This window comes from Ambystoma mexicanum, chromosome 1p (genome assembly GCF_040938575.1).
Source record: "Ambystoma mexicanum isolate Mex_15411 chromosome 1p, UKY_AmexF1_1, whole genome shotgun sequence".
Classification (NCBI taxonomy): domain Eukaryota; kingdom Metazoa; phylum Chordata; class Amphibia; order Caudata; family Ambystomatidae; genus Ambystoma; species Ambystoma mexicanum.
In genome coordinates, this window is record NC_090921.1 from 725638273 (window position 1) to 725782451 (window position 144179).

Here is a 144179-nt window from a genome sequence, read left to right on the forward strand (position 1 = left end):
CTGAGAACAGTGTGCTTTCCTTCCATTTCCTTGCATTGCATAAAGGGGGGAGGGGATTGCCAGAGAAAGTGATTACATTGTCTTTTGCTGAAATCCTATCAAGTTATTTTCTGTACTGCATTTCATTCCACATTGCATCCATTTGAAACCATCAAAGTATTGTTGCTATCTTATCCATCCTATAACCACTCATCATTGATTATAAAGAAGTGTGCTAGTGCCAGACTATCCATTATTGATTACTGCTCAGATTAAGTGTGATATTCAATTATTAATTTATTATAAAGTGTGATATATATATATATTGTTTAAATTCTCAAATAAACCTTTTAACTTGCAAAACAGAACTACTTCTTGGCTCAGTGGGGTCAGGGGGATTCCAAGAGAGGGGTGTTATATAGGGGTAGTCATCCAGAACGCATGAACTGGACATAAAGATATATTAATAAGGGTTTCCATTCAGCATCCCCGACTAGGCATTGACTTAGCTGTAGTGTTGAATTGAATCCTCTTACAAATTGGGGGCTCGAGCGGGACGTTTGGGTTAGATCTATCACTTGTGCAGATTAATACAGTGTGCCAGCTGACCAGATACACATATCCGGTCGGATCACCACGCTGTGTTACGCTGTAAAGCACTCCTCAAAGGAACGCTCTAAGGAAAAGGTCTGTTTTGCAAAAATAAAATACAAACTTCTGTAAGTCAGGAAGGAACTCAAATTCCAGAATGACGACCTTAGTAGACATGAAAATAGCCAGAGAGCACTTCTTACATAAGTTATTTGTGAGAGGTGAGTGGACTCACCAGGACCGCATGGTCTGGTTGCAGGCCATCACGCAACAGGTCACGGAAACAGGGTCAGATATATGGAGAGATCAGGGTCCCTTACATGTGGCCCTGAGTGAACTATACATGGCTCCTAAAGCTAAGGATGAACAAGACAAGATGGTTAGGATAGCGGCATACCTGTACCTATATATGGGAGACATGCAGGATAAATGTACTGAAAGCCAAGATCTGGCGAATAAGCGACAGATGGAATTAGAGAAGGTCCAATCTGACCTGGTCTCTTCTGAGCAGAGGCTGCAGGGGAGCCAGGAGTCAGAAAATGAGAGTAGACAGCACATCATTAAAATAAAGAGGGATATCGACATCCTGCAACAGGAAAAGGCTGACCAGGATACCAGATTTCTGGCCTTGCAGAAGGAGTACCAAGAAGGTTTGGACTCCCTACTGCAGAGCCAGAAAAAGCTGGAGCAACAGTTAGACTTCAATAGGGCATGTGCTGAGCAGGTAGTCACCCTGCAAATCCACCTAGATAGGGAGAAGGCAGAGAGCAATAAACTGATTTTGAAAGACCTGCATACCCAGGCAGAGTTTGATGAAGAACGCCAGAAAGCTGGTGCCTTTCAAAGGCAGAGGGACGACCTGGCGGCACAAATGCAGGCTCTTAGTCAGGAAAGAGACGCCTTAGGCCAGGAAGTCTGCCACTTAAAAAGGAAAATGGAAGAAAATCACCTGGCCCTCCAGGGACTGGGTGACCTCCAAAAAGAACACCAGAACTTGTTAGAGCACACCAGGAAGGTGGAGGATGCTCTGGCAAGAAAGGAGCAGGCCAATAGGGACACAGCTCAGGAGGTAACCCTCCTGCAGCAAAGACTGGCCCAGTGCTCCAGGACCAATCAGGAATCGCAGAGAGAGAATGAGGCTCTCTGCCAGCACAATGATAGGCTCCAACAACAGGTAGCGATGCAGGAGAGACTGATAGAGTCTAGTAAGGCCTTAACTGAGGAACTGAAGGCGCAGGCTCTTGCATTGCAACAGGGAGCAGGGGCGGATAGAGATGAGGTTCGCTGGGAAAGAGAAACTCCTGAGCATAACCCCAGGAGCCCTAGTACCAGAGGCCTTTATTTCTCTCAGTCCCTGGACTCTGCCACCCCCATGTCCCCTGGCGCACATGAGCACAGGGCCACAGGGATGGCAGATTACTATCCAGCCAGAAGCAGGGGGCTCATAGGCCAGTACCACCCAGGAATGGAGGGGCGGGCATCCGGGTATGGGCACCCAAGCACAGTGCAATTTGATGGGGAACCCCAGGAGAGTAGGCCCATTAAGGGCATCCTGAAAACCTCTGCCCAGTTAGGTCAGTGGGGGGGTACCCATCAAATCCTGGCAGCAAGGAGGGATCTGAAGACTCCTCTGAGCGGTACAGGACACAGGAGACCAGGTCCCCACATTCTGCCAGCCATTCCCAGGCTCGCAGATTCCGGGAAAACCTGGAAGATCAGACAGGAACCTCTGGGAGCAGTGCCTCTGAGTCAGAAGATGAATGGACCAGGGTTACCCGAACCAAAAAAGGCCAATAAGGCAAAAAGGGCCTTGCTTAAGGACCCATTGAAACATATTAAGGCAATCAGGAGTGTCATCACGCCTTATCATAAGAACGCCAAGTACCCTGTTTGGGAACACTGGAGCTCTATGAGCAAATGATGGAGACTTTTCATTTGAAGGACAGCCAAAGCTGTATCCAATATGTAAAGTGGACATTCTCCCCAGAGTACTCCAGTTTCTTTGCAGGGCTGGAGGACCAAAATCATTCCAGGTGGTCAACCTATAGGGCGGCCATATTAAAACATTTTTCTGTTCACAGAAATCCCCAAGAGGCTCGCAAGGCAGCCTACAATTTACAATGTGGGGAGGATCAGGCCCCACAAGAATTTGTGCAGGAGTTAAAGCGTGCTTTTGCACAGACCACAAGAAGGGTGCGCACGGATAGCAGAGAATTTATTAATACGTTTTTCCATGCCTTGCCCAAATACATAATGACCCAGCTTATGAGGGATTTTCACGAGAAAAGATCTTTAGACTGGGTCATTGAACAGACGACCCGGATCTATGAGGTGCAGAAGCCAATAGAAAATAAAAATAATGCGCCCAAAAACCCCAAAGCCAACAACACCCCTGCTGCTGCCAAGGTGGCAGAGGTAAAGGTCACCCCCGTTTTAGAGTTGGAGATGGGGGGGGCTAAAAACCCACCTGCACCTAATAATGCTAGGCCCAGAAGGTCCTCAGGCCAGTCACAGACAGGGAGCCAGGGAGGCAGCCCCACAAATGGGGTCCCTCGCTCTCCTGATTATGTAAGCCCCCGTTACAAGGGAAACAGACCCATCCTGGGTTATGTGTGGACTCCTCCAGCCCAAGGGGGGGATCCAGCCAAGCACCTAACCCAGGAAACTTCCCTCCTAACTTCCCACCGGAGGGCAGAAATTCTCCAAATCCTGGGCAGAACTTTTTTCCCAGGTATCCACCCAATTTCCAACCCCAAATTCCTCCACCCTTCTTTCCCCAATTCCCTGAGCAACCGAATCCGGGAGAGGGGAGGCCAAGGGTGGAGGGGTATCCAAATCTTCCCAACCAGGGGTACTACCAAAGAAGGGATAGCTACCCTTCCCGGGATCAGCCCAGGGGAGAAAACAGGGCCCCGTATCAGCCTGAGCGGGTTTCCCAGTTAGAGCGCCAGGTTCAAAACATGGCGCGGGATCTGGGTCACATACTGAGGGCTCAGCAGAACCCTCAGATTGGCATGCCGGCGCAGAACGCACCCAACTCTGGACCTGGTGCTCCAGAACAATGACGGGGGCAGCACCCCGATAACTCACCGGTTCCCAGGGAGGAGGCACAAAGGGAAGGGGGGTGTAAAGCCTGGGAGGAAGCTTCCTTCCTCACTTGTAAACAGCCCCTGGAAACCCAGGAACCGGAAACAAAATATCCTGCCCCTGAAAGTCTGCCTCCAAAGGAGCAGAGGGGGGGTAGGAGAAACAAAAGACCCAAACAGACACAGTTTGAGGAGGAGGTACAGATCTTCCAATTTGAAGGAGAGGGATCCCCAGAGGATCCTGGGGAAAGGATCTTCTCCTTCAGAGACGGGGGAACTCCTCCCAAGGAAAAATGGGTCCCAAAAGATTCCAATATAGACTGGGGAGATGTGGAGACCGAGCTACCGCCGCCCACTATCTTATCCCAGAACCAACAATGCCAAAATCCCCTGGTTCAAACCCATCCTGATGACTGCCTCCAAAAAGGGGGGGGCGACCCAGAACCGGAGCCAGGGGAACCCACAATGGCTCTGATCTCCAGTTGCCAATTTTTTCTTTCAGATTCCCAAGGCTCTCCACAGAATTCTGCCCAAATCTCTTCTCTAGCAATGTCCAAAACCAGAAAGTTAGCCCACCAGTTGTCCAAAAATGTGCATTATCTGTGCCCCCTTGAGGAGAAGGAGGGAAGATATTATGCCCCGGTACAAGTACAGGGGCAGGGTACAATTTTATCGCTGGTGGACACGGGATCTCAAGCTACCCTTCTGTCCAGAAGGGCCTTTGATGAACTGAATGCAGGAAGGGGAGAGAATTACCAAATTCCTCTCACCTCTCTTCCTGGACAACTCCAGAACTTTGACGGGAAGGAAATTCCCGTTGAGGGGACGGCAGACTTGGACATTAAAATTGGGCGACACAAGTTGAAACACCCGGTCATAGTTGTGACTCCAGAGGGCACCCCTTGTTTACTAGGGAATGACCCCCTGAGTAGGTTGTCACCCCTAATAGATTGCGTAAACAAGGTCCTCTGGACCCAGACTAGCCGACCAATAAAATTAAAACAGAGTGTCAACCATGTTAGTTTAAACGGCACCTGCCACATGGTTGAACAAAAATCTGACCAAGTAGAATTTCACTTCCAGAATAGCCAAATTCCAGACGTGACAGTAATAGCAGTAGGACAACAGACTGGTGATGGAGGGTCCTCTCTATTTCTGAAAATCAACCTTCCTTCCAGTCTAAAGTGGTACTCCACGCTGAAAGGAAACACTCTGAGATTCTATACTAATCCACAATCAGAAACTCCCACTCCTATAGTCCAGAAAGATGTGAAATCAGCTCAGAGCCTGGCTGATATTCAGCAAATTGGAGAGCAGTTGTTCATCCCTGTCCAGTTAAAGGATGGGAAGGACTCTGTTCTTGCCCGAGTGTGTGTGAGCAACGGTAAGAGCTTCATCAGCGAAGCCATGTTCCACCAACTCCCAAAAGATCCAGCCATTCCCACATTCAAACTGATAGACAAATGGGAAATGGACCTGGAAGCACCTAATTCCAAACAGCTCCTGCCTAGCAGGTGTATGCTCAAAATCTCCATTGGCAACAAGAGCATAGTCCATAATTGTTGGGTCGTGCGAGACGTCACTGCCGCCTTTTACTTAGGCAGTGACATTCTCAATCGCTTTGCCATTAGTTTGGACATAATAAACCTCAAAGCTTGGTCCCGATTAGCGGATAATCCCATGGGCTTTGATGATCCAGAAAAAGCATTTAGGTCAGCTCAATTGCTACCTTATGCAGTTGAAATTCAGATCAAAGAGGAAGTCACCATCCCAGAAAGGACCCGACAATTCTCCCTGGAAGTGAAAGTTAAAAGAGGACAATATTTGCAAATCCCTGATGCTTACATACATCTAAATGCTTCTCTCCAACAGCAAGGGTTAGGGGTAAACCCAACACCATTAGTCAAAATAGAACATGACACTATTCCAATAGAGGTGGATAACAGCGACTTAAAGAGTATTACTCTAGCCGCAGGCACCATTATTGGAATGGCGGTTGATGACCGACATTTTTCCATAGACTTAGGTAATGAACTGTTAGGACCAATCCCCAAGGACTGTTTTGACAGTGACAGTGAGGACAATACGACACCAGACAGGATTTTTACCCGCCATGGGGGGAACTTCCTGGTGTACACTTCTTGCCCTTATGGTAAGGAAGATGTGACTTGTGACTTCAGAAGGGATGAGGTGATTTTCCAGGTCCATTAGGGCTGCCTTTCCCACCTGAAGCCTCCAGTCCAAATCGGCACTCTGACCAGGGACTTCTCCACCCAGCTGGAGGAGGCCGCTGAGATAGCCAAACCAGAAGTCTTTCCAGGCTTCAGGCAGATGGTGGAAGAGAGAGTCATCCTAGCTGATGCCTGTGTGACTCTGGAACAAAAGCAAAAGTTGAAACAAGTTTTCTTGGATTTCCAAGATCTCTTTGCGGTAGACTCATATGACTGTGGTCGCACTGACATCCACACAACAACAATCCCCACGGACCCTGGCATGACTCCTGTGTTTGTGAAGCAATATCGCTTGCCTCTCGCATCAATGGAGTCCCTTACTGAAATAATTAAGAACCTTGAGTCCCGGGGAATAATCCGTCCAGTCCACAGCACCTTCAATAATCCGGTGCTGGGAATATTGAAGCCAAACGGCCAGTGGAGACTCTGCGCCGACCTCAGGGAGCTCAACAAACGGGTCCATACTTCCCGATGGCCTCTGCCCTACATTGACCAAGGGCTGGCCCAGATCCAGGGGTCACAGGTATTCACTGCAATAGACCTGACCAATGGATACTGGACTGTGCCTGTCAGTAGGGAGGACCAATACAAGCTGGCTTTTACCTTTGGGGGCCAGCAATACACATGGACCCGGACTCCCTTCGGATACCTCAACTCCGGCAATGAATTCAACATTTTCCTACATAAGGCCATGCCCGACCTGGGTGCGAGGGGTAACCTGGCTTATGTAGATGATGTCCTCATCAAAAGTTCATCTGTGGAGGAACACATAGCGGAGATCCGTTATGTTCTGACCCAGTTGAGGGCCGCCGGAGCAAAACATTCCTTTCAGAAAGCACAGTGGTGTAGAACCCGTGTTAATTTCTTGGGGCATGAGATTACTCCTCAGGGTCTCTGTCCCCAGGAAAAGAAAGTGGAAGCACTTCAGAAACTGAAAGACCCCACAACTCTGCGGGAACTAAGGAGCCTCCTTGGACTGACTAATTACAGCAGAAAGTTCATTGAGGGCTATGCAGAGATCACCAGACCCCTGATTCATCTCCTGAAGGGAGGGGTCAAGTGGGAATGGGGTCCAGAACAAGCCGAGGCAGTAAAACAACTCAAAAGAAGCCTCTCACAAGCGCCTTGCCTAGCTTACCCTGTCAGAAACAAGGAGTTCTTCCTGGAGACGGGGTTCTCTAATATGTGCTTGACGGCAGTATTATACCAAAAGCATGACAAGGTCAATAAAGTAATCTCCTATGCGAGCAAAACTTTATCCTCTGTGAAGGAAAAATTCAACGATTGTGAGAAGGCACTCCTGGCAACGGTGTGGGCATTGAAGAATTACCGCCCGTTTATCCAGGGGGAACACATCATAGTGGAGACTCCACACCAGCCTCTGCAATATCTCCAAAGTGATAGAATCCGGGCCGGAAATGTGAGTAATTCCCGAATTACTTCCTGGATTCTGTCAATGCAAGGCTTTCCTGTGGAGGTCAGATATGGCCAAAATAAGAAGAGTCCCCTCGCGCAAGGTCTGGCTGACTTGCATGATTGTGCCAGAGAAAACTGTCTCGAGGACGAAAGTCTAAAAATCAAGGACAACATGGAGGCATACCTTAATTCCCCCCACAAGGTCTTTGAAGAGGACAAGTGTGAGGGAATGCCCACTGTTTATGTGGATGGATGCTCTTACCATGTTGACAACGACGGGGAGAAAGAACTGGTGGCTGGCGTAGGGAATGCATGGGTGAAGGAGTCCCCAGAACCCTCCGCTGGATACAAAATTGGTCCCCGAAGTAGTCAGGTGGCAGAATTGATGGCGGTGCATCAGGCCATCCTCACTGCTGTCCAGCATCAACTCCACGAACTGGTCATAATCACAGATTCGGATTATGTACGGAACGGGTTCGTGGAGCACCTGGTTAATTGGAAAACCAGAGGCATGTTATGTGCTAATAAGAAACCCTTGAAACATGGGAAGTTGATCCAAAACATTGATGATCTGGTCACCTCGAAGGGAATGACCATCTATTGGAAGAAGATCAAGGGTCATTCCAAAGTAGAGGGACCAGACAAAACTGGAAATGACTTAGCTGATCAGCTGGCCAAAACCGGGGCCATCCAAGGGGATCCAATTGAGATTGAGTCCCTGTTGGGGGAAATCCAGGTCACTGCTATCACTAGGTCCCAGACAAATGCTCACAACGACCTTTCAATTGCACAATGGAGTAAGGAGACCCCTGATGCTGATTTGATTACCGCTCAGAAGGGGGATCCAATTATTGGTAAGTTTTACCAACACATTGAGGACCCTGAGAACTTTCCCCTGACGGATACCGATTATATTGGGAAAGAGGACCTAAGAGTGTTGATGAAATGTCCAAGAATGTTCCGAATCCAAGACGGTTCGCTGGTAAGGAAATCCAAAGCTGGCCACGATCAGTGGGTGGTTCCTACCTCATTCGGAAGCCTGATGTTAAGTCACGCCCATGATGCGGCCACCGCCGGTCATAGGGGGTTTCACACGACATTGGAAATCTTAAGAGAGGTTGCATACTGGCCACACATGGGGCAGGACCTCGGCCAATACTTGAAGGGGTGTCTTGTGTGTGCACAATTTCAGCCATCATCCCTCACGCACCGTGCGCCTCTCCAAAAGAGGGGGATGACACTGCCATGGTCAGATTTACAAATCGACTTTGTAGGCCCCCTGATTCGCTCTGCTAGGGGGAATAAGTACATGTTGACTGTGACATGCTTGTTTACCAAGTGGGTGGAATGTCTCCCAGCCCCAAATTGCAAGGCAGAAACTGCAGCTGCCCTGATGTTTAACCACATCTTTTCCGTTTTGGTCTACCTCAAAGGATTGAGTCAGACAGAGGTAGCCACTTCACCAGTGAAGTAATGACAAAGATGTGGGAGATACTGGGGGTCAAGAGAAAACTACACATTGCTTACAGGCCAGCTTCTTCTGGAGCAGTGGAGAGATACAACCGAACCATTGTGAGCATATTAAAGAAGTTTGTGGCAGATTCTGGGCCAAGTTGGGATATCCGATTACCTCTGGTCCTAATGGCCATCAGATCTACCCCTTCATCTGCAACCAAAATGTCACCATTTGAGTTGATGACTGGGCGCAAGATGGTGCTTCCTCAGCATTTGCTCTACAGGACCGAAGAGCAGACCCTAATAAATGCCTCCACAACTCACGAGTATGTGGAGAATTTAAGGAAACACCTTCAACATGCTTTTGCTTATGCTCAGCGGAATCTAGAAAGATCAGCTGATAGCATGAAGACCCACTATGACCGGAAGACTTCCAGGAAGGAATATCAGGTGGGGGACCGGGTCTATCTATACAATTTCCAAAGGAACCAGGCCAAACAGCGAAAATTTTTGCCTACATGGAAGGGACCCTTTGAGATTATAGACAAAATCTCCCCTGTGGCCTACAAGATCCGCATCCCCAAAGGCGGTTCGGCAGAGGGGGAAGACAAGTGGGTCCACATTAACCAGTTGAAGTGTTGCCATCCCAGGCACACTCTGCAACAACTGGAGGAATCCTCTGGAATCCTAGAGGGTACTGTCTCAGATTAATTCAGTTCTAACTTAAAATATCCTACATATCGCCTATCAAATTCTGAGTTTCTTAATGTGGGTGTTTTCGTTTTTGAATGCAAAAAGAAATGTGCATGTCCATATGTTTTGACTATAAATTTATATGCCACCCCACTATATCAATGGTGGGGGAGAAATGTCCATGAATAGGTATTGCCGCTCTTCCTTTGTCGTCCTAGGAGAAAGAAAACCTGGAGATGGGCCAAGGAGGACGATCCGGAGACCGGGAGCAGAGACGCAAGGGGCTCGGGGTACCGCCCAATCTTCCCATCAGGACCGGCGAGGAGAACCGATCGATCCGACTGGATGGAGAAAAAGATGCTGAACTGTGCCATCTATTGAAAGAAGATGAGGAAACATCCCAGGTCTTGCGAGTCCCATCAGTGAAACAGAATGGCCATCGCAAGAGGGGGGCTTGTGGGATGTTTTTACCCATACATCCGAGCCCTACCTCAAAAACTGTGCAGTACTGACATGGAAAACATCATGGTGGCCAGAGCTTCCCAGAAAATGCACAGGGAAATGCATGAAGAATAGGCTGCCACTCATTTTTGCCGATGTTATGGGCACAGAAGGGCACTGCCTAAAACCACCATTGGACTACCCACACAGTAGTCTGAAACCATTGGGAATGGCAATGCTGATTGCCAAAAGCAACCTAGAATTGTGGGAAATTCATTTGTTTAAATCCCAAAAATGGGTGCAGTACCAGTACTCACCACTATCAGAAAGCCGGCGTTTTAAAACAACACCAGACTTTTTTCTTTTTTGGTGTAAAACTGAATAAATGAACCCAAAGTATGCCAAAGAAAGACTTACTGAGAGGTGGATCCAATGTAAAGTTATATTCTGAAGTGACTTGAAGGTTTATAACAAGACTGGCTGAGCTGTGGATTTCAGCAGTTTAAGTAAATTTGGACTGAAAGACACTAAAAATCGAAAATGTTTAAATTAACTGAGTGACCTACTTTTGAGTGGCACATAGTTGTCACTGTTGAAATGCCATAGTTTTAAACTTAGAATCAGCATTTTAGCTGCATATGTAAACATTGTCTTGACTTAAACTGGGTAACAAAAAGTGACATTTTATCTGAAACCTGGCTTAATGAAACTGAATTCTGCCCACCAGCTACCCCCGACAGGAGTTGAGACTTGCACAACAGCTGTGTTCCCAGGCCTACCTGCCTTTTGCAACTCCCACCAAAAGGGATATGACACTTCTCTGATTGAATTACCTGGGCTCTGCAGGAAATTGAACAAAGCCCTGTCCTGACCCAGGCAAATGTTTTATTATGGGGGCCGTAAAAATGGCTTCCTCTTGAACCTATGGGCCTTCCAGGGCCCAGGCAGATGGTTTATTGCAGGGGTAATAAAAATGGCTTCCTCTTGGCAGAAACTGGGAGGGGGAGAAACTGGAGACAGAGGCTGAGCTTGAAGAAAGTGGAAAAACTGGTTTCTGTACCATGTGACCTGAAAAGACACACCCCTGTAGCCAGAATATGGTTTTAGAAAAAGATGAATAACTCATAGTACGGACTTGTCATAATTATTTAAATGATACCATAATTCTTGTGATTTTTCTGCCCACATTTTAAGAGGTTTTTAGAACCGGTGGCATGATCTGGGGGCAAGCTAGCAGTTAAGAGGGTATTACTTAAAATGTCTGCATGTGAAAAGTCTGATACTTCATCAATTAATGCCTGCATGCCTTGCACACATTTGGGTAAATTTGAGTAAGAATCTGATATTGGTAACCTGACCAAAAAGTGAAATATGTTGCCATTTCTGAATGCAAGCTCCCAGGAAGAGCAGATTTGGACAGGGTATACCTCCTGTGATTTGTGATGGGTGCATGTAATTTTAAACAAATGTGTACCTGTGCAAATATGTCTTTTGGGTCAAAATATAGATTGTGTGTAATTTGACAAGGGTGGGTTCTCTGTACCATAAACAGACCTCATCATGATGACACTTCATTTCATTCCCCCAATCAAGGGGAAGAGGAGGAAGTGGCCAATGACAAGTGGAGAGGGGTAGAGCCTAGTGATGCTGCACACACACCCATTTTCAAAACACATAAAAGCAGACAGTCAGGACAGATAGGGACATTCAATTCCATTTGCTGCAACGCGCTCTGCCGGACCATACAACATCCAGAGATCCAGACTTCAAATCCATCAATCTCCAGAATCCAGAGAGGCTAGACCAACAGAGCAGAGCTGACCCAGACCACTGTTAGCAGAACCAGAGAGCTGACCCAGATCACTGTGAAGTGCCGAGACCAGACCAGAGTCCAGTCTAAAACCTGACCAGATCGGTGGCGAGGCCCATCTATTTCCAAAATATATTGTGAGTACCCAGCAGAACTGTGCAGAACCAATCTTCTAGTTAAAATAATATAATTCAATCTATTTTAATCTAAGTAGAACTGCCTCCTAACTGTCACCTGTCATTTGTAAAGCTGTCACCTGTCATTTCTAGTTGCTAGCTGTCATTTGTCATTTTGAACTTTAAAATTTCAAATCCGAAAAACGACCTTTACCATATCGCTCATATCTCTGTGACCGTTTGTCTTAGAGACTTGCAGTAACTTTCCTCTGAAAGCTGGGAATCGTGGCTTTCCTACGGACCTAGAACCGCATTCCTACCGCGATTTGCAAATTTCTCTACGTGTGAAAACAGCAGTTTCCTTGCTAAAAAATTAGTTTGCCTCTTAAGAACCATCCCTGAATCATTGCTAGAGTGAGCCTGGACTAATATTAACTTGATACCACTCACCTTAACCTCAAGAGGGAATTAAAAGCATTTTAGCATATTTTTCACTTCATTGCCAGCACATATAAAAGCATTTTGGGCCTGTGTTTCCAACTTCTGTAGTCTAAGCTTTCTGGGGTGAACTGAATTACATTTGATTGCATTTCTGAGAACTGTGTGCTTTCCTTCCATTTCCTTGCATTGCATAAAGGGGGGAGGGGATTGCCAGAGAAAGTGATTACATTGTCTTTTGCTGAAATCCTATCAAGTTATTTTCTGTACTGCATTTCATTCCACATTGCATCCATTTGAAACCATCAAAGTATTGTTGCTATCTTATCCATCCTATAACCACTCATCATTGATTATAAAGAAGTGTGCTAGTGCCAGACTATCCATTATTGATTACTGCTCAGATTAAGTGTGATATTCAATTATTAATTTATTATAAAGTGTGATATATATATATATATATTGTTTAAATTCTCAAATAAACCTTTTAACTTGCAAAACAGAACTACTTCGTGGCTCAGTGGGGTCAGGGGGATTCCAAGAGAGGGGTGTTATATAGGGGTAGTCATCCAGAACGCATGAACTGGACATAAAGATATATTAATAAGGGTTTCCATTCGGCATCCCCGACTAGGCATTGACTTAGCTGTAGTGTTGAATTGAATCCTCTTACAACCCGCACTCCATTCCTTCTTCATCTTATATTAACATCCACACCGATTCTGCTCCCTACTCGCTACCCATCCTACCAGGGTCATCCCAATGGATTTTGAAGTCAGGGCACAGACAAATTGTGTCCTCCTTGTCAAATAGGTTAAGGGATCCAAGAATGCATTTTAACCCCCAACTTCTTGTTCTAATCACAACCCATAATTTAATATGCTGCCCTCTTTGGGATGATAATAAGCATGATAGATCACTGACCAGTTCTGGAATCCGAATAATGATCTAGTGGCATTTTAAGTGAGACATCAAATGTCCACAATGAGTGTAGTCTTGTTCTAGCATAGGCACAGGTCACATTTTACAAGTAGAAGACACAAGAATGTATGCAGGCTTTAGTAAAAATGCAGGGTACCGATATGTAGTCCTGTGAAGAAGGTACACACACACACATACAAGCAATGCTCCCAACACGATTTTGATGTGAGAGTATTTTACTCCCTATTTTTGAAGTTGTGCGTACAATATTTTTGCACCTCGTTATGTACGCACATTAAACGATTCATTTGACCTCTTCAGATGAGACATTAATAATACAATTTCTTCCTTTGGCATTAGGTATATTCTGATCAAACATATCCATGGAGCTGTGTGGTTGAAAGCAGGTGTCATGCTCCTATGCGTCTGTTTAAATTTTGTTTGTTGGGGGTATTTGTACACCCTATTTTTCTTTTTTGGGAGTATTTATCTATTTGTACGGAGTGAAATTGCTGCTACAGCTCTTATTTCTAGTGCTGCACACAATCATAGATGCCAACTGAGATTAAAATTCATCAGAAATGATAAGCCACTAGAAATATAGAGGTAAATGTGATCCACCAAAATAGTGAACAGTCATTAGAAGCTATGAGGAAAGTGCACAAAGACATATAATAGATGTAGAACAAAGATTAGGAGCCTCAAAGAAAGTAAAAGCGGATAAAGGCTATGGATCGACAGCAACGCAGAAGCTGTACAAGGCATAGGGAGGGTATGGATTAGAAGTTACCAGGAAGGTGCGTGCACATATCCAGAAATAGACTGAGATTGGCTTGGATGAGCCAAGAAACAAAATTACTTTACTGTCTGCAATATGTGAATGGCTATTAGGGTTATTAAGAAACAGCGCTATAGCCAGCTAAACCATTACAAGGTCATTTTCTTATAAGTGTTAATTGCAAGGAGGGGACTGCCACCATGAGGACTTCCATGCTGTTGGGTTTCCTGCATACAATTGTAAACATTTGCAAAGCAGAGTTTAGTACTGGAGAGTAAAACAAAGCAAAATCACCTTTTACTCTTCACTTTACACACAGTTTTGCAAAAGAGTACACACGGCCTGCGGATTCCATAGAAATTCAGTTTTACTCATGCATGGAGACATATTGCATGAATGACATACTGTACAAGGCAGGAAGGAACAGCAGAACTGCAAACTCGACTTTGGCCCTTACTACGTCTTAGAAGGGCAGAAAAATCAGCTAGAATTCTAAATGAAAGCATAAAAACATTATGGAGTTAATATCACTGAGCGTGGGGCGCAGGTACATTTTTGCACTCAAGTGTAGCCAGGTCCCTGCCGCCAAATGTTCATCATTTGCACTGCAGGGTGCAAATGTAAAGGGCAAAAGGCAGCGTACACACATGTAGGCTGCCTTTTGCCCTTCACATTTACACTCGGCATTGCAAAGTCAGTAAATGCTGCCTGGCATTCTGGCATGCCAGGCAGTGTTTACTTTTAATTGCGGTGCTCACAATTGTAATTAAAACCTCCGTGACTTGAGGGTTTCATTTCAACTGGGAACACTGCTAACCATGCACGTATGGTAAGCAGTGTTTCCAATTGTAATTGAACCCTCCCCAGCATGTCAGGGAGGGATTCCTTTCAATTGTACACGCTCCCTGCCATGCAAGCATGGCAGGGAGCGTGTACAATGGATCCGTAGGGGGTTTGCCTGCTTTATCCCCTATAGGGATCTTCAGCACTTGCATGAAAATCCATGCCGGTGCAAATGCTGGAGCATTTGTATGGAGGAGAGGAAGAGATGCGGCGGAAATGCAAGCTGCGTTCCACCCCTCCTCTCCGCCATATAAATGAATGAAAATGAGTTGTGGCATCAATGGAAGGCGTAAAAGCCTTATTTAAATATTTGATGCCTTCAATTGACGTTATGGCTTGCTTTTATGATTTGTTTTTTCACTCCGCTCATTTCAAAATGACCCCTGCATGATGTTGGTTTGCCTACATGCAATTTTAAATATTTGCAAGGTGGAGTGCAATTGTGAAGAGAAAAATAATGCAAAATAGCATTTCATCTTCACTCAGGGACGTCATTTTGGGGACCATCAAGATGCGACCCATGAGGTCAGATACCCCTGTGGTCTCCCTTGCTACCCTTAAAAAATCTTTTTATTTTGGTATTCTTTTTTAAATGTATGCTCCTGGGCTGTAGCTCTTTGTTTCTGGAGTTGCTAGCTTCCTTGTTCAGGTCTCTTAAAATAAACAGGGGTTCCACAGGTGTAACACTTTGAGCAGTGTCCCTGAATATGAAAGAATAAGAATAACAAATACGTTGTCTTTCTGGAATCCTATAAAATAATTGCTAGAATAATTGAAGGTTTACTTCAGGCACACTTCTGGGGGTTGCGTCACTGATGTAGTCTGTTCTTAAACACCTCAACTGAGCCTGTCATCCTTCTGAGGTCAATAAATGAGTACCAACACAGAGTGGGCGATATTGTATATATATTTGTTCTATATAAACCACTTAATCCTAAATGATTTATAATAACACATCATTATCATTTGGCCTTGGACGTCTGCTTAAATTCACAATCATTTGGTAATATGGGCCAATACACATTGATATTTACGATGCATGTGATCCATTCTTTTATGAAATCTATATCACATTATAGTGATATTGAAACCACATATTTCATAGTGTACTTGGGAACAATGCTATGTGATGCCGCTTCCTGTTTTGTCAAGGTGTGGAAGATCATGTTCCATCGCTTCCCATGATGTCACTTCAGGGTGGGGTCAAATGACATTACTTCGTGTAATCAGGGGTCAAGGGTGGTGTGATGTCACTTCCGCTACCCCAGGCATTTTGGTGAAATGACGTCCCTGTCTTCACTTTTATGCTCTGCTTTGCTAAAAAGTAAACGCTGCCTGTACATTATGCTTTGCAGATGGTGTTAGCTAATGGATTTCTATGGAATCCACCTGCTCATTAGCAGGTGCACATGCGATGTAGATTTACAGAAATCCATTGCCTTGATGTTTGCATGAAATTATCCTGCAGGCCTAAAACTCTGTTCTCTTCCAAGACAGAGGAGAAAAGCACAGGGGACATACAAATTCTGCTTTTTGCCCCCAAACTCCTCCCCTGCACCTTAGAGGGGCACCAAAATGAGCTGGTGCACAAAATGAAAGCCTACAACCTTTATGCCTTCTTTTTATGGTTTCAATTTGCACTTCACTCACTGAAGAATTACCCTTTAGTGTTACTTATATGAAGAGCGTGTGCTGAACAGTAAGCCACTCCTAGGAACAGAGATTTTTAAAATATTTATGGGCTGGAAATTCTGCAAGGTTTGGCACTATTTAATTAAATGTGTTGTCCAGGGTCACACAACACGGTTAAGTGGCGAACCATTTGAGCCTGCAATTCCGGGACTTGATTACATTGTTGCCCATTTCTTGTCATACAACATATTTCAATTATTTGTGAATGTTTGATTATCAAACAAGTACATGATCCCTGTTTTATAAAAACTAACTTGGAAAGTACAGAAATCTCTTGATAATCCAATCTTTAAAGATGCAAGTCATGCAAAAAAAAGAGTATGATTCTAGCTTTATGTGTTCCAGCTGACCTGGAAGAATGCCAGGACCCTAATTAATGTGTGCCTACAAGAAATCACATGCAGGTTTTGCTACTGTATTTCGAAGCCTTAAATACATCCGATAAAATAAACTGCAGGATAACGTGACCTATATCACTATTTGACACATCACATACTTGCAGATTGTTACTCATGATGTCAGGAAAAAGATTCGAGATTCTAGAAAAATAAACATTTTTTATCAAATAAGCAGACCCAAAAATAAGCTCTACTGATGCCAGTGACATTTGCTGCCTCTCTACCGGCAGGGCCCCTAACATTCAAATGGCCTACTTAAGAAGAAAGCAGAGGCCATTGAAGAAAGAATTCCACCAGAATGTGAGAAATGAAATATTTTACCAGAAAACTGCTACATTGCCAGATCCAGGGACATCATTTAGGGGTTGCCAAGGATCGCAACTGCAACCCCTAAGGTCTCCCTTGCTACCCTTGTCGTCTCCCCTGCTATCCCTAAAAAACATTATTTTAAAATGTTTTTTTTTTAATGCAAGGTCCTGTTCGGTGGCCAGCGCTATGTGGCTCTTGGCATCTGGAGTGGCAGGCTTTCTGTTCAGGCCTCTTAAAAAAATAATAATAATAAGAACAGGGGTTGCACACTTTCAGCAGTGACACCACCTAAGAAATAATAGGAATACCAAATAATGTCTTTCTGGAATCCTATAAAATAATTGCTAGAATAATTAAATGTTTTTTTCAATCACACTTCAGGGGTTGAGTCACTGATTTAGTCTGTTCTTAAACATCTCAACTTAGCCTTTAATCCTTCTGAGGTCGATAAATGAGTACCCACACAGGTTGGGTGATATTGTATGTATATTTGTCCTATATAAAGGGCTTGAGCATAAGTACTATATAATAACACATTATTGTCATTTGGCCATGGATGCCTGGTTGCATTCAGAGTCATTTGGTAATATGGACCTATACACATTGATCTTAACGATACATATGGCGATCCATTATTGTATGAAATGTATATCACATTATAGTGATGTCGTAATCATATTTTTGTAGTGTATTTAGGAACAATACTATGTGATGCTACTTCCTGCTTTGTCAAGGGGTGAAAGGTAATGTTCCATTGCTTCCCATGATATCACTTTGGGGTGGGACATCACTTCCTATTGGCCTCAGAGTTCAAGGGTCATGTGATGTGACTTTCGATACCCCTGGAATTTTGGTGAAATGACGTCTTGGCCAGACAGTGTGAATAGATTGTTGTCCAGGATCCCAGTATCATCCGGGAGCAAATCCAGGATGGTTGCATCTGATATTATCGGTGAAAAAAAAAAACATTATTGGTTGAACGATTACTTTTTACAACCACTACATACCCTTCCACAGAATTGGTACAATTATGTAAGAAAACTCCAGTCCTAGAATATGTTGGGAAAGTGCTGGGTAGTGGGTAAGAAATATTGCTTCCCCATCTTTGTTTCTTTCTAATGATAATATCACTTGATCGCATCCAGAAAAATGAGTCTTAGCACTATGCTTCCACTATCTACCATTTAGATGCCTAACCACCTCTCACGACTAAGCACATAGTCCTCATTGTCGGTGGTAAATATATTGCCATGCTGTACCCTGATGCCCAATGTTTACAAGACGTGGTTGCAGGGCCAGAGCTACAGACCTGCACACTAGTGATGCTGTGTTAGATTGTTTAAGAAACAAGGTTATGGTTGTTTTGTAGCACAGTAGCTGTTGCTATCACCAATGCTTACGTACTTTAGTTTATCAACCTCAAAGACAGGAACATCCAAGTCCTCCATGCCAGGATGTGATGCTGCGATCTGGCAGGTGAACACAGATCTCTGCAACAAATGCTTCTTATATACGGTGCCACTCAAACGTATCAATGTACATTTCTCGCACATGATCAACATGTTCTCCAAAGAAAGGTGAAAATGCCAAACAATTGTGTACTATAATTAGTGTTTTAGTCCTATAGTGAAAACACAAACTGTATGTGCTACAGTGAACACATAATGCATTGCAGAAATAATTGATCAGTTTGGAACAACAGTCAAGCTGCATGCTCAGAGCTTCAGCAAAATATTATATAACATCATGACGTGTTCAATCTAGGTTTCATAAAAATATCTGCATTGCTTTCCTTGCATCAGGCAGTGAGGTGGACGCCCTCTCGAGGTGAAGGACCGGTATCTGTGCCCCTTTTTTCCAATACAACTAGAGCTAATTCTCCTCTGATCCAACCCTTCCTATGCCCCAATCGACGCTTTTGCTCCATAGACTACAAAGGTTCTAGCTGCTCGCAACTGCTCCTACCTCTCGTCTCCAGCCAACCTTTTGCTTCAATCAGGTGTGCCCCTAACTATTCATCTCTGCAGACTTTATGTTACACTTTGCCATTTCTGCCCGTCTGCCCGCCGGCTCGCATAGGAGTCCAATGCTGTGCTGATATCCCCCACCCAGCAGCCCTCATGGCCTCCAGCCAAGACTAGTGATTTATAAACCTAAACTCCACCAGCACCTTCATGGACATCAGTCCTAGGGATCAAATCATCAAATCTGTACCCTCGCCTTTCAAATACCCCTCACTCCTGCTCTTGTCCAGTTTCTTCAGCACGATGCCAATCCTTACGTATAGTAACACTGTCTTCTCTGCCTACCTCTTCAACGTAGGATCCAAGCACCGAATGTGAAGCCCCCACCACCATAGTGGCTCCCTGCCTGTCCCGGTAGTGGGCCAGCCATTCTGTCATTCTGTCGACCCTAACCTGAGCAGGAGCTGAATTACAACAGCACCTGTAGGAGTGTACAAGCCACTCCTGACTAATGCCTCCCTACCTACTCTCTGCATAATTGCAGTGCTGGTATCTCTATTGTGCTTTGAGCATATATGAAACACCTTGCATGGCTGTTGGCTAAAGGCCCCTTGCTCTAGGTCCAAAAGGCAACCATGATAAGGCAGGAGGGGTTTGGGGAACCCGGAGGCATGTCTTCCAGTACATGGAAGACAAAAAAGAATTACTGCAAGCAGGGACGTCATTTCACCAGAATGCAAGGTGTAGAAGAAGTGACATCACATGAACTTTGACCTCTGATGACATCACAGGAAGTGATGTCATTTGACCCCACCCGAAGTGACATCACAGGAAGCGCTGGAACTCGACCTTTCACCACTCGAGAAAGCAGGAAGTAGCATCACATAGCATTGTTTTAAAGTACACTACGAACAATATGTTTACGATACCACTGTAATTTGATACACATTTCATACAGGAATGGATTACCATATGTATCGTTAATATCAGTGTGTATAGGCCCATATTACCAAATCACTGTGAATGCAAACAGACGTCCAAGGCCGATCGATAATGATTTGTTATTATATAGCACTTACGCTTAAGCGCTTCATATAGAACAAATATACATACAATATCACCCAACCTGTATTGGTAGTCATTCTCATTTGTCAACCTCAGCAGGATGAAAGGCTGAGTTGACCTTGCTGGGAGTCGAAACCTGCAACTTGTAGATCACACACACATTGCAGCAGCCAGCGCTCTACCCACTGAGCTAACTTACCAGCTACAGCTATCAGAAAACCAGCCACTCCAGAAACAAAGAGCCACATGTTGCTGGCCATAGCCCATGAGCATCAAATTTTAAAAAAAGGTTTTCTTTTTTAGGAGTAGCAAGGGAGACCTCGGGGGTCGCATTTGTGACCCCTGGTGATCCCTAAATGACGTCCATGACTGCGAGGCCAAAAATGTTGGATCCATTACTGCAAATCTATGTGAAAATAAAGGCAGCGGGGGACCCCTGCACGGCCCTCCACTTCCCCCACTTTAGTAAACACACCCTCCCCCTTTATATCTGTATATTTCCGTATAGATTCAGTGCAATATGTGCAACATTTTCGGCCTGGCGGTAAATGGGCGATACACATGAAAACCATATGTACCCTCACATGCTCTAGAGCAATTGCTGCCGTTGTGATTAAAGATCCTAATGGATCATCGGACGGGTGTATGATCCTCCAGGCTGAGATCATGTTTGCCGAATGCCCTTCAGCTCACAATTCGCTCCATGTCTCGCATTAACATTGACATGTAAAAGAGATCTGTAAAAACGTAAACTTTCTGACAAATGTTTCTTTCTGGCTTCTCTTCCCCCAAAGGTTTATGGCCTTATTGTGCTCAATGGATGGTCATTTATGTTCTGGAGCTTATTTGTTACAAATCAAATCGAAAAACCAAACTCAAGGCCTTTATGGTGTGGCATCTGGTTGAGACGATGTATTGCTGCCAGAGGACCATGCCCAGCCTTCCCCGAGATATGGAGATGTCCTCTCCCATAAAATATGATATGATAGGTTATTTATAACGTGCTTAATACCCATAGGTTTCTAAGCGCTGACCCGGAGATCAAACTTGTGTGGCTATGTGTCGAGCACGTGGCCCCTGAGCTATCCTCCCGAGCCGTGAGCCCCTATTCTCACCTGACCACCAGGTACTTATAGAGGGCTTGGCGATGCTACAGGATGTACTGGAAAAAATCAAAAACACCTACATCTGTTTTTCGATTGCCATGCACACCGACTATTAGTGACTTTGCACTTACCAATGTGTACGCTTGAACAATCTCCACAAACTCTTCGTGTCAAAACTTTCCATTGGTAGAAGTCACCTAGTGAGCGCCCAGTGCCATGGTGTCCTCCATGTACAGCAGGAAGTATCTTGCTACATTATGATCCATTCCCTGTGGGCACAGTGTTTCTAACTCACAGTCCCCCTCCGAGCATGCAACAACCATATAACCTCTACATGTACAGCAGGAAGTATCTTGCTACATTATGATCCCTACATTGCCTCCACATAACCTCCACATAGCCTCCACATAACCTCCACATAGCCTCCACATAACCTCCACATAGCCTCCACATAACCTCCACATAGCCTCCACTGCATAACCTCCACATAACCCTCACATAACTTCCACAAAGCCTGTGTCGCAAAGCAGCGCCCTGTGTTTTATCTCCACCTACAATTAATTGGGTCAAGAATGCTCCAGATGCACCTACACCATCTGTCCCCCGCACCTGAACACTGCATGCACACTGTCCATTGGCCCATCCCAAGTCTATCACCCTACAATCCCTTTACAGGTCCCAAGTATTGTGCCATTCCCACCTATTCCTGAGGCCTCATTAGTGATCCTCAAAAGAGGATGGCTTCTTTCATACTCCCTTTGGACACCTTCACCAGGGCCACCCTAAGGTGTTCTCCTGCAATCCCTCCTAATCCAACCAGCCTGACCTTTACAATACCAAGCAGCCCCGTATCAATGTGTGCCACTTTGAGCTCACTCCTCAACAGCATCCAAAGACTGGCCACTGAGGTCCAGGCTCATCTCGATCCCATCATCATCTACATTGGGTTTAGCGCTTAGTTCCCATATCTCTCTGAACTCCTCTCCTTTTCTGCCCCGTGGTACCCATGGCACCCACAGGTACTCTGACCACCTCATAGCTCACACGGCCTAACCTGTCCCTCTCTCTTCTCCTTCTGGCCTACCACTCCTTCTCGGGGCCCATTACAGCACAATGCAGTGCGCCATGCAGACTGACATTCTAGGTATCATGTAAGAGGGGGAGCCCGCACCTTCTCCTCTATCTCTCTTCACCGCCAATCCAGGGGGACACGCCGGGCCATTCCTCTGCTCCAAACCTTCTAGATTGGCCACTCTGTTACTTGCTCTCTTCCCATGCTAGTGCTGGTGGAGATTCCTCGACCACCCAGACATTCATCCTCTACCTATTAGGCTATACATATCCTGCAGACTGCGAGATGCCTTCCCCCAAGGTCAATGTGTCACCTACTCCCACTGTCACTAAGAGGGCCATCTCCTTACCACTGCTCATCCCCACCAGCATCACTAGCTCTGGCTCCAACCCCTGGGAACCTGGGGCTATAATACCTTGATGATTGGGTAACTATGTTGGTCCCCTGTATGTCCCCAGCTGTGCACCTTTCCTCTGACCTTTACTCCACTTCTTCCTTCTTTGAATAACCACTAAAGGCTCTCAGGACCTGACACCCCCTAAAAGGGGTCCTGTGATGAATGAAATGCATCGGAGGGACAGAACCTCCGTATCCTTGTCCTGTACTGCTTTTTATCGTGTGTTCTGTCGTGTTTTCTGCACATGATTTCATGTGGGACTCCTGGCGGTGCAGCTCTCTCTTTTGGTTTGGTGTAGAGACCCATGGGATACACTTATGGCACCCATGGGTGGGAGGTACAACCCTGTGCCCCTAATGTATGTTTTTGGGCACCTATGTGTGGCCCACAGAGCAGGGTATGGACTGGTGGCAGCTCTGTGCTGAATTAAACAGGTGCCCTGAGTATCCTCCATTTTGGGATGCCCAGGCCCTGTCATTGGAATCAGTAGATTTCTGATGAAACAAGATGGCCCCCGTGGCCTCTTGCCTTCCATCGCCTGTTACCTTGGTTTTCCCGAAGACCCGGGAAGCCCTAACTCTGTCCCTTCCCTTGACTGGCTGTTGGGTGGAAGTTCCATATCGTAGTGTGGGGAAGTGCTGACCAGACTGGCTGGAGCCTTCCCAATGACTGTTGTGAGTACGCCCGTGGGTGGGACCTGGGTGAATGGAGTGTGTGACAAATCCACATTCTGTGTTGTGGATGTCTAGTATCTGGTGTTTGACACAATGACTGAGACAGCCCTGCCCGAAACCGGTATGAATGCAGTGTGTAGTGTTGAATGGCGTGGGACTTGTCCGAATCCACATTCTGTGTTGTGTGTGTCTGGATGGAGAAGAATGGCCTGAATGCACCGTGCTCCTGATTGGCTGACTGACTGCTTGAATGCCCTTCTGAGTGATACGTTGCCTGAGTGTGACCCAGCAGAATGAATGGGAGATCAAAAGTATATCTCGGGCCCTCTCACTGCTAGAAATCGTTCAGAAGCTGGAGTTGAAACTGACATTGAAACTGAAGCTTAACCTTGATGCCCTGCTGGAAGAGAAGCATTGCTGTGGCTCTACTTCATTGATCTGAAAGCTGCTGTGTCTTCAAGAACTGATCCAGAGAGGACCTGGTTAGGCGCCCTCTTCCCGAGCTACGAGGGACCATCGTGCACTTCTAACCTTCGTTGAAGCACCCTGGAAGTCAGCCTACGAAAGACTGTCAGCCGGAGACAGGGACCGCCGACGAGAAACGAACAGAAGCACCAGACAGCCATCCACCATCGTTGACCAGGGTTCACAGGTTTGCTATAACCGCTGGAGGTCCATTGAAGTTAGTTGCCCAGAAGCGGGGACTGCTTGACGCTGTGCTGTCGACGACTGGAGCCACAACGTTCCAATGATTAAGACATTTGATTCCAGGATGCGCTCGTCTGAACCGCCGACTGCCTTATCCTGCCAGAGAAGGCCAGGCCATCGACGTGCCGAGGAGCATCCGCTGGTGAGTTCCCGCCACCCAAAAACCGTAGAGACGCCGGATGACTCGAGGCCCTTGCTGGGCCACAGTTCTTCACAAACTCTTTTTGGTCCTGAACTATCAACATCGAGGTGCCCTGCACGCCTCATCCTTGCAGGACGTCTACGACTCGTCGTCGATGAGCACCACCAGGACTGAAGCTGCGGCCCCGACGCCACCAAACTTTCCATTGAGGCTCATCGACGCCAAGTTCACTTTCTTCGAGGCCCATTGACAATCTGTGGCTCCTGCTTTAAAGCAAAGCAAAGCAAAGCAAAGTCTGCTATAATATTAGTAGGAGATCTAAATCTTTGGAAAGGTAATGCCAAAGATAAAAAAGCAAAGGAATTGGAGAAATTGCTTAATAACAACAATATCCTTGTATATAATAATGACCCGACGCATATTAAAGGGAACACCCTTGATTGGATGGCCAGTTACAATACAGCACTAACTGAGATCATGACTACACCCTGAATTAGTCAGACCATTCAGTTATCTCGGGTAAAAAACAACTCCCCCCCACTATGCCTAAACATAAACCACTGTGTAAAGTTGTGCAGAGAAATTATAAGGACCATACTGCGGATTCTTTATCCGGATGTATGAATGTCCTTATGACGAAAACAAGTGCCTCAGACCATCCTGATACACTTAAATAACAATACAACAGGGAGATGACAATCCTACTGGACAAAGTCGCACCTATGAAGTCTAGAACAACTAGGCAGCCCATTCATCACCAAAAATGGTTTACGCCAGATTTGGCATAATTAAAAGCTAATAAGAGACACACAGAGTGTGCCGGCTGAAAGACAAAAATATAGATAATAGAGTGGCTTGGAAACTTCTTGAAAAAGCTTATGAAGCTAAAATTGGGGAAGCTAAGTTGACCTCCTGTTATAATAACCAGATTGAGATGGCAGGAAATGAAACCAAGGAACTTTTCCCTCTCTTTAGGTCATGGGAGAAACCCAATGTATTAAATCATAATATCATCCCTACTCGGGATGATTGTACAAGAACTCAGAAAGCTTTTTCTGATAAATTGTTATGTGCCCAAAATAAAATCAGAAATGAGTTGGACGGTCAGAAACCAGATACAGACACCCTCACTGTAGGGAGTGTGGATAATAGTAGTGAGACCGACACTCAGGCACCTAGTGATAATTGTTGTAACCAGGAACCATCCTCGGTAGGTTTTCAGTTTCCACAGATCTCCGTTACAAAAACCATAAACATTATGAAAGCTATGAATCCCACCAGCTGTCCAGGGGACCTTATCCCCTCAAAGATTATTTTGAGTCACCAGGATATCTTTGCTCCATTTTTATGTAGATTCATAAATGCTTCCTTTAGTTACTTTAGTGTACCACAAACCATCAAAGCTGTGGCGGTGACACCTCTACTGAAGAAGCCAGATCTTGATCCTAAGGATGCCACAAACCTCTGACCAATTACTAACACTCTGTTTTTCCTCAAGTTGATTGATAAGGTGGCTACGACCCACCTCCAATCTTACATGGAATATTCTGGTCGGTTGCATTGCAGGCAATCAGGATTTCAACGTCACCACGGTATGGAGAGTGCCCTGGTGGACCTCCAAACTCAAATGCTGACTATAGTGGAGAAAAGTAGATCGGGGCTGCTGATCTTACTAGCTTTGTCCGCAGCCTTTGATCTGCTAGATCACAAGATCCTACTGAAGCGGCTGCTAGATACTGGTGGCCTTGCCGAGGAGGCAATAAATTGGGTTGTCTTTTTTGGAAGGTAGAAGATCTAGGATGTACTGGGGAGACTCCGCATCTGAGGTGGAGACCATCATATGAGGTGTCCCCGAGGGGGCGTGCTTATCCCCTCTACTTTTTAACATCTATAGAGTGCCCTTATGCAGAAAACTGGAAAAACTAGTCTTCTTTTTCACAAATTATGCAGATGATTTTCAGCTGTCCCTGGTGCTGTCAGGCAATTATCAAGAGGACCAGGACAAGCTTAGTGAGGTCTACCAAGTCATAAGAAATTGGATGACCCCAAATTGGTTGTGTTTAAATGCTAGAAAAGCAGAGTTAATGATATACGGGTCTAAGAAGTCCAGGGAGAATCAAGCTCCCACCTTTGACAGCTTTCTATTGGAGGGTAGTCAGATAGCAGTAGTCAATAAGGTAAAGACCTTGGGCACGTACTTAGAAGCCACTTTGAATGCAGGCGCCCAAGTAGATGCTATTGAGAAAAACACCCAATACCATTTGAGAGTGCTAAGGCAAGCAGCCCCGTTAATTTAGAAAGAAAATCGAGCAAAATTGGTCAGGGCCGTTATTCTTCCATGAGTGGACTATTGCAATGCCTTACTGGGTGGCGCCAGTAGGCAAGATATTTTCAGATTGCAAAAAATCCAAAATGCAGTCATACGTATTATCTATGGCATGAAACGGAATGAACCAACTTCCTCGGCCAGGAAGGAACTGCACTGGCTGCCCATATCAGCTAGGATCTCCTTCAAACTTTTGACCTTATGTCATAATTTAGTTTTTGGATCAGCACCTAGTTATCCGAAGGAAAATGTCTCTGTGTACAAGAGAGACCTTCGATCTACCTCAGCTCACCTCTTGAAAGTGGCCAGGGTAAATAAAACACGGGGAAATGGATGCTCCTTTACAGTTTTGGCTGCATATGCTTGGAATGATCTGCTCCAAAGACTCAGAGAAGATCAAATCACCTAGCCTTTAGAAAAAAGCCTGAAAATGACATTGTTCATGTACATTTTTCCATCCTTCACCTTACTTGTCTGTCTCTGTTGCAAGCGCCTGGATGCCCTAGGGCTTTTGGCGCTATACAAGTGTTGCAACATAACATAATATAACAAAGGTGTCACTCAAGAAGGATCTATCAACGCCTCCTCGAGGAACTCTGCTATTCCAGATACTTTGGGGTGCTAGAAACACATTAGAAGGAAATAAAATTCATTGAACAATATATGGACTGGGCTTGTAGTATACCTTTATTTTACAGATTGTCCAGGTGGCGGGATCTCCACACAGAACTGTGTCTAGTGGTAGGGGCCAGTATTCTGCCAATTGTTCTAACCAACTGCTTTCCTCCTATGCCTATTGTTGGTTACCTTTATTAATTGATTTGTGTGACATTTGACCAGAGTACAGTTGATGCACTTTAATGAAATCTGATAATAATTGTGGTACCACTTAGAACTGTATATATTTGCCATTGTAGATTAACTGAGCACAAAGTGAGTTATTGTGATTGTGTATATATAAACTTGAACCTTAATTATATAAAGACTGTGTTTTCACTAATACGGTGTGCGGACATTCCTTTGTGGGTGCTTGGGGACTACACTGTACTAAAGAACCAGCCTGCATCACCTCCTGAGAAGCTAGGTCTTGATTGCTCAACTACATTACCAATAATAGAGAATCTTAGGTGTGGTCCTCTGTGGCTCTCCTCTGCCATATAGAGAGCAGGAGCACAGACACCCCCCTCCAGTCTTCACAGGTCCCCTCCTCATTCTACCTCTCTTCCTCATGGAAAACTAGCATGCAAAGCACACACACTATGGGTGCCCACAGAGGCTGAGTGTCTGTCGGTTGTGCAGGAGCTGGCTGCCAGCATTGCTCCCCGTCTCCCACTGGCACCACCAGTGAATCCTCTGGCCCAAGGGACTGAGGCCTCTATCAGAGTGCCTGGCACTGACACCCTAATCCACCAGGTGGAGAACCACAATAGCCTGGTTCCCCCAATTTATTAATTGTGGGAATCCCTCAAACTGTGGACATCTCCTAACCAATCAGTGGGTGGAGTGGGCTCATACCAATCCCATAGGCTGCAAGCCTTTCACCGAGCAGCCTTGTGGTGTGGAGGTGAAGGCCACCCAATACTTCAGGACACCCTTCTGGACTGTGTAATTGAACAAACAGTACATCTCAAATAAATGTAGCTATTTCAACAATTGTATTCCTGGTAAACCTAGGGGTAATTGGGATGCTCCTGTTTGCTATTTAGGAATTGATTAATAACGATTTTGCTGAACATCAACATACTGGCAGTTGTTAATATGTGTGATTTGGGGTAACCAGAGTAGTCATCGTCACTGAGTCTCGAGAATCCCAGTTAAATAACTGGACATAAGTATCCGAAAGCAAGAATTTCTTAAAGAAAAGCCCTGCTACTGGAAATGTGTTGGCGCGGTGATGTCGACTCAATAATACGGCAACCATATTTGTACATCTGCTTTTCGCCTCCTCAACACCCCATCACAGTATTCATTCATCCTCCTCACCCATTACCCTTTCACTTATTTTTAAGGTCTCACTCCACTTCACCGAAGTGACATTTTAACAGATCACCACTTCTCCTCCTCACGGCTCCATTTCACTTTGCATTAATCCTTCTCACCCTCCTTCACACTCATGCTTAATATCTCACTCCACCTCACTTAGGGGACATTTTAGTAATTCATAATTTCTCTTTCTCATGCGTCCTTCTCACTTTTCATTATTCCTCCTCACCCATCCATCTTCCTTCTCTGTCCTAAGATCACACTCCCCCTCATTCATCCTCCTCACTCGTTAGCCTTACACTTATTTTTTAAGGTCTCACTCCAACTCACTCAAGTGGCATTTTAAGACATCATCGTTTCTCCTCCTAAGAACTCCATCTCACTTTGCATTAATCCTCCACACTCATCCATCTCCCTTCTCTGTCCTAAGGTCTCACCCCCCCTCACTCAGGCAACCTGTTAGGACATCACAGCTCCATCTCACTTTACATTATTCCTCCTCACTCATTAACCTGCACATTTATTCTTGGGATCTCACTCCATCTCAGTTAGGTGATATGTTAGGACTCCATCATTTCTCTTCCTCGCCCCTCCATCTCACTTGTCATTCCTACTCCTCGCTCATCCATCTTCATTATTTTTCCTAACATCTCACGCCTGAGTGAGGTGGTGTGAGATGCTCAGAATGAGGATGAAAACGAATGACTGATGAGAGAGAAGAAGTGCGAGGAGGAGAAATGAGGATGCCCTAAAATGGATGCTGTATGTTTGGACACTCTAGGTAGGCGTTGATGGATTTTGAAAATACACTTTGAAAGAGGCTTCTAGGACTTAGAAGTGGGTGTTTTTTTGTTGCTAATGACACATTAGAGGGTGAGCCATGTTTACAAATATAATCGCTAGTGATTAATGGAGGGTTGGAACAGATGAGATTAAGAACGCTTTATTTAAATAATTGCTTATAATGATGGTTTCCTTTTAAATATGTGCTAGAACTAAATTAAAGAGGATGATCTAACAATCCCCCGTCCTAATTATGAGTTATTGTCACCCTCCCAACACAGGCACAGTCAGAAGGTAAGAACGCTCCAAGAAGGCAAGGATGACGATTGCTGCCTCTGGAAAAGGAAATTACTGCTGTTCTACATGAAGTGGTGATGCTGGTTGAATCTAAAATAATAATGTATTAAAATCGGGCCTCATATGGTGCAAAGATAATACCACAGTGCAAAATGTAAGACTGATTATTTAGAATGATGGTGTTTGAGAACCGCAACATTAATACATTTAAATAGAAAGGATTGTTGTAAATATTGTTCTTGTATATGCTTTATTTATTTCTTCCTATTGGGACTCCTGCTCACTCTTTCCTCTTCACTCTGGCCACCTTCTATGGGCTCTCCCTCTTCTCCTTCATCTGAAGCCAGAATCCTTGGAGTCATTTTCATCTCCTCTCTCTCCTACCTCCCTTACGTCCAGGACCTTGCCAAGAAGGCCCATTTTCAACTTCACCTCCTCAGCGGTAGCCATCCTTTGCTCACTTTTCCCAAGAAGCTCAATGTCTCTAGAGCTCTGGTACTCTCTAAGCTGGACTACTGCAACAGGCTCTTCCTTAATCTACCGTCTTCCTTTCTTCACCCCCTCCAACTTATCCAGAATATGGCTGCAAGACTTATCCTTAGCCTCAACCTCAGGGACCGTATCTCTCCAGCCCTGCAATCTCTCCGCAGGTTCTCGGTTGCTGCAAGGATCAAATTCAAATCTCCTGCATCATCCATAAGACTGTCTGGGGCCAGGGACGATGCTTTCTACAACTTGCTCTCACCAAATACTCACCCTCTAGATCTTTACGCTCCTCCAGCGCCCACTCTCTTTGTGTCAAGCGCTTCTCTAAAGAGCAAGCTGGTGGCCGATCTCTTTCCTCAGCTGGCTTCATCTTCTGGAACAGCCTCCCCTTCCGCTCCGTCTTCAGCAGGATCTACTCAAATTCCAGAAGCTCCTCAAGACTTTCGTCTTCACCTCCTCCTTCCCCCACTCCCTCCCATGCTAAACAACACAGTTTTTGAGATTGGGGATCAGGGCCCTTAGTTGTCCTTCTGGGACCTGACCCTCCCCCAATCACCTTCAGTTCCCGCCCACTCCCAGCACTTGCCTTTGGGCTCCCACTGGCCTGTGCTCTCATAGGCCAGCAATTATGTATTTGCAGGTGACCACTCTTACTAAGTGATCTTTGCCAGGCATTTAACTGTTGCTTGCAACAGACTCCCTTGCACTTCCCTTCTGTGGAACTCCCAGCACTTACCCCCTCCTCCCTCGTCCCTTCCCTCTCTTTGCACTTGTACATTCTGAATGCTCACAAGGCCTAGTAGGACCGCATCTGTCTTTCTCTGCATTGTTATTATACTTGCCTTTCGCTCTCATGTTCCCTCCCTGTTGCACTGTGGGCGCTTTGAAAAACAATTCCTTGGTGTATAAGCGCCTTATAAAATGCACAGTAAATAAATAAATAAATTGGTCTTCAAATCAAGAGTACAGCTGAATAGTAGCTGATATGGTTGTGATTTGATATAGCACTTCATGCTAATTTCCTTAAGATTGAAAGCGCTACAATCGCGTTTATGTCTATGTTTGCTTACATTGCACCAGAGCCCACAGGCATCAGGGTGCAGAAATAACTATTAATAATTATTAACAGTATTTGATTTATAGACCAAATGAAAGGCTACTGTCTCCCGATGCTGCAGCAGATCTGAGAGCGAGCGGGTAGCTGAGGGTAGTGGGGAGAGTGGGCACAACACAAAATAGCTCTTTGAAATAGATACATTTTACGCTTTGTGCCACAAGGATCTGAGGATTGGCAGCTGTGGAAAGAGGGCTGTCTGGAGACTGCACTCATTACCATGAGCTAAGTGCTAAGGGTTATGAGACACAATCATTTTTGGTTCAGAAAAACTGCTGCTTGAGATATGAAGACCCCTTTCGAATTCCTTAGTATGTACATTTGCCATCTCAGACCTCACTCTGTCCTACTCAGTTGCTATGCTCAGTGGTAAGCTGGGACATTTGCTTGTCAGGGCAAAGGATGACGCAGGTCATTGCAGGGCCCAGAATCCATGGTAATTTCTCCCATGGGTCTACCCCAGTGTATTCCACAAACTTTAAATTCCACTCACATAGTGCACAGAGCCACAGGCCAAATTAAATCCCAGCCCCCCCCCAGCACCACTAGCCATCCTACACATGGTTTTGTGGCCGTTCCATAAATGATGAGCAGGAAGGTTTGAATGAGGAGTCTGGATTCCTCAAAAGGCCCCGTGAGGCAGAGTGCTTCATCCCTCAGGCCTAGAGGGGTTCCGTGCTGCAGGAAGTTTGAAGAGAAGCATGCTGACAGTGAAAGACGGCGTTCGGTGAGGGGGATAGGTCGTGTGGTCTAGTAACACTGCAATCTTGAGTTTGCTGTATCTCACGCACTTTACTATTGCTCTATGCCCAGGATCCTAGGAAAGGTTTGTGCCAGAACACACTAATGATACAAGAGACAGGTAGGAGATGTCAGGGATTATCATATGCACAAGGTGTGATCTAGAGCAAGGAAGGTTCCACCTCAACGTTCAATATCTATTTTTGCTACATAAGTGGATTAAGGGCGCTTTGAAACACCATTTTCTTTATGTATAAGGGCCTTAAAAATGGCCAATAAATAAATAAATAAGGAAGGGGGTGCCATTCAGGAGCAAGATGAGTTTAATTGGCGTGTCCCCTGATATTTAAACCTTTGCACAAGTTTTGCACAAGTTGGCATGGTGTCATCAAAACATAAGCTTGCATTCTTTTGAAGCTAGTACCAAAACCTACAAAACGACCTATGCTTTATTGAAGTAGGCTACTTTTGGTTTTGGTTGCCTGGTCATTTTCTTCCTTCTCATGATCTGAGGACCAGCCATGGCTTCCTGCTTGCCTTTCCCAGTTTTGTCTGTAGATGCTCAGCTTTCCAGTGACACGTACGCCTATCACGGTCTGGTACCTTTAATGAGGTAGAAAACAGCCGACACGTGTTTCGACACTCAGGTCGTCTTCAAGGCACGAGGGAATATGGTTAGTAAATGGACATGAGAATCCATGTAGAAGTGAGCTGGATGGTACCAGGAAAGGTCGTGTTTAAATTCGGAATGAGAAATGCCGTAATGGCTCAACACAATATATCGCTCGTTCGATCGAGCAAAATCTTAGTAAGAAAGGATAAAGGGTACCATCGAGCTCACTTCTACATGGATTCTCATGACCATTTACCAACCATATTCCCTCGTACCTTGAAGACGACCTGAGTGTTGAAACACGTGTCGGCTGTTTTCTACCTCATTAAAATACCACATCTTGATTGTAGCTGTCTATCTTTTAATGGTGTAAACGCGCAATTCCACCCCTCATTTCACTCTAAAACAAGAAAATAAACACATGTCATTATGAAAAAGACAAGATGAAAGGATTCACACGGCACATCTTCAAATCTTGAGAACCTTAAACAAGAATACCAGATTGAAGGTGACCATTGACGAAGTGTCACTGTAGACGTTACTGCTTGTAACTGGACATCACTTTGGTGGACTCCATACCTATACTATCAGATATTTTCTGTTCCAGACCTACACTAACAATGATCCCTTATTTTCCTGATAATGGGTGACCACTAATCAGACAGTGCTTGGCCATACAATGTTTGAGCCATCGGTCTCCAAGTGTGGTGGTCCCTTATTTTCTTTGATTTTATTCATATTCCTTTTTGTGCCTGTTTTACCAACGTCCTTCAGAATAAAAGCTATCTTCCCATAAATCTTGCTATAGCTTTTCTGATATACATTATTATAGACTATATCACATATATTTCTGTTCTTCACAGTCAAAGCAGATCATGCGTGTGTTTTTAAATGTAATTATAATTGACCTATGTGTTAATTAATGTTATGTTAATCTTAAATATATCTTGCATTTTTGCAAAATTCCCAATGATGTCTTGAACGACAGCCGGCTGCCCATGTGAGATGCTTCTATTGTGTGACTGGTGCGCCGCTCAGAGCGCACGCAAAGCAGCCGTGCACAACCCGGAAATCTAACGACTGCCTGAACATGCGGGCGCCTGATGGAGGGAGGCAGACGATGAAGGACAAGGAGGAAGAAAGAGAAAGGCTTAAACAGAGGCACAATAGAATACAGCCTGAAGGAAACACGCAACTGCCCATGACATAGTTCTGGAACTGAGGGACAGAAAAAGAGACAGCTGTTTAGATATATTGCATACAAGAATGCAACTTAAACCCTATTGAGGAGAGGATGCTTTGCACGTATTGTATTAGGATCTTTAAACTAGGATTCTGTTGCAATTCTACTGTGTTTTGTGTAAAGTGTAAAGTACAGTTGTAGCGGTTTCTTAGTACATAAATTGCGGTGGAACCACTTTTTTTAATAGCATCCCTGTGCTTGTACCAGCAACCTAATAGACATGTCTCAGGGTCACCAGGGGCCACAGTTGGTTGGAACACCTAGGGCTTCCCTACCTACTCCTATGCCACTGAGGCTCACCTTCAGTGTGAGGTTTGTGCTGGATCTCTAGCACAACTGAATGGGACCACAGATGATGCTTTTTTGCATGAACTTGTAAAGAAATGATTGTCTGGCATATTAGTCGGCTGTATCAGTTAGGGTCCAATGTTCTGCTCTTGTAATATTTAGTAGCTTTGTATTTTTTAAAAAAATGTCATTGTTGTTTGGCTGTTCATTTACAGCCTTTCAATACAAGTTTACAAAATACAGTAAAAGACAAAGATTTAGTCAAATCTTTTAAAAGCTTAATCATAAGAAAAGAGAAGAAAAATAAAAAAAGAGAGAAAGGAGTACCTGATTAAAACTTACAGAATAAAGAACTTGCCAGGTAACCACACAGCTCATGGTATTTCGAGTCAATTTAGCAATATAATTTAAAACAAGTCAATCTTGTTTGGCCGAATGTTTAAAAACAGCAAGTAGTAAATAACCGGAAAGGCTAACAAAACTAATTTGGTGTTAAAAATCATTGCCCATGCCCTATCCACAGTCAACGTAACATAATCCTTAAAAAAAAGTGTGTAAGAATAAGTTATTTGCGTCATTAGGGAAGGGCAGACCATAATAAATTGCTTCAATTTGGGCCTCATTATGAGTTGGTCAGTAAAAATACCAAATTACCGGCATGCCGGTGCAACCGTATCCATGTTGCACTGCTGCCGGAATCAATGGTTGATTCCGAGTCAGCGGGCATGCGCATACTGGCATGCCGGTAACGGCTGCTCCGGCATGCCGGTATGGCCCTCCAAACCCCTGATAGCAGCATCATCCATGCCGCAGGCATGGGCACCGGCATCCTAGAAGCTGTAAAGAAAGGTACCATTGATACCGACATCGTAAATACCGACACCAGAAGGGGTGGTACCGGAAGCAACGTCATTGCGCTGGAACGGGAAATGCGCCGGCGGCCATCTTTAAAAACACAATCCATTGCAATCCTCTGCCTACAGGACCTGGATTTGTAAACTGTGCACCCTGCCAGCAAGAAGATGTCTAAGGCTACCCGTAAAGGCACACCTTGGCTGTGTAAGCCTTGTTTTAGCGATGATGAGCGAAACATGCTTTCCGACACCCTGGTCAAGCATGTAGATGTTGTGTTCTGTCCAGACCTGCGCTGTGCCGCCCAAATAAGGAAGAAAAACATCTGGGAAGAGGTGGCCCATAAGGTCTCCGCAGCGGGGACAACCCCACGCAGTGTGAAAGACTGCAGAAAACGGTGGGACGATCTACAACTGCATGTTCGAAACATCTTGTCAGCAAACTGCAGCCAGGCTCAGGCACCAGGTGGTACAGCAACATCACCCATAAAGCTTGCACGGTGGGAGGAAACCTGCAGTTCTGTAATGGACATGGAGGCCATAGAGGGAGTCAGGCATTCGGAGATGGGAGTCCCATCATGGGACAATGATGATGAGTGACCCTTAGCATAATACAAAAGTCACCACACACACCTAATACTCCAAGTATAATGTTGGAGTCCAATTAGCAAGTAGATGAGAGCAAATATATGGGCCATCACCTCCCACCCAAAGTCAGCCCTAACTAAAACCCTACATCTCTGCCACGAAAGCACACTACAAACCCCACTGACACAAACCACATGAGTCCATAATTGCAAACACAAGGAACATATGCATGCACACACACATATACATCACCTTCGAGATGCAGGCCTCACCAGTGTGCCATCTCAATGCATGGTGCACACATCTACACTGCCGATTGCACACTTGAGATACAACCAAATAGCACATGGCACAAAGCACTTGAGGCATGGCTACAGCACACAAGCCACAACACACCTGTAGGCCACCAAACAGAAACCATGGACATGATGGCTGCACCAGAAAGATGCCCAAACAATACACCCCCAACTCCTGTAAGCACCATGGCTGCCCCTCCAACATGCACACGACAATGCACATGGCTTGAAATGTACTAACATCGATGTATGTAGGATGTACGCTAACCCATGACTGATACCCTACTTCTCTGTCCCCCACAGGCACGGAATCAGACAGCGATGCAAAACACACCGCAACTACCAATAAAACACCTGCCCGCATGAGCAGAGGGGACGATGACGCCACAAGGCCATCGACGTCAAGGGCTTGCCCAAGGCAAACCACTGCTCCCAAACCACAGCCCACCAGACACCAGGCCGCACAGGCCTGAGACCAAGAAGAGCAGCTAGCTCCGACACATAGTCAGGGGCCCCAGCCCGGACACATTGGTGCCATCAGGGCATGCATGCCAAAAGGCACACTGGCTCCAAAGGTCACAGCCAGGAAAACTCTGCCCCCCCCCAGCAGACACCTCATGTGGAGGAGAATGCATCACCAGCTGTCAGTGATGTCGAGGGGGCGCAGTCAGCGGCCATGAGTGACATGGGTGAGGCGGCACAATCCGCCCAACATTGCATGGAGGAGGAAGAGCAACAGGATGAGGTGGACACAGCAGGCTACTTCATGTCGGAGGACATGCAACACACACCGACCATGCTGCACACACCACAGTTGTCATGACCCTTGCCCCTGGCCCTCACTGGCAAGTCAGCCTTCCAGTTAGGGCCAGGTCAAAGGCCTTAAAACCTCATCCAAGACTCTCTTGGAGTCAGTCCTGGTGCCTTTGGCAGCAGGCCCATAACCATCATGAAGACCAACATTAGAATGGGACTATTTACTTGGGACTATTTAACTTGGAGGGGTTCATCCAACATGGAGGCACACACATAGCTCAGTTACAAGGAACTGAGCTATGCGGTCTAGTCTTTTGGGTGTGGCAGGCCTGGGACTTCTTTAACTGGACTACTTTGGGTGTGGCAGGCCTGGGACTATTTTACCTGGACCCAAACAGCAGAACATGCTTTGCGTTATTCTGCTGTGGGCAGCGTAACGCTCACCATGTCCAGTTTGTTGATGCCAGTTTACCTGAAACCAAGGACCTGCAGACAGAGAAAGAACACTACGAAACTTACCTGGAACAGAACCCTGTCTTCAATCCATCACCGACTTCAGTTCCACTCACCTGAAGCTACGAACACCATCATCCGGCACCGCATGCATCCTGGAATACCATAAACTGGAAAGAGGAGAAAGAAAGACAGCAAACGTTTCCTCCCGAATAAAGAAAGCCACACAATTCTTACCTGGGTAGTCATCTCCTGGTCAGTATCGTTGCTGGAACATTACGGCGCTCAGCGAGGAACACCGCAACCTGCAAGGAGAGAAAAGTCACAGGTTAGCAATATAAAAGGCGAAACAGCGCTGCACATCACGTATTACTCATCGGACAGCATCGCGCACACCACGCTTTCGCCTACCGGCCCATGCTCATCTTCAAACTTCATGACAACACCAAAATACCTTTCCATACCTAAAAGGAAAGAAGCAAGACATTATTATTCGAACTAAGAGGAACATAAGAACTGCATATAAAGACTGTAAAGCAGCAAACCTACGGAGTCGCTCTAGGCCTGGATACCCACAGGGGGGGCTTGCACAAGTGAAGTAACTTGGTTGCTGCTCGCCCCCAACATCTACGTGCCCCTGCCACGAGGAGCAGGACGGAGAATCCACCTTTTACAATATTAATGTGAGGAAAGGGCCCAAGGGGGAGGAAGGAGTTGAGGCCAAGGGAGGTGGGAAAACATAAAGACAATCTGGTATTGAATCCGGCTCTTCTATATTGCAGACCCATCTTTAACCAGAGGCCTTACCAAGAGACTGGGAGAGAGTTCGAGAGTGCAAATCATCCAACCAGGGCTGGGTGGCGTCCCCGTGGATACCAGGTGAGCGTAACAGAATGCACAGCCTCAATAATATTATCCACCTGGGCGTCATGGAGACTTCAGAGACTGACCAGTTAGTTCAGTTGTGGGGACAATAACGCGCTGAAGTACATTCAGCCGGGCAAGAAACCAACGCTCTTAGGAGGGATTTGATTGTTACTAAGGATCGTACCGACAAAATAAGTAGACAATTGCTCTAATCACAGGCAGGACAGACCCCATTGCCTGGTAACATTGCGCCAGGACCTGTACCAACTTCTTCCACCAATCCAGTACAAATAACCCTTCCTGTGTCAGTTTCTTTAGCTCCACTAGTCGTTGAAGCTGGGTGGCCTGAGGAAAAAAGGACCACACTATTTCATCGGGGTATACGAGGGGAAGTAAAGGATGTCCTTGCTCAAGTGGTTAACCCACCTTAAGATTGTGGAGAATTCATCAACCTTGTGGTGCAATTAGATCACAGATTACAAGACCGAAAAGCGGACGGGATAAGGTTAGACACTCGAGCTGTGTATGTCCGGTCAAAGGATAATGTTCCACGTACATTGGAAAACACGGTAGAACCCATGCAAATCGGAGGTGTACGGCCCCCTTTAACTAAAACTGAAAGAGACAAGAGAAGGCAACAACAATTATGCTTATATTGCGGAAAATCAGGCCACTTCCTCAAAGAATGTCCAGTGAAACCACCAAGGAGAACTGTTGGAGCCACAGAGAAGGAAGATAATAACAAGGACTCAGAAAACTACCAAGCCCGGCAAGCGTAGAGGTCCGCTTGTCGAGCAAGAAGGATGAGCCACAGACCTCACACTTTGCATTACCAGTAATTTTGATCAATCAACAACAACCGTCTCGAATGCATGCTGTTGAAGCATACATAGACAGCGGAGCAGTTGGGAATTATGTAGTCCAAGATCTGGCAGCAGAGATGGGGCTTCCCTTATGATCTAAGTCGACTACTGAAAAAGTTACTACTGTTGATGGGACAGAAATAGCTTCCGGACCAGTAACCCAATGCACAGCAGCACTAACCCTACTGTGCCAGGATGGACACTGAGAATCTATTGCATTCGATCTCATCAAAGCTCCTCAGTTTTGACTAATCTTAGGGATGCCATGGTTGGTAGCTCACAACCCTCTAATTGATTTGCGTGCCAAGAAGTTGGCCTTTTCCGATGATTGTGCTCGCACCTGTTATTACCAAGAAAAGGGGAAAACAGACTTATGTGCATCTGCTACTCCCTGTACGGCGGCAATTGTACTAGGTGTGACTAGTACACTACCAAATGAATACCAAGATTTTCAAGACGTGTTCCAGAAAGAACAAGCCAATACTCCACCACCGCACAGGCCCTACGTTTGTCAGATTGACCTCATACCTGGTGCACAAATTCCTTGTGGTCGAATCTATGCACTTACTGAACCAGAAAACCTCCATTTGAAATCTTATCTTGATCAGTACCTGGCAAATGGATTTATCCACCCATCTAAATCACCGGCAGCCAGTCCCTTATTCTTCGTACCAAAGAAGGAAGGAGATTTGAGGACTTGCATCGATTATAGCGCATTAAACCAGATCACAGTAAAAAACCATTATCCACTGCCCCTTATTCCCGAATTATTGGATCAAGTCAAAGACGCCTAAATCTATATCAAACTGGACCTTAGGGGGGCGTACCATCTTGTTCGAGTGAAGAAAGGAGACGAATGGAAAACCGCCTTTCATACCAAATACGGCTTGTATGAATACCAGGTAATGCCTTTTGGACTTTGCAAAGCTCCTGCTGCATTCCAGTACTTTATGAATGATGTTTTGCGGGAGTTAATCGACATTTACGCTCTGGTTTACATTGATGACATCTTAGTGTATTCTGCTACAAAAGAAGACCATGTCAGGCATGTCCGCTCCGTCCTTACTGAACTCTGCCAACATAAACTGTATGCTAAACTTGAAAAATGCTCTTTTCATGTCACCGAAGTGGAGTTTCTCAATTTTATCCCCACACCAAAAGGTATCAGAATGGATAGGCATAAGGCAGATGCCATTCTTAACTGGCCATCACAAACTTCATTTAAAGGAATCCAAAGTATGTTGGGCTTTGCAAACTTTTACCGCCAATTCATCCCAGATTTTTCCCAAATAGTGCATCCAATTACATCACTATTGAGAAAAAACAATAAAAAGTTCCATTGGACCGAAGAAGCAGAGAACGCCTTCCACACCGTGGGGCGAGGGCAGGAGCCCCCCCAGCACCCCAGCCCAGCGGCGAAACCACGAGACGACGAGGAGCACGGACAGGGCCTGCCTGACCCTGTCCCCACACGCCGCCTGACCCACGCATGCCGGGCGCAGCGCGGCCTGAAACCGAGGCTGAGCCTCGCTAAAATCAGCTGTAACCGCCGGCAGGCGGATCACGCCGGCGGCCAGCGCAAAGGCCACTCTAAGGCCTGTTGAGGCCTGCTTACCCCCTCACTCACTCTTCCACACCGTGGGGCGAGGGCAGGAGCCCCCCCAGCACCCCAGCCCAGCGGCGAAACCACGAGACGACGAGGAGCACGGACAGGGCCTGCCTGACCCTGTCCCCACACGCCGCCTGACCCACGCATGCCGGGCGCAGCGCGGCCTGAAACCGAGGCTGAGCCTCGCTAAAATCAGCTGTAACCGCCGGCAGGCGGATCACGCCGGCGGCCAGCGCAAAGGCCACTCTAAGGCCTGTTGAGGCCTGCTTACCCCCTCACTCACTCTTCCACACCGTGGGGCGAGGGCAGGAGCCCCCCCAGCACCCCAGCCCAGCGGCGAAACCACGAGACGACGAGGAGCACGGACAGGGCCTGCCTGACCCTGTCCCCACACGCCGCCTGACCCACGCATGCCGGGCGCAGCGCGGCCTGAAACCGAGGCTGAGCCTCGCTAAAATCAGCTGTAACCGCCGGCAGGCGGATCACGCCGGCGGCCAGCGCAAAGGCCACTCTAAGGCCTGTTGAGGGCCTGTTTGGAGCATCAGGAGCCAGGGGCCACAAACTCTGCCCGTGCTGCTCCAGGTGGAGTGCATAGTCGAGCTTAGAGCCAGGACCCCTTGCCGTCCACCTACAGGGTAAGCATACTGCCCCCCTCCTTCACAATCCACTCCCGACCCTCGAGCTAGAGCCCTGACCTAGCACCTCCTAACATTGCTACGCCCAAGGTCCCACATGCACCGTTGTGCTTCTGAACTGCAACAAAATACTTAATGCACAATCCATAGCCAACCAACCATGCTCTTGCCTTGCTCTGCAATATGCTGCCATCTGACAATAGCACCGTTACCACGGTCGCCCAGCGACCACTGTAATACTGTGTAGTCTCTGTGTTGTGCCTTATGGTCATATCTAGACCACACTACTGTGTTGTGCCTTATGGTCGTATCTAGACCACACTACTGTGTTGTGCCTTATGGTCGCATAGTGACCACACTACTGTGTTGTGCCTTATGGTCGTATCTAGACCACACTACTGTGTTGTGCCTTATGGTCGTATCTAGACCACACTACTGTGTTGTGCCTTATGGTCGCATAGTGACCACACTACTGTGTTGTGCCTTATGGTCGCATAGTGACCACACTACTGTGTTGTGCCTTATGGTCGTATCTAGACCACACTACTGTGTTGTGCCTTATGGTCGCATAGTGACCACACTACTGTGTTGTGCCTTATGGTCGTATCTAGACCACACTACTGTGTTGTGCCTTATGGTCGCATAGTGACCACACTACTGTGTTGTGCCTTATGGTCGCATAGTGACCACACTACTGTGTTGTGCCTTATGGTCGTATCTAGACCACACTACTGTGTTGTGCCTTATGGTCGCATAGTGACCACACTACTGTGTTGTGCCTTATGGTCGTATCTAGACCACACTACTGTGTTGTGCCTTATGGTCGTATCTAGACCACACTACTGTGTTGTGCCTTATGGTCGCATAGTGACCACACTACTGTGTTGTGCCTTATGGTCGCATAGTGACCACACTACTGTGTTGTGCCTTATGGTCGTATCTAGACCACACTACTGTGTTGTGCCTTATGGTCGTATCTAGACCACACTACTGTGTTGTGCCTTATGGTCGCATAGTGACCACACTACTGTGTTGTGCCTTATGGTCGTATCTAGACCACACTACTGTGTTGTGCCTTATGGTCGCATAGTGACCACACTACTGTGTTGTGCCTTATGGTCGTATCTAGACCACACTACTGTGTTGTGCCTTATGGTCGTATCTAGACCACACTACTGTGTTGTGCCTTATGGTCGCATAGTGACCACACTACTGTGTTGTGCCTTATGGTCGCATAGTGACCACACTACTGTGTTGTGCCTTATGGTCGTATCTAGACCACACTACTGTGTTGTGCCTTATGGTCGCATAGTGACCACACTACTGTGTTGTGCCTTATGGTCATATCTAGACCACACTACTGTGTTGTGCCTTATGGTCGCATAGTGACCACACTACTGTGTTGTGCCTTATGGTCGCATAGTGACCACACTACTGTGTTGTGCCTTATGGTCGCATAGTGACCACACTACTGTGTTGTGCCTTATGGTCGTATCTAGACCACACTACTGTGTTGTGCCTTATGGTCGCATAGTGACCACACTACTGTGTTGTGCCTTATGGTCATATCTAGACCACACTATTGTGTTGTGCCTTATGGTCGTATCTAGACCACACTATTGTGTTGTGCCTTATGGTCGCATACTGTGCCCTGATTTTGCTGCCCACATTGCATTCTGTTTCTAGTTGTGCCATGTTGAACGATACCCTCGCCATGCCTCAACAATCCACCAGCTCACCAGCTGCCCCACTGGCATTCCTCTCCAACATTCCTCCCACCTACTTCCTACCATCATTCTTCACTGAAAGCATCCCCACAGCACGTCATCCTCCACCCAGCATAACTTCCTACACCAGACCCATCCACACCAGGAACCAACTCCTAGGTCTCCGTTCTAGATACCCTAGACTCACCCACCAAGCACCTCCCACCACTCTTAACACGCCTAACACGCCATCCCTTACAGTCAAAACACCCTTACCTAAACCCACCATGCCGCACCCCATCCCGGCGACACCACTCAACACCACCCCTACCTCGGCCCAACACACACACAACCTACAGTGTGCCCTCATAAACGCCAGATCCATCCCTGCCCATGCCATTGAAATTCACGAACTCCTAATTAGCTTGGACCTCGACATCTTAGCCATCACCGAGACATGGCTGCACAGCGCTGCAGGGCCAGCCCTCAACCTTACTATCCCACAGGGGTACGCCATTATCCGGCAAGACCGCCTCTCCTCAGTAGGTGGTGGGGTAGCATTCATCCTGAAAGACCACCTCGAGGCCAGACAAATCACCTCCAATCTAGGTGACAACATAGACTCTCTAGCTATAAAAATTGCCCTCTCCCCTAACTCCACCATCACCTTCAACCTAGTCTACCGCCCGCCCGGCCCCCTAACAGAGTTCCATGAGAACCTTGTACACCGCCTAACTGAAAACCTAAAACTCACCTCCAAAAGCATCCTTCTAGGTGACCTTAACCTGGGGTATAACGATAAAAAGGACAAGCCTGCTAAATCTCTTGCACTAGCCTTAAAAGAACTAGGCTTCGACCAAAAAATAACCTCACCCACACACAACAAAGGCCGTATCCTGGACTGGATAGCTGACCACAACTGTCACGTCGACATTAGCTCCATCACCCCGACTCCTTGGTCAGATCACCACCTCATTCACTTCTTTATTCCCGCTGTATCTAACACAAACAAACCTAACCCCATCCCCCCAGCACTGGCAAGATGTGTAAAAAATCTCACTAAAGATAAAATTACACCCCACCTTCACATCCTCTCCACAGACCTCAAGTCATCTGACCCGTCAGAATTAGCAGATATCTACAAGAGCACCATAAGCACCGCCATTGACGCCATTGCCCCCTTGCAGACCAAAAAAGCCAAAACTATCAAACACTCAAATACCTGGTTCTCCACTGAACTTAAAGAACTCCGCTCACAGAAAAGAAAAGCTCTAAACTCCTGGCAGAAATCGCCTTCCCCAGCCACCCTATCCTCCTACAAAAAAATCACTGCCCAATACAAAAAAGCCATAATCACAGCTAAATCAGTCTCTTATAATGATAGAATTGCTAATGCAAGCTCCGAATCCAAAGAACTCTTCGCCATTTTCAACGAACTCACCACACCGGCCACCAAATCACAAGACATTGTTAAAGACCAAATCTGGTGCAACTCCATACAATCTGCCTTGTTAAATAAAATTGAACTCCTACAAACAAAAATTAAGGAGCACCACAAAAACCTATCACTGCACCTCAAATCTCCCACCACCACGAGCCACATGCCCACCCCTAGTTCGGGAACCACATCCACCAAAGCCCCCACTACCCCGTTCAAATTCAGGGAAGTCACAGAACACGAAGTTATTGAGATAATGAACAAGATCAAACCATCCAATTGTAAAGGAGACCCCTGCCCCGCCAGCCTGATCAAAGACTGCACTGAAACACTCGCCCCTTTCCTTAAATCATTCATTAATGCCTCTTTCAAAACCAACACTGTCCCTGACAGTCTAAAAGAAGCTTGGGTGCGCCCGCTTCTAAAAAAAACCACCCTCGACCCTGAAGTAGCTACCAACTACAGGCCCATCACCACTGTGCCTTTCCTGCTCAAGATACTGGATAAAATGGCCTACACACAAATCCAGGATTATCTCGAAACCAACCATATCCTAGGAAAAAGACAGTCAGGCTTCCGACCAGGTCACGGAACTGAGTCAGCCCTACTTGATCTGAAAATACAGCTTGCTGACACTATGGATAAAGGCAAACCGGCACTCCTTCTCCTACTGGATCTATCTGCCGCCTTTGACCTTGTCAACCACGATATCCTAGGCATGCACCTAAAAAATGAAGCACACTTCTCCCCGGAAGCCATTGCATGGGTGGCCTCATTCCTAAATGGCAGACTCATGAAAGTCTTCTCAGACACTGCCTCGGCAACCCCTACCACCATCCACTGCGGCGTCCCACAAGGCTCCTGCACCGCCCCCACTCTCTACAATATATTCACCCTTCCTCTCTTCAATGACCTCGACTGTCGTAACATAGCGTATACCAACTACGCAGACGATACGCAGGTACTACTCCCTCTAACTGGGACCTACGAAGAAGATGCGACAGCATTAACCAAAATCTACACAGCCATCCAAACCTGGATGGCGGCCAACGGCCTCTGCCTAAACGGGGACAAAACCGAAATCCTCATAGTAGGGACCAATGAAATTCTCAACAAACTCCCCCCCCAATACAAATCCTTCAACATCGACAACTCCACCATCTCAGTCTCCAAGACTGTTAAAACCTTAGGCGTTCACCTAGATGCCTCACTATCTATGTCTCGCCAGGTCAACGCCATAGCCTCTTCCTCGGCACTTACCACCAAGATGATAAATGCTGTCAAGCCTTTTCTCTCCGCCAAAAACTGCCTGTCCATCGCCAGAGCCACTATAGGTACAAAACTAGACTACTGTAATGCCCTGTTCCTAGGCACCTCCGCCCACAACCTAAAAAAACTCCAAATCACGCAAAACAATGCGCTCCGGGCAGCACTGTCCATTCCAAAAAGAGAACACATCTCGCAAGCAAGGAAAGATGCCCACTGGCTACCCGTGAAGGAACGCATACTTTTCAAAGCCATGACCATCACACATAGATGCCTATCCCTGGATGCCCCACCCTATCTCGCAGAAAGAATCACACCGAAAGCCTCCATCAGACCCACCAGAGCTCACCGCACCAACATGATTGATGTCCCCACGTTTCAAAGATCCAGGGCGGGAGGAACCAGCTTCCAACACCTCGCACCTAAAAACTGGAACTCCTTACCTACCTCACTAAGGAACGAAAAATCATACCATACCTTCCGTAAAAACCTCAAAACCCTCCTATTCCGCTAAAGTCTTCCACATGCACTCTCATGCTTGCATTGTAACCACAGCATAGCATAACCTCTAAGCTCAATGTTTATTACCAATGTGAAATGTACTCGGTAACTCGGTTTACATCTGTAAACACATTCCTATGCTTGTGTTCATGACTAAGTCTGCTGTAACAGCGCCACGATGCCCCAGGGCAGTTCTGTGCGCTTTATAAATGCAAATAAATAAATAAATAAATAAAGAACTTAAGAAATAATTCACTTCTTCTCCAGTTCTATAGCATCCTCGCCCAGGCCTCCCTTATATAGTTGAAACAGATGCCTCTAGCATGGCTATGGGAGCTGTTCTCTCACAAAGGGACCCAGGAACTGGCCAGTTACACCCTGTGGCCTTCTGGTCACAGAAATTCTCACCTCCCGAACTCAACTATGCTATCACAAACAAAGAACTCTTGTCTTTAAAATCAGCTTTCAAGGCATGGCGATACTATCTCCTTGGTGCTAGACATACTGTCACGGTCATAACTGATCATCGAAACCTGCAATACCTAAAAACAGGAAAGGCTCAATCATCCCGTCAACTACGGTGGGCTCTTTTCTTCGCTGAATATGAATATGTGATCACCTATCGGCCAGGCGTCCGAAACAGAAAGGCTGACGCCTTGTCCCCCATGGGTGTTGATGAAAAGGTATACATAACTTCAGATCCAGTAGCCATCATTCCAGAAGACAAACTCCTGGGTCTTACGACAACATTGACACAGGGTGAACTCCAAATCAAGATCCAACTCTTAATGGATCCCACTTTCTCACAAGAGTGGTGTACTCAAGGAGAACATTACACCATTAAAGACCAGTTGCCATATTTTAGGAACCGTCTATACTTGCCAAGTAAAGATTTACAAAAGCAGGTTATTTCGGGTTATCACGACTCCCTGATTGAAGGTCATCCTGGAATTGCCAAAACTCTAGCTAAAGTAAAACAAAACTAATGGTGGCCCACATGGCGTAAAGACATCATACAATTTATCCAATCTTGCGGTGTGTGTGCACAAAACAATTCCCAAAAGCAGAAACCACCTGGTCTTCTCCAACCATTGGAAATTCCTCCCGCACCATGGCACACACTGTCCCTTGATTTCATTACAGATCTACCTCCCAGTCAAGGATTCAACACCATCTTAGTAGTTGTAGACGTGTTCTCTAAAATGGCACACTTTATTCCTTTTAAGGGTCTTCCAAATGCATCCAATTCAGCAAAAGTATTCCTGGAGGAAATCGTACGGCTACATGGCTTTCCATCGGTCTTGATCTCAGATCGAGGTAGTCAGTTTGTATCCAACTTCTGGAGGATATGCTGTTCAATGGCCCAAATTGACATTCGACTATCCACAAGTCACCATCCTCAAAGAGATGGCCAAACAGAAAGAACAAACCAAACCCTCAAGCAATACTTACGTTGCATGTTACATCAAGTGGAAAGAAATTGGAAGGACTTGTTATGGATAGCTGAATATGCCTATAATAATTCATTACACACCAGCACTGGACAAACCCCTTTCTACACTATATATGGTAGACATCCATGTACTTCAGAATTGGATCTCCCAACCCCTTTGGAAATGCCAGCAGTTAAAACCCTACATACGACTATTTCCCAGGCCTTCAAAGAAGCAGCAGAACATTTACTCCAAGCCAAGAACAGAGAAAAGAAATTTGCGGACCAACATCATAGTAAAGCCCCTGACTATCAAATTGGAGACAACGTCTGGTTAGCATCAAAATATGTGCCCATACAAGGGACTTGGACCTTTCGTCACCGATATCTGGGACCTTATTCTATTGAATCCATAATAAATCCAGTGGCAGTTAAATTAGCCCTACCACCCACTATGCAGATTCATCCTGTGTTTCACGTATCACTCCTGAAACTGGTACAGCCCGGTACTCGAGTTACAACACCACCAAAACCAGCATTAGTTGACGGAGAACCAGAGTTTGAAGTAAAGGATATCCTAGACTCAAAATACACCAGATCCAAACTATACTACTTAGTTGATTGGAAGGGATACAGCCCTCAAGACAGATCATGGGAACCTAGTGAATACATCCATGCACCTCGCTTAATTAAAAGGTTCCATCAGAATTACCCAGCCAAACCAGGACCAGGCAGAAGTGCCACCGTGAGAGGGGCCTTGGGGGGGAGTGCTGTCATGACCCTTGCTTCTGGCCCTCACTGGCAAGTCAGCCTTCCAGTTAGGGTTAGGTCAAAGGCCTTAAAACCTCATTCAAGACTCTCTTGGAGTCAGTCCTGGTGCCTTTGGCGGCAGGCCCATAACCATCATGAAGACCAACATTAGAATGGGACTATTTACTTGGGACTATTTAACTTGGGGGGGGTTCAGCCAACATGGAGGCACAAACATATCTCAGTTACAAGGAATTGAGCTATGCGGTCTAGTCTTTTGGGTGTGGCAGGCCTGGGACTATTTTACCTGGACTACTTTAGCTGAGACTATTTAAACTGCACCCAAACATCAGAACATGCTTTGCGTTATTCTGCTGTGGGCAGCGTAACGCTCACCGTGTCCAGTTCTTTGATGCCAGCTTACCTGAAACCAAGGACCTGCAGAGAGAGAAAGAACACTCCTGTCTTCAACCCATCGCCGACTTCAGTTCCACTCACCTGAAGGTACAAACTCCATCATCCGGCACCGCATGCATCCTGGAATACCATAACCTGGAAAGAGGAGAAAGAAAGACAGCATTAGTAAGCGTTTACTCACGTTTCCTCCCGAATGAAGAAAGCCACACATTTCTTACCTGGGTAGTCATCTCCTGGTCAGTATCATTGCTGGAACATTACGGTGCTCGGCGAGGAACATTGCAAACCTGCAAGGAGAGAAAAGACACAGGTTAGCAATATAAAAGACGTAACAGCGCCGCGCATTGCGCATTACTCACCGGACAGCATCGCGCACACCGTGCTTTCGCCTGCCAGCCCATGCTCATCTTCAAACTGCATGACAACACCAAAATAACTTTCCATACCTAAAAGGAAAGAAGCAAGACATTATTATTTGAACTAAGAGGAACATAAGAACTGCATATAAAGACTGTGAAGTAGCAAACCTACAGAGTCGCAGCAGGCCTGGATTCCCACAGGGGGGCTTGCACCAGTGAAGTAACTTGGTCGCTGCTCGCCCCCCACATCTACGTGCCCCTGCAACAAGGAGCAGGACGGAGAATCCACCTTTTACAATATTAAGGTGAGGAGAGGGACCAAGGGGGAGGAAGGAGTTGAGGCCAAGGGAGGTGGGAAAACATAAAGACAATCTGGTATTGAATCCAGCTCTCCTATATTGCAGACCCATCTTTAACCAGAGGCCTTACCAAGAGACCGGGAGAGGGTTCGAGAGTGCAAATCATCCAACCAGAGCTGGGTGGCGTCCCTAAGTGGATACCAGGTGAGCGTAACACAATACTCTATGGGACATGGATCTGGTGGACGCAGTTCTGTGGAGGAGATGACCATAATTGAGAGCAGCCCTGGAAGAAATCACCCACTACTTCCCGTGCAACCACCAGCTGTGGAATCCATCCAGGACTTGGAGGGGCAGTTAACCCGCATGGAGGAGCGCCAGCAGGCCATGCAGGATATGGTTAGACAATGCATAGCGGAAGGTGAAGCCACACGCAAGGCCATGCAAGATAACACCAACACAATAAGCCATGCCGTCTACGTTAGGCATGCCTGCCAGTGCATGGAATGCTATTTAGGTATCATTCACCTAGTCCACAGTCCGTGGTAAAAATATGTGGTCCCTTCCATGTTTGAGGAGGGCATCTAGCACCTGGTTAAGCACACGGGAGAAACATGGTTGTGAGATGCCATGCAGCTGCCCCACCGTGTGCTCGTATGTGCCTGTGGCAAGGAAGTGCAGCTCAGACACTACCTTCAGCAAAGGGGGATGCCTGTCCGGATGTTGATGAGGCTTACCAGGTCGTCATGGATGAGGTCCAATATTGTGCATATGGTGTCCCCGTCCAGGCGGTACAGGGTGTGGATCTGTGCAGGGTTTAGGTCAAATGGACTGTCCTTTGGGAGAGGTATTGGTGGCTGCCTGTGGGGTACAACTGCCTGTCCTGGTAGTATGTGCTGGCCCTGTCTCACCCTCCTTTTCCTCCTGCGCCTCTGCTGCATTCTCTGGTTCAATGTCTGCTGGAGTAGTAGCAGTGCAGGCATGTCCTCCAGCCCCAGTATTGCAACTGCTAATGGTAGCATTTGGTGTTTGGAAGGGGTGTGGTGTGTGGTTGTGCTCCTTTTGTGCTGTGCCATACTCCATTGCCTCCGCATGTGCTGATTGTGTGCACCTGTGGCAGGTTTCAACACAGCATCTGGATGCCGGTAAGTGCATGTCCGTGAACTTCGTAATGTGCACTTGCTTATAGCATGCCGTTGTTACTGGCACAGCTGCCACGTGCTCGTGCCCATTCCGGGTAGGTGCTAATCGGTCACAACGGGTCCCTGCAGATGCCGGTAACACCGGCATCGTGGGTCGTAATCCACCGGTCTGGTAAACAATGCTGGTATTCCCTTACCGGTATTGTTATTACCGGACCACCAAACTTGTAATGAGGCAATGTTTCTATTTCGTTAGCTTTCCCACCAAATCAACATATTCTCTTGTCTAGGGCAAGGTTAAGATGAATACCAGAAATTTCTCTCGTGAGCCAGATTTCAAACGTAATCTTAAAAACAAGCTTCTATACCTTGCAATCGGAAATTTCTGAAGATAAGGTGCCAGATGATTAAGCGAATTGTATTAAAACTTCCATTATTAAACACTTTGAATTTAATACAATCTTCCCAGGTTCTTACCCAATCCATAAGAAAAAGTAATTCGCCCTATTAGGATCATTTAATAATAGTTTGAGATTATTGTCCACCCACGCCATCGGGGCCTGACTTTCATTTAGCCAAGAGTGTAGTGAAGCATCAATTTGGGGTAGTAAAAGCTGTGCTAATACTGGCATTATAGAGGAATTAGAAAGGCGATTCAAGAAACATGTCCTAAACAATGGTAATATACGCCATTCCACCATTACTCTCAATGATGAGAAGCCCAATTCAAACTGAATTAGCTGGATTGGGCAACTTTTAGGTAATGGCAGTACTCTTTTCCAACAAATACCTTCCAAACTATCCCAACTAGGCCTGCCTATTGGTAGTTTAGACTCGGCCGCATATATTACAACAGGGCAAGGTTTTTGCTTATTGAAAGTGAGCACTGGCACAACTGAAAACGCACAGTATTTTGTATATTACGGAAGCTTGCGCTGCCATTGTCAGCATCTTCTGCAAAACTGTTAGTTTATAAGGCTTTTCTTTGAGATTTGAATTACTATTTACTCCTACGTATATACATATTCCATTAGTTTTTTTCTGGGTTTCTTTAGGTGTGAAAATTTATATTTTCAATTCCTTTATGTTAATTTTGAAACTATTCTCAAGCACCTCTTGTTCCAGTGCCTGAAATTTCCGCTGTAGCCCAATCAGTTTTATCCAACAGAAATAGGTTGTCCGCATAAAGGAGCCATGATATGGAGATGGAGCACAATTTAGGTGGAAAGCAGTTCACTTTTGAGAGCCAGCTTCCCAAGTCACTTATAAAAAAATTGAAAAGGGCCAGCGCCAGCATCCAACCTTGCTTTAAGCCCTGATATGTTGATTGGTTCTGTTAAGAGTCCTTGTTTGTTTAGCTTCACCTGCATGTGAATTCCCATATAGAGTTGCATAATTAAGTTCAGGATATAGTGCGGGCAGCCAGCTCCTTTCCATTTGATCCAGAGTAATTCTCTCAGAATTGCATGAAATGCCACCCCAAGGTCAATAAAAGCGATATAGACCTGCTGTCCTGTTTAACCTACTCTGTTTTTCTGATGATAGGATTAGGAGGTTTTACACTGTTCTTTTACCTGCGACGAATCCCAATTGACAAACATCAAAATGCAGCATTTCAGTGACCCAGTGCATGCACTTTTGTAATAATAAATGCACAAATAGCTTACCGGGGCGTCCAGCAAGGCTATAGGCTGATAGTTCAGGGGATTACTCCTATCTGTTTTTTAAAAAATTGGTATGATGATAGAGTTTTTCCAGGACTGGGGAATCCTTCCCTCATGAAGTACCTTTTTAAATATTAGAAACAGTACAGAAGTCATTTTCTCTGGGTACATTTTAAACATTAAATACAGAGCCCATCAGGCCAGGAACATGAGAGGAAGATAGTCTTTTAATTTCATATACAATATCTTCAATTTCAAATGAACATTTCTGCAGAGAATCGGCTGGTTCATATGAGAATTGGTGTTTAATCAGAGCTGGTTTGTGTATTTTAGTAAAATATGATATCCACTCCTGTTCCTGAATAGCACTTAGCATCAACGGCAGGGACAACTCATTAGAAGCAAATTTTTAGTGCGACCATATTTGAGCGCTGTTTTTAGTAGTAAAAGCTGGCAGCATTGTTTCACCGTCCTGCTGCATGAGCATATGTTTATGCATTTTGAGCCAGTTTGTATGCCTTTGTTGTAACTTTTTTTTTATCATAGCCCATCTAGAGCTGCTGGTGCTATTTAGTAAAGCCCTGCATGCTTTCCACAGCCGGACCTTTCTCAATTGTACTTCTCGGTCAAAGACATGTTTATGCTTAAATGCAGAGCAACTAGCTGAGGAACCTTTTTGAACAAAGAGGTTAAAAATGCCCACATAGTCAACGATATGTCTCTCAGGAATGAGCAATTTTTGTCTATGATATGATCGCTTAATTTGTCCAATCTCGGCTCTGTCCATTTCATTCTATTCCCCCCTGCTTCAATTTCTACTTTATGGTTGTAAATAGTTCTGATGTGGGTATGAATTGATTGCTCCCACTAAACTGTTAACATTGCATGGTCGCTAGAATGATGCAGTGCCACCATGAAGTCAATTATCTCAGAGAGAGCATCTCTTGAAATGAATATGTGCTATTGTGGCTGTCTATTGTAATCGTCTCCAAGTCAGTTGAGAGGGAATATCACCCCTAAGAGCAATACTTAACATGGTGAAGTTCCTAGAGGACATTAGGTCCGACCATTTGCTTGCTCTATTAGTTAAGATTTTATTTCTTGCCTCCATTTAGCTAATGTTAAGATCCCCAGCACTGAAGATTTAAGAGATGCAGTCATCCACTTGACAAAGGTCCAGCATTTTCTCTACCACGAATACCTACTATGAACTGGTTATCGGAAATGGCAAGTGGGTTCCAGTACATGTTAAGCAGGGTCGACTGCTCTCTACCGTGCCCCGCTACCTGGGACACCTGTAGTCTAGTGAGCTGGATAAAGGGATTCGGGACTGCCCGCGGCTCCAGGATTAAACCTCCATCTACTTTACAAGCTGTTAATAGCAGGAACGCAACAAACGACGTGGCTTTCCCAGGTCAGAGGATCAGTCATCCATGTTTCCTGAAGTAAGATGATGTCCGCCTCGGCCAACATCGTATTGTTCTCAGACAACAGGTACATAAATCCCATAGTGTTCCAAGAGGTCAGTCTGAGGCTCCTTTTTGTAGAACAGTTATGGTGTTATTGCCTAGAGCCGTAATTGTGCTTTACCAGAGCCTGCTTAAAATAAGTATACTTTTTTCTTCTAACCCAAGGAAATACTTTTTAGAGTGGATGTGATCTTGCCGCAGTATACAGTCATTGGATTGTACTTCTCTGAAGGAGATGTTCTGATTGACAGGGGGGATCAGAGGTCCTGAGTGGATAGCGATCGAATATGTGGGTAGATCATACAGTTCTTTATCAATTTATATGTTGTGAGGATCTGAAACGATGTTTAATAAAGGAAGATGATTTAAACGGGGTTGTTCAAGGTTCACAGCCGAATTCAAGGGGGGAGTTCTAGATTCATGGTGGGCTTATTTGAGTCTATCACCTCAACTTCAAGGTTACTCCCTGGCATGAACTTTATTTCATTATTTATTCAAACTTTATGTATTTATTTATTCTATTTATTTTTCATTTTCCTAGTTTAATGGAACCCTGGCTTTGACATGGAACTGTAAGGGATCCAAGAAACCTCTTGGAGCCAAATTGTACAGATGTTATCAATGGGGGTTAATTCTTGGATTTCTTTATGTTTTGTTCTGATTTTGTTTCTTATGCTACTTTTTTAATTCATAAATATTTCAAACAGTGGCCCTTCAATCTCTGGACTCTGCTGTTCCGTCAGGCCAGATGTGCCAACGGATTCAGCCAGGACCAGGAGGACGTCAACAGTGGAGGAGCCATCTTCTGGAAGGGGAGATGGATCCCCACTTCCCTCGATGTCTGTTGTTATTGTTAGGGGAGCTTCTAATGATGGACTGTACAGTAAAGAGGCCTGAGTGCTTTTATCAATTGTGGAAATCACATGGGGTGAGCATGGCTGTATATTGAGGAGTGGAATTTATCGGGGAAATGGTTCCTATAACTTTGGCCAATAGTGAGTTTAATAGAAGCAAATGGCTTTCTGATTTTAGTTCTGTTGCTTCTAATATTTTAGTAAGGACCAAAATGCCAATGTTAATGGCCATGAGGGACATTTTGAGAATAGATGATCCCTGGGGGTTTAGTCCAAGGGAACGCCTAGGAGTTGGATTCACGAAGGACATTCCAGAGGATGATGAAGACTTAATTGAGGAGTTCAACGAATTGGATACATAACTAGGGAAGCTGATAAATGTAATTGATGAACCTGTAGTGGTGCCTGAATTTGTGTTTCTTGAACTAAGATGACTTTACTCTGAGATACAGGCAAAGGTAGAACAACATCATTCAAAGAAGGGGAATTCTGTCCCTGGACATTTTTCGAGGGGCCTATTTTTTACCACAGTTCCACATTTTCAGTATCTTGGGCAGATAAAAAGGGTTTCTCTGCAGATTGAACAAAGTGGATTTAGGCCTCTGTCATTGAGATAGGCCTTGTGCTTGAGATCTGTGCTTCTACCATGACTTGGTCCATTAGCTGTACTTGGGCGGTAGAGTTAGAAACACGACTCTCCATCTGTCTTACTTCCTCTATAAGAGCAGAGTCTGGAATATCATCAAGGTTTATTAGAAGCGGTTCTTGCATATCTTGATTCATCTTGATTGGAGGGATAGATTCCAATACATTGTCAATGGCCAAGATCTTTTTTTTTCCACCAGTGGTACCCTGAAAGGATCTATGTCTCTTGCAGAGTCTTTAGTAGTCATATCATGCTGAGCTCTCTGAGAATGAACCACAGCTTTCTGTAGCCAGGCAGAAGTGGGGCGAGATGCAAGATGTACTTGTGTTTTTTTCTTTGGCATTGATGTTCTTAAAGTGCAAGCATAGGACATTGGGAGTCAAGAAACGTGTTCAAGGATGAGACTTGTAGTTTGGACGGCCCCTGTCGGCTCAATCACTAGAAGACTGCAGTCACTGACCAAGATGGCCCATTTCGGCTCAAAGGCTAGTCAGCCCGCAGTCACTGACCGGGCAGCCAGTAACAGCTCAAGGCAAAGGGTCCGATTTTAATTGCCCATCAACTAGTTGGAAAGTAGGGGTGTAAAATCCAAGGAAAGAGGAAGGCAATATCGCCAGAGCAGGCTTTCAGATGCTAGAAGGAGGATGTCCAAGTATTTTCGAGGGACATGATGGAGCACAGGTCTCATCTTCTTGCTCCCGTAGGAAAAGGTCCACAAGGATGGGTGGGATTAATCTTGGGGAGCAGGGAGCGTGGGGAATGTCCTGCTCATTCAGACTGCTGAGACTGCCTCTCTGCGCTGCGCAGACCAGGGATTTTGTAAATAGAACACACCTCCAGCAGCAAAAACAGTAGACAGACTGCAAAAACAAAGAGAGTGTCATGCACAGACTGCCTCTCTGTACCTCCCCGCGCCATTCCACAGGAGACCAGGGTTTTTGTAAGTAGAGCACACCTCCAGCAGCAAAACAGTAGATAGACTGCAAAAACAAAAAGAGTGTCCTGCGCAGACTGCCTCACTGTGCATCTCTGCGCTGCTCTGCGGTAGACCAGGATTTCTGTCAGTAGAACACGCCTCCAGAAGCAAAAGAGTAAACAAACTGCAAAAACCAAGATACTGTCATGCTCAGACTGCCTCCCTGTGCCTCTTATTAATATCAGTTTAAGATTTACTGGAGGGTTTCTGTCTCCACTTAGCGTGATTTCATCAGGAACACCGCGTATATGGTGTCCCGTCTGTAATAATGAGGGTCAAAGTTCATGTGGCTTTACTTCCTGTCACCTGAGGCGGGGTGAAAGGACATGTGTTGCCACGGTGCGACCTTTAGGATTTAGTTGGAATTATCCCAGATGAATATTCATTCAGGCTTGAAGGGTATCCGGGTGAAAGGTGGGAGAATATAAACTGCACTCGCAAGTTAGGGCACGAGATGAGCTCCAACAATCGCGTATTTAGAGGGTGTTTCCCAGTTGCCTCATAATGAAGACATTCTCCGCCCCAGGGGCCACCGGGACCCGCTGCCCAGTATAATACAGACGGAAATATTCCGGCTGTCTTTTAGACTATGACTTATTAGATTCTGTAATTGAAACTGCATGAAAAATGAGCTAATTTTTAGAACATTACCTCCGGTTAAATACTCCACAATGAAATTTCCACTGTGTAATTCCAAAAGAAGTTATCACGCGCGGGACATCTGTCCCCCACCGCACGCCATTTGCAGCCAATTTGTCAGTGACTGATTCCCAACAGTTTGTAACCGAGCTGTGCCCCTGCTCTGAGAGCGAGGCGACGCTAATGACTCCGCGAACAGAGCATTAGCCATTCATTTGCCTTTTTAGCTTATCTCTCTCTTTTCCATTTATTTTTTTCTTAATCTGTCAGAAAGGTGACTGTCCTCGCACACAAAAGCCAGCTTCGAGCAGTGCCTCTCAGAACCCTCACGGCGAGCACTTCCTCTGCGGAAGAGGGCTGTTGGAATTTACTCAATGCGCGTTCAAGCGGAAATTATAGATAGCAGAGCTGCCTGACGGATTCCTTACCGCCTCCCGCAAAATCGAATGGGTTTGTTTAATGCATTAGAAAGTGATATGACAAAGCAGGGAATGCGGGGATTTTGAGGAGGAAAATGGAGCAGGTTTAGGAGGGAGGTGTTTGTGGGGTCAACAGAGCAATTCAGTACTCAAGGCGCCTTCTTGGGAAGATGGCTTGTTAAGAGTCAACTGAAGTCAATATTTATTTATTTTGCATTTTTTTTAAGCCTTCACACAGATCCAGGCGCTGTTATAGGAATTGTTCGTTTTTTAGTTGTGTAATTGTTTATTTTTTTTTGTCTTAGTTGCGTATTTATAATATTTCTAAGCGTGACATGGGGGTCGAACCTGTGTTGCTCCATGTCATCTTACTTCCAAGGCACGCAAGTTGCCGTTAAGCTATCCTCCCAGGACAATATGTCACCATTTTTAAAAGTCACACAATGGCACATTTTTCTTAGACCATATACTCGCACAGAACAGTCACCTGAGGTCCTCACATGATTGAACTCTCACATTTTCGCACCTCTGCCCTCTTTGGCCTTCTTCACTGGCACTCCCTTCCGTCTGACATTAAAACACATCACCAGCATGGACTTATTCAAATCAGCACCCACATAGCCAACCAGGAGCCTAATAACACAACAATATATCATTTTGTTTATATTACTTACGTTCTGGGATTTACAGTGTGCGCTCACCTTACAAGCCCCATTTGCTGGAGCCCGTATGGCCATCACTTCAATTGGGGAAAACAGAAGTGTTATCACCTCGTTGCCTTTCAGCAGTGGTTCCTCCATGCCTGCTGCTTGCTTACAAAGAAGCATTCATAGACAGATTCATAGCTATTCAGCGGGCATTCAGTGATTTCAGCTCCCTGCTGGCTCACCATCTCAGGATAATTGGCGACTATTAACCATAGCTTTATCTCCATTTTAGTATATGCCTCTCATGGGTGCTCAGACTGCTTTCTGCTCTAAGCATAGGGGATGGGACCAAGGTGTGCAACGCCATTGAGCTGGCAGGGCTTCAGTCCCCGCCCCCTGAAATTTGAGCTGAGGTGCGGGCCTTTTGTTAGAGAGGGGAGAGAAGACTTTACTAAAACCTACTGTGCTCGGCAGAAAAATGTATTTGCACAAACGCAGCAACATGTTAAAGCCGCTAGTTTCAGGAAAGGCTTCCATCACCGCACTGTCTAACAAAAATGAAACGCACTCATCAGCCCCCTCCCCAGGGATGCAAGCGAACATATAACATTATGTGTTCTTTCATATCCAGGGGAGGGGGCTGATGGGCACACTTGCTTTTTGTTAGGCAGAGAATCGAGTGAAGCCTTTTCTGAAACTAGCAGTGTGAAAGGATGTTGCAAGTTAGCTCATTATGTATTTATGCATGTGCGCAAGGAGTGTGAATATAATGCATGTATGAATGAGTGTGTGTGTGTGTGATGTCTGATGTATGGGGGGCTGAGTGCACATGTAAATGAGCAAGCGTATGGTCAATGGGATGTTTAAATGATGGGTGCATGTGTAATTGTGTGCGTGTGTGTATATATGTGTTCACTTATGTGTAATGCTGGACATAGGAGCTGATTTGGGCGGGTAGATGGTGGGAGGAGGGGAGGAGTGGTGTTTGGTAGGAGAGGGATCGGTGGGGAAAGGGGGATAGGCTATATGGTCTCTCCACCAGACAACCCTCGTGGAAGAATAGAGGGGGGTGGGGCCTCTAAGATTGCCCAGCCCACTTCTAAAGTGGCCCCACACATAACCTGTTAGTCCCCCACACACCCAGAAATGTAGGTTACGTTGCATTCCTGAGGGGACCAACCATCATGTTGCAATGTGCTCACCCATAAAGTCCTTCCCAGCCCACCCACTCAATTCAAACCCCCTACCTGGGTCCTTCCTTTACTTCCCTCCACCTCAAAAAGCTGTGATTTACAAACGTTCTCACAAGACTAAAAACGCAGTGAAAGAGTATACATTTAAATGACCACCATTAGTGTGTCATTGCCCCCTCAGCATGCAACTTTATGTAGCCTCACCTTCCATTCACCCACGATTCACACCTATTAAGGGGCATGTACATGACCATAGCCTCTGATATGCCCCTCCCATTACCTGCAAACACCTCTGTGCCTACAAAAGCCCACTGTGCCTACAGCAATTCCCAGATTGTGGCCTCTCAGACTGCTGCTTGACTGCCTGGGAGCAGGCTTCATTTACAAGCAGTCCATTTAAATAAACAACACTTAGCAAGCACTTGCTAGATAGCACAATCCGCAGAGCATAGGTTAAAATCCCCAGCAGGGGGGAGATTATTTTCTTTTTCTTTTAAAGTGGGCTTGTCTACCGTCCTTGAACGGTACTCCAGGTCACAAAAAGTAAGGGAACTATGACCGATTTCCCTGAGAAGTAAGGGAACGTCGTACCCTTTAGTTCCTGCCCACTTTGAACTCTGACTCCCACACATCTTCAGCAGGCCTGCCACCAGTGCGTTTACTGTCACCACCCCCCCAGACATCCCTCCCTTGCCACCTGAGTAGCTGTCCTAATCCACATTGGTCCCTGGCTACTTACAACTCCAGCCCCCCATCAACATCGGGACATGTGCCAACTATCCCCGGATCCGGAAACCAGTAGACACTGTTTCCCTGGCTTCTGTACCTGAGGAAACGAAAAGCCCATGGTTGAGCCGGCACCCACTGTATCCACAGTAACCAGCTGTTCCAGTTGTCGGAGACACACGTTTGAGTTCAGAAGGGCTCTGCTAAGGTTTGTCATTGTTTACATTTAAGATATTAAAGTGTGATTAATGCCAGATGGCTCCAGACGCAGCAGCCAGTAGCTGATTGTTGGCCCTTAGGAGATGAGGAATAATGACTCCAAGCTGGTGATTGTAGTGGCAGTCATTTTCCTCCAAAGCGTAAATGCCACGCAGGGGACCTGTTACTTTTGCACTTGCAGCAACACGAGTTACTGTAACGATTTATAAACACATTCAAGTTGGTTTATTATGGGGTCTTGCAAGTTCCAAGACATAGCTATAAAATGCAGTATTGTGCAATTGTATCTCTCTTTTTAAACTCACCTGATATGACCCCACCCCTTGTTCAGCCCCCATCGCTCCAGCCCTCATGGGCAGGGGTAGATTCGGAACAAAAAGAGGCCCTGGAAATAATGTTCAAATTGGCCCCATATTACACATGTTCAGCCATTTTCCTAGGTGAACATTTGAAAATAGCACACAAAAGAGGCCTACCGGGAAATCTCCAGAGTTCCCTATAGACCAGTCCACCCCTACCCATGGAATCACAGAGTAATCGTTTTCTCATTTCCCCCACTGCTTGGAAATGCTCTCTTCATGGACTGCTTAGCCTACGGTTGGCTACTCTGTGAGTGTCTCTGTTGGAAACACATGTCCTCCCCAATAAATACAGACACAATAAAGTCTGAAATATCGTGTTGTCAATGGGCTGGCAGCGGGGTCCGCCGTCTCTGCAACGTGACTGGTGCTCTCTATCAGTTTGAAGAGTGCAACAAGGTACCACCTAAAGCCATCTACGGGCTCCTAAAGTCTAATCCTCCAGTCCACGTGATTCAAATTCACCAATCACAAGCATGGTATGCAACTCCCATGCTGCCTGCTACTGGGGATATAATAAATCACGGAGAAGGGAAGTGTCGCTGTGCCAGGGGTTTAGCGCTGAAATGGGGGTCATTTGATTCCCAAGGCTCCCCTAGGTAGCTCAATGTTTAAGCAGTAAATGCTGCAGAAACTTATTTTGAGAAAATAAATCCTCTTGACCCAATATGTAAGATACCAAAAGGAAGCAAGTATCACATAACAAGCGTTTTTTTTTAATGTATGTAAAGCAATCAACAAGTGATGAATCAACAGGGAAAAAACAGTGAAGAAACAACAAAAAAAACATATAAGTCTCAAACCATATAAAACAAATTGGTGTGGTGTGACACACACCAAAACTTAATCTGTTATTTCATCACAGAAAAAGATGCATTTAAGTCAAAGCGGTGGTGTCCAAAAGGCGACAGATATGCAGAAAAGAAAAAAGAAGTAAAGGAGTGATAGGTTAAAAAAAGTATAACCGCAAATGCGGTTTAGTGTTAGCAGCAGAGTGGTAGGACCTGGATGCGTCTGCTACTGGGGAGGCATCTGAGGAGGCAGGGTGAGTTGGTGTGAAGACCTCAACACTGAATTAATAAACTATGCAGTGGGTCGGGGACGGGGACGGCATTAGGGCAGGGTGGGCCGGGCGACCTCTTGGGACACCATACCCTCTTTTGAAGGGCTGCCCCAAGCTGGCATAATGGGAGAAGGGCCTTTTAGAAATGAAATGTGCTCGCGCGCTCACGGGCGCATTTAACAACAATAAGCTGCTGGCAACTTATTGAGATAATTACCTCTGTGCTGCAGCGGGGAGATAATCATCTTAATACGGTGCCTAAGGACGCCTTCTGCCACCACTGAAAAGAAACATTTGGCGCTCCCACCAATTGACCAGGGGCTTGGGTGGGGCAAATTGTCCTTTTTCTGCCCAGGGTACTGCCACCACTAAGGCCCGCACTGGTTGGGGTGGACTTGAACCAGTTATAGATAAGAGGGGAGGATACCACAGTTGTCGTTTCACAATGTTTGATAGAATGTTTCTTAAATTGTAGTTACTGCCCAAGAGAACGAGATTATGAGTAGCCATTATGTCAAAAGAGGTGTCATTAAAATGTTCTTTTAGTTCGAGTACAAGTTTTCAGTTATGGGGACACTACAGAGGAATTCATTTTAGTTATTTATGAATTACAAAGTAGAAAGGGACCTAGACCAGAAAGGAGACTAGGCTTTCTAGGGTACATGAGTCAACCCCAAGAGCAGCAGAAGACTTAAACAGTGAGTCTGGAGCAGAGGGTGTGTGTGTTTGCACACGCACGTGGCGTTTGTGTTTCTGTGTGTGTTTTGCTCTGCCCTGTTTTGAAGTGCTGCACTCAGTTTTAGTGTGCTACACTGTGCTATGTTATGCTATGCCATGTCATGTTTTAAGTTGTAGAAACATGCTAAGTAATGTCTTGTTCTTCTGGGATCAATGCATTATTTCCCCATATCTAAATACTTGTTAACTAGAAACTACCTGAGTGCTACTGTATGTACTCATTCACTCTTTTTGGGAGATGTGGAGAATATGAAGTTGGTTTCCATTCATACCAGCAGGTCAGGTCATGTTTTATTATGTTGAAGTTTCATTATAATGTTTTGGTTTAAATGTCAAGTGCCTTTGAAACAGCCATAAAACAGCAGGTAGAAACCCCCTAAACACAGAAAAAAGAAGAAAAACTAGAAAGGAAGACTAGGAAATCTGTGTTCAAAAAGTTGTATTGAGTTTTTAACAGAGACAACAGTAGACATTCCAAAATGATTAATTCAATTAAAATGCAGTTGATTTTGCTGCTTCAAGGAGAATGTCTGCTGCCGAAGGTTTAAATGCCCATTTCTTGTAGGCTTCCTTCAAGTACCTTGCACTCCCACCACCCACCCTGGATGTACCGGCGGTAGGGACCACCTCTGCAAACTTTCCACCTTGAGCAGAAGGTAAGCACATCACAAACAGAGGGACACATCTCTCTGAGAGAGTCCTGTTAGGAAGACCACCCCCATTTTTACACCTGAATTGTCAACGTATGCATATTCCTTTTTGCTCTCCTAAACCAATGCATTTCAATGAGGAAGAAATAGATGGTTCCCCCCTGACTTACCTACCATGTCCCTCTTTTTAAACATGTGATTAATGATGGGAGCTTGGACAGACCCATAGTTCAAGCCAGGCAATGCAGTCTGTAATAACACTTATCTACTGCCTCAAGCCCAAAGGGAGTTTTGAGATGGCAGGCAATTTAAATAAGGCTGCCTGAACTGTTACGGAAGATAATACTCACCAGGAAAGGACAGCTTTCTTACAGGGTAAACAAGAGACATATTTAGAAAAACATGATCAGACTGGGAATTTATCCAGCACTGTGCAGAGCCCATCGTTGGCACGGTGGAAACAGTGGAAACATGCAGTGTGTTTTAATAGCATGTCTTTTTAAAACAATATCTGACCAAGAGTTTGTATTACGTGGGGTACATTGGGGGTACAAATACATAATTGCATGGGGTAAATATTGTTTATTTACCCCATTAAGTACTTTCTTGACCATGAGATCTCCACTTTAAGACCACAGACAGCCTTGGTTTCAAAATCTTTTCTTGAGAGATTTTGGCTGGGGAAGATATAACTGGTCAGGATTCCTATAAGTGTCAATGACCACTAAGTAAGATCTACTAGAGGCCACCTGTGACGGCGACCTGCAGGAGAGCACAATGGTGAATTAAACCTGTATTGTCAGGAGCAAATTGCAAACCATGTGGCGCTTGAATCTGTGATGGAACTAGGAAGAACACATCATGGTTGCCTGCAGCATTCTAGTGGTGTACCCCGGACAACCCTAGATATCTACAGGTTGAGTCCCTGGGAGTCAGGCAGCCAAGGGAAGAGTTAGCCGATAAGGTTGCTGGGTAAAGCCCTGCTGTTTGGCTAGATGGCTTCTCTGAATAGGCAGTGAAGGGGTAGAAACCATTGACACATGCAGAAAATCTGAGAAACAAAGAAACTGTGGTCAAAAGGGAGCCATGCATCATGCCTAAGGCATCCTTAACCTGGATGCAGTTTTGGGTGGAAGAGGAGGAAATGCCCTGGCGGATGGGAGCACTGCAAATCATGTGAAAGGATTCACTTGGAGACTGACGATTGCTGCCCAGTCAGGAGAAACGCTGATGGCACTTGAAGTTCTGACAGGAAGTGAGCACATCTTTTTACACATTTCCCCATCTTCTGAAAAGAGGCCACTGAGTCGATCCTTTCCCACCCCTACAGGGGCAACGTCGGCCCGCAGAAGAGTGTCTTAGACCTTTCCACCCTGAGGGTAATCCACCCTCTCTCACAACAAAAACTACTTATCAACGATACCTTTGGTACTAATGGGTCCACTTAACAAACAAGGACTACTGCCCAGCCAGAGTACTGGGTACCCAGAAACCCCACTCAGAGCTCTTCAAGTTGTTTGATGAACTCTCTGAAATACCAGTATCAAAACCCCCTTAATCCCGAAGCAAAAACTCTTTTATGACCTAACACTCATGTGAAATGAAAACATATCATCTATGTTGAAACTAATGAGGAGGAAATGTTTGGGAACACCTCCTCTTGAGCTCACTATTGAAGACACTTATTTGTGCTATGTTGTTTCTGCTTGTAGACTGGTTGCACCGGTCTGTGATCTGTTTTACGGGCCCTAAGGGAGTTTTCACATGTCCAGGTATTGCAGTGGATTCGAGCACTTTTGATGCATAGTTGCACTCTCGTGCAAGGGGCACTTTTTATCTGTAATTGATGTTTGTGTTTTGTTCATTGTTAATCGATAATAGTGTTTTTAAAATAGTTATCTACTTTGTTATGTGGTCTTTGTTGTGACTTGTTGTGTATCCAAGTTTCGGATATTGCTGGGATGTGATAAGGTCTGCAATGTCTAGTACGTGGGCTGGTAGAGATCTGGCGTTGATAATGGTGCCCTTGATCTGTTGAGATTTGGCTGCTGTGTTAGTGGTTTTAGGATTAATGCTAGGAGAAGGTGGGCAAGGTTGTTTGGGGATAGTGTATTTGGAGTTGTTGCTATGTGTGTGTAATAGACGGAATCTTGTGCCTAGTCTCTTGTTTCTGAGCGAGAGGGAGCAAGGTTGACTCAGTGTGGGTTTCCTAGTAAAGTGTTCCAGCCATAGAGCAGGGTCATTAAGGTACTGGTTAGTATAGTTGTTGCTGTGGTAGTGTTCAATGGGGGTAGCCCCGGGGCAGCCCATTGCAAGGTCGAATCTGGACAGTGGCTGATGGTGAAGGCTGAGTGTAATAGTACTATCAGAAGGCTGAAGGAGCGGTGGGGGGGTAAGGGGTGGATGTTAGGAAGGAGCGCTCGCTGGAAATGTGTAGGTGTTACCACAATGAGTAGCTGGGCGATGATGGCTAACGGTGAGGCCAAGTAATAATAAATGGTGTGGATGGGCCTGAAGAGCATGATGGTGGTGTTAGAGCAGCTGGAATTTCAAAGAGAGAGCGTGCTGGAGCGCCCGACCTATAGTAGGTGAGGAAGTACCTATGCATCAATTCCGAGATAGGTAGGGAGCACACGGACCCACTAGCGCTGCAAGCTGATTGTAGCAATAGGGGTTGTAATGGGAAAAAAATAGGCGTGATATGTCATGAGCAGCAGGAAGGTACAATTGTAACAGTAAGGGTTCACTTAAATTCAAGATTCACAGTGAGGGCTAAAATGTACAGTTATAACAGTAGGGGTTCACTTAAATTCAGGATTAAAAGTATCAAAGGCTTGGTCTCGACTCCATAGAAGATGTGCATCACCCTGAACTGTCCAATGGTTGGTATACGGACATAAGCTCAGTGGGGGGAGGTAAAGTGAATGGCAGCTGTTATGAGTCTTCGTTGAAACTGCGTGCGTCAGGGGCACCCAAGGTTCTAGTGCTATAAGAAGAACTAATTGCAGAAGCAAAGCACTTAGTCCATCTTGCGCTATGTTGCCTCAAAGGCACCTTACAAAGACACAGTGTAAGCCTCAAAGTTTTTGACCAAGACCAAATGCAATGCAACAAGAACCCAAAAAGCATCCAATGTCTGCAAAGACAGCACCTGGCAATACAAGGACTCAAGTACATAAATAATAAGTGCCAAAAGACTACAATCAGCTGCATGGCAGAGGGCCTCATAGGGTATGAAGAAGAAGTTCTGGCTCAAATGGAAGCAATATATAGACCATTCTGGACTGAGGACATAACAAAGCTAACATGGATTGATGGAAAAGGGAAACCAGTGAAGGTGCATAGAGAAGAAAGATACTAGACTTTGCTCATACCTGACCTCAAAAAAGGCACTGCGGCAGTAATGAATTACTACTGGGTGTGTGGCCAACAGGCATACATGCACCTCCCACCATCATGGAGGGGCTAGCTTTAGCTTGCAACACTACACTCAGCCCTATTAGTAATTCCAGAAGAACATTTGCAAGGGGGGCCCCCAACTATGTTTGTGCCAACCTCATTCCCAACGACTGAAGAGTGAACCAGTAACCCATTGCCACCACCAGACTTTCTGATCCTTCCTGGAAGGAGAAAAATTAGAACCTACGGAGATAGAAATGATCTATTTGTTCAAAGACTCATCAAACTTTCTCAATAATGTACCAGATGAGTATAGGCTCTTCAGCAAAGCAGAAACCTTCTTCGTCTCAATGCTACTACCAGGGGTGCAAGTGGCAACCAATGCCAAATGGTTGCAAATTGTGTGCTGGGAACTGATCTAACTGGCAAATGACACAGAATAAGGGCTCAATGTCATAAAGGTGGAATTACACACTGTAGGGCTGATGACCATGCAGACCAGGTATGTCCTCGACCTGTTGACGGTGATGGAAGGAGGCGTTTGTAAAAAAATAGGGGGCTCCTGTTGCAAATGTTTGCCTCCCGAAGATGCAAAAAATGGCTCCCTCTTTCACATAATAGAAGCTGTACATGATGTAGGAGTGTGCATAACATTCTGTGACTTCTGCTAGCCTACTTTCTACCTTCCAGCCTGTCTTGTACCTCGCATTGTCTTCTATACTCTTTATGCGTATCCCGCCTCGATCAGCACTTCCGGCCTCTTGCCCTGCGTTTCTTCTGCCTCTAGAGTGTAGCCATACCTGAGAGCCAGGTATGCCACATCGCCTTCGTCATCTCTGACACCTACCTGCACATGCTAAGGGGCAATAACATTTGCCTGCCCCTCCTCTATTACAGGTACTCAAACTTTGAACAATATTTATTTGAATTGCCACCGTAGCACCCAGAGGCATTAACAATCCTATTTTTTTGCCTTGGTTACTGTGCTTTTCCAATGACCCATATACACTTTAACACCTTGTCCCGTTTACTTTCCAACGCGACTGTAATGCCGTTGCCTGACTCTCAAATGCCCTATACCTTTAAGTCTAGTGTGATTTGAATGTGATGTCTAGAAATTTCGATCAACCACTACCTAAATGCAATGTTTAAATGTGGTGCCATCCAGACCTGCAAAGTTTCTCCATGTCTACCTAGACTGTGAATTAGAAGGTGTTTCTAAAACTGCTTTCAAGCGTCGCGTCTGCCTGTGCATAGTACACTCTGCCAAATTGTAGAATTTAGAAGTGTTCTTTACACGTACACCGCAATGGAATACTGTAGTTATTTGCCACATAAGGCCTATTTGACTGTTGCAGTCACTTCAACTTGGGGTGGGACCTTGACAGTGAGCTTGCCTGTAATGTAACTTACCAGATTCGACCTTGCAGCCTGCGCTGCCCACATGCCTGACTAGCCTATGCAACTACTGGTTTTGACCTGCAGCCTTGCGCTGCCCGTGCATACCCGTATGTATGTCACTAAATTTGACCTGCAGCCTTGCAATGCCCTCTTGTCTTGACTATACTATGTAACTCACCTGATTTGTCTTTGTAGCCTTGTGCTGCCTACTTGCATACCTGTATGTAACTCACCTGATTTGTCCTGCAGCCGGCGCTGCCCACATAGATACCTGTATGTAACTCACCCGATTTGTCCTGCACCCTGGCGCTACCCACATGCATACTTGTATGTAACTCACCGATTTGTCCTACAGCCTGGCACTGCCCTTCTGCATACCTGTATGCATCTCACCTGATTTGACCCTGTAGCCCTGCGCTGCCTATATGCCTGACTAGACTATGCAACCACTTGATTTAACCTGATAGCCTTGCACTAACTACATGTCTCATACTTGGTAACCCACCTGATTTGACTTGATTATTAAGAAATTGCTATTTGTAACCGTTGAAACTACAATTGTAACCCTATACATAAGCAACTTCTGTAACCAACTTCTTAAGAACAAGCACAAGTCTTCGTATTGGTCATTTTTTGCACATGCCAAATGGGTCTCGGATGTTGTGTCAGAGCAGTGCCTAATAGCACAATGATGATGGTCTTAATTGGGGTAGCACCCAAAGCACTTTGTGGTACTAAACAAAGTGGTGCCCATACTGATTACCCAAACAAACCCTGAATGATAGAGCTTTATCAACCTTTATACCCATGGGGCACAACCACCATACCCCCACCAGGACCCAGAAATTACACAAAGCACTGGGCTGATCTAACAGGAGATAGGGGTGTAGTTACATGACATGTACCCCAGAAGAATATACTCAGTCTGGAGCCAGTTTGCAAGATATTTGCAGGGCATGGGCTCCAAAGGATGGGTAGCCGCCATACACGGAAGCAGAAAGGTTGGAGAATTTACAAAGGAGGAGGAAAATCTAGATTGGAATCTAGTTGCCAATGACACTGCGGGGGAGTTTATTAATATGGGATTAATGAAAGGGGGGGATGTTAAGAAGGAGAGAGGGTCTTCCCACCCCCTAGGTGATACCAAATGAGAAATAAATGCTAGAGAGCATATGCAGAGAGTAAAGGGGAGGGAGCTGCAGGCAGAGAAGTTAGTGCATGCAATAGGAGTCTTGGAGTAGCTGCAAATGTTAATGCCTTCTTAGATGATGAAAGCCATTTTGGAAGTTAGGCCCAAGTGTGGCCAACAACATTACGTGTCCAAGCACCAGATCCCTTGCATGAGCGGGAACATCACCCCCTCCCTGGCCAGGTCTCACAGAGTTCATGAAATCCTTCATTGTTCTACAACTTACAGACCCTCGCTCCCTGGGAGGAATGCACCCTGCAAGGTCATGAGAAGGAAACAGCATGCCTCTTGGCAGTACCATCCCACAGAACTGCTAGCAAAGCCCTCCTGCCCCCAACAATCCATATGAGAGAAATACAACTTTGCAACACTTTCATCCTGAGACCCCTGCATGCCACAGGATCATCCAAGCCCAGATCATCGACCATAAAACCTTTACACCCTTCAGTCGATCAGTAAGATTAGAAGGCAAGGCTATCGCATATTCACAAGTGAGTCATGTGATTGGTGCAGGGAGGTGCATGGTGGCTGCCATATTATAGCCGAAAACAAAGTTGGAGGACCGTGGGAGTTGCTGATCTGCCTGGGAACTAGTGAAGTGTATGAGTTAGTGTGAGCTCAGCTCTCCCCCTGTATCTGCCAGGTGTAGTATTGCCATGATAAAGTAACATTTTTTGTGTTAGTGGATAATTGATCGTTAGGCCAACTTCGATGCGGATGCCGAACTTGACAGCACCCACGTGGATGAAGATGGATGGAGGAAGATGGCCCAATGGCCTGGCATCCCATATGGTGCAGGCTCTACATGTTTAGGGACCATCCAACTGGGAATGTAGAAATGTAGTACCTTTAGGTGCCTCATTATTGATGCTGTTTGTGCTTACAATGTACTGCACGGGCGGATGGACCTCAGAGGCAGCAGAGTTCTTTGTCAACACTTTTCCCTTTTGTATTGAAATAAATACTTGTTATTCTTGCAAGAGTGTCCTGGGCCTTTTTTCCTAGCGGGTTGTATTTTTTTTGGTGTGAGCATGCAGAGGCCTTTCTTCATGTGTTATAAAAGACTTATCATATCATATCATATCACATCATATTTTATCATGTATTGTTGATTCTCAAATTTGGGCATTTCTCCCACTGCTTAGGTGTCCCAAATGTAGGCATTTCGGCATGTGCTATTGATACTCAACTTAGGTGTTCCACCATGTACTGTTCAATTTCAGATTTGGGCATCTCTCCCTCTGTGCAAGGGTCTCAAGTCCAGGTGGTTCCCCATTCGCTGCTGCACCGCATGTGTTCGGATTCCTTCCATCCAAGGCTGTGTTTTAAACTTGGGCATTTCTCTCACAACGCAATTGTCACAATTCTGGGCTGTCTGCTATTTACGGCTGCATCTCATATCTAACCGCGCTGCCTTCTACTGCTTTGTCTCGGATGTGGGCGTTTCCCCCGCTGCTTTAGTGTCTCGGTATGGGTGGTTCTCCTTGTGCTGTGGCCCCTCAGACTTGGCCATCTCCCCCACTGCTCAGCCTCTCAAGTGTAGGGAGTCCACAGCTAGCGGGACCAGCCAATCTCTTTGGACCTAGGAAAGCGATATCGAAGATTAACTCCATCCGAGTTTAATGTATATATAACTCGCACCATGTCTGTGGACACATGCCGCAGGCACGCCTCCCCATCAATGCACTATAGAATGCAGCTATGGCAATGTATATCCGGTATAGCAGCTCGCATAGCTATCCACACTGAAATCCCTGACATGCCTCAACACCTCTGCCTAGTATGAAGCAACAACCTATGAAAGTTTTAGGTCTAACTGGGCACACATTGAGTCTCCTGCACTACCACTCTAACCTACTCCACCTACAGCACCCACCCACATGCCTGACCTCTGCGATACTTACTGGAGCATAGCCAGCACTCATACGTCCTAACCTGGCACAATACACACATGCATCTAAACATCTCCCATTCATGGAATTCAGTCCCTGAGGGTGTTCCAACCACAAAGCACACTGAGAGCATACACATGGGGAAAGGGTGCTGTGTAAATGATGATTAAAATACAATACAATACACTATCAAATCTTCTACAGTATTCATGTTGACTTGGCACATAATGTCGCCAATGGCACTGCAAATAGACAGTTCTATGCTGGCTGTGCCATAATATGCCATTGTTTCCACACCCAGCACACCCATGTTGTCTTTGTCCATAGTGTCAATAAGACCACTGTAAGCAGACAGTTCCATGCCATGTGTGCCAATATATGCCAGAGTTCAACATAAGAACACATTAATGTTGCTTTTCCAATAGGGCCCCTGTAAGCACACAATTCCCTTCTGGCTGTGATGAGTCCATGCTGCCTTTGTCAGTGTTTGCCAGTATTGCCATGTAAGAGCACATTCATGCTGGCTTTGATCAGAACGCCAGTAATGCTAGGGTAAGCAGATTAATCTATTGTGGATGTGCTCATATATGTCATCATTACTATGTGAGAACACATTCATGCTGTCTTTCCCCAGAATGCAAGTAAATGCACTGTAAGCAGACAGGTTCATACAGACTGTGCCAGTATATACGAGTATGGCTACGTAAGCACACACTCATGTTGGCTTTGCCGATAATACCAGTCATGCCACTGTATGAGAACATTTCCATGCTCGCTGCACCTATAAGTGCCAGCATTGCCAAACAAGAAGGCACTCATTTTATGTTTGATCAAAACACTAGTGATGACACTATAGGGGAATGTGCCCATGCTGGGTGAGACCATAAGTACCAGTATTGCCAAGTATGAAGACACTTATATTAGCTGTGTTCTTAGTAGCACTTTAAAAAGACACGGTCTGGCTGCTGGCTCCAAAGTTTCACTACTTGTTCAGAAAATCATTCACGCCCACCCCCCTTTGTCCCTCCATTGCAATCATTGGCCCTTGGTCTCCCACCCCCACACCAAACACACTTCACACATTACACTAACATGCATGCATGGTCTCATGTACACATTAAATGGCCTGCACTAGTGGCCAAGTAGTTATGGTTAAATTGCTAAACCCATAGGAAGAGCACTTTTTGGGTGGCTTATAACTTTGCTTCCCCCGGACGAATCCTCACTACACTTTGCACAATGAGTACATGGCCCACTCTGTATTTCTTTGCAACGTTTGGTGAGGTGTGGTCAAAGGGGGGCAAAGTTATAGTGGGGGTCCCAAAACGTATTTTTTTGCCATAGACTGAATGGAGAAAATATTTTGCTCATGCCTACAGCCCAAACCGCTAGACGGATTTTCACCAAATTGGCGGTAGGAGTGGCGGATTGATCCCGAAACCGTGCTTTTGTAAATTTGGTGAGAATTTGGTGAAAATCCATCCAGTAGTTTTTTCTTAAAAAACAACCAAAAAGTGGGGCTAAACAAATTTGTGATATCGATGTCCACTCTGCAGACACACTTTCCTGTTCGCTCCGCGGACCGGACACCGATTGGCTTAGAAGGCACTGTAGTGTCCGCGGCCTTCGGAAGCACCCATTGTTTGGTGGTGAAAAGCGTGAAGTGCGTCAGATTTTTGGAAACGCCCGCCATTTTGGATCCGCGAACAGCAATTTGTGTCCGTGGACATAGCGGTAAAACATATTAAAAAACACAACATTGCACTTGTCAAACTTATCAAATAATCTCTGGGGAGGTGAGGGGTGATGAGGATGGGATGGGATATGGTGGCAAGAAGCAAAAAAAGGGTGTTTTCCACCGTGAAGGTTCGCTAACCGTCCTGAGAAGTTCGCAGACACCTCAGCATTACAGAGTTGGTGAAAAGAATTTGGAAATTTTAATTGAGAAATGGCACTCATTGATGCACTACTGCTCTAACTTTCCCTCAGGGACAGAAAACCAACATTTTCATGAATGTGAACATGGACCTTTAACGGAGGACAGGAACGCAAGAAAAAGTGGTTGGTTCCATCTTCACCTGCACAAAAAGCTCTTGAGAAGATCGTGTTTGATAAAGCTCTATCAAGAAATCTGATGGGACTCACAGAATTCTGTCACACAGGAGATTTGGAGATGTTCCACAATATGTGCCTAAAGTACCGGCCCAAGATTTTGCATTTCTGTATATAGGGTATGGAATCTCGCACACTACTTGCGTTATTAGCGCATAACGAGAACATAGGCAGACAACAATCTAGAACTGCTGGAAAACTTGGGATGTTTTGATACAAAATGGCCTTTGAAAAAAAAAAAAAAAAGTGGGTGGTTAAACTAATATACCAGGAAATGGAATTCGATTTTGTGAAAGATCTGATTTTGACTGTATTGGATGAGCATACTCATGGAATCGTTTGTGGTTTGGTTCCTAAGACACATACATTGCCTCGTGCCCTCGTGCCCTGCCGAGCTAATAAGTCGCTTCCATGTACCAAAAGCAAGCTAAGCACAAGCCCCTATTGTATTTTGTCCTTGGAAATAAAGGGAGTTTTCGTGAGGAAAGGAAAGGAATGGGGTGAGGTATGTAAAAATGTCACACATGATAAGGGTCAGCATTCGAAAACTGGACAAAGTAAAATTTAATTTAATTTGCTGACAAATTGTTGATCTGAACAGACATACCGCGTTACGCCAAGAGAATGGAAATGCCAATTATTATGCAAGTTTTACTGTTGACAAATTTGTAGGCAGAGTCAAGGTTTCATTTTATGACCAGTATGGATGGCTGGCTAACATTGCAATGGCTTGTTGGTTTTGCCAATTGGTGAGGAGACTCAGAAGCAACCGGTGTGTACTTGTATTTGTCCCATGGCATGTGGGCAGTCCAGCACCAAAAGGCATGGAGTCCACGTCTGTGTTCGCACAAGTTCCACCAACGCCCAATTCTGGACTAATGTTATGTTAAAATGCTGTCTATGTGTTATTCAAATTCTTCAGTCACCTTCTGCATTGGCCTCCATTTGCGAGCTATACACCCTGCATAGCACTAACCTCTCAATCACAACGTTGACTCCAACATTGCACGTGGTTTTTTTCTCTGTTTTTGCACTGGTTCTCGTTTGTGTTCATCCTTACTTTTCATATGGTGCATAAGTAATGGATTGATTAGAATAGATTTAATAACGGCTACTGAGACACATTTTTGTTATGTTTTCTATGCAGCCACATCCTGCCTTACTGCGAATGTCATAATTTCCAGATACCAATTGATTGCTTCTTCAGCCAGCAGTTAATGATACACCTCGATGGTTGGATGAGCATAATGCTGTTTTGGGATGATCACATCAGGCCCATATGCCCTTTCGTGGTACTGGCATTAAGGAGTACCTCGACATTGTTTACGGTGGTGTAGCAACAAGCTGATGCCAAAGCCTTGCGAATCACAGTGCCTCCACCCAATGAGCTTATACCCAAAGAAACACTGTGTGACTCACGATAAAAATGTGTGTATCAAGAACAAAGAAAGAAAAAAAATGTGGTTGCATATGGAAAACGGCAGATGTTCTCGGAGCGTTTATAATGAAATAAAAGTACATTCTAAATTATAGAGTATTGTGGTTTCATTCATAGCTAGTGTTTTGTATTCGTAATTGGGACGCGCTGTGCTGTGAAAGGATGTGTGTTGATATTCCGAATTCTGCATCACCTGATCTCTGGAGGTAGGTGATGATTGCCTGCGTTTGGCTATGCTGCACAGTAGAGTTATGGATATAGGCGGAGAATATCGCTGAGAATGGTAATGTCAGCTTGAGGGGCGGAGACTATGCTTTAGTGCCGAAAGGGCACTTGAGGTTAGGGCGATGCAGCAACAGATAAGATTAGCACAAAATGGCCACGCCCTGCTGCCTGATTTCGCATATGTAAAAGGGAGAAAAAGCACGATAAGGTGCATAGGAAACATTTTTACGATCGATCAACATATGCTTAAATACACATGCCCGAACAATTGGGACAATAATATTTCTGAGCGGAGTACTTCTTTAATGGAACTGCATGAAATTTTGCAATTGTATTCCTGATGGACTTCTGAAGGAGTTTGCAAAGTTTGGTGGGATTCTGTGAAGAGGGGGCAAAATTAGAGGGCGGGTAGCAAAATAATGTAAAGGCTTATAAATGAGGTGCCATTTGAGGAAACTACAATTAATTTGGCAAACTGATAACAGATCTATATATAAATGTTTTTGCAAAGTTTGGTGGGATTTTGTCATGAGGGGGCAAAATTAGAGGGGGGGTCTGAAAATAATGTAAAGCCTTATGAATGAGGTGCCATTTGGCACATCTATACTTACATTGGGAAACTGATAATAGATCTAGATATAAATGTTTTTGCAAAGTTTCGTGGGATTTTGCCAAGCAGGGGTAAGATTAGAGGGAGGGGTCCCAAAATATTGTAAAGACTTATACATGTGGTGCCACTTGACAAATGTACACAAAGGTTTACAAAAATATCATAGATCTACATATAAATGTTTTTGGAAAGTCAGAATGGATTTTGTCAAGTGGGGGCTAGGTTACATGACTATTGTATGTGCATACATTTGACACTTTTGAAATATTTTTACGTGGGTGCATTTCCAGCAAACTTGTGTAAGGAACATTGGCAAGGACCTGAAAGCATGGTTTTGCAAATGTGCGTGTGTTTTATTTTTTGACAAGTGTCACAATGTAGGTACAAACAATAGTGATATACCTTTGGTGAATGAGGTTTAGCCTATGGCCATGGGCAGTGGGCAGATTGTCCGGGTCATGGAATAAGGTCATGATCCGGACAATCTGGCTACTGGCCATGACCATGAGGGACAATTTATGGGGTTAAAGTGGCCATGTCCACCTGGGGCTGGCTTTGTGGTAAAGTTATTAGAAATTGGGATAGGGTTAAAAGGGAAGAAAAATGTGATCGTAGTAATGTGATCATACGATTCTCTTTTTGCCTTCTGCAGGCTGCCATGGAAAGGGAAGAGGGGCCTTGTACGGAACCCCGCCTTCCCTTTCCATGGTGGCCATCTTGGAAAAGGATGTTCCTTCCTACACTGTAGCAGCAAGAAAAATCTTTGTTTTAGCATCCCGGGTTTTCGCTTTGGGAACCTAGTGTGCTAATGGCCTTCACCCCCCATTGCAGGGGCTGGGATACAGGGATATTGGTCCGGAGACTTCATTATCCACCCTCGCTTCGCTTGGGCTGATAACTTGGGCGGCCAGGCCGGTATCCACTGTTCCAGTCCCTGGAATGGGGTATAAATGCCACAATATTTCCATTAGCATAACACAAAATGCAAATGGAAATGTTGAAATATCTTATTGAGTTTATGTACTTTACTGAGAAATATAAAGTAGATGGAGTCTATACGTTTTTTTAGCTCTATTTTTTAACTGTGAAAGGTGGTTCCTAAAGGAACAATTCTTTTATTGTTTTGGATGTATTCTTCTTTTTTGCTGCAGAGCTTAGAACGAAAGGTGAGGAAGGAAATCAGGGAAGAGGCACCAAACACTAATATGGATGGGCAGGTGGACAGGGGAAAATGTTGTGCTTGTGTTATTTCTAAGGCAGTGTTTCTCATGCTCCTTGATTACAGCAGTGGTGGTGTCTGTTGGGGAGGAGGGATTGCATTAGCTGATAAAATTGTAAGATAAATATCAGTTTTGCTAAAAGTATGTACTGTGTTTATATATGAGTAGGAATAGGTGTTGGAGCTGTGCAAGGAACATTTTGAAGTTGAAAGTTCCTAGATCAGTAGCAAATGCAGTTCCGAACTGTCCGTGAAGTACGGATTTTATCGTGAAGTGCGGAGGGGTTCTAGGACACGTCATCGTGCTGTGCATGGTCATGTGGCACTGTCTGGAAGTTTCACAATGAAGTCAGATGTTCGTAGATCTCTACCGATACAAAACTAGTTGAAATTGTTGCGAAAAGTGTATAGAAGTGTTAAAAATGATTTTAGTAGGAGGGAAATGGAAAAGTTTTAAGGTGACAATATGTAAAATGGACAAAAAAATATTGCTATATTGGGTAGGTATGATATTCGTAAATTGTAGAAAAATATCATGCACTGGTAAAAACCCATGAAATTCAACAAAAAATCTTATGGTTAAGTTGCACTAATAAAAATCTATGAAATTCAACGAAAAAACTTTGTTAAGGAGATGTTATGGTTAAATTGCACTAATAAAAACTTATGAAATGCAATATAAAAATGTTGTTAAGGGGACGTTATGGTTAAGTTGCAGTAATGAAAACCTATGAAAATCAATGAAAAAACTTTGTTAAAAGGATGTTATGGTTAAGTTGCGCTACTAAAAACCTATGAAATTCAATGAAAAAACATACCTATGAAATTTAATGAAAAAACGTTGTTAAAGGATAGTTCCGGGACTTTTTTTTTATTGTCTCTACGGTTCGGTCATGTGTTTTTAAGCATAACTCGGTAGATCGTAGAAAACTTTCCTATGGACCTTACCCGACTTTTCGTCCATTAACGCACTCGAAATCAGCCGCCATTTTCTGATAATCCTATCATTTCCCCCCATCGCCCTGGCTCACCTGCTTTTGCGGCACTAAATCAAATCCCCCACCGCTGAGCCTGACATCAGCAGACGCGTACCGCCCATTTCCCAACGCCAAAGCACGTTTCGTGTCAACAATCGCTGCGCCTCAGCTAATGAAGTGTCGCCATGGAAATGGCAGGACGCCTCTTTCCTCAATACGTATAAACACACAGTTTCACAACACACAGCAGCAGATTTTCGATTCCATTACTCTCTCTGTGTTACTTTGAGTATTCTGTGACTCGTTTCTGTGCTCTGGTCAGCTACCTTCGCCGCTTCTAGGCCTTGTGAACACCTGTACCATCTCTGTAAATTATTTTACTTTCTTTACCACACAATGGCTACAATAATGCTGTATATGTACGAGCCCGAGTACACCGAAGAGGAACTACTGGAAAGGCAAGCACGCGAAAACGATGGGGATTCGGACGGTAGTTGGGAGGACCAGTCAACGGATGAAGAGCCTGGACCATGTCGCATGGACGGCGTCTCCACCTGGTGCACGTGCAATCGGTGCGAGCTAATGCCAACTGAGGAGGAGAACTGCTGCTGCCGTGAAAATTCCGGGTGCTTGGCCTACATTTCGGAAGGCGAGCCAAATCCGCAATGCATCACCGAGCTGCCAGAGTTCAGGGAAGCCTGCCTCTCACGGACCGTGTTGAGGATGATGATGGTGCTTATGCACGAACTTCGCGGCACTGTTCGTCCGCGTAATCCGAGTAACGAGTAAGTATACTCTGGTTTTGATGTCAGTGATGCCACTACTATGTCATGGTCGTCTCCCACATATAAAATTACATCTACATATCATTCGAATGCATGTAAATTGGTTCCATATTGTGCATTTTCTAGATAGAATTTTTTTCAAAGCAGAATGACATTTTTTACCTGAATCGACAGTGATAAGAAAGTTTTGTCATTTTAATACAGTTTGCATCTTTCGTTTTCACAGGTGGTACAGGCTGGTGGCCTATCGTTGCTTCACTTGGTGGCTTCACGGGAGGCTCGGACACCGCATTCGGAGAGTAATACCTGCCTGTGCGGTACTTGCCATTAGACAACATTTCCCCAGCGACAGTGGACAATACCGCTGATTTTCCCTGGATGTGCTGCAACCGGAACTTTACAATGTGTAATGTTTATTATTTATGTTCAATTGAAATTAAGATCTAAAATAAAACCCAACATATATTTTAACAATGGTTGTTTTGGTTTTTTAAATGAATCTAGTGTGTCTCCATTGAATAGTCTTCCTGTGCCTTGTCTTGTCACACCACATGTCTCCGGCCAGCATCCTCCCTCACGCTGGCCGCCCACCTTCAATCCACATAACCGTTGAACCCATATGCAGCAGACATACATATGTTATTTTGCGGGTTGGCATAAAGCCTCCCGGCCTTGCCTCCTCCCCCAAAAATACTTACCACACCACTTTGTTCAAGCGTTGGCAATAAAAGGAAGGCCATTGGATTTTATTGATACAAAACATGGTTATAGGTAAATAATCAATATGGTTGATCATAATAAATCATCCTTTTGGGCACCGGGTACAGAGATGACCCCCTCTGGCCCGTGCCGCCTTGCCACCACAGGCCAGCCTGCTGCTGACTAACTGCCTAGGCATCCAGGGTCTCCAGGGTGAACTGCACCCATATATTCTCCTGGGAGGCTGAGGTATTTATAAACTCACCCCCCTGCCTTCCATGTACTAGATCCTTCAGCCTGCCTCTTACATGCAGTTAGATGGCCTCTCCTTGGTGAGGCCCTGCGGCAAACGAGTCTTGTCTGCACGACCAGCGCCCTAATCCACACCCCCCCCGCCCTATCAAAGGCAGTTCGCACCGGGGTACTTGCGCTGCCAAGTGGAGCAGTCAGGGAGCGATAAAGGCCAAGAGGTGCCAAAGACCATGTACACTTCAAAGTGGTCTATAGAGCATGGGTTGTTGTTCCCATGTCTACCTCCAGACCCCGTGTCTCCTGCCAAGCATCCCCCCTCACGCTGGACGCCCCCCTGCAATCCACATAAGTGTAAGTGTGTCTCCATTCACGAGTGTTCCTGTGTCTTGTCTGCACGACCACCGCCCCAATCCACCCCCCGCCCTATCAAAGGCAGTTCGCACCGGGGTACTTGTGCTGGCAAGTGGAGCAGTCAGGGAGCGATAAAGGCCAAGAGGTGCCAAAGACCATGTACACTTCAAAGTGGTCTATAGAGCATGGGTTGTTGTTCCCATGTCTACCTCCAGACCCTGTGTCTCCTGCCAAGCATCCCCCCTCACGCTGGACGCCCCCCTGCAATCCACATAAGTGTGTCTCCATTCACGAGTATTCCTGTGTCTTGTCTGCACGACCACCGCCCCAATCCACCCCCCGCCCTAGCAAAGGCAGTTCGCACCGGGGTACTTGTGCTGGCAAGTGGAGCAGTCAGGGAGCGATAAAGGCCAAGAGGTGCCAAAGACCATGTACACTTCAAAGTGGTCTATAGAGCATGGGTTGTTGTTCCCATGTCTACCTCCAGACCCCGTGTCTCCTGCCAAGCATCCCCCCTCACGCTGGACGCCCCCCTGCAATCCACATAAGTGTGTCTCCATTCACGAGTGTTCCTGTGTCTTGTCTGCACGACCACCGCCCCAATCCACCCCCCGCCCTATCAAAGGCAGTTCGCACCGGGGTACTTGTGCTGGCAAGTGGAGCTGTCAGGGTGCGATAAAGGCCAAGAGGTGCCAAAGACCATGTACACTTCAAAGTGGTCTATAGAGCATGGGTTGTTGTTCCCATGTCTACCTCCAGACCCCGTGTCTCCTGCCAAGCATCCCCCTTCACGCTGGACGGCCCCCTGCAAACCGCATAATGCCATGACATATACACGTCATTCATTCACAAACACACCCCTGTTTCGAATTCTTTATAACCCACTTCATATTTCTAATGAGAACTTCTTTGCGCTTTGCTAGTCAACCCGTGAAGGTGCTGGTTATCTGCTCTTCGTCTCTGTGAACTTCCGTGACCACTTCGAGGAAACTCGTCAGTTTGCAACCTGTGAACTGCTCCCTGTTCTACGACAAGAAAATACTCTGTACCCTGCATCTAACTGTTTGTTCGTCAAGGTAAGGCCATGTACCATAATCATTTTGCGTCCAATTTCTTTTTGTTCAAGACAGTACATGCAAGGAACTAGTCACATGTTCTGAGTTTACATTGGTATTCATAGAGAATTGTTGATCTTTACTTTTCAGAACTTTCCACAATGCCTGCCTGTTCCATTGGCGGTTGCCCTTCGAAGACCCATAATAAATCTGAAGGTACTATAATGCATGTTTTCCCTAAGACAATAGATCAGATAAGAGAATGGGTCCGATATTGCGGATATCCACCGTCTGAGCTTGAAAGTAGAGTCCTAGAAGTCTTTGCGGACAAGAGGGGTGATCGATACCGCATCTGCAGCAGGCACTTTAGCTCAGACATGTACTCCACATCATTGCTAATAAAGAAGAACACACCGCGAGCGAGACGAAAATTGCTCTCAACCGCTATTCCCACTCTATTCGTCCACATCCCTCCACTGGTGAGTCAAGTTTACGTATTTATCTCTCGGCCTTGCGGTAGTGTGTAGCATTAGCTAACAATAATTTCCCCATTTATGTATCCACTCAATATGAAGGCGGAAGATTCTCCATCCGTGTCGTTATTGCAGTCATCAGCCACTTCAAGCGCCTATCAGGTAATCTTACGTGGCTATTCTGCCACTGACTTGTTTTAGGCATGTAAATCAATAGTTTTAATTTATCGTGTAATTATTTTACCTAATGGTACACCCTTGTACTCGTCCTCTAGTCTTTGTTTTCAGTTATAATTATTGTTATCCAAAATAATGCAAGTACTGTCTTTCAGGGAGATGCTGAGGAGTCCAACGTATTGATGACAACCGTTGATGTCACTCAGATGCTCGAGGTACGTTTCCGGACAGTTCCATCGATGGAGATTATCAGATCTTGCATTCTTGTAGCGTGATTGTTACACACAATGTTTCTTTCGTTTTTAGCCATTGATATGTCCTTCTGTCGTCGCCCTCCTATGTGTCTTCTTTTTTCAATATTGTGTTCATTACTAATGAAAGTCCTATGTTTCAGGGAGTCGATGGAGCATTAATCCAAGAAGAAGGGGGAGCAGGTACATCCTTCATTATTGTATGTGTCACGAGTACCAGACACCGGCGGATGGCTTTTTTAACCGCCAGCTGCTTCTCCGCGTGAACAACGTTACCACCCTGACCATTTTATGGGACGATCGCCAAGTACAAGTATGCCCTTACGCGGTACTAACGGCTAGATGCAACATACAGACTGTTGTGGTGGCCTAGTGCCTCGTTGTTGGAACAGCCATGCGATTATCAGTGCGACCGAAGAGCTTATTTTATCGTAAACCAACACCCTGTGTACTGCACACGAACATTGCTTGCCTCAAGACGAACTATTTTGGATCGAGAGCAAATAAAAATGCAAATAGCTGAATATTCTCAAAACATCTGATGTCAAATAAATGTACTTTGCCAAATGTACAATCTTGCCGTTTGCTTTTAAACCACAGTTTCATATTCCGAAGTGTGGCGCTGTATTGTGAGATGATCTAAGACCCTGTGTACAGCAAAGGAACATCGCGTGCCTCAAAACGAACTTTTTGGAACGTGAGCAAATAAAAATGAAAATCGCTGAATATTCTCACAACATTTGATCTCAAATAAATGTACTTTACCAAATTTACAATCTTGCGGTTTAATTTAAAAGTACAGTTTCATATTCCCAATTGTGGCGCGCTGTGTTGTGTGAGCTCATCTGTGTTGATTTCCGGGTTCTGTGTGGAGTCGCGTAGAAGACGCCTGGGCGCGTTTGCCTACGCAGCTCAGTCACGTCACGGATAGAGGCGGGGAATATGAATGTTTTGATAAAGTCTGTTTCAGGGGCGGGGGATTTGATTTAGTGCCGCAAAAGCAGGTGAGCCAGGGCGATGGGGGGAAATGATAGGATTATCAGAAAATGGCGGCTGATTTCGAGTGCGTTAATGGACGAAAAGTCGGGTAAGGTCCATAGGAAAGTTTTCTACGATCTACCGAGTTATGCTCAAAAACACATGGCCGAACCGTAGAGACAATAAAAAAAAAGTCCCGGAACTATCCTTTAAGGAGACGTTATGGTTAAGTTGCACTAACAAAAACCTATGAAATTCCATGAAAGAACTTGTTAAGGGGACGTTATGCTTAAGTTGCAGTAATAAAAACCTATGAAATTCACTGAAAAAACTTTGTTAAAGGGACATTATGGTTAAGTTGGACTAATAAAAACCTATGAAATTCAATGAAAAAATATTGTTAAAGGGACGTTATGGTTTTGTTGCTCTACTAAATACCTTTGAAATTCAGTAAAAAAATGTTGTTAAAGGATGTTATGGTTACAAGTAAAATTGCAAAAACCTGTGAAATTCACCAGTTATGGTAAACTAAGCAACCATAATTCGCAACACCACCGTGCACTGATACGACTAACACCCTGTACATCAAAGATGACATCACAAATATCATTGATGACATCACAGATTTTTATGGGAGTGCTTTACTTGGTCCCCTTTTAGGGAGTGCTAAACTATTTTTCCATTGAGCCTATTTCTGGGAGGGTTTTTCTGGGTCTCCTTTTAGGGAGTGCTATACGATTGTTCCATTGAGCCTAGTTCTGGGAGGGTTTTTCTGGGTCTCCTTTTAGGGAGTGCTATGCGATTTTTCCATTGAGCCTCTTTCTGGGAGTGTTTTTCTGGATCTTCCATCAGGGACTGCTGTATGATTTTTACAGGCAGCATCTAGCTCGAGACAAGGAGTCATTAAATCGTTTTATTCTCAGCCACTTTTTAAAGGCTACCAATACAAGCAGATTGTCCTCCATCATCAGAATCTATTCACCAGCCTCTTTTCCTCCCATCAGGTTTTGAGGCTGCTCACAGCCGGCATTGCCAAGGCGAGCTGCTTCTGTTCTGCTGGTCCCTGGGAACAACGACAGTAGCAAAATCAAACTGTCCGCTGATCTTTTATGACTTCCCCTGTCACAGTTTGTGGCAGAACGAAAGCATTTTTCAGCAGCTGTGCCAGCCACTTCTATCCTGACCTTTGAAGTCAGGGCTACCTTAAAGACTTAGGCTGCCCACCGGGTGCCAATCCTCTGTGAAGTTCCTCTATCCCCCATTGAGCCAAGGTCTGTCTTTTAGCCATGAGGCCACTCTCCTCCTCTCCTCCAAGAGACCGTGACTTCACGGTGGGGTGGTGTACCCTGGATCAGAAGGTCTTGGCAGACAGCAGGAGCAACCACTGCTGGCAAACTGCACCACCAACAATGACCATCTTTAGATGTAGATTTCACTAATTCCACCACTGGGAGAGTTGTGCTGGCATAGCCTGGACAAACACAGGGCAAATGCTTTGTATAATTATAAGAGGAGAGTTACACTCCCTGCTGAAAGCAGAAGATCATTCTTGAATGCAGGATAATTACCACCCAACAACACGTGCTGTAAATGTCTTGTTATCATAACTCATTATACCATTAATCAAAAGGGAATCCCTGGGGGGTGGGGGCGCAATATATGAATGGAGTAATAGTTGTGAGCATATACCTTCCCTGTAATTAAACACTAGCACTACCCTCTTGTAGGCTATTGTCAAATAATGTGACACAACCGCGAAGCAAGTCGACATTTTCAGCTCCAAAACACCTACATTAATTTTCCAATTTGATTGCTTCTAGAATAAGAGTGCGAGATGAGCGCGGGGGAGGGGGGGTCTGGTCTCAGAATCAGTGTGGTCTCCGCTAGCGCATGGCGATGCACTCCCATTAGACGATAAGCTCGCTTATCGCTGTGGAATTGGGAGGGCAATGCCGCACACACTTCATCAGCTCTTAGCCCCATTCTATCTGCAAGCTGTTAAAGTGCGCTGCTGCTTTCCTACCACGACTAATAGTCCAGCCCATCCCATTCGCTGATGGCTTGTTCTGTGGTTTTGCGCATGGCGGCAGTGGCACAAATGCAGTTTTTCATTACTTCCGTCTTCTCACCCAACTGCTCGGAGCTATGCAAAAAACAAGTGGGGGTTTGGGGTGTGGGTCATATGGAATAAGACATAAGCAGATTTAAAGCCAAGATGTAGACAGCTGAGTCAGTGTCTAAAATGACAATGCAAGAGGTCACGGCCCTTCACGAGCACAGTGTTACCACCTTATACGTAAAACATTGCAGAACACGATTTTGAATGGTGTGGTGATTCTGTCTGCTCTCCCAATACCTTCTTTCCAAGTGTGATTAGGAAAGCTAGAAGGATTTACCTTAAAAGAAGTAGTAGTAGTAGTCGTTTCTAGCATGGACACATTTTCAGAAAAGGCTTAGAATGCGCGTGTGCATTTTGTCAAGATAATGAATTAGGTGGGCTGGCCGGGCTCCAGTAAGCAACCCAAGAGATCAGGCATGTGAACGGGTGCTGAGGGACGACAGAAGAGTGCGTGAGTGCAAGAGACTATGGGCCTCATCAAGGGTTGGGCGGAGCGGAAAAAATTTGATGGTAACACAATTACCACCGCATTACCGATCTGCCCAATCCCGAGTTTGGGCAGAAAGCTGGAGATTATCTTTGAGCTGGAGGTAAATCTCCAGCTTTTGGCCAATTTCTGGCACAATTACCTCTGACACAATTACCACCAGCGGTAATAGCGATCAAAAGCCCCATAGAGACTTGTGTACTCTAAAAAAATTTGGGAATTACAGTGCCACCACAACTTGTCATTGGCGGTATCCAAGTGCAATTACCGCTGGGATACTGCCAAGGCCCTGATGATGCTCTATGTATCCAGCTGGACCAAATTTTGTCATAGGTCTTCGCTGTATTCTGATGACAGAGGTGTTGAGGCTTAATCGGGTGTAAGAAGGCAAAAGCGTTACGTGCCCAGATAGACCTAATTTGAGTGAGTAGACATGCCTGTGGCAGATGTCCACTGAAATGGTGCACTTGTACGTGTCTTGAGGCTCAGATGCAGCTTTTTAATTGACGACACTGTTTGATCAGATTGTCCGTGTGTGAGAGTCCTCGAAGCGCACTAGCCGGGTTGCCAGAATAGGTCTTCTAAGTGTCATGAACAAGCCATCATAATGCATCTTCTAAGCATAATAAACCCAGTTACCCTACTGTCTCCTAAGTGCGATAATAAGGCTAGACGCTTGCCTTTAATTGCAATTCGCTGGCAATCCTGCTACATATAACCGCAGTAGATGGATGAGTCTTCCAGGTGTAATGACAGAAGTAAGCGCGGAGGACAGGCTAGTCTAATACTGGTTTGCAGGTAAGGAGAGGATGTCTTATGGCGTATAATGCGTGTGAGCTTAAGCAGTTAGGCAGCCTGGCTGTGCTACAATAAGCCTCCTAAGAGGTCAGGCACATGAAAGGGTGCTGAGGAGACCAGGCGATAGCAGTGGGTTCGTTTATACATCTATTTTTACCCGTGGACATATCAGTAGATTATAGACTGTAGATGGATGATATGAATTTGTATATTTAGTGGGATCCCGGTGTCCCTATATGTGGCTGCCACGATTATGGCTGGCCTCCGCCTAGTGGAGCGTGACCATGTTGCTGATTGGGGGATTGCATTAGGTTTTACCAGGTCCATATGGCTTATAGACATGTCTGTAGTCTGTGAATGACTGACGCGAGTTGTGTGATTAGTGTTCTGCGGTTGCCAGTTTGAGAGAGCGGGCCCCTGCTGCCTGGTGGTGTCAGATCATGTACCTGGGTGGAATTTAGCAGAGGTATTGCTAGGGGGATGGAGATGAACGCACTGATCTGTGTTATGCTACACCTTTCAAAGGGACAGTTTAGGATACGTACGCGGCTGTGGCTGGATGAATGATGCTGTCATGATGGAGATGATGGAGGGACTCCCTTCCACTACATGTTTCAGAATGCCACAAAGAAATGGACACATTTTGAGGTCCTTTCTGAAGGAAAGATAGTCTTTGTTGCGGCAGATGTGTTGTGGGAGGGATCTGTGAATATATCTGTTGTTCCCAGAACCAAATGTTTGCTGACCTGAAAGCGCACATTTACTATTTTTGGGAGTGCATGCCAGACCCCTACTTCACTCACAAGACCATGTTTCCCCCCTTTCACTGATCCACATGACTGCAAGTTGTGCCCTAGGATCCCACAAACAATGTTTAATCTACCCCATTGCTGTACAAAGGCTTACCAGGCACCAGTTTGCTTCGATGAGTTCTACTGGGTTCTGTGGTTGATGTCAATAGCCTGTCCTCCCTCCTTGCAGAGACCTACTTTTTACTGCTTGTTGATGTTGACCTTTTTAGGACAAATCTCCAGAAAATTGTGAGAGGTTTACGGAAACAAAATACACCCGACATTTAGGTGATTTAACAAATCACTGAACGTGTTCTCTCAGTGTAGAATAAAACATCACAAGGGGAGGATGTGTGGCAACGACCAAGAGGTCTTGAAGGATGGACTGTGGCATGCAATTAGACAAGCAGATCGGTGTCTGAGCAAAGAAACGTAATGGAAAACTGCATCATGGGAGTAAAGATTATGCTTCCATCACTCGATGAGAACACAGACTGTCACTCTTCTGCACTTTCTGCCCCCTTACAAATACCTCTGGCTTATAGAGTTAGGCATAATTGTAGCAACTACATGGATGCAAACATCTTAGACACATTGGTCCAGGTTTTCAAATCATATTTTTGATCAAGTGAGGAGATGCTCTTGTGCATCTCCTCACTTGCGCCCCAAACAAGGAGAAGCCCGAATCACAAAGGGCATCTGAACGAGCGCATCTCGCTTTTTTGCCTTTGCGCATTTGCGCAAACAATCGGGTATTTCAGGGCATTTAAAAGCTCACACCAAATTCACAAATGGAGTGCACTTTTAAGTGCCCTGAAACGGGTCACTTTCCTGTGCCTTTTGAAACAGGAGCAGGAGAGGTGGAAATCATGACCATGTCATGATGTTTTTATTGAAGTGTGACAGCCACAGTTTAACCTGCGGCTTTCACGCTAGCATTTCCATATCTGCCTGTAGCAAGCAAACCGACATGGCAGCCACAGTGCAGCCATGTTACAGAGGCTAAATTGCCAGAACTGCAGACAGCCAAGTGAAATCAAATGAGGCCTGCTCCATTCCTGCCCCTAGCAAGCAAACCAAGATGGTAGCAATGAATCAGCCATGTTGCACAGACGAATCTCCCAGAACTTTGGATAGCACAATTAAATCAAACGTGGCCTGCTCCAAATATGTCCAGAGTAAACAAACCAAGAGAGCAGCAATGATGCAGCCAACTTCCAGAACTGTGGACAACCAAGTGCAGGTTATTCAAACCCGACATCTTGTGCATCACAGAGACTTGGTTTAATGCCTCATCTGGGCCTGACTTTACTCAGCTGCTTCCTGCTATGTGCTAAAACATTTGGGCCACCCTGATATATCCATAGGCGGCGGTGTGGCATTAATTAATTTCTCCTTACTCCAATGCACCACTATTCCTTCTACTCACACCCTACCCTGTGAATTGTTACTGATTCAAGTACAGGCTACTGCTAACTACACTCTTCACTTGCTTCTTGCCTACCGCCCTGCCACATTTCTTTCAGAGGAGTTTGTAAGTAGCTTTCAGCAAGTGATGGCAGATCACACCTTATCACACTCAAATCTGGTTCTCATGGGGGCTATTAATGTGCATGTAAATGATACTGATGTCACTTGGGGCCCGATTCATGGAACAAACATGCGCTGAAAATCCCAGCGCAAGCAAGTGCAAGGTGGCGCAAGCGTGAGAAAGCAAGTGCACGCGCACGCGTGTGATTCAAGGAAGGCGCTGCGCGTGTATACCACTGGTTGTGAGCCAAATCTGTGCGTAGTGCACGCGGGCGCACGCGTTATCAAACGGTGTGCGCTACACGCACAGCGAAAGCGCACATAGTTCGGCGCACACAACAAAAGTGGGCGTAGCGGTGGGCGTAACACGCGGAATGGGGATTAACGCGTGAAAAAGAAGGCGTAACTGGGGAAGTACTGCAGGGAACTACACGGAATGCCCACACGCACGCGAACAACCCGTATTCATGGATCCGAATACGGGAAACCTGCGCACGGCAAAAGACGCGCATAGGCGTCAACGCGTCCGCCACAGGAAGGCAGGCGGGAGCGTCCCTGCGCACGGTATAAAAGTGCGCGCAAACAACAAACACGTATGTACCGCTACGATGAATGCCCCATTTGTCGCAGCACTGATCGTGGGACGCCGCAGGAGGAGGAGAATAGCCAGGGCACGCATTTTTTCACCCCGGACAAGCCTTTTTGGGATGCCTGAGGACCAGGTCTATGGCAAGTATAGGTTTCCACCTCGTATCATCCTAGACCTGGTCAGGGCGTGGGAAGATGACATTACATCCCCCACCCTCTGCTCCCAAGCATTGAGCCCCTTGGAGAAGGTGCTCAACGGCCTTCCTTTTTCTGGCCACTGGGTCATTTCAGTGGACTACTGCCATAGTGGGGCGGTTCTCACAGGCCACGCAGTCACGCTGCCTACACCAGGTCTTGGCAATCATGACAGCGCGCCCTTCAGTCCGCAGGCACATATACATGCCCAGAACACCCGCAGAAAGGCAGGCCGTTGTCCAGGACTTTTTCCAGGGTGGCACACTTCCCCAAAGTGCTCGGTGCCATAGATTGCACCCATGTGGCCCTCCGTCCACCCAGGGCCACTGAGCACATCTACCAAAACCGCAAGCACTGGCATTCCATCAACGTGCAGGTGGTATGCGATGCAAAGGGAATCATCACCTCTGTCTATGCAATCTACCCTGGCTCCACCCATGACAGTTTCATATACAGAATGTCTGCCCTGAGCCGGGCCCTGGAAGCAGGGCAGCATGGCGACACATGGCTCCTAGGTGAGTACAAATTCCTGTGCACATGCATGCATGTCACACACACACACAAATACACAAAGCCCAATAATCACAACCATCATCACCTCTCCAGGGGACAGTGCCTACCCTCTGAGCAACCACATGATGACGCCAATCCAGAATCCCACCACACCACCCCAGGTAAGATACAACGCTGCCCATATTGCAACCAGGGCCATAGTGGAGCGCACATTCAGAGTGCTCAAGTCACGCTTCCGCTCCCTTGAACACTCTGGCGGGCAGCTACTCTATGCACCCCCAGTAGTGTGCAGGATCATTGTGGCAGCATGTGTCCTGCACAATGTTGCAACATGGCAGGGCGTACCGGTGGACATGGTGGTGCCCCTACATCCCCAACCACAGGCACAGGTGCTGCCCATGGGAGGGGACAGGGCACATGGCGAGGCAGCCTGGACCCAGCTTGTGGCCACATTGTTCACCTAAACTCCCACCCCTGGAGAGTGCACACAGGCCTGGCGCATACCAGGTGACAATCGATGATGACAAAGAGACAGTCAACTGTCACAACCTTACCACCCTGAGAATGTTGCCATGCAAGTGCCACATTGTGTGCATCCCTAGCTCCTTAAACATAAGCAATCCTGTGTGACCAAAAGGCACACATACAAGGTGTGAATCACACAGACCTGAAAAACAGGCCATGACTATCACTGCTATGTCACCTAAACCACAACATGACATGGCAAGCTATAGCTATACACCAACACAGTACCAATAAGGTACACATTGACATGTGAAAAATGTAAAATGCATCTCACAATGATGCCTGACATGGAATCAGATCAAATGACTGACCAACAACCTCCCACCCAAAAGAAGTCATACCCAAATGCATTCCAACTGTTGTAGTTGTAACATAACAATGAATGCCTGTCTACATGCACATTGTGCAATGCAAAATCAACACTGCAGCTTCTGTGTGCCGTGCCCACCTCATGCAACACACTGCTCAGCGCACAGCATCGTGAACAGCCATTGTGTGTGACGCACACCCTAAGCATCACATCCAAGCGACAAAATACATCAGAAAGCAAATTACGCATGTACAGGATCCACAATTGGTCATAGATCATGTGCTGCAGGGACACAGTGGGCACCAGAAGGCAAACAGAGTGTACATGTGGACATGGAAGGGTGGTTGTACATGTAGTGGATTATAGAGCGAGTGTGTGGGTCAGTAGGGACATGCATTCAACATATACATGTGCAATCAAGTGACCATCAGTTTCCTCTACACATCACATGTGAACATTCACCATGTGTACACCCCAGCATGTCAAGCCACAACTATTCCCTCACACCTGAAAGGTAAACACAACACATGAACAGGCATTGATCAGCAGAATACATCATGTACATAGGATACTGCAATTACAATGTCAGGGTGTGCATCGCCCTGTAGGGCAAGGCAACTGTCAACAACAAAACACCCCCGTCCCCCTCACAAATCACCATGACCCACTGAACAACTGTACCTGGATTATCTAGCCTTCATCCTTGAAGTTCACCTGGCCACAGGATCACCCTTCCCCTTTGTCACCATCTCCCGCCTTGTGTGCAAAAAGTGTCCAGCACCCTCATAGGCCACCTTGACTTGCAAAAACACCACATCAAAGAGAACCCAAAGCAGGCCAACACAGAAGCCAAGCAAAAAGCCTGCAGGCAGCAAAACAAACCAGAAGGCCCTCCAGTAGAGGACTTGAAGTAGCAGTATGTCACAAAGCCAAAGTACTACCACAATGATGCGACAACCAAGATAGCACAGTAAAACAATTTCACAACAGGATGTGTACCATGTGTGGCACATAACACAGAATAATGCACCACAAACTGATGTGTACTGTCACTGCTCCCGTCTACAGGTGCAGGAGTGGCACGAACCAACCACCCCCTCCGTGGCTGGCTGCCTGCAAGGTCAAACTCACACAGGCCTCTGAGACCCTGCTGGGGAAGGAGGGAAGGAGGGTCAGGGATATGCAGTCGGGACAGGCATTGCTATACTGGATAACCAGAATGAGGGACAGGAGAGGGGGGTAGGATTCACGTGGGAAAGTAGGAAATGCACAAACTGTACCACTCACATTAACACATACACAAGTACACCGACCTGATCATCATGCACATAGTAACAAATTACTCAAATGGAAGAGAAACAGAAACTTATCTCTGCGGTGAGTGCTGGCCTCCTGCCTGCGCACTCTCAGGTCCGGTAACAGAAACAGTTTAATGCTGCAAAGAGAGCCACAGTTACTAATCTGTGTGTACCTATAACACACAAACACCACCATATATGCCCCAAAGTAACAAAATACTCTACAAACAAACAATCTGGTGTGGATGCTTCGTACCCATACGTAACATTACCCCTGTGATGGTTCATACACAGTCAATGCAGTAAGGCATGCGCCGCTGGGTGCATTGCAAATGGAAGACCAATGTGTCATGAATCACACAACATGCAATGTTCCCTGCGTAAGCAGCCAGACGCATATAGCAGGAATGACTTCAGAACAAGTCATGTTCCACCATGACCCCAAAAAAGTAGGTAGTGCATGTGTCAAATTCCACATGGTAATGACATGCACTGCACACAAGTCTTTCCTTTGCTGTCTGTCCCTGTGAGCTGCTTCTTTCCATGTCTCGGAATGCTACATGGCTAATACAAGTGCCTCAATGGACCATGGTGGACCGGAGGGTATGTGTCACTGGCCCTGCAGGTGCCCCAGACAACTTTCTCATCAACTAGCCATTAGTCCACCAACGCATCTCAGCTGTATTGTGTGCTTCAACACCAATATTTGTCCAAACTCACCATGAGTGCTGCTACTAAGCATGCATATGCAACTGGCCAGGAAGATCTGCTGGTTGTGGCCCCCCTGTCCTGCTCACCTTGCCTGGAGTCCCTTGAAATATGTCAGCTGTTTTCAGATTTATGAGCGCAATCCCTGTGCCTCTGCTTGCCCGCACATGCGCATGTCGGCACCACCAAACGTGTCCAGCTTCCAGACGTCCAATGGCCCATGTCTGCTGGCAAAGGTGGTCTGGAGGCTCATCCCCCTGCAGAAAGGGCATGAAACACATGATTAATGCTTTAAAATCATCTGTGTGTGTCTCTTCAGGCATTAGATGACTGGACCATGTCAGAGACGTAAACACAAATCACACCATCAGTCCGTCTTTCACAGGCAAACTGTTGAGCACACCATCTACGCCATGAATTGCAACATGCACATGTACAGTATAGTTAATAAACATACTACACAATGAATATCAATGAATGTACACATCAATCATGAAACCCCCCATCTAGCGAATGAAGAACAGTGGTCAATAACACCCCTATCATCCCCACTAGGGGTGTTAACACAAGTTTCACAGCAGCAGACATGCCACAGATATGACAATCCAGAGCCCTTGTGTAATAGGCTGTTACACCGAAACATCCTTGCGAGCCCATGGATAAGGGAAGCAGGAGTGGCATATGTGAGTCAAGGACCCCAAGCTGCAAACACATACACAAGACAAGCTTGAAGGGCCCAGCTGGAACAGACAGTGGATGCTCTCAAAAGACACAAAGCACCACACCGTCACATGAAAGCACAATAGACAATTTCAAACTATATTAACTAATCACACTAACTATGAAAAATCTACATTACCTATTTAAACTAACTATCAAAATGAAACTAAACTAACTAAACTAAAAGGAAAATCAAAGATGGCCACATATGACCCGGGGGGGGGAGGCATCCAGGAGGGGGGAGGTACAGGGTGCTGCTCAACACCCACATGCGATGATGTTGAGGAAAAAAAAAACCTCCATGGGCTCAACGCCTGCACAGCCCGACCTATGTGGGAGATAGATTGTCGTCCGAGTCTGGCTCTTCCTGGAAAAGAGGACGTGGCACAGGAGCCTGACCACGCCTATCCACAGCTTGCCCCTCGTCGGCAGCAAGTCTGCCGGACGGGTGAGTCTGGTTCTGTGCGGCGATCACATGTAGGTCTGCATGCAGAACCTCCCGTGATACACGTGCTTTCTCTTGCAAGGTAGCATGTGTAACACGGAATGCATCCTGCAAGGCCTGGCTGGACAGCTGCTGCACCTCCCGGCAAGCATGTAGCTCAGCCGAGATGGTACGGTCAAGCTGCGCAAACCTCTCCTCTGCCCGCTCCCTCTGGGACATCAGAAGGACACCCAGAGTGGATGTGAGGGAAGCATACTCTTGCCTCAGGGCCTCCATGTGTGCCTCTGCGTGAGCAGCAATTGCTTTATGCAGAGACGACATTTCAGCCTGGCGAGCCCTGTCTGAGGCCGCCATGCCCAGCCTGAGCGAGCGGGCCGTGGACCGTGCCGCCTGCTGCTGGAGAAGCACCTGCCTAGCAGGGGGGAGCAAGGATTGGGCCACACGCTCCATGCTTTCGGCAATGTTTTCCATTGCTGCCCCCTGCCGTTCAGAATTGGCAGTCATGTCTTGCTCCCACTCAGTATACTGCATTGCGCATGGCAACCGCGTTGCTGGGCTTGACCTCTGCCGCACCCAAGGACTAGGTGTCCTTGTTGTGTTGGCACCGCCCGCGGCTGCACGACTACATGCCCCCGTAGACGTGATGGCCCAGGCACATCAGTGACTGGTGTGGAGGGTGACACTGCGTCCCGATCCACCACAGGAGGAGGTTCCAAGACTGTCTGACCCCTCAGTGCAGGTGTCGCGGACAGAGGAGTGTCCACATCAGAATCACTCACCCCTGACATATGGACCTGATGCTCATCCAACTCGACATGGACGTAAGAGCGGTCATCAGGGCTGGACTCATTGCCAGCCAGAGACAAGATGGACTGTAGCACATGTGGGTTTTCATGGCCTACCACCCCACGACTACCACTTGTGCCGGGTTGCTGTAGTGATGGCAACCCTGTGCCTGGCATGACAACACCATCCTCTGGCTCCATTGCGTCATCCTCTGAAAAGTAGAGAGAAAAAAGGTCACTACACATGTTAGAAGCACACAACACACACACACACACAGACACCAAACACATCAAGCAGACATGTCACACACAAAATAGAACCTGCCATGCATGCTGGGTCAACTTGAAAATGCTTCTGTGATTAGGCATGTCGAAAGGTGTCAGTTTGCACTGAAGTGTGTCGATGCAGTGCAGCAAATATGTACGTTACTCACTATCTACATGTACAAGAACTTCATGATGTGTGTCAGAAAATGTGAAGGCAGTGCGAGGTCAACTTCAGGCATCATGTGCAATGTGCATTCAATGGGTAGCATGTCTACAAGTAAACCACCCCTCCCCCCAAGTGCAAATGCAGGGATACCTAGCATGGTATCAAAAGGCTGAACATAGACCTGTGTATTGACAGACTGTGTTGACTAGCATCAACTGCATCATGTGAGTCAAGTGACAACACAGCAAATGATGATGGGACAGTAAGCAGGACAGATGATGAAACCTTTGGAGTACACCCGCGTGTGAAGAAGACACTACACCAGTTGGACAGAGCCATTGGCCATTAAACAGGCTGAGGCCTGTGACCCACACAGACCGTCACACCCTAAACATGTGTGTGACGCTGGACTGAGCCACAGTGGAAATGGGAAGGCTGATGAAATGCATGCAATGTAGGTCTCCCTGGACTCCTACCACAATGATCATCCAGTCAAGGACACATAGGGGCATGAGTGGAATACACATGGAGCATGAATGGGCACTCATGTCCCTGCTGGGCATCTGACCTCTACACAGTCCAAGTGAGACAACCTTTATCAAGTACAAAGGATGTACCACACAGCATATGTCTGGCAGATTGGCTGCTTGAAGTCAGCATGTACACAGGACGCATGAACAGGGAAGTACTCAATGGCAACATTGAAGCATACCAGTGTTAAGGTGGAATTGGGGTGCAGAGGGGGGTGGAGGGGCAAGGGAGCATGCCTACATGGAGTACCCGCATGCAGGCACAGGACACATGCACGTCAGTCATGCTATGACATAGTCCCTGGGCTGAGAAGAAGGTCACCCCATGCTACATGCTGAAGGGCCAGTGAGCTGGAACATGGATTTGAGGTGCATCCTGGTGACCAGCATGTGAGTTGAGTGCAATAGTGGTGATGCAGACAGTCCCCGTCCGCTCCACATGTCCACTATCCAGCAGAGCAGACATGCATCAGGGAAGCATTGCATTACTTGCACATCAGAACCATGTACACGTGACATGTAGTGGCATTCATGCACAACACATCACACAAGTGAAACACCCATGTCCACAACAGACATGCAGCAACACTCACTGGACTGGGCATCAAAGTCCGGCATCTCTCCCACTCCTTCAACCGATTCAGATGGTATGAACTCCGCAACGAGTGACTCATGCGGAGTGAGGTCTTCCTCCTCAGGTGCAGGCCCACTGTCAGTCACCAGAGTCAAGTTGTAATTTGAGGCACGCTTAGCCTTAGCGCTGCGTTTGAAGTAATTCCAAAGCTTTTTGCACTCTTGCGCCGTGCGCACCTCATGGCCGAATGCACTCACATGTTCCGCAACTTGCTTCCAGTGGGTATCACGTTGGGCAGCCGTAGTCTGACAATTAGGACCCACTAGCATGTCACAGCTGTGGCCCAGCACGTAGTCCACGAGGCAGTCCAGTTCCTGGTTGCAAAAAGGCTTCTTCCTCGACGTGCTGGAGGTCGTGGCTGTGTGTGGGGTCCCAGCCTGTGCTGCAGGTGCAACCTTCCTCCTCTTGGATTGTGGCGCAGACCCTGGCTGGCAAATGCCGCCCCAATCACTATGGCCAGTAGCACCGGTGGATTGAGCCAAGGGAGTGGCAGGTGGAGGGTCGACCAAAGGCCTTACTTGCGTCAGTGGCAGCTGGGTGCCTTCTAATGGGCCCTGCACAGCAACATCCGCTGTGGCAGGGTCATTGACCGCGACTGTCCTGTTTGGCAGACTCACAACCGGGGTGTTGTTGGCTGCATCTGCCCCTGCACTTGCCAACACCCGGCTGATCGGGGCAGCAGATGACATTACTGCCTCAGGGACACGTGTCTTGGTCAGGGCAGCCCTGCGTGCACCTACGGTTTTCCTCCTGGCGTGTTGGAAATCTTCCAAGGGCTCTTCAAGTGCCAACGCAGCCTGTGCTGGCAGACCCTGAGCCTGGGTGGTGGTGTCCACAGCTGCACCTGCAGCTACCACTACCCATGAGCCCGTGGCAGTCAATGGAAACAGACTGCCGGGTCACACGGGCGCCGGTGTCAGATTTGGAAGCTGCATCTCCCGGAACCACAGGGGGTGGTGGCAAGACTGCACCGACACATGGCACAACATCGTGCTCAAGTGGTGCACCCCTGCCTCTTCCCCCTCTGCGGCCACCCTGGACACCCTGGAGTCCCTCTACTCCCTGGTCACCTCGGCCACGTCCCTGACCATGCCCGCCACGAGGATGCCCAGCTGAGGCGCCCCTCACCTTTGGTGGCATCCCAACCATGGCACAGATGGAGTAGTGCCGGCACAGATTGAGGTGTGCCAATGGGAGGTGTACACCACAACTGTCCTGGGCAATTGGGGTGAAGGGGGTGGGATGCAAGATGTTAACCGCTCCCCTGCACCTGGAAGGCTGTATGTGACCCCGGTGATGTAGTGACGGGTCACGCAACGCTCAGGCACCCCAAAACTGAAGTAAAACCATGCACACAACCCTGCAGCCTACGTGCGTGGAATCAACCTCCCGCAGTACACGGTGGCACCCAGTAACACGAAAAACGTGTACGCGTGGGACACGCAGGCTACGATGACCTTGAAAACAGGTGTGATGCACAGGGACACATGCAGTGGGAAAAATAACGTGCGTGACTCACCGTCTGACTAGCGTGATAATGCAAAACACGCGTAGCCAATACCCCCGCCAAAAGAAGAGATACGTCCTCGATCCGCTGTGAAGTTGTGATGGCACGTGAAACAACACGAAGTAGCAACACATGTCGGTCTCCACGAAAGGCACGTACAGCGAACTGCTGGCCCCGCTCACCTTTAACCTGTGCTGAGGGAAATGCCCGCTTGCATCACGTCACTTACACGTAGGCCCTTTCCTCGGATTACACGCATTCACACGCGGACGTGCAGTTTTTTCACGCACGCTGAACCACTATGCCCACGTCACAAGGGAAACGCCCACGTGCGTAACTTCACAGATGCGCTTACGCGCTAAGGGCCTTTCCTCGAATTACACACAGACATGCAAGATTTTCACGTGCCAAATCACTCCGTATCAAGCTGGCCATGCAACAACACATGGAAAACCACGCTCCTGCCCAGAAGGCCGAATTACTGCCCCCCAGAGCCCTGAGCACGCTCCCACCTGCCATCTGCTGCTGCCTGCCTGCCTGCTGCCCACGTGCCCTGCTATTTGTTGCCTGCACATCAGCCATCTGCAGGGGTGCAGTTGTTGTGACCACCCCTGCTGGAACTGAAGACTCCCGACTGGGATACCATCGCTCCACAGCCCAGCCCCAGGACCCAGTTGCCCACCCACACCTGCCTCTGGGGTTGCCATGTCGGGCACACCACCATCTGGCACCACTGGCAACCCCCAGCCAGAGAGGCAGAGGGCCACCAGCTTCAGTGCCAGGGAAGTTGGTGTCCTGGTGGAGCAAGTCCTGGGGCAGTATGATGCCCTCTTTGGAAGTTCTCGCGCCGACTATGAACGACGGACCAAGATCTGGATGGACATCGTGACTGCCATCAACGAGGAGGGAGTGGCAGTCTGCGACATCAAACATGTCAAGAAGCGCTGGGAGGACTTCAGGTCCAGGACCCTCGACAAGGCCCGGCGCCCCTTGAAGGCAGTGGATGCCAAGGGGCGCCAGGGCCACCTGTCCAACCACCAAACGAGGGTCCTGGAACGCATATGTCCAGCGCTCCATGTCCAGGTCCTTGAGAGGCAGACCCGTCTGGAGTCGAGCGGTAAGTGTACATGCATACTGATTGGACACTGTGCGTATCGTGGTGTGCCAGTAGTGTGCAGGTTGCACATGTGTTTTTGTAGGGTCATGTATGGATGTGTATGTACCGGGGCGTGAGGCTCACACATGCGAGTCCTCTCATGTGTGAGACACATAGATGGTGTATGTGTGGGTAAGCATGCAGGCCAAATGACGATGTGGGAGCACACATGTTTGAATTACTGTGTATGTACGTTGGCATGGTTGTGGTGTCACACATGGATGTTGGTTCCAGCTCTATCTATCTGCACTGTGTACATGTGCATGTGTGTGTATTTGACAAGTGTGCAACTGTGATGCAACATGGATGCATGTGGCACTGACATGTAGAAGGCTGAATGCCAGATGTGACATGGATGGTGGTCTCATCACTCTGACAGTTGGTGGACATGCACACATGCATGTAAGTGTGTTGGTGTGTGTGCATGTGTTGTTTACTCCCCGTGTTTCATGTGACGTCAGGCTCACCTTCGGATGCTGATGCTGTTGTATGTGTATGGATGGTGCTGCCTGGTGCAATATTGCTGTGGAATTGCTCATGTGTGTGAGTAGAAACGACATGTGTGTTAGGGAGTGTGATGCCATGTCTGAAGTTTGACACTGCCACTCATGTACAACTGTCATGTGTGTATTAGTCCATTGTACAGTGCCCTGATGCCTGTGTTCTATCTCTCCCTGTCTGCAGCGTCAACTGATGAAGAGGGCGGAGAGGATGCTGTGGAGCAAAGCGGCAGGGATCGCACTACCAGCCGCAGACGCAAGGCCCGGCTCCCCTCCCAGATTGTCATCTCCTCGGGGAGTGAGGAGTCTAGTGCCGCGTCCCAGGCCGCAGCTGCCGAGGGTAGGTCCAAGAGGCAGAGGTTGGAGATGGACTCCTCGGCAGCAGAAGGGGCAGCTGAGACCCCACAGGGTCCGACGGAGGAAGATGGAATGGAGTCATCCAGGTTGGTGGGGGGTTTGGAGGAGGAGGAGGCCGTGGAAGGGACATACACGGGTTCTGGAGGTGGGGATTCCACTGGTACAGGTGGTGCAGTGCAGGTGCAGGGATAGAAGGCAGCACAGGCCGCCGCGGAGGTGCCTGTGTGTGATCCTGTCCCTGATCCTGTGACTGCATCATCCGGGACCAGCAGTGATGCCTATGTCCAGACCCGTTTTCAGGGAGGGGATGGGCGCACAACAACTGGCCTTCCTCTCCCTGCGGACGTGGCTATCTGGGACTGTGTTGACATTGTCCTGGCTGGGATAGCGTTGCATCAACGGGGCATGCGAGGTGACCTGCAGTGTTTTCGTGAAGACAATGCACGTCATCTCGGATGCCTCTTTGACCGCGTTGACCTACTGGGACGGGTCACCCGTGCTGGATTCCTCTGTGTGCTGGACCTTCTTACAACCCCCTCCTCACCTGAATCCCCTACGCGCCAGTCGTCCTCCATGCCATCTTCCACCCATGTATCACCTGGGTACCCTGTGGAGCTGCCTCTGACCCTGCGGCCAGGCTGGTGTAGGACACATCCCTGCCACAGTCGGGAGTCGGACGTCCAGCAGGGGTGGCCACCACAACAACTGCACCCCAGCCGGACGAGGACGTGCAGGCAGCAAGAGCCAGGGTGCAGGCACAGGCACAGCAGCAGCAGCAACATGGTGGGAGCAATGATGGCTCGGGGCCTTCAACATCGGAGGGGCAGGGCAGGCATCGGCCAGAGGGCAGGAGGACCCAGGATTGCAAGTGTTTTCCGTGTGGCAGCGGTTGGGCCACACCATAGACATAGATGCGGAGCTGCAGAGGGCAGAAGAGGCACGGCTCACAATGGTCAGGGCAGAGAACTCCATGCGTTTTTGATTTTTCCATGGAGCAATGGATTTTACTTTTTCATTTCTGTTTGGATTTGCTTTGTTGGAAGGAGACTTTGGAGACATTTTTGATTTCATATATTTTGGATTCTGATTTCCTTTTTTATCATTATGTGACATTCTGCATTGTTTTCCTTATGTCCATTGTTTGGTATTTGATTTTCTTTCACCACATTTTTTGTTCAATACATTTGTTCCCGTACTTCAATGTGTGGTATTCTCTCATTGGTTTCATGCATGTCACGATGTGGTTTTTCACATTCACTTGCACCCATTGTGTGTGTGTGACGGACATGTGTTGATGTACATACATGAGATTTGGGTTGTTTCAATGTGGAGTGTTTCTTATGCTTGGTTGGGCATTTGGGCAGCGGTGGCGTGCCATGGGATTTTGGTGGCCATGAGGGCCATGATTGTGGGTCATGTTGACATGTTGGGGGGGAAATGAGTGGGGGCCTGCTGGCAGGTACCCCTCACTGCTGGGGGGTGGGGGTGCAGGGGGACATGACTGGGACATGAGTGGGGGCCAGCTGGCAGGTGCCCCTCAATGCTGGGGGGTGGGGGTGCAGGGGGACATGAGTGGGGGCCTGCTGGCAGGTGCCCCTCACTGCTGGGGGGTGCGGGTGCTGGGGGACATGTGTGGGGGCCTGCTGGCAGGCGCCCCTAACTGCTGGGGGGTGCTGGGGGACATGAGTTGGGGCCAGCTGGCAGGTGCCCCTCACTGCTGGGGGGTGGGGTGCTGGGGGACATGAGTGGGACATGAGTGGGGGCCTGCTGGCAGGTGCCCCTCACTGCTGGGTGGTGGGAGTGCTGGGGGACATGAGTGGGGGCCTGCTGGGTGGTGCACCTCACTGCTGGGGGTTCTGGGGGACATGGTTGGGACATGAGTGGGGGCCTGCTGGCAGGTGCCCCTCACTGCTGGGGGTGGGGGTGCTGGGGGACATGAGTGGGACATGAGTGGGGGCCTGCTGGCAGGTGCCCCTCACTGCTGGGGGTGGGGGTGCAGGGGGACATGAGTGGGGGCCTGCTGGCAGATACCCCCCACTGCTGGAGGGTGGGGGTGCAGGGGGACATGAGAGGTGGTCTGCTGGCAGGTGTCCATCACTGCTGGGGGGTGGGGTACAGGGGGACATGAGTGGGGGCCTGCTGGCAGGTACCCCTCACTGCTGGGGGTGGGGGTGATGGGGGACATGAGTGGGACATGAGTGGGGGCCTCCTGGCAGGTGCCCCTCACTGCTGGGGGGTGGGAGTCCTGGGGAACATGAGTGGGGGCCTGCTGGCAGGTGTCCATCACTGCTGGGGGGTGGGGTGCAGGGGGACATGAGTGGGGGCCTGCTGGCAGGTGCCCCTCACTGCTGGGGGGGGTGGGGTTGCTGGGGGACATGAGTGGGACATGAGTGGGGGCCTGCTGGCAGACGCCCCTCACTGCTGGGGGGTGGGGGTGCAGGGGGACATGAGTGGGCATGCTGGCAGGTGCCCCTCACTGCTGGGGGGTGGGGGTGCAGGGGGACATGAGTGGGCATGCTGGCAGGTTCCCCTCACTGCTGGGGAGTGGGGGTGCTGGGGGACACGAGTGGGGGCCTGCTGGCAGGGCCCCTCACTGCTGGGGGTGGGGGTGCTGGGGGACTTGAGTGGGGGCCTGCTGGCAGCAAAATCACGTGTGAAACTTCACGCGCACCCCCGAAATACACGTACCCCGCTCTGACAGCGAAATCACGTGTGAAACTTCACGCGTACCCCAGAAATACACGTACCCCGCTTGCACAGGGCCAATTGCGTGTGACACTTCCCGCAAACCCCAGTAATACACGTACCCCGCTCGCACAGGGCCAATCGGGTGTGAAACTTCCCGCGAACCCCAGTAATACACGTACCCCGCTCGCACAAGGCCAATCGCGTGTGAAACTTCACGCGAACCCCAGTAATACATGTACCCCGCTCACACAGGGCCAAACGCGTGTGAAACTTCCCGCGAACCCCAGTAATACACGTACCCTGCTCGCACAGGGCCAATCGCGTGTGAAACTTCCCGCAAACCCCAGTTATACACGTACCCCGCTCGCACAGGGCCAATCGCATGTGAGACTACCCGTGCAGCGGGGTACGTGTATTCGGTGGGGTGTGCGGGGAGTTTTAGAGGCGTTTTCACGGTTTTGATCCTGTGTGCCATGTATGGGATTTGTGCACTGTACATGGCGCACGGGGAGGGGTTGAGGGCGTAACTGGCGCTGCTGCAGGGTCAATGCGCCACTCTGCGCCACGGCTTGTTTTGGATGTTAAAATCCATGAATACGCTGTGCGCGGAAATGGATTTTAGCACACGCGGCTGGCGCAGAAAGTCGCACGAGCACACTGTGCACCAGCCGCGTGCACCACTTGTGCGCTGAATTCTATGAATTACCCCCTTAGGCTCTTAAGTTTATATCTGGTCTGAGTGACCTTAAATTGTCTGCATTATCTGCCCACACATAGAAAAGGTAACACCTTGGACCTCATTTTCTCGGCTAATTAAGTAGTATCTATCTTTCAACCGATAGCAGATATCTGGTTGGATCCTTTTCTTCTTCCTTTTCTGGTTTATATTCCGTTTCCTTTTAAACCAAAACGGCGGTTCTGCACCTATCGACGTATCTGGGCTAAAGCTACTCCAGATCTTGTTGCAGGATGCCTTAGAGATAATTTGTCAACATTTATCGATGAAGAGAAAAACTCCCTCGACCCTTGCTCTGCACTTTTCTTCGCTATGGTAACCACAGCGGATGTGTTGGATCATATGAAACGGAGTGTCTGTCGAGCCAGAACTTCAGCTCTATGGTTTACTACAGACCTGAGGCTACTGAAGCAGGCGTCACAAAGGGTTGAACATAAATGGAGTGTCAGTTCTGAGCTAGACTCTAAAGCTAATTACAAATCAGCTCTCCTTACGTATCAAAATGCCATAAAAAGTGCCAAGTCTCACTATTATGCATTTCGCCTCACGTCTGCCACCTGCTCGTCACGTGAGCTTTTTAAGATAGCTAAGGAGCTGAGGACAACTCAACTTCTGCTGATAGTTCCATCTTGCTCTCAAGTAGTTTGCAACCAAATAAGCACCTTCTTTCAGGAAAAAATAGTTAAGATTAGGAATGCCATTGGCGGAGCTTAATTGTGTGCTTCTAATATTACCTTGGTATCACCGGCTCACCTGGAAGAAACACCATCCACGTGCCTTTTTAACCCACTCACTAATGAGATTGTAGTGGATGCCATTGCCAAATTGCAATCAGCATCCTTTTTGGACCATATACCTCTACGCCTGATCCAAGCCCTTCCATCCGACTTTGTCTCTTTTTTTACTGCTGCTCTTGGCTTATCTCTCACTCATTGGGTTTTTTGAGAATCTTCAAAACATGCTGTTGTTTCTCCCCTCTTGAAAAAGCCCCAATTAATCCTGCCCTCCCTGACAGCTATCATCCTATTTCGCTGCTGCCTGTCCTTCGAAACTCATGGAGACCTTTGTTACCCATCAAGTCGCCAGTTTCTTAGACACTGAAGGCCTTCTTCACCGCTGCCAGGCCGGTTTCTGCACACACATGGGTACTGAGTCTTTAATGATCTCAGTGCTCGAAGATTTGGTACTAATGCATGATCACAGAGAGGTCAAAGTCCTTATCCTGCTTGACCTCTCCACGGCCTTTAACACGATCGGCCATGTGATCTTGCTCCAGCGTCTTAAACAGACCGGAATGGCAGGCATAATTCTAGCCTGTTTTGGGCCCTTCCTTGCAGAGCTCCAGCAGTGTCTCTGTTTCCTTTCTCGTCCATTCCTTTTTCAGTGTCATGTGGGGTCCCCCAAGGCTCCTCTCTATCCCCTCTACTATTTAACTTATACCTGCACCTTCTTTCTGACCTGGTTTCATCTCACGGCATATGTTTTTATACGTATGCCAATGACACTCAGTTGATATTCCGCCTTGGTACCCAGGGCTCGGACCCTCCCTCGAAACTGATGGACTGCCTCACAGATATTGGGGCATGGATGGCAAAAAAACTAGTTGAAACTAAATGGGGAAAAACGGAGGTCCTTGTAGTGGCCTCCAGCGAGCCCTTGGCCTATTGGAATTCTCACTTTCGGCCGGACACTCTCGGCCCATGTCCTGTCCCTAGTAGCTATGTGAAAAGCCTAGGGATAAAATGTCCTTCTTCGGGGTCACGAGAGGTTTGAATCTCCTCAGTTTGTTAGGCCGGTTTCTTGAAGCTGAAAATACTGAGGAAGGTTTTGCCCTTCTTGCCATCTGCCCACCGCTCCTTGGTGGTCACTGCCTCCGTCATGGGCTCTCTTGATTATTACGATGGGATTTTCTGATCCAAAGACTCCAGACCCTTCACAATGCTGCGGCATGTCTGGCTTTGGGGGCCCCTAAACTCTCCCATTCCAGTCCACTGCAAGCTAGGCTTCACAGACTTCCAGTTAGAAGCCTGATTAAATTCATGATCCTGTGCATTGTGCACCGTTCAGTCCAATGTATAGTTCCTGCCTTTCTTTGCACTAAACCTACTAACTATGTACCAGCGCGAAGGCTTCGCTCCACAGGTAAAAGTCTTTTGGTGTTTCCACGCTTTGGTAGAGCCTGGCTCGGAAGACGTTCTTTCTCGATCTTGGCTCCAACTTTGTCAAACTCTCTTCCACTTTTTCTGCGTGGGATACCCGATCATTTATGTTTCCGTAAAGCTTTAAAAACAGTCCTTTTTTAGGCTTTTATTGCGTCTTTTCCGGTCATTCTTTGTCAGCGCCCAGATGCCTCCGGGCCAGGTTCCTCTTTGCGCTTAATACTTTTAAATACATACATAAATGCATGCAAAACAATGGCACAAAATAAAGACAGGAGAGGAGACCTAGAAGGCGTGGCCATGGCAGTAATCAGGCAACATGAAGTAAAGACATAGGTGTGGCAGCTGGAATGATGGTGCAAAGGCACAGTCCTGACTAGTGAAGATAGCAGGTTGCTGTGAACTTTGGGAAAGGATGGCAGGGTGAAAATAGATACAGAACATGGCAAGGTCTGGGGTGTATCATAAGAAGCCTAAACATTTCAGTAAGAAAAACAGCAACATTAAGACATGGCCAAGCACAGAAGCGGGCACATTAAAGCAGTATACAGCAAATGCCCATGAGCAAAGACAATATATAGTGTTCTGTTTGAGAACAGGGTGCAGGACTGACATGACAGGAGGACACAAAAGTAACCAGGGGGTTGTGGGTAATAATGGGGCAGTCAGCCAGCAAAAACAAGCTTATACATCCTCCCCTTGTGATGTTTAATTCTACACTGAGAGAACACGTTCAGTGATTTGTTAAATCACCTAAATGTTGGGTGTTTTTTGTTTCTGTAAACCTCTCCCAATTTTCTGGAGATTTGTCCTAAAAAAATCAACATCAACAAGCAATAAAAATTAGGTCTCTGCAAGGAGGGAGGGCATACTATTGACATTAACCACAGAACCCAGTAGAACTCCTCAAAGCCATACTGGTGCCTGGTAGGCCTTTGTACAACAATGGGGTAGGTTAAACATTGTTTGTGGGATCCTAGGGCACAACTTGCAGTCATGTGGATCAGTGGAAGGGGGGAAACAGGGTCTTGTGAGTGAAGAAGGGGCCTGGCATGCACCCCCAAAAATAGTAAATGTGCGCTTTCAGGTCAGCACACATTTGGTTCTGGGAACAACAGATATATGGTCTGAAACATGCAGCTCTCCAGATGTTTTGTTCTATGACTCCCATGATCCCTCCCCATTGACTCTGCTGGCGAGGGCAGATGGGAGCAGTAGTCGATACCATCTGGAGAGCCTAAGACTTCAGGTCCCTACTTCAGCTGAAGGCACATAGTCCAATTCTCAAACAGGATAGGCTCCTATAAAAGCAGTCCACCACGCTGCAGCTCGTCTGATTACAGAAGCATGACACTTTGACCGGATCGTTCCCATCATACGCAAACTACATTGCTTCCTCTCCAAGCAAGGATACCTTTCAAGACTGCATGTATCATCTACATACCAGTCAGGAGTAGCACAACAGTGTACCTGGCAGCTAAACTCCACATATCTGGTGGCACACCCGTGCAGCAAATCGATCAACCGGCTTGAATCACAACATGTCCGCAATGAGTAGATCCTCAAACAATTCTTCACTTGTTATGTACCCAACTCCTGGAACTCATTCCTGGTGTCAGGTCGGAATCCCCTGCAGTTCTCCGCTTTCACACATCTCTCAAAACATGACTCTTGCAACAATACCTGACCAAGGATTAATTCCAATGGATGCACACACCAACACACAGACCTCACAGTACTGCACTACTGTTAAAAGATGCCAACCCAAATGCTAGCTAGCCACACCCTGTACAGTGCTCAGCTGCCCTCGATTTGGGTCAGTACTTTAAACAATAAAATACAAAATAAATAAAATAAGGATCTCCTTTTTGCCCTGATCAGTACCCTATATAATGGCAGAAACCCCTTCTGGGTCCCGGCCTGTTTTCCCCAGCACTTTCTACAAAGTAGAGGCTGGGAGAGGTTGGTCAGAGGTTAGAATATATAAGGACAGTGCCTCACGCGATGTTGCAAGCAAAATTGCAGTCACACAGTAAATAACCTATATAGCTCATTATATCTGTGAAGTTCACCGTCCTTCAGCTCATGCTTGAATTGCAAAAAAGGCGACCGAAAGGAGGGAGCCATCAGCTTAGACTTCACTTATTTTTAGGAGACATGCAGCTTTCCAGGATTTCCTGTGAAGTTTTCTATTACATATTTTCAAAGCAAGATAAACCATAATGGCACTCTCCTATGTAGCATGGGTACGACGTTCAATCATCGTCAGTTTTCTTTTCGCGGCACTCTTTGCCGGAATCTTTTTGCCGGAAAACAACATTGACAAATTTGGGGGTGGCATATAACGGGTAGGGTGGGGTGGTGTATAGGGAATACATAATAGAGGAGGGGTGATTGGGGGGACGCCCCTCCAGATAAAATTAAAAAAAAACTCGATGATTTTCTTCAGCACAACTATTTCGGCAAAAAGTGCCACAAAAAATAAAGGGGCGAAGAATGAACTTAGAACTGTAGCATGTAGTTCTCATGTGACTTCTTTCCTTACATGAAAGCAGCATCAAAGAAGGTTTAGAAAAGAGAAGAGGACTCCAATGCATGGTGATTGTTAGAGGACTAGGCAATTACCAACAATTAAAACAAATCCACATCAAAGAGGCTACATCAATAGGCCAAAAGGCACGCTTGATCCGGGCAAATGAGGGCAAATGAGGAGAAAAAGAGAACATCAACATAAATATTTTTGCAGCATAAAAGCAAAAGTCTGGGCAGCACAGAGGAGAGGCCTGAAGGTGAGGGAAGCCACACAACAGTCTTCCCAAGGTCACACGCGAAATCTATGGCTGTTCCACAGACAGGGAACAAGGTCGTTGCAGGCTTGAGACGTGGATGAGCATGAAACAAGGCTTGAAACGATGGGGAAGTCTAAGCGGCCAAGATGGCGAGAGTCTCTAACCTAGAACAGGGGAGTATGACATGGCAACAATGTGTCACAAGATCCATAATGGAGCAGAGATGCTTGATATTGCTAGAGTGGTATCAAACGCGGTGATTAATGGCTGGTCAGTGACACAGGAACGGACAGACCTGGGAGAGGACTGTGCAGATATTCATTTTAGGCCAAGTAAACCCTGAGGAGAGAGGGCAAAGAATGATAAAAGGCAGAAAGACCCCAGCCCCTGAGGCTTTCACCATGAGACACCTACACAGGAGGAAAGAACTTTGAGACAGTGCTGGTCACCCTCTGCCATGAGGACCAGACAGAGAGAAAATTTGAAGATCAGCTGCATCGAAGGCAGCTGGAGGACCAAAGAATCCGTTTTACCCCACACACCATGATGACTACATAGTGCTTCTTCCCAGATGCCTCCCGCTTCTAAGCCCTGCATGGTTGTATGTCTATGCATAGACAACACTGTTTTCAACTATTCATCATGGTCGTCCCCTGAGTGGATCTGAAAATAAGATAGGGGTTGGTGTATTCGTCGACAGGCAGCGACCACAAGTGCTTTTGCTAAGGTGTTGATAGTTTCAGTTTGGAAAAACCACTCACTCTGTGGATTGGATTCTAGGTGGTTTGGTTAGGAGGGAATGCATCGCATTTGCTTTTATATGGGAGGTCTTGTGTGTCTGTGTCGTAAGGATGCATTAGGCATTTTGAGATTGTGTGCATTATTGAAGGAGGTGTGGAATTCTGCTGTTTGGTGTCAGTGTAGGGGGTGTCATGGGTGTTGTGTTTGCATGGCATAGTTGGTTTTCATATGTGTGTTTCTGCAGGAGTAGGGAACGTGTTGATATAGGTTAAAGGTGGAGAAAGAATGGCATTGGTTTAAGTCACAGTCGTGCAGGTAGCGCGTTGTGTAATAAGACCCAGTGTGCCATGGTCAGCTATGTTTGGTCTCTCTTTGACAATAGCCCACGTCTTGTGGATTAACTCGGCATATTAAGCAGCCATGCTTTTGCTACTTTCCTGTAGATCATGTGTTCCTCTATTGTGCGTATTCCCTTGGGGAGGGAGTTCCAGAGTTTCATTCAGATATTTGAAAATCCTAATCCACCATATTTCATTTTTGAACAATGTTTGGGTTCAAGGCACCTGTCATTGCTAGACCTCAGGTTTCTGCTTGGTCTGTAGATAGGGATTTCTTCTTGCCGGAATTCTACTCTTTAGCCTTAAATTGTCCATGGGAGGGTGCACATGTGTTCTTGCTGCAGTGTTGATAGATTTAGGACATTTTGTTGTCAGTGTGGGGGGCTGTTATAGGTGTTTTGTGCACGCGATAGTTGGCTTGCCTGTGGTATGTTTGAAGGAGTAGGGAAGGTTTTAGTATGGGTTAGTGGGGGGGAAAGAGTGCAACCCTCATGGCATCAGGTTAGGTCGCTGTCGCTTGTAGCTTGTCCGGTAACTGATATCCAGGGTGCCGTGGGCAGCTATGTTTGGTCTCTCTTTGACAATACCCTATGTCTTGCAGCTTAGCGTGGCGTATTAAACAGCCATTTTTTTATGTTTTCCTGAAGATCAGGTGTTCATCTATTGTCTGCATTTCATTGAAGGGTGGGGGAATCCAGAGTTTTACTGAGATGCCTGAAATTGCTGATCCACTGTATTTTATTTTCAAATAACATTTGGGTTAAAGGCATATGTCATTGCTAGACCTCAGGTTTCTATTAGTTCAGCAGGTAGAGATTATTTCTTGCAAGAATTCAGCTCCTTGGCTGTGAATTGCTCTGTAAACAATGCAGAGTGTTTTGAAATAGATATTCTTATTGACTGGTAGCCAGTGTAGTGATCTTAGAACTGGCATGATGTGTTCTCTCTTGTTTAGTCCTGCTGTTGTGTACTGCATTCACTGTAGTTTTTTGGTGAGGTAGTCGGGCATGTCAAGGGAGATCCAGCTGGTATAGCCTTTTCTTGACATTATAAGTGAGAAAGAGTAATATCTGTCTGATAGATCACATGTGGTAGTAATGATAACATGTAGCATTTTAAATACCATTTAAGGGATGGCAGCACTCTGCAAGAGAGCCTGACAAGTGACGATTGTGATCATGACAATACCAGGACTGAAAAACATTGCTGGCACAAAGGGCAATATAATGGTATCAACAAATCAACAACTGGTCAGAGCTTCTGGGACTATATTACAGCTATCTGTTTCTCAACCGCATGCTACAAGAAAACGCCCCAATCCACTTTTCGGTGTCTGTCATATGCAGGGTAACGAATAATTTTTTTGAAAATTTGTATTGTGTCTTAGTTTATTACAAACCTTACACACATCAAATCGCATCATTCATTACATCAAAATGCAATACATTCATATTACATTACATTATCTATTACAAAAAAGGAAAACATGTAAGCTTGCCAATTAAGAAAGACCGTGAATTACACCTTATTTAAATTCCTATGCTTATGCAGTCGTTAAAAGTATTCCAAATGTAAAAAGCTGACGTTAAAGCAGCCTGTGAATCACCCAAAAACACCATACTCCAAAATTGATCAGATTCAAAAGTCCTGCCATAGTTCACTCAGGATCTATATCCCTTCTTATAGATCACTTACAACATCAGGCATTAGGTTAAGACATGTCAGCTCGATTCTACCATCATTCCACAAAGTCTACGCCACCTGTCCTCCGTGGGTATCTCAGCCCAGGCTCCCATGGTCTCCTGGGTCGGCAGTGGATTCAGCCTCAATCTTAAAGCAAAGTCACGTATCACTTTGCTTTTAATGTAGACCAAGTATTTCTTAGGGGTCATACAATTAAAGCCCTGCACACTATATCCTTTATATGTACTTTTCTTTGATGGGAGATCAATCGTTGTACTTTTATCCCACTCAAATGCTTTCCTGGAAAGCTCGCTGATGGCTACTGTCACAAATATCAGCTTTGTCCGTAATATCCAAATCACTTCCCAATTCTGTCTCCTCCCCCTCCTTCTCACCTGAAGAAAGAGCCTTAGTCAACTTCTTCTTTCTTTCCTTAATGGAGGATTTCTTTTTAAGAAGATATGGTCTACCGCGGAAAGATGCCACAATGGTTGTCGGAAAGTTCCGAAAACCAGTGGCCCCGGATCTGCAATAGCCAACGGGGAAAAAGCCAGGTAGGCAACAAAAAAAAAAATGCAACGTCTTTGCTGAAGAGAGGGAATCCTGATGGCAATGGAAAGATGGAGAGTATCCTTGATAATCCAGGAAACCCAGGAAAGTGTCAGTGCCAGCAGGGGTACCGGACAAGAGATGGAGCATTCCACAGACTGCCCGGTAACATAGAGAAGCAAAGATGACTGTGCTAAATCAGAGAGTATCCGAAATCCAGGAAGCTCAAGGACAGGATGAGGATCTGAGCAGGGTTGAAGGAATACGGAGCAAAGGGGGACGAGAGAGAGGGAGTGAGAGAGAGCCCACGAGAGATGCGAGAGAAAGGGACCGGAACAAGAGAAGGCACTGCGAAAGTCTGCCTGAGAGACGGAACAGGTAACCAGAGGAAACAGAGAGAAAAATATGAAAGGAGGGCCAGGGTGCCCAAGACAGGAAAGCGGGGACTCAGCAGAGCCAAGAGAAATAAAACAAAGTGCAACAACCAGCAGAGTAGCGAACTCAGTTGCAACGCGAATGCTGGCTGCAACTAAATGCTGATATCACAGGCGGTGGCCATCTTGGAAAAGTCTAGACCGCAGCCTAGCATTGCGGGCCCAAAGTGATGGAACTTATCTATGGCGACCAAGTTTACATCGGCCCCAATACCTTACAAAAAAGGAACGCATGACAGTATGCCCCCCACCAGTGCGGGAGAAACCCAGCTTGCCAGGGTGAGCCAGATAATACTTCCTCACCAGTCATGGGGCACGTACATTAGCGCTGGGCTCCCAGGAATCTTCTGACGATGGGTAACCCTTCCAGGAAAGCAGAAATTCCAATCTCCCCCGGCGATAACGGGAGTCCTTGATCTCTGCTACCTCATATTCATCCTCTTCCGGCCCCTTTGCCTCCGTAGGTAGAACCAGAGGTGTGGCAGGAATGGACATAACAGAGATGAATGGAACACAGGAGGAAGCTTAGTCATGCATTTGGGCAACCAGAGGCGAAATGCTACTGGATTAATTCGGGAGACCACGGTGTAGGGTCCCACAAACCTGGGTGACAACTTGGAAGGGTGGATCCATCTGGGTAGATATTTGGTCAATAGCCAGACCCGTGAACCCACCTCAATGGTGGGTACATCAGTGCGTTTCCGATCCACAAGATGCTTGTAGCAACTGCAAGCTTGGGCCAGGGCTTCTTTGGCAGTTATGTGCGCTTCCATGATTTGGTGCAATCGGTCATTGATAGTGGGACAGACAGTGGCGGAAGCAGAGACAGGCAAGATGCTCCTCGGGTGTCTACCAAAAGTGCTGTAGAAGGGGCTAAGGCCCGTAGAAGAATTTTTACAATTATTGTATGCAAACTCTGCGGTGGGCAACAGATCGTACCAGTTGTCTTGTGTGTGGTTTGTGTAACACCGAAGATATTGTTCCAAGGTACCATTCAATCTCTCCGTCTGCCCATTTGTTTGTGGGTGGAACCCAGAAGACAATGTCCTTTCTATACCCAGTTTCTGACAAAGAGCGGTTCAAAATTTCGAGGTGAATTGACTTCTCCGGTCAGAGATTATCTTCGTAGGTAAGCCGTGCAAGCGAAATATGTCTCGCACGAATACCTCTGCCATTTGTGAGGCAGATGGCAAACCCGGTAATGGAGAAAAATGAGCCAACTTAGTAAGCGAGTCCACGGTAACCATGATGCATGTGTGGCCACGCGAGACCGGAAAGTCCACAACAAAGTCAGTGGAAATTTGTTCCCATGGCCCTTCGGGCAAAGGGACCTGTTCCAGGAGTCCAATAGGTTTTATGAAGCAATGTTTACTTCTGCCACACTGAGCACACGCTTGAACGTATTTCCTAATGTCCGAGGACATGTCAGGCCAAAAGAATGATCTCTGGACCAGTTCTTCTGTGTTCTTCCTTCCCCGATGTCCTGCACTACAGTGATCGTGGCACCAAGACATGACCCTGTGCTGTAAATCTGGTTGGGGCACAAACAATTTTTTGTCCACTAAACACAATCCTTACCTCATTTCCACCCTGATCCATGGTGAAGAAGGAACAGAGAGAGGTACACAAGCTGTGGCTGTCTTGACTTGAGAGAGGAAAGACATGGCGGAGGCGATAAACACTCGGTTGGGGAAAAGTCTTTCCTTAAGGCGCGGAAAAGGATCTTCAGAAGCATATCGATGTGCGAGTGCATCGGCGATCACATTTTGACTACCTGGAACATAAGTAATCTCAAAGTCATACTGGGCAAAGAAGTGTGCCAACCTTGCCTGGCGAGAGTTGGCGCATTCCATATTCTGCAAGGCTTTAAGGTTCTTGTGATCTGTTCTGATAAGAAAGGGACTCCCTCCTCCCTGAAAGAGATGTCTCCACTCCTCACAGGCAAGCTTTATTGCCAAAAGTTCTCGTTCAATCACAGAATCGTTCTTTTGGCTGACTGTGAGAGTCTTAGAGAGATAAGCAATGGGATGTTCCACTCCTTCGTTTTGTTGCAGGAGAACCGCTCCCACTGCATTGGCGGAGACGTCTGCTTCAAAATAAATCTTTTGGCTTGGTTTGGCTGGACAAGAACGGGAGCAGAGCTGAATCTCTTCTTCAAGTTTTGAAAGGCAGCCTCTGCCTCTGTTGACCAAGAAAAGGGTTGATTTTCTTTCTTTAAGAGAGAGGTGATGGGAGCTCCCGTAGATGAAAAGTTTTGGATGAACTTTGGGTAAAAGTTAGTGAATCCTAAAAATCTCTGGACCTCCTTAACAGATGCTGGAGAACTCCAGAATGTCCGAGACCTTCTTCGGATCCATTCTTATCCCATCTTGGGAGAGGATGAACCCCAGATAGGGGACTGAAGAAACCTGAAACTCACACTTACTGGGTTTCACAAGTAGGTGGTTTTCTTGGAGTCGGTAAAGGACTTCATGGAGATGAGTGGAGTGTTCTTGCAGGGTCTTTGAAAAAACCAGGATGTCATCTAAGTAAATGATCACTGAGCGGAACAACAAATCGGAAAAAAGTACTGTCCATAAATCTTTGGAATACCGCTGGGGCATTCACCAGTCCAAAGGGCATTACCCTATACTCGTACAGGCCATAAGGTGTTCTGAATGCTGTTTTCCATTTGTCTATGGCCCTGATACATAGGAGATTATAAGAATTTCTTAAGTCTAACTTTGAAAACACTGTAGCGCCTCTTACAGCTTCAAGGATGTCGGATATAAGTGGCATTGGGTATCGGTCCTGAATGGTAACTTTGTTGAGCCCCCGGTAGTCAATACATGGTCGAAGTTCTGTGGAATCCCTCTTAGCGATGAAGAACAGGGGGGCACCTGCAGGAGATTGTGATGGTTGTATCAAGCCATTCTTTAGGTTAGCATCCAGGTACTCTCAAAGTACCTCTTGCTCTCTTAAAGATAGGGAGAACATTCTGCCGAAAGGCACCAAGGCTTCTGGGACTAAATCTATGGCACAGTCCTCGGGACGGTGAGGAGGTAGATCATGTTCTGTCTTCTCCAAGAAGACTTGGTGGTATATCTGAAATTGAGGAGGGATCAAATGGATTGTTTGTGGTTGTGCTTCTACTGACTGTAAAATAGCCGGTTGATAACGAGAAGACTCTAAGCAGAATTGTTGGCAATAAGGTGAGAGGAAGCTGAGTGTGTTCTTAGATCAGTCTATGGTAGGATTGTGTTGGCGCAGTCAAGCTATACCCAGAATAATGTGAAAATGGGCTGCTCAGATGATTTTGAAGGATTTATCCTCTTTGTGATGTTGGATAGTAATCCGGATCTGTTCCGTGGAATGGGTAATGGGTCCCCAGCAATGAGTGGTTCTGTCAACTCCTTCTACTTTCATGTTTTCCTTGTTTTGGATACGACAGATTCCCATCTTCTCCACCCACAAGGTGTCCACAAAGTTGCCCGCAGTGCCACAATCAATAAGAGCCAATGTTTCCACTGAATGATCCCTCCAGGACAAATGTAGGGTTACTACCATCAGGCGAGTGTCTTCTGTATGACTTGAGGGTGCAATAGACAGTGTTACAAAGGGACTTTCTGTAACTTCTTAAACCGTGGTCCCACCTAGGTTCGAGGCGGTCCGGTTCCCGATTGCCTTGGCGGGACCTCTGGACAGTTCCGAAGCAGGTGAGAAGAGGATCCACAGTACATGCAGAGACCAGCTTCACTGCATCTCTTCCGTTCCTCAGGGGTGAGTGGAGACCTCATGGATACAATCTGCATTGGTTCTTCCTTATTGATGGCTCCAGAAGAAGGTGAAGGAGTCTGCGAGGGGGCAGGAAACCAAAATGTTCCTCTTCCTTTCGTCTTCTCTTGCCTTCGTTTGTTGATCCGATGTTCAATTTGCAGAGCGACCGATAACAGTTCAGAGAAAGAGGCTGGGCGAGGAACTCGGGCCAATTCATCTTTAAGTTCCTCCTTGAGCCCTCTGTGAAAAATGGTAAATTGAGCTTGTTCGGACGAGGTGGATTTGGTAGCTAATTGCTTAAACTTTGTAATATAGGACAGGAGGTCCATATGTCCTTGGTGAACCTCCAGCAGTTCTTCACAAGCCATGAATTTAATTTCTGGCCTTTCAAAGGTCTGTTTCAGTTTAGTAAGGAAGGCCTCCCAGTCTCGTAAAACTGGATCATCCGTAGTAACTAGGGGGTTGGCCCAGGCCAGAGCATTTCCGGTCATGTTAGAAATGACAAAGCCTACCTTACTAAGGTCTGTAGAGAAAGTGGTGGGACGAAAGGCAAAATGCACATTACAAGCTTCGATGAATTCTTTGAATAATTTTGGCATACAGTCAAATTTACCAGAGGACAGAGGCATGGAAGGGAGATCTGAACTACGTGGTTCCCTGTTGGCCACCAATTGACGGAGTAGATTGTTCTCTACCTTGAGATTCTGCACCTCTTGTTTCAAGTTCCGGACTTCCAAATTGAGAGACTGTACTGCCACAACCAGTTCCTGGACTTGTTCGGCGGTAGCCATTTCGGAATGAGTTGGGCGTTGCAAACTGTCACAAATATCTGCTTTGTCTGTAATACCCAAATCACTTCCCAATTCTGTCTCCTCCCCCTCCTCCTCACCTGAAGAAAGAGCCTTAGTCAACTTCTTCTTTCTTTCCTTAATGGAGGATTTATTTTTAAGAAGATATGGTCTACCGCGGAAAGACGCCACAATGGTTGTCGGAAAGATCCGGAAAGCAGTGGCCCTGGATCCGCAATAGCCAATGGGGAAAAAGCCAGGTAGGCAAAAAAAAACAGAACGTCTTTGCTGAAGAGAGGGAATCCTGATGCCAATGGAAAGATGGGGAGTATCCTTCATAATCTGGGAAACCCAGGTAAGTGTCGGTGTCTGCAGGGGTACCGGACAAGAGATGGAGAGATCCACAGACTACCCGGTAACATAGAGAAGCAAAGATGACTGTGCCAAATCAGAGAGTATCCGAAATCCAGAAAGCTCAAGGACAGGATGAGGATTTTAGCAGGGTTGAAGGAATACAGAGCTAAGGGGGATGAGAGAGAGGGAGTGAGAGAGAGCCCACGTGAGAGGCGAGAGAAAGAGACCGGAACAAGAGAAGGCACTGTGAAAGTCCGCCTAAGAGACGGAACAGGTAACCAGAGGAAACAGAGAGAAAAATATGAAAGGAGGGCCAAGGTGCCCAAGACAGGAAAGCGGGGGCTCAGCAGAGCCAAGAGAAATAACACAGAGCGCAACAACCAGCAGAGTAGCGAACTCAGCTGCAACGCAAATGCCGGCTGCAACGAAACGCTGATATCACATGCGGTGGCCATCTTGGAAAAGACTAGACCACAGCCTAGCGTTGTGGGCCCAATGTGACGGAAGTCATCTATGGCGGCCAAGTTTCCATCACCCCCGATACCTTACAAAAAAGGTACGCATGACAGCTACCCCAAGTTCAATTGGCAGCTCAACTTTAAAATGCACAACCTTAAAAAAGTCCAGCACTTCATTTTCAAATCTCATACATATTGTCATGTTTTTAAATGTCATTCTTTGCCATTGCAGAGAAATAGGGCAGAATAGTTATTTCGTCCTTCTTCGAATGTAACAATTTTGAATAAAAATTCCCTTTAGAAATTTTCCATCGTGTCATCAGGGAGAAGAGGTGCAATTCACATTGTATCGTTTCGATCAGAACACATCGGGCTAGTCCAAAGAGATATCTCCATAGCTTACCCTCTAACTGGTGTAGCCATTTCACCTCCTTTTCTAACTATGGCTCCAGTTCATAAAGGATTTCTGGAATCATACTGGTTTTATAGAGTTTAACCATTGCCGGAATAGAATAACATCCTTTGTGGGCCATGAGTGATCTAATCACCCACATTTTTTAAAGGTTTTCAGGAATACATAATCACGCAGTGAGTTGTAAACTAACATGAATTGGAAATCCCAAATATATGTATTATATCTCAATATCACCCAATCTCCGTGTAAGTCATTTTCATCATCCAAACTGGTATGTTTATTTAAGCAGACGTCATTCCATAGTCTTCTGCCATAAAGTGCCTGCTCATTTTTTTTATAAATGTCAATTGCAGCACTAAGAGACGTCGCTTGTAAACAGAAACAATAGCACAACTACACTAAAATCTCTAACTGCACACTTGCACTTGTGGAGGGCATTTTAGCAATTCCATAGCAAATCCTTAAGCGCTATTGGCAAGATGACAGCTTGCACTGCCAATATTATGTACTGGATTATCATCCCTTCCCATAGGGAAGGGTTCAGTAGATAGGCATAACATATCTGTACATCTGATAGTCCAGTGTCTGTCCCTGTTGGTGACCCTGCTGGATTCAAGAACTCAGGAGGGCGTCCACAGCATTTCCTTCCAGTAGGCAGTGCCCTTACTGCTCAAGAAGGTTTCAACAGGTGTCAGTAAAGTGATAATGTACCACCCACTGATGTCGTAAATCTCAAACCTGACATCCTCACTGTAGTTGGAAATCTGTGTGATGGTTTATGCTTCACCTCCTGCCTGCGTTCTTTCTCCAGTTGATGCTGCAAGTGATTCAGCAAAGCAGCTTGCACATTTTCACAGTGTCTCCTCCTCAAAGTGTTCGATGAGCGTTCCCCCCGCCCTGACACATGTGGAGGAAAAGCATCAATGTTTATCTTGACATGTGGGTCCACATCCCACCTGCCAAATCACATACCCGTGCTATATAGGGCAGGTTTAAGTCAAGCTGGTACATCAGAGGGAGTGCCTCACTGATGGGTGCATTGTGATGAGTAAATGGTGGCCTCCTCAAAAGGCTGTAGTGCAGAGGAACAATTAGACAGAAAGTGCAATGGACAGTGTCAAGATAACTAATCTTGAGCTCTGCTATGACTGTTGGAGTAATCTGTTATGCACATGCACAAAATGAATTCCCAATGGATCACCACTAAAGTCTTCAGTGTAGTGGCAATTTAGGGTCAGACTGCAGCTGGTGCAGTGCATTTTTTGTTTGGTAAGCCCAGCTGAAAGGTGGGTTTGATCTTTTGGACCACAGAAGTCCTTTCTTTAACAGGCTGATAATTCCTGAACAAGCCTGTGATGATGAGTTAAATGACATGTGAAGTTTGTCTTGCCAACTTGTAAGGAAGCAATGGCGTCTGCTACATTGTATACTTCAACAAAGCCCAAATGCATTACCCACTGTGACTCTGCCTCCTCTACCTTCTGCCAGTTTTCAACTCTCCTGTGGCTTTTGCCCTGACATTTTTTGAAGTTTATTTCTATTTTATTGTTTAAACTGCGGACCTAGCTCGAGAGCAGTGCAGCACTCTACAGAGTGTGGGTAGCCAGCATTTGGGCTGGCATCTTTTAACAGTATCACAGTACTGTGAGGTCTGTGCATTGGAATGTGTATCCATTGGAATTAGTCCTTGATCAGCTGTTGTTGAAAGGGCCATGTTTTGAGAGTATTGGAGAATTGTGGGGGCATTCCGAGTCGACACCGGGATCGAGTTCCAGAGGGTGGATGCATGACAAGAGAAGGTTGGTCAATTTGCTGTGTTAGGAGCGTATGACACCAGATATCTGGAGCTTAGCCACCAGGCTACTTGTGGCTGCTTTGTAGATGATACAAGTAGTCTTGAACAGTATCCTGGCTTGGAATGGAAGCCGATATAGTTTGCATAGGATGGGGGAAATTCGGTCAAATGTCTGTGCTCCCATAATAAGACGTGCTGCAGTGTGATGGACTGCTTTGAGGGGAGCCAAGTGAGCAGCTGGGAGCCCTGTCAGGAGAGCATTTCTCCCATCTATGTGCAGGAACACAAGGGCCTGCACTACCTTCCGGAAGTCCTGCGGCAGGATGAAGGGTTTGATTTTTCGAAGAGTAGAGATTGTAAGCCAGGCTATCTGAGCCTTCTTGGCTATGTATTTCCGGAAGGACAGTTTGTTGTCAATGGTGAAGCCTAAAGATTTTGCTGAGTCTGAGAGTTGTGGATAAAAACCTTCTCGGCGCATATCATTGAGCCGTTGTTGGACAAGTGGTTTTCCAGCAAACGGACCGATCAGGATGAATTCAGTCTTGGATGGGTTTATTTTGAAGTAGGCAGTCGACATCCAGGTCTGGATGACGGCTAGGTAATTATGGAGACAAATGATGTCCTGCATGCTATTTACTCTCATGTACAACTGAGTATCATCTGTGTGTTGGTGGATGGCTATATTTGTATATTTGAGGAGAGTGCCCAGAGGCTCCATGCAAAGTTTTAAAAGGATTGGTGAGCAGTTGGAGCCTTGGGAGACTCCACCAGAGATCTGGAGTTGGTTAGAAGGAAATAAGTTCATCTGGACAGCCTTGTGAGCTCTGATTGAGCATTTGTTGGAGGCTAGCTCGGGGGTGTAACATGGTGCAGATGGTTTTGTCGTAGCCCGGCTAGATTTTTGAGGGACATGACTATCCACCAGTTTCATAGCAGAGTTGTTGAATAATTCCAGGAGGTCCGAGGCTTTCCCTATTGTGGGTAAGTCTGCAAAATTTGTGTTTATCTCATTGACCGGGACGTCTAGGGTGTTGCCTTTGTAGTGTGTGGGGAAGAGAACAATTTGTTTAAGGTTTATGGAAGCTGTCAGTGTGAAAAGTATGGTTCAAGTGGGGATGTCAGCCCGTGACTCAAGGGATGTTAAAATCGCAGAGAAAGACATTACTTGATGGGCTAATTTGGCAGAGGAGAGTACGTTGGAGATGTCTGAAATGAAAGTCACACCTATAATGTGCTCTGTAGATGAGGTGGAAGGTGATGGGTTCCTTGCGTGATAGAGGGAACTGGCAGGTGAATGAATCAAATGAGCTTCTTCTGAGAGAGGTCTGAAGGAGCATGGCCAATCACTCCTGTGGATGATTGCCACTTCACCTCCTGCCGTTCCTATGCGGTTGGCATGCTGGATGCAGTAACATTTGGGTAGGAAGATGTCAAAAACATGTGGGGAGGATGGTGTAAACCATGTTTCAGTGATGAGCAGCACATCAGGTTTGTTGTATGAGATGAGGTCAGCGATCTCTGCAGCGTGAATGACTGCTGAGCGAGCATTGATCAGCATGAGAGGGCGTGTCCATGTGGTACGTGGTTATTGGATGGGGCAAGGGCACTACTGAAGAGGTTCGCTAGGGTAGCTTGCCAGGGCTGCCCAGGGCTCTTGGCCATTTCAAACTCTAGTGATAGTGGGGATGGGCTGTAGAGGAAAGAGGAACATGGTGATGTCTTTTGGTGAGTAGCAGTAGTAGCGATTAGTTTGTAGGTGAAATGCAGGATAGCGGGTTAGGCCCTTGGACCTCTCAGGTTTGAAGGCACAAACAGGTTAGGTCCTTGTCTTTGCACATTCTTTGCAGAGGACCCCGGAGATGAGCACGCCTAAGGAGGACCGAATAAATAGGTGGTGGGCAGAGCAACTGAATGGCCGGATCTGGTCACGTGACCAGCAGTCTACTTAATGCTGCCTGGAGCTGGCCTACAGTCCTTTCCATGTACAACATTGCCTAGTGCCAAACTGCATACACCTGCTGCTCCCTTACATTACTCTGGGATCCCTCTTGGTTGGAAGAGTAAGGAAAGTCCACCCAGTGTGCTGAGATGCTTGTGAGGTCAATGTTTTGACCACAGGTTTACATTTCCAGGGTTACATTTTCTTTGGCCTACAGACAGCTGCTGTACCCATCCCACCATGGCCATTACCTTTTTGTACAATTTTGATACAATTTTCCTGGATTAAAAATGCAGCCGAGAACTTCCCAGTGGAGATCCATTTTTCCTGAAAGACACCAGAATCCAAGCTTTTCCACAAAGAGAAGGGTACAAGATCTATTGACAACATTAAATCCAGGTTAGCATGGAGCAGGTGCTGTCTGTCATGTGGTGTGTTATAGTTTTGGACACACGTAGGGGCTTCCACAAATTTGGCCTGAATTCATGGGGGATTTCTGGAATGCATCACTGGAACACTAAGGGTAGGGCTTGGTGTCCAAACAACAAAATAGCTGAAGCAAGGCTTTAAGTGGCCCGAGGCCTGCCGCGGCTAGACCCCGGCAGGCTCCGAAATTTCGTTTTGTGGCGGGGTCCTGCCGGGGCCCACTAATCTCTCCTGGAAGCCCCGGCCACTACACGAAAAGGCTTTTTTTCTACAGCCTGAAAATCTCGCTTGTGTGCGAGTGCTTCAGGCTTGAGAAAAAAATTCCTTTCAGCCATAATAGTGGCGCCGCACCTACGAGGCATCCCTTTAAGCAAGAGGGGCCCGTGGGCCGGTGCCACCATTATGGAGAAAATATGAGATCGCTGGAAGCAGAGGCCTTGCTTTCTAAATACTGAAACTCGCGCGGATTCGCGGGAGTTTCAGTCTTTAGGAAAAAGGCCTCAGCTTCCAGCGGCCTCACCCTTTCAGCCTCAATCGTGACGCTCTCCCTCCCCATTTGGCGAGGGGCAGCGCCACCATTAAAGCTGAATAGGCGAGGCACTGACCCCTGCCATGCAAGCCTATAGAAAATAAATGCAGAGATCAGCACCCTCAGGGTGCTGATCTCTACAAATGGCTGCCTGGCAGGGGTGCCAGGAGCCCATTGAGCCGAGGCTCGTCATGGGGGCGTGGCCTAATGAGCCAGCAGGGCCCCCACCGTTAGGCCACGCCCCCTTGATGAGCCCCGGCTCATTTTGTAGTGCCACTTAAGGCACTGAGCTGAAGTACTTTTAGGGGTAATTCTGTGGACGGGTGCTGGTGTGCTGCCTGCCTAAAGGTATGGCAAGAGTTATATCTCAGGGCCTTTTCGCTTCTTCCCATGTCCATGCACCCACATAGATGTGATTCCCAAATTGGCCCCTGCCATCCCTCAGCAAATCATTTTACGGCAGAGTAAGCAACTGACCAGATGCAGATGCTGTTTATTCTGTGTGAAGTGCTGCCACACTTCTGTGTGGGCTAACAACACACACGCTGGGCTCCTCTAGGCTTGATGGTGTGTCAGTGTTGGTGTTCTTGGTGCCACACAATGATGTGATGAACTTTCTGCTCTGAAACACAAAGACTGCTTCTCAAAAAGACTCTACACGGTGGGAGGTGGGGTGAGCTTCTAGAACTACCACAGCCCCAGTGTCTGTGGTCTCATTCTCCTCTTCCTCAGTAGCACAGCTTTCGTTCAATAACACACATACCTGTCTGGACTCTATCAGATCATAATCTTTTTCTTAATCACAATCCATGCCATAGTCATGATCATTATTGTTTGACATATCAGTGAATAGGGACGGTAGAAACATGGAGTTTTGAAACTCCTCCCGATGCGCAACCACAAACTGTGTTGTACTTCCACGGTCTTCAGTAGATGAGATATGCACCCCTTTTCCTGAGATAGTGGATGGAATTGAAAGGACAACCTCCTCTGTAGGTCTCAGTGGATGTTCACCCTCTCATGAGGCAATACCTAAGCATGTACTTGTTCTGGTGAAAATACTCCAGAGGGATGGAGGTGGGGGGTTTGGAGCGTGGTTTGCATGACACCTTCAGATGACCACATGCAATTGAGCAATATCCAGTTTACACAGTAAGGGCTGCTCCAGATGAGAAAACAGCACATGTAGCACATCTTCCCCTAATATTTGCTTATTTAAGAGCACCAGATATATTGTTCAAATTGCCATTCACGCACTGAATGAAACCGCTCGCTTCCCTAACTCCTTGCGGTTTTCCCTCACAAAAATAACTTGTGCATGATCCTCACACAAGTTGCTCTCAGAAAGGGTCTGCTCATCCTGCTCCTCCTCCCAAGCGTCACCCAATGTCCTGTGTCATGTTCACTCACTTCAAGAGATGGACACTGAATTTTATTTTCCACCTTCTCCCTATTACTTTCACCCACAGTAATCATGAAAGCTTGACTCTCACAATAGCTGTCTTCAGGGATTCTCTGCTTCCCCTGCCCAAGTGCCACCCGATGGTGCATTTATCCTGTTCATTCACTACAAAAGACAAACACTGATGGTCTCCCACCTCCCTGCATTGCTGTTACTTTCCCCACAAAATAACATGCAGGCATGAATCTCACACAATCAGGGATTCGGTGCTTTTCCTTTTCCTCATCATATGTGTCATCAGATGGCATGTGCGTTGCTCACTCACTTAGAGAGTCAGGGACTGAATGGTATCTCCTCACAAGTTACTATCAGAGATACTCTACTCCTCCTCCCAAGTGCCACCAGATGGCAAATGTGCTGTTAACTCATTTCATTAAATGAATACTGAATAGTATCTCCCATCTACATTTATCACTGCTATTTCCTCCTACAAAAGCCTGTGAGCATGAGTCTCACCCAAGCTTCCCTCAGTATTTCTCTGGTTCTCCTGCCCCTTCTCTAACGCTCCTCCTGCCCACTTCTCTAACGTCTCACCAAATAGCATGGGTTTTGTTCACTCACTTCACAAGGTGGACACTGAATGCTATCTCCACAGCTCTGGCACATGAAAATCATGCAAACGTGTGTCATGCATTTCTTTTAAGAGTTAGACACTGAATGGTATTTGCCAGCTTCCTGTATTTCTGTATTTCTGCTAGTTTCCCTCTCAGAAAGCATGCAAGTGTGAATCTCGTACAAGCTGCCCTCAGGGTTTCTCTACTCCTCCAAACACTCCCAACTGTGAAGCACAAGCTGGACACATTTTTCTTTCTTGAGTCCCATCATGCAACATCACAGAATGCCTGGAATCTCTATCACTTCCTCAAACAATTCCTTATATTTTCTCTAAACTTGTATGGGTGTCACTCAAAATGAGTAGTCATGTGTGCAGGTCTCTTAGGGTCATCCACGCTGCTCTTGCACTCAGGGATTCCCTCTCATTAGACACGCCTGATGGCACGTGTGCTGTTCCCCCTTCAAATCACTGAATATGTCACACAGTGTAAACAAAGCCTACCCTGAATCTAGCTCTCTGATTCCAGAGCCCAACCCCACACTTCCTCCAACTCAACTAATCTCACATTGCTCTCCCCACGCCTCGAGAACCATGCACTCTGCAGCATGCCATGCTGTGCATCCTTTTGAAAAGCAATACTTTGCATACTGGATGACACACACAGCACAGAATGTTTGTCTTTGTTTGTATTTTTATTTATTGGTATTTCTTTGAAGAACAGGGATGTCAATTTCGAACTGAAATGATTTGCAATGACACATTTACAGATGTCAGAAGCCTTCCCATGAAGGGTGTCTGTACAATAGCATAAAGATGAGAGCAAGTAGTGAACCAGTTTATGATGTTGTAACAAATGAATGCATATACCAGGAACAAAATTTAAAAAAAACAGAAAAATGGTATATAAGAAAACAGTTGATTTACAAAGGTAACACTAACCCAAGGGAGCAAGTGCTTCAGACTAGAGCAGTACTAAGTAAATACATATAACTACATTATTAAGCATCACTGGGGGCAGTGGTGGGGTCAGGTAGGGAGGATGGGGAAACGGCAGGGGGAGCTCCATTTTTAGCAAGGGTGTCTCAAGCTGAACTTTGAAGAGATCCACAGTTGGGCTGGCTTTGATTGATATGGGCAGTAAGTTCCAGTGGTGAGCAAGTAGGGAGAAAGAACAGAAGTGAGGGGAGGCACAGAAAAGGTATGGGACAGTGAGGTTGAGTGCAGAGGAGGATCGTAGGGAACGAGACGGTGAGTAAACTGTGATACAATGAGACCGGTACTGATGAGCAAGGCCCTTGATAGCTTTGTAGACTGAGAGAAGGACTTTGAAAAGAGAGCGGTTGTGAATGTAGAGCCAACAAGCATTTTGTCGGTATGCAGAAGTGGGGGAGGATCTGGGTAGCATGTAGAGAATGTGGGTAGCAAAGTTGAGGTCTTTTGGAAGAGAGAAGAAAGAGTAGAGAGGAAGACCAAGAAGTAGGCTTGAGCAGTAGTCCAGTTTACTAGGCACAGAAGTGGAGATTAGAGTTTTTATAGAGTGGTTAGTAAGAAAAGGATGAATTTCCGAATGTTGAGGAGATTAATACGAGCATCAGAGGCAGTGGTGGTGAAACATTGTTGAAGGTGTTATCAAAGAGAACCCTAAGATTGCCTTGGATGCGAGAGCAAGATAGTCAGGCGGGAAGGAGAGAGCGGAGGGGAAGGATGGCATTTGAAGCTGGAAGAAAGATGACTTCCATATTTGAAGAGTTCAGGATGAGGCAGTGATGAGCCACCGTGTGACGAATTTCAGTGAGACATTTCTTAATCTGTTCCAAAATGGCTAGGGTGAAGGAGAAAAAGGAGAACAATATTTTAGTGCCATCATCAAAAAGGGTTTTATGAAAGCCAAAGGATTAGATAAGTCTTCCTAGGGCAGATATATAAAGGGTGAACAGAAAAGGTCCAAGGGCTGATCCTTGGGGAACACCAACAGGGAGAAGGGTGGGGTGAGAGGTTTGCGAGTTCCAAGGAATTTTAAAGGATCAACCTTCCAAGTTGGAGGCGATCCATGCAAGAGCAGATTTGTGTCACAAGTGGTTGAAAAGGAAGATTATAGAAGAGAGTTTGGAGTGGTTATTATTGAAGAGAAAGTTGGAGACATCAACGAGTGCAGTCTCAGAGGACGATTTACTATGGAAGCCAGATTGAGGTGGATGTCCAAGGCCATTATATTAAAGGTGTTCAGTGACCCAGCAAAAGAACACCCGCTCAACAACTTTTGAATAATGGGAAAGGAGAGAAGCTGGGAGATCATTTCCTGGGATGTTTGGGTTATCAGAGGATTTCTTCAATGGGGTTCAGACAGTTACAGATTTGTAGGAGAGAGGGAAGAGTCCACCGGAGACTGACTGGATAAACAAGTCTGAGAGATAAGGGCTAGTGATTGAGGATCGATAGGTGGGCGAGATGCATTGGCACTGCGATGGATGAGTGTTAATTCAATAGGAGAGGTAGGGGTAAAGTAGTGAAGCACCAAAGAGGTAGGGGGGCAGGTGGTTACCAGAAGGAGGCTGCAAGAGGTAGGGAGAGGAGGGCTCTGAGAGTCACACACACTTTGAGATTTCAGAGGAAATGTAGTGAGCAGTCAGCAGAAAGCAAGGAGGATGTTGGCTTAGGAGCAGTGAGCAAAGACTAGAGGGTAGATGAAAGTTTGAATGTGCAATTTGGAGATTTGGTTTATGAAGGTTTTGTCAGACTCCTGTGCAGATGTTAGGGCTGCAAGGGATATTTTTGTTGACTAGGAGTAGGGAAGGTGTCTCAAATTTGAGTAAGCACTGTAGTTCGGGTGCAAGCTTGTTTTGAGGGTCTGAATTTCAGTGGTGATCAAAGACTGAGGACGGGATGGAAAGGTGTGAATGTGCAAGCAGAGTAGTGTAGATCAAATGGAGTCATACGTGCATTGTGAAGCTCAGAGAAAGCATGGTTAATGGAAGAAGCATGGACAAGGAAAAGAAGCAGGAAAGAGGTCATCACATCATCAAAGTAAGAGGAAAGAGAGTTCTGCCTGAATGTCCTCTTAGTCAATGAAGAGGGGCGATGAGGAGATGAGGAGTAGAAGGTGGAGGGACTGAGATATTAAAGTGAACAGTGGAGTGATCAGAAGGAGAATGGTCAGTGGAGAGGTTGTAGGACGAGAGTGTAATAGAGAGAAAGAGAAGGTCAAGGAGTAGAAGGAGGGGTCAGATATGAGGGTTTTAAGACCAAGGCAGGTGGCTGCAGAGGTTTTGGGAAGGTAACAGTAGCCCAGCATGACAATTGGTTTCTGTACCTAGCTCTGTTGATCTACTCAGACCACATGGTGTGCATGACAACAGTTGGTAGGGGGTAGCTGCACTGTCACTCAGCCACAGTTGAAAAGGCAATTACAAATACAAAGGTTCAATCACTCTGTCATATACATGGCACAAAGACTTTGCTAAAAATAATAATTTAAATGCTATTGTAAATGTATACGTTCTTCAGGGCACCCATTGCTATAGAATAACGCATTATAAGGGGCATCTAACACAAAACATGGGGCGCTCTGAGAACACCACTGATGGTTCATAGGAAAGCTGATTACAAGGGTGGCGGCAACAAGTTATTTTGGTAATGATAATACGCAGGGAAGACAAAGTTGTGAACAGTGTTTATATTTCCAAAATGCAAGTGTTGGAGGATAGAGTCACACAACTAACAATCACATCATTTTTATAACTACCAGCAAATTGTCCCTCCAGAATCATTTCTGCTCGGTCTTATATCAAGTTAGCCAGCCTTGTCAAGCATAATTTCAACATCACCTGAATATGGAAATAAGCCTATGCACCCAACTACCTATCCTCACAAAGGACATTTCAATATTAATGTAGTCCACATACTGTGCTTGCCCTTTGCCTGACTCCGGCTTCCACAGATGGGGATCATTTAATCCAGTGACACTTCATTCACTACAGGGCTTCTGGTACCACTAGGATCCGAGGGATATCCCTGTTTAAGTCCTGTAAACTGTCGTTTGCTTACCTATAACCGCATTCTACCCCACCTCAGAACTTGCACATGCTCCTTCCCAGTCAACCTTTCCCATTCCCTTCCTGCACTCCCACCTATCATCTCCCTCTTGGGCTTCACCCTTTCTTCACTGTCTTCACTTACCTAACTCTTTTTCCCTCCCTCATGATTCATTACTTTGCTTGATTTAACCTTGCACTCACTCTTCTCCTCCTGTTCTCTTGTAGCCTTCAATCATAATTCGGTCTAACTTCTATTGCACCCCCTTCCCTACAACTCAAACCCAATGATCAGGTTCGCCCAAGATCACCAACCTCACCTATGCCCCTCGCCTAATGTTCAACATCTGTCTTCCAACATCACTGACCACTTCAACTCTTACTGTCACAGAAAGGTAGACCCCCCCATGACTCTGCTACACTAGTTGCTCTTCAAATTGACTCTGCTACCGTCTCACACTCTGCCCAACCTGTTCAGAAGGGTGGTTTATCCAGGTTTCTTATGAATAAGGCCCTCACTGCTGCCCTATTGCCCCCTCTGACTTCACCACTTCCTTTATTGAATATGCAGCTGTTCAACTCCTCCCTCCTACCTCTCTCACTGTTCTGCTTCTCTATCAACCACTGGCCTTCACAATTTTTATTCCATGATGTAAACCTTCTCCTTAATTCACTTCCTACAAGCATTCCCATTGACACGCTGGGGGACTTTAACATTGTCAAGATCTCTGTACTTGCCTCATCTGACCTCTCTATTGACCCCCCTCCCTCTGAGCACTGCATTGTTCAATTTTACATTTCAATCCATCCACCTTTTACTCCTCCTCTGCCCTCTACAATGGACACAAGTATACTCAAGCAGGACTCTCTTGTACCTCACATTGCTGTTGTGATGACCTCTTTCTTGTTTTTCTCCCCTATTCAGGCCTCAACCATTGGCTATACCTTTTCTGACTTTTACTATGCATTTATGACTCCCATTGACCGACACTATCCTGCATGCACATTCACACATTCCTGTCACAGTCCTCAGCCAGGGATCACCTCTGAGATACAGGCCCTCAAAACAAACATGCATTGTGACAGACAATGCTGGCGCAAATCAAAGAGCCCCGCAATACTCCTAGCTTAGAATAAATTCTCGCTACGCCCAACTCTGTGCTGGAATCTGCCAAATCCTCAAACCTAATCTCTTCTCTTTGCAATCACCCACAGAAATGTTTATCTATCCTCCAAATTTTGCTCACACCTCCCAAGCCAATATCCATTGCCTTCTCCCTCTTTGCTAATGACTTTGCTTACTAATTTTCCTCTAAAATCTCCAAAACATTTGTGACACTTTCAAAGCCCTCCTGTCCTTCCCTCAGCCTTCTTCTGTCCACCACATCTTACCCCTACTCCCTGTACTCTCAAATGCTTCTTCCATACTCCTCTATCCAATTAAAGCCCTTTCTTTGCAGGCCAACCCATCTTGCACTCCTACAGAACTGTTTACTCCATAAATGGTCAAACCCTTAGTCTCAATCACCTGCCGTTATCGCTCTAAGTCCTTTAACCACTCTCTCTCCCCTGCACTCCTGACTGCCTCCTTCAAATCAGCAACTTTCCTCCGCTTTTGAAGAAGCTCTCTGCTGACTAAAACGTCTCAACAAACGATTCACCAGTTTCCCTCCCTGCCCATTATTCAAAAGTCATTGATTGGGTGGATGCCAACTGGACCACTAAGAGCTTTGAGGACAATGGGTTTGGAGATCCACTTCACTCTGACTTCCATAATCAACACTTCACTGCGACTACATTCATGCATATCTGCAACTTTCTCTCTATGCTCACCACTCCAAACTCTCTTCTACACTCATCCTTGTGGACCTCTCTACAGCTTTTGAAACTGTTGACCACTCTTATTTAGTTATTTTATTTATTTTCTGTTACTTGTTGTTCCGAGCTGGCCTTTCCCAGAGGGTCACAGAGCACAAGGATGCCTCACTCTTCAGGATCTTGGGTTTGCAAATATGCTCTCACCTGGATTGCCTCATAACTGGGAGGTCGCTTCTTCAAAACCTGTAGGTCTTTCAAAATTCTGAACTCATCTCTCCTTGTCGGCATCCCCAAAGGATCATTGCTTGGACCGCTTCTCTTCACGCTCTATACCTTTGCTATAGAAAGACTAATCTTGCCTCTTGGCTTTCACTACCACCTCTTTGCTGATGACATTCAAATCTTTTTCTCATTTCCCTCATTCACCCCAGCCATCTTGGAGCAGGTTACCAATGGACTCACTGCAATCTGTCACTGGATGGCTTCCCGTTGCTTCATGCAAAACCCTTAAAAAAACAGAAGCCATCTTTCTCTCAATTTCCAATGCCATCCGTATCCTCCTCTCCCCTCCCCTATCTCATTCCAACCTGATCTTTGTGATCCCTCACCCGAGGTTCTAGACATTGGGGTCCTCCTTGATAGCCCTCTACTTCTCTACCTGCATTTTCGACCACCTAACCAGATGGAAGTGTGTCTATTACTAGAGCCTAGACAGCTCAAATTCTTTTGGGTTCAATATTTGTTATTGGATTTTACCACTACAATGTACATGATGGGTCAAGGTCAGGGAATATTGGTGGGGATTTGAGGAATGAGGTGCAGAGGGTCTTCCCACATTTTCTGTGATAAAAAATGTGATAACAAAAATGTGATCAAAATTCGATTTGAGCAGTTTCTTTCGAGAATACATCCATCCACTTCTAGTCTTCAGAGCTATCAATGGTCTGGCTCCTCAGCACCTGGCTGACTGCATCTCTTTCTACTCACCATCTTGTTCCCTCCAGACAACCTCTCCACCCACCCTCAATGTAGCATCCCCCGTGTCCCGTCTGCCCTCTCCCCTTCTCACCCAGCTCAATTGAAACCTGTTGCCCATCATAATCAAAGCCAGCCTGATAGGGGAACGCTTGAAAGCTCGGCTTAAACTTCACTTTCCTGTTAAAGAGAGAGCTGACCTCTCCCCATCCTCCCTACCTGAACCCACCTCTCCCAATAGTGCTGTGTAATCATTTACTCATATTACTTTGTATATTTGTACAGAACTCCTCTTTAGTTTGAAGCGCATGCCGTCCTTGGTTAACGTTATGTTATATAAGTTAACTATTTCTCATAGTTGCATTATTGTCACTGGACTACATCCTTCCTAAATTGGCTCACCACCAGTTCTCACCTTTTCCCTATTGTACAGGCACCCTTTCGGGGAATACATCCACTAGCTGTAAATACATCATTGGAAGTCACTTCTGATCAAAATTGAGATCCCTGCCTCGTCGCGCCTTGTAAATACAAATGCAAATGACTGCTAAGCAGAATCTTAGTTGAAATTAGCTACTTGACCGGCATGCCACAGCACATCAGCCCTTTCAGAGATCACCTGTGGCATGGAAGGATAGCTCTGGGGCAACGCGTTTGTGGCGCAACACAGGTTCGAATCCTGATCCTGTGCTTAGAAAATGGTCGCTGGTGTTAAGTGCATTATAAATTAACAATAAATAAATAATTCCCGGGGATCTTCCATGGGCCTGCTAGTCTTTGACCTATATATGAAGTAATCTGCTGACCTGATTCTTTCCCATTGACTTACCTACTACATGTAGGCTAGTGTCCCCAAGATTGAGCTCAGATTGGGGGACAACCTGGGTGTTCCTGTGTAAGGTTAAGTGCTGTGTATACTCCTGTGGTACTGCGATTAGGAGGGTGCAGAGGCAGGGTAACCAGCCGTCCTGGTTTTTCCGGGACAGCCCGGGGAAATCGCCCTCCGTCCCGGGGTCCAGGGAGTTTTTTAGAAACCCCATCCGGGGTTTGCATGGTGGGTGGCTACGGTCATTAAAATTGAAATTTATTTTCACAACACTTTCAGAATTTTGAAGTTGGAGGATTGGTTCGAAACCCCAACCTTTCAGGTACAAAGCACAACACTTATTGACTGTGCCACAGAGACTGGCTTGGAAATGATTGTACGGCAAGCCATGTTATATCAATTAGAGCAAATGCCTGTTTTGAATTAACATATCAAGATTTACAGACAAAACTGCACAAATGAGATCATATACAGTTTATAGAAAGGAGAAGTGCTGGAAATATGATTGGGTGGTGGTTGTGGGGGAGTGTTGGGGGAGGTGCGGTAATTGGTGGCCTGTGATGGGGTAGCCCCTCTTTTATGTTGTTGGTCGTCCCGGTTTTTCGTTTTGGAAATCTGGTCACCCCATGCAGAGAAGAGCAAACCTCGAGGTTACTTTTATTCATTCACTGGATGGTATAATGCGCCACATGCAGAACCTCTTCAGAGAGCCCAAGAGCAAAGAAGCTATGCGTAGGGGTCTCTGGTTGAAGCCAGGTAGTATATATCCCTCACGCGCACATTATTCTTTTTCGTGCTTGGAACAACTATAAAGGTTTATCAAGGCAGAAGAAAATGCCAAGGGCAGCTGAAAACGGCCAGTGAGAACCTTCTAGAAGCGCGGGTTGGACGTTCTGAGGCGCTGCCATCCCTTAATAGTAAATTTAAAATGAGGGAGCCGGTGATATAAACGCGGGGAGGTGGCAGCAGGGGACCCGCTAACCTAACATCCGCAGACTGCGATAGTAATTCACGGGCTCGGGCGCCGGATAGAATTGTTCTCGGCTCGGCTATTCATTACGGTGTCTGTTTTAGTGCCAATTCCTGCCAGTTTTACAAAGACGTCCTATCAATGATTACAGCGGCGCGTGCATACCAAGTGGGAGATTCCAGGGAAGCAACTGTCAGCGCGGCGTGCTGCGTTCACATTCATAATCCTCGCCGAAAATGACGATCACCGCAGTACAAGACGCAGCCTGACAAAAAGTCTATATTCCATCTGTCACCGGAATTAGAGACATTGGGCTTTAGGCCAAGCCCGAGTTTTTTTTTAAAGCTTCTGTTTTATTATGATATGTTTAGCAGCATTTTCAAGTGTAACGTTACCTATTTACATAGCTTCTTGGCACTAGTGGTTACCGGAGCCATCCCTGATAACCTAGCGTGCTCACTGAGTGTGGCTTGTTTTCTAGGGTGGTCAGGCTTTGCAAACTTCTGCAACACCTGATTGTGAATGGTAATGTGTGTGTGTGTGTCCTTTCTAGGTTGTTCGACTGTACACCCGTTAACTGACTGTGATGTCAATCTGAGCAGGGCACTGGGAAGGTGTGTGTTTTGCCTGGGTTGGTCGTGCTCTCTAAGGTGTTTGGACTTTCTGCGACACCGGAGTGAGGAGGTTGTGGTTTTCCGCTTTCCACAACATTGCAATGTTGTTGTGTTCTACTTTCTTCATGGGGACAACGGATAGGTGCGTGCTGCCCTTTGTGGTTGTGTTTGCACAGGGCGGTCACTTTTCCAACGTTCTGCAAGCTACTCAATTAGTCGTATGCTGTGGGCATTTCTGTACAGCGGTGTGAGAACCGGGATAGTGTCACCCAAGAGTCTCAGAGTGCCACCCACTCAGAGAGACTGGAGCCTTCCAGTAAATCAGGGTCCTGGAAATGTATGTGCTCCCTGATTGGCTAGGAATGCCTTGCTTTGCAGTCATGTACTCTTCTGTTGCACCCTGATAAATCTCTAGCAGTCTGCTGGCTGTAAAGGTTATCCATAGTCAATGCCCTCGGTAAACAGGATGCTATGCTGACACACTGAGGGCACTGCGAAGTGCCCAGACAAGATGTCCCTCGAGCAGGTTGGTGTAAACCATGCCTCGCTCCCAGATCCTATAAGTGGTGCAACCAGAAGTGATCTTTTTGAAAAGGAGCCATCAGAATCATGCTAAATCCATGTAGCTTCCTCAGATTCGCTATGATCTTGGAGGTGGGCAGAGAAAAGGGGGAGACAAACAGACATTGCCTTAGAGAATCCTGCTCAAACGAACTGTATGCTATTAGAGCCAGAAATATTGTCTTGACCGCAAAGATATTTGGTACGTTCAATGCTAGCATGCATGAATCAGAGGTCCTGGAACCTCAGGCCCACATGTGGCACCTGAACCTCACTCCAAGGAGTCCATAACACTCAATGCCTCTGGACCCTGGGGAGAAAAGGGCCTCAAGGAGGAGCTTGGATTCCTAAGCCCATTGCTGCAGTTCTGCTGGCATCACCCGAGAGACGGAGACCAGCACTGACTGTAAAGCTAATGCCTGCTGTCAGCAACAGGACGCCAGCAATAGATGTGCTCTGCACATTGGAAGCTACCTGAACCATGGATGCAAGAAGATCAGGGGATCTCTGAACCTTTAAAGCCATGGTGTGACTGTGACCAAAAGTGCATCTGAGACTTCACGGGGGCAGAACCCAGATATGATATGAAATGATATGACATTTATAACGCGCCTATACACAAGTGTTTCAAGGCGCGACGAGGCAAGGGAGGGGAAACAAAGGGAGGACAGAGACTTCGGTCTTACTATGCGTAGTGACATTGAGATCGCGCAAGTGCAGGGGAGAGGGGAGGGGAAAAGTGCCAGGTGAAGGGGGGAGGGCCAAGTGCAGGACACAGGATCAAAACAAGTAGTGCTGCCAGCAGGTGGCAGTGCAAGGGTTAAGTGCAGACAAGTGTCTCGTAAGTGCCGGTAAAGGTACTGTAGGGTTCCAAATACAGACCCAAGTGCAAGGGGTGCCAGGACGCAGTGCAAGTGTGCAATTTAGCGGGCAGGGACCTGGGCCGAAGTTCGGAGGGTGCACAGATGACCAGTGTAGTTTCAGATAGGAGATCAGCAAGGAAAAGGAAGACAGAAGGCAGAAGGAAAGAGGATAGTCTTGAGATGCTACCGGAACCTGAGATGGTTCTGCTCAAGTTTCAGAGATGCAGGGAGGCTGTTCCAGAGAGAGGCACCAGCAGAAGTGAGAGATCTGTCACTGACTCCTTGCTTGGAGAAGTGACTGACCCTCAAAGAGTTGGAGGTGGAGGATGAATAGCTTGTGTAGGATGATATTTCCAAGGAGAGAGTTGGAAGCATTGCAGTCCCAGGCCCCAAAAGGCCTTTTGGAAAATGCAAAGGGTCTTGAACTTGATCCTTGCAGCCACTGGGAGCCAATGGAGAGATTTCAAGGCTGTAGAGATACGATCCCTGGGCTTGAGGCCAAGGAGAAGTCACGCATTTGGGTTAGCACAGACAAAGGATATATGCCATGCTGGGCCCACCAAAGACTTGGACACACTGATCCATATCCCTTGGTGGAGCAGAAGTAAGAACCCGTGATGAAGGGAGAGTAGTGCCACCTCGGGAATGGAGACATCACCAACTCGTTGTCTGTCTAGGGGTACAAGTGAGGAAGAGAGTAAGGGGCGAGTGAGGGAAAGGAAGCTTGAAACCCCTGGCCCCCACAGAGAGGGGCATCGAGTCATGGGTTATGTCCTTCTAGGCTAGCAAAGGCTAGCAAGTAAATTGATTCCCCTTCACAGTAGTTTGCCTTTCTTGTGCCATTCATGGAAGGTAGTCTCTTTTGCTTCTCATGTTCATCTGACGTGCCAGTGGATGCCTGCTGCTTCCCCTTCTGAATGCTGTGAGATTTCTTATCTTTACTCCAACCATTTGGGGAGACCTATAAATCCCTGCTGGTTGTTAGTACTTTTTACTATAAAAAGGCTCAGAGCGAATAAAAATACATTAAAGTCGGTTTTGAGGAAATTGTTGCAGAGTACTTACTGTACAGCAGTTATCAGTGCACAAGACTTGTAAGTGGCAAGTTGGTCATCCATGTCAGCTGAAAACAATTACTTTCCATCAAAAAATAAACCCATTATCAGTAGAGGTGTTTTTTAAACACACTAATCCACATCGGTGTAATGGCTTTAACTTGTACCCACTCAAATGAGGACCTGCCACTCTACCTCTCTGTCCTGAACTCTCTCAAGTCCACTCTTCATAGAGCAAAAAGGGTATTCTACACAGTTCTCATGGACTCTCATTCCAACCATCCTCACCGGTTACAGGACACTCTAAACTCAATCCTAAGATCTCTTAAATCTATTTCTATTAACAGCACTCTCACAGCTAATGACCTAGCTGAATACTTCTCTGCAAAAATGTCCAAAATTAGAGACTCTCTTTCTCTTTTTCTTTTCAAACTCCCTCCTCTTACAGTTTACACTCTGCCTACTCTACCATGATCCTCTGCCTCTATCTCCCACTTTAGTCACACTAATACCGACAAAGTGCTAGCTCTACTGATGAAGACAAACCCCTCTTGTGCCCCATCAGACCCTCTTGATCCTCAGCTAGTCAAGCCTATGGCCCCTTTAGTGGCCTCTCACCTCACTGAGCTCTTTAACCTGTCCTTCAACTCTGCTTGCTTTACCTCGGTTTTCAAAACAGCCACATCCATCCCTTTCCTAAAAAAGCAAGCGGCTGACCCGAACCTACCGGCTAACATTTGCCCTGTTTCTCTCCTTGCATGGTACTCTAGAGTGCTCGGAATTGGTTGTGTTCAACTGTCTTACCCATTTCTTAGACATTCGCAACCTTCTGGACCACCTACAGACAGGTTTCTGCTCCTGTCACACCATGGAAACTGTGTTAATTAATGCTGCCAACTACATCGCCTCTGCTAAGCACTCCAACCCATCCTCTATCCCAATTCTCTTTGACCTATCTGCTGCCTTTGACTCTGTCGATTACTCCAATCTCCTTAATACTCACTTTCTTCTTGGGATTCGCAATCGAGCCCATACCTGGATTGAATCCTACCTTGCACCTCACAAATTCGCTGTCTCCTGAAGCCGCAACAACTCTCAACTCACTCCTCTAACATTTGGTGTTTCACAAGGCTCTGTCTTGGGTCTGCTCCTCTTTACACTCTAAGCCTCTGCTCTTGGGACACTAATCTCCTCCTTTGGGTTCTCGTACCAATTCTTCACAGACAACACCCAAATCTTCTTCTCTGTTCCTGAACGCTCCAGTGATCTCTCTATCAAAATGTCCAACTATCAATCTGCCGTTAAATATTGGATTGCTTTGCTCTCTCTGATGTAAAACTTAAACCAAAACAGAGATGCTCAAATCTCCCCCTCATCTCTTCCCCTGTCTATCCAGCTGATAACTGACACTCTCAACTTCTCTTCTTCAGCTCGAAAACCCTGCACCATCTATGACTGTTTGCATAACTTCTCTATTTTCATCTCCAAAGCTGGAACAGTAGCTTGCCTCAACCTCCTAAATATTAGCAAAACCAGGAACCTCATTCCTTTGAACACCACCAAGCATCCCCTAACCACTTCTGTCTTCTCTAAACTGGACTACTGTGCCAGCATCCTCTTTGCTTTCCACAACTATGCTTTCTATCCTCTCGACAAGATCATTAACTTCGCTACCAGGACTCTCTTTGAACTCTCTCACTTCACACCTACTTCCTCGTGCCATCACCAGGCTGGATGGCTGATGATGCAAAACAGGGCCAGCTTTAATATTTTCTCCTGGTTCACAGTCAGGCATGTGAGAAACCAGAAGGTGTCTCACCCACTGGTCCCTGGGGATTTGTCATCTAGGTGTCCAGAACACAGCCATCACTTTTGGAACCAGTTCCGGGGGGTGGACCAGTGCGGGAGGATCACCTGGGTGAGGGGTCTTTGGGGAGTGGGACACTGGATGGTGAGACGCGGTATCACCTTCCTTGTAACACCTTTACCCCATTTTACCCGCTAGGATAATTAGGAATGCTACCCCCCCTTTCACAACATGAACACTTTCTCACTGACACCCCACTCTAAGGGAAATCAGACTAACACCCGAGCCATGTACCTGACATGTCCCAATACTATGGTCAGGCGAGGTCAGGCAATTATCGACAATTACTCACACCGGACTTCCATTACATTTCCCCACATGGATAAACGTCAGAGCACGAGAGCACACTCTGAGTGAGGCAAAGCACACGAGGAAGCAACAGTTTCGATATGGCAGTTTAACGAGAGAAGAAAGAAAGCAAAACAGATAGGGATCACAAGGAGGGAAGTACCCTTGACCTTTTCGACAAGGAACCGTTGCTTTCATGAGTCCTAGAGATTGAAAAGCATAATATCAGGAAAAAAAGTTGAAGAATCCTGCATTGTGTGTCGGAGATACCCAGGGCCATCCCGCGTCAATATTGAAGGCAGGGAGAATCACCAGCCAATGTGGTACTGTCTTTGGCTCCCAGAACAAAGCAGCAGTAGTGAAATCAACACAGCCGGTGAGTTGGGGAGACCGATACAGGACCGGTCTGTGTTGAAGCCAAGGTTGCAAGCAATAACTTTGTATGGTGAGCGTTGGAACGAACATTGTTAAAACGTGTGTGATAAGAGATGCGAGTGAATTTAAACTGCTGATGAGTGATTGAACTTTAAAGCAAGCTACAATGCCTTTGACAGATTGGTTCGGCACCACGTGGGTGCTCAGTAAAAGGACTCTGTAAGATATCCAGCTGAGGAGTAACGAAAGTAGATAAATGTGATCTGAGCCCGGCAGGGTGAGACCATTTGAAAGTAAATGAATAAATATGAATCAAAGTGGTCCTGCGATGGGTCAAGTAAAATCCTGCTCACAGTGGACAGTCTTAGATTTTGATTAAATAGAGAAAGTTTGGAAAAATACATGAGTCTGGTCCGAGCCCGACAGAGGGAGACCAGCTGAGGATTTTGTGTTGAAGTGGCTCTGAGCCTGGCAGAGGGGGACCCAGAGTGAACAGTGAATCACCCAAGAAGGTTGTGTGTTAAAGTGGGTCGTAGTCCAGTGGAGGGGGACCCGGGGTGAGTTGAAAATCACTCAAGAAGTTGTACATAAGAATCCTGAGCAGAAAGGAACCTTTGAATGTTTGTTTGTCGTATCAGGCCCTCTGAAGTAAGAGACATTGAATGACAAAGAGACTTTGGTACAGAATGGGCCTGATACTGAGATTCTAACTGCATCCTCATGCTAGAGAAGCCAGAGACTCTGCTAAGCTGGAGTGTGCCGCCTTGTTCCGTGCTGAAAACTTGGGGAAGGGAAGCCAATGTCTTGAATATCCTGACATATAATTTTCTTGAGCACTTTTCTTTGACATAACATTGTTTCCCACAATATTTGTATTTAGAAGTAAAGATTGGCAATAGGTTTATTAGTATAGTCCCTTTTATTTTGACAAGACACCACTAGGACTGCTTTATTATTATTTGATGATCGTAGCTTGCTCCCATCTTTAGATTTAGGATTAGATAGGTGTTTTTCAAACCCAATTGAAGTTCAATAAACACCCTTGAACTGTGATCACTTGTGTCTGTCTTACCGTTTCATACCATGCCTTCCTTACAGGTACCATTGTATCTATCCTCCTCAATCCAACTCTATAAGCCATCTCACAATCTCCACTCTGCCTCCTCAACTACCTTTGTGGCTCCTCACCCTCCTTGTGCTTCCTCTCGCTTCTGCTCTTTCTTTCTTCTTGTTCCACTTGCATGGAATTCTCTTCCGCCGGACATCTGAGAAACAGTCTGCATGGATTTGTTCAAAACCAAACAAAAAACCGACCCCTCGCCTCTGAGTTACCCTCCTAACCTACCTCTCATCTGCCTGCTAGCTAACAGGGTTCCCTCACCTCTAATCTGCCTCTGTCTCTCACTTCTTCTGCCTCCACTCTAGTACTTCACCCATCATGGTAACACCCCGAGCACAGCTGGCCGTACCACGTACCTACATTTAAAAATGTCCAATGTTGGTTGTCCTTAAGCTATACATGTCCCTTTATGTAACATCCCCAGTGACTGTTCCATTGACTACCTTCCACAACCTGGTCAGAATGTCCCTGAAACTCACCGCATTGTAAGAAGCTCACTGCTTCCCGTAAAATCTGATTTCTTATCTATCTTACGTTCTTTTGTGATCCAAAGAGCAGTGCTCCTCTTGTATTCAAATAAACAAATAAATACATAGGTCAAAATAGTCCAAGGGAAGAAGCAAGAATTTTCAAGATGGATCTTATTTTGAATGAAAAGTGTCTTTATTTGAAGTTGAGCAGAGAGGTGATGTTGGATAAAACAGTTGGGCAGGAAGTGATGGTTTTAACCGCTCTTTTGGCAGCTATTAGAAGTACCTGTGAGACATGTATAGACGATTTACATTCAAACTACAGAGACAGGCTTGGTTTGAGAAAAGAGGGTACCGGATCATCACAAGGTTTCTGCCGCAGAACAGAGAATTAAGTCTTACCCCCAGCAATAACCATGTGTATTCTAGATTTTTGGTGGAATGACCCTGCAAATGGGAGTACCCTGGAGGAAGAGGAGATCATATGTAGTAGTAGCCTTTGTTGGGTAGAGTGAGGTTGGAGGGTGTCCAGACAAAGGGTCGAATGAAAAAGGGTTGAATGCAATACGTTCGACACAAAAGGATTGAAAAAAAAGGATCAAATGCCTTTTTTTAAATGTCTTATTTTTGGGGGGGCTTGCTATAGGTACAAAATGTGGTTTTTGGGCAAAAAAAATGCATTTGATTGTTTGGTTTTCAGTCCTTTTGATTCGAAACAATTGTATTTTGAATCTTTTAATTCGACCCTTTCACCTCCAACCGGTTGGAGAGAGAACAGTGGTGGCAGAAAGAGTATTTCTGAAAGATGAGGTAAGGGGACAATTAAAGCCTGGGTCAGATGGCCTGCTCATTAAGAAGGAAAACAATGCCCACTATGCTAGGACAGGGAAAGGTCCACACCTCATGCTAATCACAAATGGCAGCGCCCAGACTCCTCCTCGAGAGCCACATAAGAGAGGGACTGTCATGGGGTTAGCACAGGCATAGCATCTGGAGGGAATGTGGTCCATTGGAATGATGACAGATTGTTAAATTGATTAAGAAAAATAGCAGTCTAATACCCTAGACCAACCTTTGGCACTCCAGATGTTTTGGACTATAGCTTCCATGAGACCTCTCCAGCATAGTCATTGGTGAGGGATCATGGGAGTCGTAGTCCAAAACATCAGAAGAGCTGCAAGTTGTAGAGTCCTGCCCTAGACAAATCAGTTCTCCTGTCTCCAAGAGAACTGAACAAAAATGTGCCTATCTTCCCTCCAAAGCATGTATGCTATTGTTTTTCTACTGGGAACAAATTGCAGAAATGCCCTCATATTCTTGTCAAGCCCAGTTGATTTAGTTCCATCATTGGTCTGAACCCAGCTTCGCCTGCAGCATGTTCATCCAGTTTGTGTGATCTTCCACAGAGTTTGGATAAATCGACTGGATTCCTCCTCCTGATAGTAAAGGCACATTTCAACCTGAGAGAAGACAACTTCTTCTCTCAGGGAAATTTAGTTTCTTGTGTTTAATTGTGCAAACATACAGATCTTCCCTCATAGATCTACTATCAACTAGCATGTATTAGTTCCCAGGTGAGGGTCAATGAGCTTGTAACAAGCCTTTGTCGGGCCGGTCGCATCCGCGCCCTGGCCACCATGGAATGGGAGAAGGGACTACTTTAAGGCACAAGGGACTACACAAGGGACTACGTGTAGTCCCTTCTCCCCTTCCATGCCGGCCATCGTTTTTGTTTACTTTTTTTCAATGACAACCATGGAAAGGGAAAAGGGACTACTTATAGCCCATTCACCCCCTTACATGGTGGGCATTTTGTTTGTTTACTTTTTTTCCATATCTTTAATGGCTGCCATGGAAAGGGGAGAAGGGACTTCATGTAGTCCCTTCTCCCCGATCCCTGGCGGGCATTTAGTTTTCTTTTTTTTCTCAAGTTGAGGAACGGTTTAAAGGTCATTTCTCAACTCAAGAACAAATGCTATTAGTATCCCGGTACAATGTGCTGGGGTACTAATAGCAATAGAACACTCGGAGGGGGGGCATTACCAGTTGAGTAATGCTCCTGGGGCTACGTTAAAGCCCTCGCTTTGTGTTGGCTTCTAACTATCGCCCCCGGGGCATTACCCTACAGGTAAGGCTCGCCCCTACTCAGGTTCTGTTGCTTAAGTTATCCTTCAGATTTTAAAAAAAAACCTGAATTGTACATGTAAATGGGAACTGTAACTAAGTACAATATGGCGTCATGGTGGTATTACAGATTAAAGGTAACAACAAATCGTTTGTATAATAAGTTTCTTTGTATACCTTCCCCCATGCTGTCAGGGATACAGGCAGACAGAGACATGGACAGGCTATGCACAGGGGAGTTATGGGCACTTTTGTGGTAGAACAGGCTTCACATGGAAAGTTGCAACCATATAAAAGGCTGCTTTGCCCTATGTGCAGGAAAAAGGCACTAAAAACTACATTGCCCAGCAGCCGGCGCCAAAAGACTACAATACCCAGAATGCTTTGGGCCAATTCGGGGCAATCAGGGACCAGGAAGTGCGCTGCAGCCCCAACGCGCATGCGCAGAGCCCCAAGCACGGGGCTTGTGCTTGAGACTCCACGACGAGAGGACGTGTGGACCGGAGCTCCAGCAAAATCACAAGCGAGGGGCCCAGCCCCACCCAAGCAGCAGCCCGGCCCCTCGCCTTCACAAGATAAGTACCTCTTCAAGGGGATCGAGGGGAAAGCGCAGGGGGCCATCGTTTGCCCATTCAGAGCCCCTGCACCATTACGAAAAGCTAAGTGGGCATTACTTCGGCCCCGTAGGCGCGGGCAGCATATTTTGGGAAGAATTAACCCGTGCTGGGGTTCGCATTGTTGTTGGGGTGTTTCCGCCTCCTGGAGACCAGGAAAGCCCGCGTGGCGAAAACACCAGAGACATCTTACTAAGTTGGTCGCACCAACGTTTACGAGGGTCTGCAGGAAGACAGCTCATGCAATCCGGTGACAACTTTAATCACGTTCGCAGGGGTCTGCAGGAAGACTGCTTGCTATTAGTCCTGGGCTCAGCTGCACATAACTTGTTTTTGGTGCATTATTTTGCACAACCCGGGCCCAGGAGGCATAACCTGTGTGTGTGTGTGTGTAAGTCACATGGTGTGAATGCTGGCAAACTCAAAAGGGCACATTGTAATGCTTGTCATTTCTTTTAGCTTGGACCATTGAAGACAACACTTCTCAGATGTGCTCAAGACTCGACCGCCCTTCAAGGACAGGACTCTGAAGACCAGAGCTAAGTCTGCATGCTAATTCTATTGTTGGAACAGTGTACATGGTGAAACCTTCAAGAACGACTTGCGCGCTCCACGACTACAGTGGGGGTGGTTGGTACAACGTCGCTCCTGCGCCTTGGACCTGGGTATCGTGACACGTGCTGTGTGTGTGGAAACGTTTTATGTGGAATTTTGGGATTTCCAAATGATCACCCATCTTGGCACAAGCAAACCGGTTGGCCCAACTGAACAGGTGGAGGCACTTTACCATGATATACCTTACCAAGCACTAGCACACCATCTACCACACAAGCTATGCAGATGAGGTCTACACAGAGATAAAAGATAAATCAAGGGACTCAGCCTGCAACCCACCACCTGTGCTTAGAAAAAAGTAGCACCACTCACTACATGAAACATAAGGGTTGCACAGTTACAGAGCTGGGGGGCTCGAATGGAGAAGACTTGTCTGCATTCACTACCCTTGGATCCTAGGAACAGACAGCAGAAGGGAGCTGCTAGTTGGAGGAGGACAGCCCAGTGACTGTTGCCGGAGCCTAGAGAATAAAAAAGTGGGCCTACATGAATCTGGCTCTGCAAACGACCTCGGAAGGAATCCTCTCTCTAAAGGAAAGCTAGAGGAATTTGGCCAAGAAAGGATATGTCCTGTGAAAACATTGCGCTCCCGCAGCAAGATGCACTGTGGCATTCTGGGAAATGTTAAGGCATTGTACAAGGTATCAAGAAAGGTATCAAGAGAGGCCATGATAAAGTGCTTTTTTTTTTTTTGAATGAGCCTTTATCACACAAGGGCAGACACTGCCCAGGGCTCATGATCAGGGGCAGAAAAAACGTCAAAAATGGTTCAATGCAGAAACTTGCAGACTCACAAAAAAAAAGAAAAACAGAAGAAAATGGTAAAAAGATCCATCCTCCATCAACAAGGAAAATTGGAAAAGGTTAGACCATGTCTACAAAGAAAAATTGACATAAGTAAAAAAGAATTAATACCAAATTACCTCCACACCTAATTCCACAAGTAAACTGTTTCAAATTCTAAAATCAGTTGAAAAGCCAGCAACACTATCCCCCCATTCCAACCCTCTCAAAGAGATTGTGAGACTGTCCAATCTGCTTTCACCAACAAAATACTGAAGGCTAGAGAAAATATTAAATCTTGCACTACAGTCAATCACCCTCTACCCAGTTCCACTTCCACCTCAGAACCGGACTATTCCGAGATGGCAAAATTCAATTTTACCTCAATCTCTGTCGATGAGATGATGAAAATCTTATCATCTACTAAATGTACTTTGTGCCCAGAAAATATCCTATCACCTTAGTTGATTCTTGACAACGCTGAGTTGTTCGCCCCTTTTCTCTGTGGGATGGT